The 144,179-nt window shown below is 41.0% G+C and overlaps 7 protein-coding genes across 16 annotated transcripts; 1 reads left to right on the top strand and 6 right to left on the bottom strand.

The window, feature by feature from the left end:
* Positions 1 to 21,074: 21,074 nt before the first annotated feature.
* dhrs13b.2 (dehydrogenase/reductase (SDR family) member 13b.2) lies at positions 21,075 to 25,247 on the bottom strand. The gene is made up of 8 exons (XM_039791729.1): positions 25,093 to 25,247; positions 24,767 to 24,943; positions 24,416 to 24,691; positions 23,764 to 24,093; positions 22,571 to 22,918; positions 22,078 to 22,170; positions 21,837 to 21,856; positions 21,075 to 21,648 (listed from the first exon to the last, which is right to left on the bottom strand). Exons 1-8 carry the CDS (start codon positions 25,136 to 25,138, stop codon positions 21,634 to 21,636), a joined length of 1,305 nt encoding a protein of 434 aa, XP_039647663.1. The 5' UTR covers positions 25,139 to 25,247; the 3' UTR covers positions 21,075 to 21,633.
* Positions 25,248 to 25,643: 396 nt separating this feature from the next.
* On the top strand, positions 25,644 to 32,656 carry gemin4 (gem (nuclear organelle) associated protein 4). The gene is made up of 6 exons (XM_039822492.1): positions 25,644 to 25,911; positions 26,341 to 28,395; positions 28,852 to 29,008; positions 29,880 to 30,150; positions 31,032 to 31,766; positions 32,234 to 32,656. Exons 1-6 carry the CDS (start codon positions 25,899 to 25,901, stop codon positions 32,453 to 32,455), a joined length of 3,453 nt encoding a protein of 1,150 aa, XP_039678426.1. The 5' UTR covers positions 25,644 to 25,898; the 3' UTR covers positions 32,456 to 32,656.
* Positions 32,657 to 32,829: 173 nt separating this feature from the next.
* Positions 32,830 to 36,278, bottom strand: LOC120573022 (TLC domain-containing protein 3A-like). Its single transcript, XM_039822493.1, has 5 exons — positions 35,951 to 36,278; positions 35,347 to 35,430; positions 34,960 to 35,179; positions 34,649 to 34,744; positions 32,830 to 33,435 (listed from the first exon to the last, which is right to left on the bottom strand). The coding sequence occupies exons 1-5, from the start codon at positions 36,070 to 36,072 to the stop codon at positions 33,139 to 33,141; spliced, it is 819 nt and encodes a 272-aa protein (XP_039678427.1). The 5' UTR covers positions 36,073 to 36,278; the 3' UTR covers positions 32,830 to 33,138.
* Positions 36,279 to 36,986: 708 nt separating this feature from the next.
* Positions 36,987 to 40,192, bottom strand: LOC120572991 (GTPase IMAP family member 8-like). Its single transcript, XM_039822491.1, has 5 exons — positions 39,925 to 40,192; positions 39,687 to 39,841; positions 39,359 to 39,599; positions 37,884 to 38,231; positions 36,987 to 37,765 (listed from the first exon to the last, which is right to left on the bottom strand). Exons 1-5 carry the CDS (start codon positions 39,938 to 39,940, stop codon positions 37,197 to 37,199), a joined length of 1,329 nt encoding a protein of 442 aa, XP_039678425.1. The 5' UTR covers positions 39,941 to 40,192; the 3' UTR covers positions 36,987 to 37,196.
* Positions 40,193 to 42,418: 2,226 nt separating this feature from the next.
* Positions 42,419 to 92,837, bottom strand: usp2a (ubiquitin specific peptidase 2a). 6 transcript variants are annotated; one of them, XM_039822483.1, is made up of 14 exons: positions 92,609 to 92,837; positions 90,076 to 90,216; positions 79,141 to 79,963; positions 54,699 to 54,749; positions 53,529 to 53,652; positions 53,064 to 53,175; positions 51,879 to 51,989; positions 50,654 to 50,718; positions 50,386 to 50,489; positions 49,820 to 49,900; positions 48,678 to 48,756; positions 47,405 to 47,509; positions 46,916 to 47,036; positions 42,419 to 43,671 (listed from the first exon to the last, which is right to left on the bottom strand). In XM_039822483.1, the coding sequence occupies exons 3-14, from the start codon at positions 79,906 to 79,908 to the stop codon at positions 43,587 to 43,589; spliced, it is 1,806 nt and encodes a 601-aa protein (XP_039678417.1). In that variant the 5' UTR covers positions 79,909 to 79,963; positions 90,076 to 90,216; positions 92,609 to 92,837; the 3' UTR covers positions 42,419 to 43,586. The 6 variants fall into 6 exon arrangements, with proteins under 6 accessions (XP_039678417.1, XP_039678410.1, XP_039678421.1 ...); XM_039822476.1 differs by lacking the exon at positions 92,609 to 92,837 and adding an exon at positions 91,067 to 91,223; XM_039822487.1 differs by lacking the exon at positions 92,609 to 92,837 and adding an exon at positions 91,067 to 91,223 and having other exon boundaries at positions 49,820 to 49,897.
* A 1,598-nt stretch (positions 92,838 to 94,435) lies between these two features.
* On the bottom strand, positions 94,436 to 111,818 carry LOC120547157 (tubulin-specific chaperone cofactor E-like protein). Of its 3 annotated transcripts, none has more exons than XM_039782645.1 (11): positions 111,557 to 111,818; positions 110,413 to 110,529; positions 110,185 to 110,255; positions 108,640 to 108,819; positions 108,054 to 108,193; positions 106,319 to 106,500; positions 104,474 to 104,730; positions 102,676 to 102,802; positions 102,390 to 102,506; positions 102,174 to 102,285; positions 94,436 to 100,282 (listed from the first exon to the last, which is right to left on the bottom strand). In XM_039782645.1, the coding sequence occupies exons 4-11, from the start codon at positions 108,785 to 108,787 to the stop codon at positions 100,076 to 100,078; spliced, it is 1,290 nt and encodes a 429-aa protein (XP_039638579.1). In that variant the 5' UTR covers positions 108,788 to 108,819; positions 110,185 to 110,255; positions 110,413 to 110,529; positions 111,557 to 111,818; the 3' UTR covers positions 94,436 to 100,075. The 3 variants fall into 3 exon arrangements, with proteins under 3 accessions (XP_039638579.1, XP_039638562.1, XP_039638569.1); XM_039782628.1 differs by having other exon boundaries at positions 111,565 to 111,818; XM_039782635.1 differs by lacking the exon at positions 111,557 to 111,818 and having other exon boundaries at positions 110,413 to 111,550.
* A 2,647-nt stretch (positions 111,819 to 114,465) lies between these two features.
* Positions 114,466 to 135,734, bottom strand: LOC120573264 (alpha-2-macroglobulin-like). Of its 3 annotated transcripts, none has more exons than XM_039822905.1 (36): positions 135,634 to 135,734; positions 135,328 to 135,508; positions 134,918 to 135,074; positions 132,977 to 133,029; positions 132,526 to 132,546; positions 131,525 to 131,690; positions 131,358 to 131,442; positions 131,101 to 131,251; positions 130,691 to 130,808; positions 130,455 to 130,564; positions 130,189 to 130,356; positions 129,109 to 129,336; positions 128,190 to 128,253; positions 127,948 to 128,093; positions 126,804 to 126,953; positions 126,220 to 126,366; positions 125,990 to 126,113; positions 125,701 to 125,869; positions 125,020 to 125,245; positions 124,237 to 124,363; positions 123,983 to 124,104; positions 123,838 to 123,889; positions 123,233 to 123,316; positions 122,762 to 122,938; positions 122,271 to 122,346; positions 121,931 to 122,087; positions 119,141 to 119,215; positions 117,680 to 117,854; positions 117,396 to 117,583; positions 116,523 to 116,735; positions 116,274 to 116,392; positions 115,966 to 116,056; positions 115,811 to 115,879; positions 115,622 to 115,727; positions 115,409 to 115,450; positions 114,466 to 114,648 (listed from the first exon to the last, which is right to left on the bottom strand). In XM_039822905.1, exons 1-36 carry the CDS (start codon positions 135,717 to 135,719, stop codon positions 114,644 to 114,646), a joined length of 4,428 nt encoding a protein of 1,475 aa, XP_039678839.1. In that variant the 5' UTR covers positions 135,720 to 135,734; the 3' UTR covers positions 114,466 to 114,643. The 3 variants fall into 3 exon arrangements, with proteins under 3 accessions (XP_039678839.1, XP_039678847.1, XP_039678857.1); XM_039822913.1 differs by having other exon boundaries at positions 125,999 to 126,113; XM_039822923.1 differs by having other exon boundaries at positions 126,008 to 126,113.
* Between the last annotated feature and the right edge of the window lie 8,445 nt (positions 135,735 to 144,179).

Here is a 144,179-nt window from a genome sequence, read left to right as displayed (position 1 = left end):
ATATATGCCTTTAAATATTCTCCTAACGGTTCTGGGGGAAACAGGTTTTAAAGACTACAGAAGCAGACTGAGAGCAGAAAATTCCCAGCTATGTAAATCCTAAAACCAGCTGGGGAAATGTGAATACACCAGGAAATAATGGACACTCTGCCATGCCTCCAAAAGTACTGCATAAATGCTCATGAACAAGGCACTGAAGTGGAAACTAGTTATGCCAGTCTTGCTTTCATTGTAAAGTGATAAAACCCAAGTTGTTGTAATTATCATCTTCATGATCACATGATCACGTCCATAATCATCTTAGGTTTAAAGCTGTACCAATAAATATTTTCAAATTAGCAATGGAATAAATGACTGTAACGTGAAAGACGTCCTAGTGACAAAGCCACAGAGCATTACCACCCAACCCTGCAGGTGCCCTCAGCTTAAACAGAGCATTTTTTTGGTTTTACGTCCTGCACCTTTACTCTTTTTGGTTCAACGGTGAAACAAAACTGAAAGAACACAGATCTAATCATTCCAAACACAGATCTTGGATGCCCTCAGCTGCATGAAATGTTGCACAGTAAGTCAGAACAAGAACAGACAAACATGGGGTGGAATGGATGACACATTGGGATGTACTGAAGGTCCTCACACTGTTTTCTCTGTGGCTTTTACAGGAAAGATGATGAAACATATGACAAAAAAAATCCAACGCACCTTTTTGTATTTACGGTAATGAGATTGAGGTGAGATATAGAATATACATCTATTTATGATTTTACATCATCACAAACTATCCTCTGATCAAGGTATGCATTAAAGAATGGTCATAACGTTGAGTTGTCATTGAAAGTACTTACAACAGGCTGTTTTGGGTGTCATATTAGATCAGATTAGAGTTGAGATCCTGTCAGGAAGCATGGAAACACCAGATGTAAAGCTTATTCAAATTGTTCTTTTATCAAGAAGGAAGAACCATGCTCTATGTCTCTTTTTGGATTCTGTTTGTTTTTTATATGTTCACCAATGCTTTTATTTCAACACATTTCTTGGCATCAGTTCACAGCTGGCAACATGAAGGAAAATTTAGTACTGTATTTTAAGTGAATAATGTTTGATAGATGGTCATTGTGGAATTAGTTGTTTATAATTAAGTTGTTAATTATAGGTATGTTAGTATGGACATGGTGAAACTGTACAGCTAAAGATGCCAAACTCAACCACTTTCTGCCTCGGTCCTCTCTAATTTCCCCGACGTCATTTTCCACATCCCCCTATACAGTATATTATGAAGGGGGTTAGGATACACACATAAAACACACACACACACACACACACACACACACACACAAAATATCCTCTCTGCGTCAGCCTCATATCACCAAACTCCATTAAATTCACACACGCACGCACGCACACACACACATGCACACACACACACGCACGCACACACTGACTGGTGGTTCCAGACTGTAAAGATTAACAAGAGGTCTATGAGTTAGACCACAGAGAACAGTGTACGTCACTGCCGCTTTAAACAGAACACAAATATGTCCACGCTCCCTCAAACTCCCATAAACACACACGTGCACACTTACACATGCAAACATCGCCCGCAGAAAGCAGAACTGTTCAAGAGCAAACTGCCAAACTGATCTTTGTCTAAACATGAAAATGAGACAAGCTATGAGTAAGCTTAAAATAATACCGCTACTGATAATCAACACATATGAAATAGTTTCATTCTTCTTCATTGTTAAGACTCACTCCAACTTCATAAAGATAAATAATGTGCAATATAGTGAGTGTGTATTACTTTAAGCATCATATTACAGTAAATAGGCATCATATAAAATTCATATAAATTCATTAAGATTTTTGAAAGGATTTATAAAAGTAATTCTTTGTTTTTATGCTGTGTGAGTGTGCTGAGGTTATTACTAAACTAGCTACTGTTGCTATGGTCACTGAGAAAACTTACACCTTTTGAAATGAGAACCATCTGTTTAACAGGAACAATGTTCTATTAGCATACCACATCTATTAGCATACCGCTATGTACATATTTGATCTCAAGCTGATGCGGCTTCTCATGCTTTCAAAGGCCCTGTTCAGACCTGGCATTACTGTAAGATGCATCTTGGGGGATCAGATCTCAGGTAGACATCTTTAAGTACGTCAGTTCACACCTGGCATCTCCACGTGCGTCTTGCGTGACCACCTGTGATCGGATCTCACTTCCCTGTTCTATGTGGGGTGACCTTGTGGAATGGTCTAAACAATAAAATCAAACAGAGCCATAATATTGTACAGTTAAAAAAAGATTCAAGAAAACAATACCTGACAAATAGAGAAAGGTGACCTGAATATATGAATGGGAATGTACACACAGTGTATCGTTGTATGTGGTTTAAGTTATTGGATTATTGTATGACTTACAATTTTGTATGCTGTATATGCATATCTATTAGTTTTTTTTCTGTAATAATATGGTAGTGTAAAGTAGGGGCACTGTATAAGCTTTATGCTTCTGCCTGCTCCTTCTGGAACTCATCCTTTTCTTTGTTTTTTGATGGAATCGGATTGATTTGTATATGATTTTGCTTTGTTTGTGTTTTTGTCTGATTGGTTTATTCTTTTCTTTTCGTTACATCATTTCCGCTTGCAAAGACCAAATGAACCAACATGTTTTCATGCACAGGATAGAATAATGATATATTTGACTATATTTATTGCTTTTTCCCTGATGGTCTGAAATGGTGAGAAAATTGCCAAGTTTGCCTTTGCCTATGCTACACGCCAAGCTAATCACCTCCTGTATCCATCTCTGTACTTACAAATATGAGAGAGGTAGCAATCTTCTCATCTAACAAAATATTCCTTTTAAAAAGTGCTGGAACATCATTTTTTATCATCGTTTTTGCTTAGTTTGAAAATAGAAACAACACCATGTTTTAAATGAATTTCTTGACAGCATTAGTTGTAAGAATGAACTCTTTGTGAACAGTTTGGGATTATTTCTCTCAGTGGGAGCACTCTCCAACAAATCAAGCTCTTTACATCAGTCTTCGAATCACACTCTGTAAATTCAGGACAGCTTGGCTCTGACTTGTCTGCCTGGAAGCCAACAGTGAGACACAATAACACACAGCAGATCGTGCCAGGCAGTCCGTTGTATGGTGTTGACAGACAGGCTACCTGCTGGCTTTGATCCCAGTCTGCTGACATACAGCGCTGTTACATGTTTTACAGTAACAGATATCACATTTTACCCGAAAACAAGCCTTAAAAACATCATCCACTCCACGCCAACTCGCCTCGACCCCCGCATGACATCAGAGTTTCCATGGGAACCTGTCAGGCCTAAACAGGGCCATGGGGATGGCAGCCAAGTCGTGATGTCATTGACACTTCAAAGAACAACTTTAATGAACTGCATATGGAGCTGAGAGAGGGAGAGCAAAAGAGAAAGAAATGCATTAGTACAAAGTTGCTATTAATGTAATGTGTCATGTTTATACTGAGTTCCACAAGTGTTTTGGGAAAGTAGACATAATGATAGTAAGGCCACCTGGAGAAAGAGGAAGATAATATCAATAGTCCTTTCTCTCTACCTCAAAAGCGCAGTCAGAATAAAAGGATATTGTAAAGGGATGCTGCTGTGAAAGTGCTCATTTTCTAAATGCCACTACCGATTCCCGAACACACATTTTTTGAGAAATAGCAACCGTTCTCCACATGCCAAAATAGGGTGCATGGGGCTGTATTGAGAGTGTCTCTCTTTCAGTGTCTAAAGAGTCTGAAGAGTGGTATCTTTTTTTAATAATCTTTCCGAAACCAAAAAACACAACATCACAAGTGTAAGTCCTTATCTGCTCTAATGTACGCTGCAAACGTTGGCATTGCAGGCTGACTATCTTACTGCCATTAATTCCAAATGCAAGGGGTCTGCCTGTCATTAGCTAACCATATTATTATGTGGGATTACAGGTTACATTAGAAAATAGCCAAAGTAGTATATCAGAGTTTAAAGTGCTCTTTATTTGGTTTAAACTTCATCAGTCGCAGCCAAATTTGCTAACTTATTGGTTACTCCTCATCCTCAAATTCTCGTGGAAAAGTGAAACATACCGAAATGATGAACATTAAAGCATTAATATAACTGTTTTGCTAGTTAAAGTATGTTTTTATAAAGCATTCAAACCATGCAATGTTATGTTAGAACAAATTACATTTTTATTTACATTTTTAGTTAAAATACTTTCTTGTAAATGTACCACTTTACAGTTTTTTCCGATTGCTAAACGACAGTGAGCACAACTGGAGTCACATGTGCAAAACTCAAACTACAGTCTGCACTACCAACAGTCACCTGAGCTAAACAGTTCACATCAGCTGCAAAACTCATTCAAAGCAACACAACTCTTAACACGTCTCAAAACAGGCTCAGTGCAGCCAAACACTATGAACAATCCTCACTGAGATAACACACACTGTCACTCAGAACACACTGAGAGTAAAAACACTAGCATCAAACACCAATACAGAAATTACAAACTTTCTCATCTTTACAGTTTGAACAATTTGAGTGACTTGACACTACTCAATAGTTTATTTAAGGAAAAAATATAGATTGTATAACATACCAATTTTTACATAAGGTAAACAAGAAGGAATGAAAATCAGCAGTTTTCTTCAATATAGTATTTTATCTCTAGTAATTTATGGAATTACTGGGGAAAAAAACTAAAGGTACATAACAGTACCAAAGAATATTATATTTCTTCATCACATTGGATGTCTGCATCATCTCTAAATAAAAATGAATGTGGTGTTTCTATTGCTTTCACCTCCATTACTTTCTGAAAAACAGTAAGAACACAGTTTTACTATTGTAAAGATATAGTGTTTTTCACTTTTTTTTATAGCTGTGTACATAACCTCAGACATCTTACCTGGACATGTTGATATCTTTGCTCTTTTACCTGTTTCTGTCAAACCTATAATGTAGTTAGAGTTTTGCACATGTGACTCCAGTTGTGCCCATTGTCGTTTAGCAATTGAAAAAAACTGTAATCTCGGAATTCTTGGAATATTACCCCCCTCCCCCGGCTCTGTAATTTTGAATGTGTCGTCGTAGCTTTCATTATAACTGCTTTCTATGTAAGAAAACGGTTGACAGTGTGTAACTGCAATGTCGCTGTTGAATTCTTTAAGTGTAATTTTTCAGTGTTGTGAGCCCCACAATCAAAGTCCATTCATTTACATTGTATTTGGATGGAGGCAGAAATCTCAGACCTGTCTTTATTTTCAGACTGCGACATTTGGAAGACAACTAATATTTTCTGAGCAACAAAAGAAGGATATACCAAGATTATCCTCTGTAGTTTGTAAAGCATGAGCATAGCAGAAACCAATGTGCAAAGTTTAAAGTAGGAAAAATGGATAATGGATAATGCAGCTGACTTTTGTTTAGTGGCATCGTGGGTGAAACATGAAAGCTAACCTTTCAACCCAATCTCATATGCTCACATGATGCACTCTGCAGAGAGGAGAGTGATATCAGAGAGACAGTAAGCAGACTGAGGGAGACACACAGTGAATGAATCTGGACTGGGTGTCCTCTGTGGGACGGCGTCAGGATTAGATAGGCGTGGAAGTGGACAGGCCTCTAATGTCAACAGTAGAGAGGATACTGGGGACCTCTGTGAGGATGTGACCTCAAGACCTGGATGGACTTTGGGAAGTAAAGTCCATCCATGTGGGTAAACAAAGGGAGACACTGAAACCCACACAAACCAACATGGGTACATTTATGTTTGATTTTACAACATCATTATTTCTTTGGATTGTCACTGCCGACGTTTGTCCTAGTATGTGGCATCCTTTACGTGGAAACATTTGTGCCACCCCCAAAAAAGGTTTTCTCTTACACAGATGCTATCATGTGACTGACTAAAGTAAGAACACACACACGCACACACACACACACACACACACACACACACACACACACACACACACACACACACACACACACACACACACACACAGTGGGAGACAGTCATATAAGTTTTCCCAGGAGCCAGTGAACAACTTGAATACACCGTTAAATGATGACTGATTCTTAAATGATGTCATTCACCCACACTGAGCCAAAATACATTTCAGTCATATCAATCAATTGTTCTCTCTTCACACACACACACACACACACACACACACACACACACACACACACACACACACACACACACACACACACACACACACACACACACACACACACACACACGTTGCTCAACTATATCAAAACCCCAAGTTACCAAATCAGCCCTTCAGCTGGCAGCGAGGCCCTGATTCAGCATTACATCACCCTTTCCTTGTCCAGGCCCTGGAGCCAAACACACACAATCAACCACACACACTCACTTACGCACGCACGCAAGAACAGAGCCAATTAGCAGGGTTGTTAGAGAACATCCATCATGCCTAGCCATTTTTTCTCAGAGAAAAAGTTTGGAAAGACAACATCATTAGCTTCGGGCAGCAGCAGAGTAACATGTAATCTGTGAGCACTTCTGAAAACACAGGAGGAGATTTGTCAAAGCTGCTGAATTCAAAAAGACCTCAAATGCTACAGCGCCACTGATGCTGCAGTAAGAATCAAGGCCAATGTTGGTCTTCATAATGGGAACATGAATTGTGAATAATGAACAGTTGCATATCATGAAAACAGAAACAAACCAAAACACACAGGTGATGTAAGTCATCACAATGCAAACCTGTGGCCAGTTAGTATTTGAGCACACAAAACTATATCCATTGCACAGACAGTGGGTGGAATGGAGGTTTATAGGAGCCGAGTTTTGCCCCTGGGCTCCCAAACAGGTCCCAAACAGGTTTATCTGCCCCTTGTGTAGAACCATGCAGGAAAACAGACCCTGTATAATTTCTCTGAACTGATATCTGTCCTATATTTAGCTGCTGCTGCTGCTCTTAATTTCTCTCTCTTTCTGTACATTTTATTCCCATGTTCACATGAACTCCTGGCTCAATCTGTAAGACACAGTGTCTCTAAGAAACACCCCTCCACTGTTCACTAACTGCTTATTACCTTTATTTCTTTCAACCAAAATAAATCTTCCCCAGGTGAGAGGCTGAACATGTGAGGTACAGACCTGCAAGGAACTGATAGTACGTGTAACACTTATTTTCTGCAGTATATCTATTTTTATGTATATTTCATGACACTCGCCATACTAGCATCTTAAACAACTATGTGCATACACATGAACAACCATGCCACACTTCCACCGCATAACAAAACATATATAGAAAACATTTTCATGAGCCTGTAAATCTAGCTGAAAGTAACGTTGCGTCACATCACTTTGTATCTCTGTGAGGACTAATGTAATCCAGTGACTCATGGTGGGATCTGTAAACACTGGAGGTTGGAATACTCTGGATCAACCCTTCACTGATCCTGTCGTCCTCTGCACACTGCTGCTGCTCACTGATTTATTCCTCAACTTAGTAGAGGAGAAGGCCCGTTATATAAGTGAAAACATATACATCAATGCACTGTCTGGTAGTGACATGTTTGGCCTCACATCAGTCGCTAAAACACTAAAAACCCCGAATGGGTCATTCCGACTTTTGGTATGGAAACTGTTAAAATTCTGACCTGTAATTTCTGTGCTCCTCATGAGCTTGTTGTTCTTAAAAAAACACAGATTAGATAAATAATAAATAGATAGCAGAGACAGAGGAAGAGATGTCAGGCTTTATCCCAGTACTGTACATCCGGTAAGCCAGACTAGTGTGGTAGTTACTTTAAGAGGTATCCAGGCACTGAAAGCCAACCTGGACTATTTTTTTTAAATACCAGGGGCTGCATTGGCTTTACCAGTGAGAGGATAAAAAAGTCAAATTTCAGTAAGAGACGCCAAAAGTTGTCATGGCAACTATTTGATCCTGCTTCATTAGATGATAAAAGGTGAATACCTTACAAAGTAAATGCCTTACAATGTAATCGCCCAGAATTATTGCTTGTAGCTTGTATTTATTTGAATGGCCAATGCAGCACCTTGACAATCAGCCAGCTAATGTTGAATTTGCTCTGGCAGATACGGAAATGACTGACAGAGGAGCATTATGAACAAACGTACTTCCTGGACGTACTTCCGGACTAATACGCATTTGCGAATTGCGAAAAACCTCAAAGCTGTGGCAGAAAAGTATCATCCCAAGTAATTCATGCAGTTTAAGTGTGAAAACAGGAGAATTTCAGCAGATTCAACTACTGTGGTCTAAAAATATTGTATTCATTCAAATGAATGAATGAATAAATTAACAAATAGAAACCACACTAACCAGAGAGGGGTGTGAAGACATAAAACAAGATGAACCGGAAAAAACAGAGGAGAGACAAACATGTCAGTGGCTAAAAACACTAGGAAATGAGTCGTATCGTTTCTAATTAACCAAAACACAAGTGTTGTAAAAGAAAACTCACACACACACACACACACACACACACACACACACACACACACACACACACACACACACACACACACACACACACACACACACACAGTGTCTGTCTGTTCCATCTTCTAGCAGTACAAATGAGATCATTCAGGATGAGTTTTATCAGGGCCCTGGAGAGCCAATAAATCATGAGTGTGTTGTCTTTACACTATGCATGTGTGTGTGTGTGGTGTGTGTGTGTGTGTGTGTGTGTGTGTGTGTGTGTGTGTGTGTGTCTGTGTGAAACAGAGGCACACCAGGAAAGACAGACATGCAGAGAGAGAACATAATGATTGTAGTTCCCTGACCGTCCCTTCTTGCTGTTTAACAGTCCGGGAATTTGTCTTGCTGACCTTTCCCGTGTTACACTGTAGGGGCACTGCTCTCTGACCGTGACATCGAAACACACACACACACACACACACACACACACACACACACACACACACACACACACACACACACACACACACACACACACACACACACACACACACACACACACACACACACACACACACAAACCTGGCCTCCTCATTACAAATGAGAAAGGAGCCCAATCCCAGTGTACTCTTCAGTTATTTACATAAATCACCTCTCAGTATGGATCCATCCTGAATACCACCTACTCATAAAATCAGCGATGGATTCCAACTAAATAGTATTTGGACATCTGCTAAATTATAGTGTACAACATGTGGAGATATGCTGTTTGGAAAAGAGAAGACCATCTTTCAACCTCGTATTTTTTTCCCTTTTTTTGGACATTAGTCTCCTTGCTGACGATGCTTCTGTGATAATATCATCAGAAAAATGTTGGATTAAGCGGGTTAGCTAGGGAGGTTTCTATACAAGTCTTGGAAAATGTATACTGTAGATATCTTTATGTCAGAGCTCAACTATTCACATACAGATAGAGGACTTATCCTTGAAAAAAATATTATTTTTTTTTTCTTTTTAAAAAAAAAAAAAAAAAATTTTTTTTTTTTTTCCCCCCCCCAAAAAAACCCCCCCCCTTCTTTTTTTCCAAAAACATTCAGCACTATAGGGTTTGTCATGCCTTTATGCTGACATATAGTTTGTGAAGAAAAATGCAACAATAACTTAACTTTAAAGGAGTAGTGTGTAGGATTTAGTGGCATCTAGTGGTGAGGTTGCAGATTGCAACAAACTTAAAACCCCTTCCCTAACCAATCCCTTTCCAAGAGTTTAAAAGAGCCTACGGTGGCCTGCTGGTAGTCTCCCATTGCCAGACCTATCTCCACAGCGCTGCGTAGGAAGGTCCTTCCACACAACATTCCTGGATAGGAGAAAAACTTGCTCAGGTTTATTGGCATTTCTTTAAACCAATCACAATGGGGCCTCTTCAAGATAGCCTCGGGAAGAAACTTGTTTTGGTGGAACATGTTCACATAGAGAGGCAAGCTCTCAATTAAAATGGCTGTTGAGTGTGTGATGAGAATTTTACTCAAAAAAAAGATGAACATAATTTGATTGTTGGTTCTAGCTCGGAGGATGTTTCTCGAATCGACCGGAGTTTAGAATTCCAACACAAAGAAAGCGGACGGTGACGGACATCCGGCCGAAAATGAGGGACATCCGGCGGACCCTCTGGCAACACCAGAACAATCCCGTAAATGAAACCTTGTCGATATAGACTAGCCTTTGGGCAATGTAAAAATGTGTAAAGCTCTCTCTAGAGCCAGTGTTTGGGCTGTCAGTTCTGGGCTACTGTATAACCATGGCAGCAACATGAGGGGCTCCGTGGCCATTAAAGGCTCAGTTCTCTTTACCTCTTTTGTATTGGGGTGGCAGCAGAAGACTATTTGTAATTTAGGTGAATCGTTGGGAATAAGAAAAACACTGTACCAAACTACGAAATAGATATAAATAGAACTAGAACTGCAAGCAGTTATGACGGGGTCCAAGCCTCCCCGGCAAACCCGTTCTCACTCCCAACTCGTAAAATACTGACGCTTGGTCGGTGTCTCTCAGCGTCAGATATGACGCAAAAAGCACCCTTCAGTGTGTGTGTATAGAACGCACCGGGCAGAGCAGCAGCTCCGCAGCGCTTTAAGATGACGTAGTATTAAGAGCGACGGTACGGTAGTGAGTAGTATGAAAGGCCGAAAAACAAACACAGGACTTTTACCCAGGAGACCGGCGTTCGTGTCCCACGTGTCACTGAAACATTAATTTTATAACCCCACCCACGATCTTCTCCTAAACCCAAATGTCCTGTTCTTGTCCCACGTGTCACGGAAATGTACCTTTTATAAGCCCACCCACGATCTTTTCCTAAACCTAACTGCGTCAAAAGTGACGCCAAAAGTCCCGACCAAGCGCGTTTAAATCAAATATGTTTAGATTTGATGCTAAAGGAGACTTTTAGTCAAAAACAACGGCAAATGCACCTGACCAAGCGTCCGTATGTTACGTGATGGGAGTGAGAATGTTTGCACATCTCGCCCCTGATGACCCGCGGAGTCTGAGAAAGCGGAACCCAAAGCGCAAGGACGGCGAGGCAAACGTCAGGAAATATTGCAACGCGTAAGCTGCAAGGTCCGTACTAAATTGCAATTGCAAATTGTCCATTTACATCCATTGAGTTATAGGCCAAAACACATCTACCTTTATTATAGCGCCCCCTAAGGGCCGATATTTACCCAATTTGGTACAGAGATGCCTCAGAGTGGCATAACCTTTTTTTTTTTTATCTCTTACAGAAAAAAAATCATAATCAATAAAACACACTATTACTCAGTTCTATACATTCAACAGTTTTGCTGCTATAGCCTCACATGGCGCATGGCGCATACACACAAACGCAAGTGCATGCAAATATTATTCGTTTCCACTTAACATCAGAAATATCTAATGCCTCCTCAGAGTGTAAGAGCTAGAGTCAGCTGGCATTACCGGCAGCTCCGAGTTCAGTGACCACTATGAAGATCAACCTGTTACTGTGTTGCCATCAACAAACACAACACTTTACAAAGCAGAGCGTGGTAACCATGGATACTCTTCATCATCTGACCTGTTGCTTTTTCCCTCAGTGGACGCCAACTTCTTCGAACTGACTACTTTGAGAACCTGAGAGTGTTTACACTATGTGCGCTGCAAGTGTGTGTGTGTGTGTGTGTGTGTGTGTGTGTGTGTGTGTGTGTGTGTGTGTGTGTGAGAGAATGTAGTTAACACCCCTCAAGAGCAGCTGGAAGCAACCATTTCGAAGGTATGGCACAGAATGAGGATATTCACACACACACACACACACACACACACACACACACACACACACACACACAACACACACACACACACACAACACACACACACACGTCTCTGAGGGCCACTATCAATTACAGTTATCCCCCTTTAGTCTCCATGTAAACACAGAGGGAGAAACACAAGTTAAAAATACTCATAGTCATCCATCTCAATATGAAGCAAAACAATTCCTTCTCATTCACATCCCACATCCCAGTGCTTATCACTACAATGCCACCACATACATGGAAATGCTTTGTGCTTGTGATAGTACGACTCAAACACATAGCAAAATCCTTTCTGGCAAAAAAGTTTCCCATAAACACAACCAAGAAATTCCGCGGTAAATGTATCCGGCTTTCTTTTTCATTTTCATGGCACTCGCTGCATAGCTATGCAATGACACATCATCGTTTTACGATCCGACTTAAACGTTGGTTTGCAGCACGCCATATAAATCATGTTACACTCTCTCTCTCGCTCTCTTATGCAACTACTTTGTATCAACATGAAAACCCAGAGAGCCCATATAGCTGCTGGCTGATAGCAGTGCGCCATCAGCCAGGCCAGAAACTGCATGCATGAGCTCATCGCTGCCAAGCTGCTGCATGTATTTTATATTTTTTTATTAAGCCTACTTGGTGAGACTTCATGCAACCTGACATCACAAGAGAAACTGTCAGGGCTGAGAGTTTGAACATATACTGCATGAGTCAAGGTCTGTCAGCGAGAACAGTGATGACAATTAGCTGCTTTGCTTTTCCAAACACCCTTTGTGTTGTAAATCAGTCTGATGTTATTCCAGATCTGTCACAACAGCTCAGGAGAGGGGAGCCAGACCGCCGGACCGTCATTAGAGCTGTTTATTATTCAAAAGATCACAGGAGCGCTGCGCTGCAAGCTCCGAGCTGAAGTCAAGAGACTGAAATAGAAGAATGAACAGCGAGGAAGATATAAAACTGGGGCATTTGTGGTGAGGAGGAAAAAGGAGATGGGGAGAAAAGAGGAACGTTGAAGCCACATACAGATTAAAGCTCAAACACAAAGCCCATCACACACGCACTCTCAAAACACACTTTTCAACACAACTTTCCACTAGCTCTACATAGATATTCATTATGTGTTCAGTAGTTAAGTGTGTGGCCAGCGGTTTGGTCACAGGGTTGTGTGACGCACACGCGCGCGCACACACACACACACACACACACACACACACACACACACACACACACACACACACACACACACACACACACACACACACACACCCTTTCTTAGGCATTGCCCTCCATATCAACTGACTGACACAGACAGCATGAATAAAGATGCGGTCATGAGCATGCTTAAACACTTGAGGGAGAAAAAATGTAATTATTTTCTCGGTTTGGTCACAGGTTCGCGCACGCACACACACACACACACACACACACACACACACACACACACACACACACACACACACACACACACCTAGGCATTGCCCTCCATATCAACTGACTGACAGACAGCATGAATAAAGATGCGGTCATGAGCATGCTTAAACTTTTTATTTTCTTCTCCAGCTTGCTAACGGTGTGCCACTTACACTGTAGTTAGACCTTATTTTATATGTATCATTTATCATCAGGTAAAAAAACAGAGATGGAGTTCAATTCTTAGAAATGAAATCATCTAAACAGGCATTTGGCTGACAGGAAAACAACATGCTGTGAGTGGATGAGTGATTTAGTCAGTTACACACAGTATGAAGCTGTTGAAATTGCAAACAAGATTTTGCTTAACCATTACATTACATTAACACACACCCACAATAGGGGATGGCCCGCAAAATTTAAACAGCAAACTATTTTTGGTCTATTAGACCCTTGCAATGAATTTAGACAGAAAGTTTAGAAAGTTGTTGGACTGCCAGCTTTGAATGTTTGGAAACACCAATGATTTGATTTCAGATTTTAGTTGCATGACATTCTTTATCATACAAATTGGTGTGCATAAGTTTTCATACAATATCATACAAACCTGTTCATGAGAATGCGTTGCAGAGGTTTGTAAAAAGTTAACCTTTGGAACTATAACCAGAGAGATATTTAGGTCCTGGTCAAATATAAATATATGTCTAAGTAACTCATAAAAAGGACTTATAGAGTATGGCTCTTTATCAACCTAGCATACTCCGACATGTCCTCGCATAGCTGGTTACCTGTGAGAGCACAGCTGGAAACACAAGATCAGTCAAGCACAAGCAGTCAAACAGCAAGAAGGATACAGCTAGAGCAGCATTAAATCATCCACGGTAGCCTGCAATATGCTGAGCTAATTGTTCTCTGTAGTTACAACATCCAGGGATCAGTGTGTGTGTGTGTGTGTGTGTGTGTGTGTGTGTGTGTGTGTGTGTGTGTGTGTGTGTGTGTGTGTGTGTGTGTGTGTGTGTGTGGTTCTCTACAGTAAATTCAACCAACCACAAGCACCGGCCCTGGCTTGCCTCAGGCTTATCGTCTCAAGATCCATGACTTGCTTAAGTCACTGTAATTATAGAGAACTGATGAAACATTTAAGTCCCAACTGCCATCTTTATCTGTTTTTCAAGAATTAGGATCATTTGTGATTATTTCACCCTGACCTGAAACTACGTAATATGTTGTATTTCTTTGTAATGGAGTTTTCCCAGCGTAGCTTAACACTGTAACTGTAAACCTCTGTTCAATTGTCAGGACCAAACCAGCCCCACAAAAGGCCTTCCATGGTTGCCCTTTCAGGACTGATACCAGTATAGATGGGTTTTTCCCCTGAAGCTGCCACAGCCAAGATTTCTGCCTATTTTGGTTATTTATTTTTTGAGGGGGTTTCATGCCAAATAGGCTATAATAACCCACAGTATTTTTGTATTGTCAGTGTGGGAAAACCTCTGAAACATCAAGTACACCAGAGGACATTTCTGTGCCAGGCTGTAAACATGTTTATTTCTGCTGTAAAGTTGGGCATTTTTTAACATGGGGGTCTATGGGGATTACTCCCTTTTGGAGCCAGCCTCAACTGGCCATTCAACACACAACCGTGAGTGGAGGGTTTTGTAGTCCCTCTGCTTCTCTCAAGCTGATCGCCTTATGTCAGTTTCAGGAGTCTCAGTCTTCCAGTTAAACTTTCATTCATATCATATCAATGTTTAAGCGTAACCTTTATGGTGTTGATCGCGGACCTCCAGAATTTGGATGAATTTAGCTCATGAAAATAAGGTTTGAAGGCTACATCTGGTATTTCTGATACATATTTGATCAACATTTATATGTTATGACTAGGTGACTTGGATCGGGATCAGGGCCAGGAAAAACTTTGTCGGGACATCTTTAGTCTTAAGGAGTATGTTGGGTAGCTGTCTGTGAATTTCTAGGGCCGGCTTTTTGTTCTTTTCTCTATTTTGTTTTGGCATTTCTTTAAAGAACATCAAAAGTCAAATCTGTTGATTATTCTTTTTTTCTCCTTCTCACTAGCTCACTCTCCTTCTAGCCCTCTGGGCCTTCCAGACAGATAGAGTACTGATTTGTCTTCTCAGAACATTTGTGATTAAACCGTGGCCACACACACACATTCACCCCTTAAGGCACAGGGTGCTGGCAGCACACACATCTGGTCTCAGTCTAAGTAAAGCTCTCTTTATCCCTACTGACCAGTCCTCTCTGTGGACTCCATCTTAAAGTTCCTCTTCAGCAGTCCACTTCAAAGCTGATGGCTGACATATACGAGCAGTGAGGTTCAGTATGTTTTACAGGCATGTTTTTATGAGCTTGTGTTTCGAACGAGAGAGAGCATGTTACAAAAGCAGAGGGCTTCTAGAGGTCAGCTGGATAAACATACAAGTTGTGTAGTGCGTGGGTTTAAGATAAACCATTATGTGATTTAGGGCCTACAGTATATTTATCAAAGTTCCAAGAATTACACTTAAGTATACTATAACGAGTCAATTTAGGAGTAAGAAAGTTCTTCTAAAATATGTTTATCATGGTGGAGCGCTACCAGTTGGATCTGGCGGGGCTTACCTCTATGCACAGTCTCGTTTCTGGAACCATACTCCTGGATAGGGGTTGGACTCTTTTCTTCTCCGGAGTTGCCCAGGGTGTGAGGCGCCGGGCGGGTGTGGGGATACTCACAAGCCCCCAGCTGAGCGCCGCTACGTTGGAGTTTACCCCAGTGGACGAGAGGGTTGTGGGGGGGAAAACTCTGACTGTTGTTTGTGCATATGCACCAAACAAGAGTTTGGAGTATTCAGCCTTCTTGGAGACCTTGAATGGAGTCCTGTATGGGGCTCCAGTAGGGGCCTCCATAGTTCTGCTGGGGGACTTCAACGTGCACGTGGGCAATGATGGAGATACATGGAGGCCTCCCTGATCTAAACCAGAGTGGTTGTCAGTTGTTGGATTGTCTATAACAAACACCATGTTCGAACATAGGGATGCTCATAAGTGTACTTGGTACCAGAGCACTCTAGGCCAACGGTCAATGATCGATTTTATAATCGTTTCATCTGATCTGAGGCCGTATGTTTTGGACACTTGGGTGAAGAGAGGGGCGGAGCTGTCAACCGATCACCATCTGGTGGCGAGTTGGGTCAGGGGGTGGGGGAAGACTCTGGATAGACCTGGTAAGCCCAAACGGGTAGTGCGGGTAAATTGGGAACGTCTGGAGGAGGCCCCTGTCCGACAGACTTTCAACTCACACCTCCGGCGGAGCTTTTCGTGCATACCTGTGGAGGCTGGGGGCATTGAACCTGAGTGGGCAATGTTCAAAGTTTCCATTGCTGAAGTTGCAGCAAGGAGCTGTGGTCTTAGGTGCCTCAAGGGGCGGTAACCCACGAACACCGTGGTGGACACCGGTGGTCAGGGAAGCCGTCTGACTGAAGAAGGAGTCTTTCCGGGATATGTTATCACAGAGGACTCCAGAGGCAGTACCAGGGTACCGAAGGGCTCCAGCCTCTGCCGTGAAAGAGGCAAAGCAGTCGGTGTGGGAGAAGTTCAGAGAAGACATGGAGAAGGACTTTCAGTCGGCACCAAGGTGCTTCTGGAAAACCGTTTGCCACCTCAGGAGGGGGAAGCAGGGAACCATACAAGCTGTGTACAGTAAGGATGGGACACTGTTGAACTCAACTGAGGAGGTAATAGGGCGGTGGAAGGAGCACTTTGAGGAACTCCTAAATCCAGCTAATACATAATATAGTCACTGAGGTAGTTAAACAACTCCCCAGTGGCAAAGCCCCAGGGATTGATGAGATCAGTCCAGAAATTCTTAAAGCTCTGAGTGTGGAGGGCCTGTCTTGGTTGACACGCCTCTTCAACATTGCGTGGAAGTCTGGGACGGTGCCTAAGGAGTGACAGACCGGGGTGGTGGTTCCCCTGTTCAAAAAGGGGGACCAGAGGGTGTGTGCCAATTACAGGGTTATTACACTTCTCAGCCTCTCTGGTAAAGTCTACTCCAAGGTGCTGGAAAGGAGGGTTCGGCTGATAGAAGAGGAACAATGCGGATTCCGTCCTTTTCGTGGAACAACGGACCAGCTCTTCACTCTCGCAAGGATCCTGGAGGGAGCCTGGGAGTATGCCCAACCGGTTTTCATGTGCTTTGTGGATCTGTAGAAGGCGTATGACCGGGTCCCCTGGGAGATACTGTGGGAGGTTCTGCAGGAGTATGAGGTGAAGGGGTCTCTTCTCAGGGCCATCCAATCTCTGTATGACCAAAGCGAGAGCTGTGTCCGGGTTCTCGGCAGTAAGTCGGACTCGTTTCAGGTGAGGGTTGGCCTCCATCAGGGCTGTGCTTTGTCACCAATCCTGTTTGTAGTATTTATGGACAGGATATTGAGGCGCAGTCGAGGTGGGGAGGAGTTGCAGTTCGGTGGGCTGGGGATCTTATCGCTGCTTTTTGCAGATGACGTGGTCCTGATGGCATCATCGGCTCACTGGATTGGTTCGCAGCCTAGTGTGAAGCGGTTGGGATGAGGATCAGCACCTCTAAATCTGAGGCCATGGTTCTCAGCAGGAAACCGATGGAGTTCCTTTTCCAGGTAGGGAATGAGTCCTTACCCCAAGTAAAGGAGTTTAAATACCTTGGGGTCTTGTTCGCGAGTGAGGGGACAATGGAGTGGGAGATTCGTTGGAGAATTGGTGCAGCGGGTGCGGTATTACATTCAATTTATCGCACCGTTGTGACGAAAAGAGAGCTAAGAAGGCAAAGCTCTCGATCTACCGGTCAGTTTTCGTTCCTACCCTCACCTATGGTCATGAAGGCTGGGTCGAGATCCAGCGAGATCCAGGGTCCCCTGCTGGAGCTGCTCCCCCGCGACCCGACGCCGGATAAGCGGACGAAGCTGGATGGATGGATATTGCAATTTGTTATCTTTTTTTCCCAATTTCAAATTATGTCCCCAAAAGGAAACTTTGTCAACATCTGTTTTATCTAAAAAGATTAATTTCTCGGTTTGTTCATCGCACTTCAATTTTATTGCTGCAAAATGGGATTGTCAAGCAAACAAACTGACCAACACATACCGTATAAAATAAAAGATTGATACAGATCGATACGTATATATATATATTGAATATGGAAAATATAATAACAAGAGTAGCTAACGTTAGCTAGAAGGCTATGTTGACAGTCATAAAAGCCCATGCTCACACGGAGCTCTGTACTCGACTGACAGCCACCCTTATCTCAGCTTAAAATTACTGCAACAACTGCTAAAACATCATGACCTCGCCATCCTCTCTACCCGACTGACAGACACACTTTCTCGGCTTAAAATTACGGCAACAACCGCTAAAAAACACCACAACCTTACTGTCCTCTCTAACCGACTGACAGACACACTTCCTCGGCATAAAATTACGGTAACAACCCCTAAAAACACCACTAACGTTACCTCGCTGTCCTCTCTACCCGACTGCCTGACACACTTTCTCAGCTTAAAATTATGGCAACAACCGCTAAAGTTTCCATTAAGTCAAACTTGCGGTTTCTGTCATAAGTCTGTTAAGGTGGTGGTAAACAGCCGTGGCCCGCTTACCTGGTCCTCCGGTAAAGCAGATAGCGTGTTAGCATGGCGGCATTAACCAGGAACAGTCGGGATCACTTCACTGGCTGTGTGTGCAAGTAACTAATTTGAGTACTCTATATAATTCAATGTGAGTACACAAATGTCAAAATGACTGAAAATGCCTGTCCGTAGTAGTCGTGATAAATTAACCCGAAGCTAATGCTTACCTGTTCAGGAGGAAATCAGCCAACTCGGCTCTAAGCTGTCTCCATCTTTCAAATACATCTACAATATTTACCTGGGGTTTGTTACGTCTCTGATCATGCAACTGTTTAAAAACATGCCGCAAGGTTTTTTAGGTCGGGTAGAATCTATCTCCGTTGATCCCGTTCGTTTGTTTGCTGCTTCCATGGCTGTACTACAGCTGTAGCGCGCTGGGTTTTACAGGTAGGCTATTTCTATGGGCAGATAACAACACACAGGCCAAAACACAAACGTCCCAGAATGGAAATTTCAAAGGAGAAATACTAGCTTTATTGTTGTCAGAAAAGATAGTATTTCAACTTAGCATGTTTCCTCAATATCTGACGACATATTGTGGTCATTTTGGGATTTAATACAGTAAATATATTACATATTACACCTTTTTAAGATCACATGATTAATGACCAGTTTAGTCACAGAGGACTTGCTCTTCATTTTCCCCAAGGTATTTAATTGAATAAGTTTAAATGAATCTTAATACAATTACATTGATAAGCTATACATCTACAGGTTTTCTCACATTTTAAGGCTCACAGCATCTATATTCCATTTAAGAACCTGTGGACTTTTCTTGTAAATAAACAAAAGTTGTAGTTACATCCAGTTTTTCTCAACAAAACGCATTTTGTGTGTGTGTGTCTTCCGTTGAGGTCTAACACGTGTTGAATTGCATTTACCTGCTTATAAAACATTAGCAAAGCATTTTTCCCCAATATTTCAAATCATACATTGTTTACATCCATGTTTGCGATCCATACATGTTGGAGGATTTGTTTTGCTTTACCACAGCCTGTAGATCATTGTGTGAAATCCACCGCAGGGACGTATGTCATGTTGCCTGTGAACTTGCATGTGCATCATTATTCAAACACATGACACAAACAAAACAGTGAGCCACACTTAAAAGCATTACTCTGTACCTTTTAACTGTTGTTGTTGCATTTTCACCAGATTAATAATGTGTGCATTGCTGTTCATCCAGACAGGGGCGTACATCTGATCTAACAGTAGGGGGGACAATAAACATAAAATTTCTGAAGAGCAATTTTTGAAGGGGACACAAATAATACAGCCACAATTATACTCGTAGAGGAAATGTGTACACAGAGGAAAGTCTTAATACTATCATTAGTGTAGCATGGAGACTTTATCCTTCTTTTCAGTGTTTCTTTTGATTCAGTGAAAAAGCTGACTAAATTGACCAAAATATTCTAAAATGCATTTATTTTTAAGTTGTTTAAAATCAAGCCACAGAAATACCTTAAAACATAATGACTTATTTAGAAAAAGTGTCCCCATATAAAAAAAATACAATGCTTTTGTACACTTGTTAAATTAGCTGATCATAATGTAAATTAGTGAGCTACTAGTAAAGCTCATCTGCTAAACCCTGACAGCACACACCTCTAAATATGAACTAAGCTCAACAAACTTACCTGAGACTCTCCACCTGACCCTTGTCAGACCATCCCTGGTCTCCCTGTTCCTCAGTTCTTTCTGTCTCCTTTGCCTGTGACATAGTGACCTTATTTCCATAAGCACCTATTCTTATAAAGATGTTACCAAATTGTCTTGATATGAGGATCTTATGTCTGTTTTTCTTTTCTCTGTCGTTTTATCTGGGCAACAACAACACAAATCTTTAAGATTGTCTGAATATGAGTTAGTTTCATAGGTTCACTGGTCTTATTATAATTATAAAATTATTTTGCGTCCTCCACATAAATATTTTGTTTCGTCTGGGACAGAGGATATACTTAACTGATCAGCCACTTAATATCATATTGAGCAAAACACAACTGTAGATCTTCAATATTAACCCTAATATCAGTTCACACACATAACGTTAGGCTTATCGCCATGGTAATGTTAGTTGTATTGGGTGCATTTCTATCCAACAAGCTATTAAACAAGCTAGGTAACATTACATTACATTACACTAGCATAGCTAACTTTTTTGTCATGACTAATTAATTAATTACTCAGCATCATTTCTATTTGAGAAAAGAAAAACTTCATCCGATGTTTAATGTGAATAAAATAGCCTTGAACCGCCTACTTACTACATTCCTGTCACTACCATAGACAGTATATAAGGTCACTACCCGATGTGACTGTGACTCGAGTGCAGATCCTAAGTACAGCAGGCAGTGGACCAAACCATTGTGAGGCAAGGGAGGGGGAACTCAAAATGTTTCTAAACTTAAAAAGCATTTTTTGGAGTTTATGTTATTTACAATACGCAGCATTGTTTTAATGATATTTCTAGGGGGGGGACAACACTTAGATGGGGGGGTCCTGGCCCCACCGGCCCCTCTGGGATTTACGCCCTTGCATCCAGAAGACCAATTACTTGTTACTTTAACATCAAGTTTTTCTTAGCATAAGCAAAATCAGTGCAATCTAAAAAAACACACTCCGTTTCATAGAAACCCAAATTCACCTTCAAACTAACAAACAAAATTCAAATGTCTGAGACATTCTTAAACAAAAATGAAGAAGAGAGGAAGCCAGTGTGCCTTCGCTGGTGTTTCGATGTTTGGTTCTGCTCAGTCTTCCAAGGCTCAGTATGGCTTCTTCTGCTCAGAACACACACACAACACACACACACACACACACACACACACACACACACACACACACACACACACACACACACACACACACACACACACACACACACACACACACAAAATATTGTTTGCACTGAAGGCATTGGTTAAATCATGGGTTAAATCAAAAAGGTTTTGTTTTTATTTCATCTTACCTGCACAGATTGTTTTTTTGCTGTGAAGAAAATAAATGATAATTATTTTTCAGGCATCAACTTTTCACATGTCAAAATGATATAAACACAGTGCTTTACCGATACTTTCTTTGATGTTCCTTTTGAATATAATGTGTTTAATTCAAACTATTTATCAATATGACAGTATCTTTTTAAAGACTCATCATCATGCTGACATATCCTTTTATTGGCCTGTTTGTATGAGAGTCACCACACTCACCTGAGTGCAGGTAACGCAGCAGCACATACAGGACGCCCACCAGTGTGACCACTATGGTGCCAACAGTGAGGTTAAACATCCAGCTGATTGGCTCTGAGAAAACAGACAACAAACATGAGTTAGCTGTCAGATATCAGAGCCGTATAGATAGATAATATACGGCTCTGTGAGATGTGTTCCTCTGCTGCCACAGTGTGGTAGCTCACAGTACTACAGTGCATTGAGTGGGACTGGTTGCGTTGAAACAGTAGTTCCACTTTCTTCACAAACTTCGTTTTACAGATAATGTTGGGAATAAAGAAATCACACAAGTACAACAATCTAAGTAAATATTAACTGACATTAGTTATATTAAGTTCCCTTCAGTGTTTCAGACTAATGGAACAACACTTATGATGATGGCCTGGATTCCCCCGAGGGGAAGTGCAGAGGTGAAATGAACAAGGGCATTTTTAACCACTAGAGAAATGCAGCGTCTGTACCCTCAACTCACCCTCAACAGTCAGAATGAAGCTCTTTTTGATGGGCACTCTCAGGGACTGATGGGAGACGCTGCATGTGAACTGTTTCCCTGAGTCCCTGAGGGAAGCCTGGAGGTAGAAGAAAGCCGTCAGCGAGTAGGTCTTGTCCTGGTTGTGTTTGTGGCTGGACAGCAGAACGTTCTGGAGCACCTTGGGGAGAGGAGCGCCCACCCTCTGGCCTGACACTGCCGGGTCCTGCACGTGCCAAACTATCTCCACATCCAGAGGGTAGTAACTCTCTGCCTCACAAGCAACCTTCTGCTCCCCGCCCTCCTGCAGCGAGAGAGTGGGTCCAACGTTGAGGGAGACACGGGGAGGCTCTGGAGAAAAGGGGAGAATAAAATGTCATGAAAATTCTCAAGGCAATTTCCGCAAGAGGTTTCCATTTTTAATTTTGACTCCAGCTGCTAATGTGTGCAAAATCAAATATCTTCATCAGAGGGACAGTTACTTCTATTGACCGTTGCTCAGACAAAACCTATGATGGGTGTTTTTCACTATTGTCTGTGACAGTTTATAGACTAATTAATTACTCAATCAATCAATCAATCAAAAGAATATTTGAGAGATTCAGATTGCAGCCTTATACTGCATGTTAATATCTAGAGGCAAAGAAGTGTGGTCTATATGAAGTAAAGATTATTAATTAGGCCATTATGTTAAAAGTGAAGCCTTTTTAAAAGACTAGTTTGACATTTTGTAAAGTATTCGCTTTTTTGCTACTAGAGTTAAGATTGGAAGAATGGTATCAATCTCCTCATCTAACTTTTAGCAAAATTAAGCAAATAAGTGTATTTCCCAAAATATCCTTGATTTGATTTAGTCATATATTTGGTAACTGCTACTAAAATTAGCAGTAGTTTAGCAGCAGTAGCACCACTGGCACTACTATTGCTTCTACCATTACTTCAAAATCTACAACTGTCAGTACTACTTTACTACTACTAATTGTACCGTTATGTGTTGCAACAACCATTAGTACTATTACTAATAATGACGACAATAATAATATTGAGCAGGCAAGTTATTATTTACATTGGGAATAGTAGTCTGACAAAAACTGGTAAGTGGTAGCCCTTTTCTTTGTCAAAACAAGACCATTAATAGCCCAAAATATTAGTCTTGCCTGACTGATTCTAGTATTCTCTCTTTGACTCTTCTTCACCTTCAATATGCAGACTTATATCCAGACTGACGAACAGCGGAATCACTGACACCGAACAAACGTACGTCCCTTCACTGCTCATCTTGGTGAAGGGGAGGCTATAGGAAGCATCCCCGCCTGCTAGGCTCTTCAGCCCAACCCCAGACCCCTGGGTCTGTCCTGTGCGGCTGGTATGACTGAAGAGTCTGGTTCTCTCTCCACGATGCTGCCAGTGCCACTCCACAGTGACGTTTGGTCCTTTGTGGTCAACAGCAAACTGGCAGTGGAGCTTTTGTTGGGAGCCAAGGCCCGCTCTCACTGATGGAGATTGGGTTTTAATGACCAAGGCAACTACGGACACAGATGTGACAAGACAAAGGCACACAGAGATACATTTAGTTCTTAGACATGAAAAAAATGGGATTGCATTAAACTGAGATATGGGACTGATGTTAACTGTGGAGTAAAACGTGTTTATATTCATCAGATCAGTATCAGTGTCCCATTATGTCCCATAACCACAGGTTCATCATTATTATGATGATTATCCTGGGTTTCAGTTAATTCTCAAGTCTCACAAGAATATAGTTGTAGCAAAACTTAACTTACTATATATATATCTTTTTTTTAATCCCCAAATGATTCAAATGAAAGACATTATGTTGAGTGTTACCTGTTGTGGTGAGTATCTCTCTGTCCTCGATGGCAGGCCACTTGCGGTAGTCCTGCTGTCCTGGGGGGGATTGGTCAGATGGGCGTCTGAGGAAGCCGGTGACTGTGAACAGGCCCTTGGCGTGTCTGAGCGTGCAGCTGAACCAGTGGTTGTACTCTTGGGCCCCCAGGACTGGCCAGCGGACATGGATGCCCTCTGTGCTGTACCTACGCAGCTCACACTCCAACTGCTCTGCTTCCACTCCCTCTATGTACCGCCGCAGGTCCAACTTAGATCCTAGAACAGAATAGAATACATTAGAATACAATCATTTTCAGTCTGTTAGCCTACTCCATAAGCTGCAGGTCTTACCGGCGATCAGGAAAGTGATGGCATGTGGGTTGACAGGAGTGTCTCCTTTTTGACCAAACTGCAGCATAGCCTCTCTGTGGATGAGCTGAGTCTCGGTGTGACCCTCATTATTCAAAAACACATGTTCATCAATGAACTGACAGGGCAGCCATGACACCTGATGGACACACTGCACAGCTGAGAGAGACACAGAAGGAATCAGTACAGTCAGCTAAGATATTGTAACATACTGTAGTATATAGTATAGTATAGTAGTCATTTCATTCATGTCTTATGGGCTAATAGCCTACACAACGTCCCAATCACAGCTGAAGACAACAACTTACCTGCATATAGATACAAGTAACTATATATTTTTAAGATTAGACTCATGATTATTCATTGGTAGAAATATCTTCGTGTTGCTCGAGCACACCGAATTGTGCAGTTGAAAGATATAGCATACTTTCGCTTTCATTTTACAGGAACGAAAACTTGCTTTGCCTGCCTCTCGCATCACGTGACGTGTAAGGCAGATACAATATCACTGACTAAACATTTCAAAATGTATAGCCTACAATATAGGCTATATTATGAAATTGGAACATTTAAAATGATACAGTGAGTGTCTGTGTCGTAAATATTGGTAAATGAGTCATTCCTATGCTATATGTTTGGTGTAAACTACTGTATGTCATGTTACACATAAAATCAGGAGAGCAAAGATAAAGCACACTTTCCTTGTTGTAGCTCCAAAAACATGTAGCGCTTATTAATTATGTATCGTGGTGGTGGACGTTATTTAACAGGCGGTTTGGTGTATCTACCTGCAGTACTGAGTTCATCCTGTTGTGGCGCTGTGAAGATATATCTGAACCCCTGAGAGCAGAGGGTCCCTCTTCTCTTTTGAGACACGCGGATGCGGACGAGCGGAAGCGCTGTATACGAAATTGTTGACATGCTACTGAAAACGTGCGAAACGCGAATTATGTTGACAGATATGGTATTGTGTGCAGTACTAGTGCTTTAGTGGACTATATAGACAATATTCTGAAGGGCACGCGGTGGTAACGTTTATGAATGGGAATTGAAAACTCTACTAAAATTACCCACCTATCTATTAATTGAGCTGCATCCAGCAGCTGCGACATTGATGATGAACAAGGGTAACGTTAACTTTTTGTACAATAGCCTAACGTTATAGCTCTAAAACATGCCTGCCTTTCTAATGTGTAAAGGTGACTAAATTGAATAAAAAATATTTTAATTTTTAAGCTGCCGTCTTTACCAGCAATGCTGTAGACCTACGTGGTATGTTGTTATACTGCTTGGCGTTGGTCGGGCCGAACACCGTTTCAGTGGCATTCGGACCACCGCGCGGTAACTCGCCTCCAGTCAGGGGAAGCGGGTTTGATCACGGCGGTAGGGGCATGAAGCGGTTGCCGCCCACGTTTTTCTTAGACGCAGAATGATTGTGCAAAAGAATTTGACGCTAACAAAATATCCGATTTGGATGATAAGCTGTGCATGAATGAATTAATGTAATGTTAGTCTTTAGTCTCCTTAGTTTTGACCCTGCTCTCTTGTGCTTTCAGATGTGGCTGTTCTTCAGGGTGCTTTCCTGCTGGCTGATAAACTGTGTCTCCCCTCATCCCTGTCCTCCCTCGAGAAAGCTGACTGGAGCAGGGTGGGACATCTGGTCCTGGAGGCAGTCAAAGAAGTCTGTGGACAGGATGTGACAGCGGCTGTCAGCTGGATAAAGAAATTAGTATGTGCTGTGTGGTTGAAGGTGTTGTGCCGGGAGACTGGAGAGGACATGGAGACGGCCTGGAGGGAGAACCCTTTCTTCCCCCTCCAGAACGGCCTCCCTGACGTCAACCATGTTGTCCTGCTGGAAGTGGTGAGGTCGATGCCAGCTGCTCAGATATTTGCCCAATTCCTCTTCTGTCTTCCTCAATCCCGGATCTGTGCTGAGCTTGAAAGGCTAGTGCAACACGTGAGGAGCAGCCCTACTAGAGAGGATGATGTTCGACTTTTTCTGGAGGTGTGGTGGGAACTGTGGAAAGGCAGAGATGAGCAGGAAGCGGGAGGAGAGGATAGCATAGAGACGATGTTCGGCAGACAATTTGCTCGTTTGTTGTCGGAGTCTCCAAGTCTGTGCCCTCAGAGTGCCAAGAGGTTCAAGCTAGACGCATCAGATCCACCCGTATGGTCGCCAACCGCTGATGTCCTGCCCATTCTCCTTCAGGCACTTAAAGACATAAAAGATCACATAACTACAACAGACCTTTGCCTCCAGGCCCTCTCCATTTCTCTTGATGCTCTGTACACAACCTTCCTGATAGACCAAGCAGTCATGCTTCCCACCGAAGAGAAGATGCACATCCTGTCTAAAGAAGTCAGCATCAGGGAAAAGAAAAATGAGAAACTGAGTCCTGAACTTATTCAGGAGGCTCAGAGAGACCTGTGTGCGTCTCACACACCATCGCAGTTTCAACCCAGCAGGATGAAGCTTGGAGAAGCTTTGAAGATTATAACAGAACTTTCTCAGTTTTGGCAAAACAGTGGGCTCCTGAAAGTGCATGACAGCCCTAGCTACTCAGCATTCAAACTAGAACAAAGTGTCCAGAGAGTGCTGACAGCTCTACAGAAAGCCGAAGTACCTGAAACTATGACTGAAATGGATGATCAGGAGACTGAGAAGAATGAACTCAGAGGTTTGCTGGAGTCACTGGCGTTCCCTGTCACAGAGAGCACCCCTGATGCGAACGCCAGGGTCACCGCGATCATCATCAATCACCGCCTGGAGGACTACCAGAATTTTGCGGTGTTATTTGCCAGCGAGCAGAGTTGGGCCGCCTGCGATGAGCTCTGGATAAACTGCTTGGAAAAGAACCAGGCAGCCTTCCAGCAGCACGACACACTGATCAAACTAACCTCCACCCTCATGAGTAAACTCCACAGTGAGAGCCCAAATGTGAGCCAGTGCAGGAAGCTGATGAAAGTCATTGCAGACATTTTCTCTGCGCTTTGCCTAGAAGACAAGAACAAAGCGTTGGCTGCCATGTTGAGACTGTCCAGCAGGGGGTTCTTTGGGCGCTCCGTCCCCTCCGCTGTGACCGCCGGGTTTGAACAGGAGCTCAACATGGCCTTCAACTGCATCATCCAAGGACGGGGCGGAGTGTCGGCAGCGACGTCGCAGGGCAATCTGAACACAGCAGTCTCTCTAGTAGCTCGAGTTGCGTTTCAGAACCCAGAAGCAGCTTTGAGGTCTTGTTGTCATTCAGCTATTTTCAATAAAGGCGCTTTCTCACTTATGGCTAAGATCCTGCAGCAGCTGCCTGGACTCAGAGGACAGAGGGAAAGAAAAGTCGAAGCTCAAAGTAATGAAGATGAAAGCAGAGCGGCAGAGGAAAGTGTAGATGAAGGAAAGGATGCTCCGAGTGGCAGCGCTCTACTCTGCAGGTGTCTACAGGAGCTGCTCAAGACCAAATCGTTGTCAGCAAATGAGAAGGAGCAGCTCCTCAAGTGTCTGGGTCTGCTGATGATGCCTGTCATGACAGTGGAGGGAGAGGAAGAACGGAGGCAGAGTTTTCTCACACCTCAGGAGGTCGTCAACATCTTCGTCCTGCCCAACCTCTCCACTACGGGTGAGTGTCCCATGATATTCATAATCACTCCTTTATCTTTCCAGCCTTAAATGTTAGTTTATTAATCTCCTCAGTTTTAAAAACAGCACTAATGAGGCAGCTAGACCAATATGATGTTGATATTGAATGAATAAGAGATCAGTGATATTAAATACCAGAGCTTACTATTTGTATTGACTATTATCAGCTTCATTCCAAACATTTTAGCATTGGTTTGACAAAATACTCAAATTCCCATCATTAGCTTTTTCTGTAGCTATCAACCACTAGTTTCATCATCATCACATGAAGATCACTTAGCCTATTTGTCATAGAGGGTGGTGTAAACCAAAGAAAAGGTTACAGTTTAAATATTGACAAGTGCAGCTTTAAGGACTCTTTGTTTATATTATGTGTCCATGTAAGGAAAATCATTTTGAGTGTCCGCTCCAACGTACTAATTTGTATTTCTTCCAGCTAAAAGCTGCTTTGATTTAGAACTGAGTCTGCAACTACTCCACACTGCTTTGTCTGTGGACGTCCAGGAACCAGCCTCATCTCCTCACTGGGTGCTGGACTGCTCTCCCTTTCCCCTGCTCTATGTCCTGGCCCAGCTGCTCAACCAGACTCTGAGGTTTGTAAAGCCTGGTTCACACGGGACGATTTTAAAATTGTCGGCCGATTTTCCAATCCTGAGAGACCCCACACACGGTGATAAAAAAATCACGGGTGTAACAGTTTTGGTCGTACAGTGTGTGGTGCGCAGCACACGGCAAAATCAACACATCACACACAAACCGATTTGACTCCCGAGTATTCCCAGGTCAGACGGGAAATCTCGCAAAATCCCTCGAGATCAAACGTGACTTCAGAGTAAACAATCATTGCGGACGAAGAGGATGCAGTGGCGATAGTTTGTAGTGTGTTTTTAACCGAAAAGAAACGTTATCAAAAGAAAAGGCGATGGTCAAAGAAGACAACGCGAGCATGGACTATGCTTGCTACATCATGATATGGAGGTGATTTGTTTTTTCTCATAGAAATGTCGTTCGGTATTACACAGATTAATAAACGTTCATATATTCGTTTCCATGTACTCTGGTGGACTGCGGTTGTGGATGTAGTTATGCCCATCGACTTTATTTATTTTACACAGGCTGCGTGCTCGTTTGTCCCCGGGGGACACCACACACGAGGAGAAATCGGGCCAAATAAATCCAACGTGTTGGATATCCCCAATTTGAGATCGGAGCGGTCCCGACGTCCTTCCGAGCAGACGAGAGCAGTCTTAACACACCACACACGGCAGGAATATCTGATCAGATTATTTTACGATAATCGGAGCATCCTTAAGATTGTCGGGAGGGGTGAATCGGGGCTAAAATCTGCCTAATTATCCTGCCGTCTGTACCAGGCTTAAGAGGAGTGTTCTTCTGGCCTTCAATCCAGATCCATATACCTTCTTTAATTTGATTGCAACACATATCCTTTGAAATCTCTGCTAGATGTTGGGAGCAACCACTAGAGAGCACTGTCCACCACTGGTCCATGGACACCAAGGAGCTGCTGGTGTCGGTGCTGACCACACTGGGGCAGGTGGTGGGTGCTGAGGTGGCGGCGGACCCCAGCAGCTGGTCCAGATCTTTGTTCTGGCTCCACGACAAAATGGAGGGACTGGACTGGACCATTCGTTTCTACCTAAAGCCCGTTTGGGGGGAACACTTTAAAAACGAGGTTCCGTCGTCTCTGCTGGCTGTGTGCGATCTACCTGAGCAGGTAAGAACCAATCTGGATTAACCCTTGCTCCGTGTCATCGTGCCTAGATCTCCACAAACCCAGACTTCCCGCCTAAATGCAACATACTTTTCTGTAATGATGAACTTCAAAGGGGCACCCCACCTATTTTACATGTTTGTACTACTCAGCCTTCGAAAGGTTGTATAATGTCCTATGTGGCTCTGGAGAGCTTTGTAAAGTCTAATTAAATAACCCTGATGATGCCACAGTGATGTCTAGGGGTGGGAATCACCAGAGGCCTCACGATACTTATGTCACAATACGATATTATTGCGATTTTAGAGATATTGCAATATTCTGCGATATATTGCAATTTATTAACTTTTTTCCAACTTCAAATTTCAAATCATGTCAACATCTGTTTTATCTAAAAGATACATTTCTCTGTTTGTTCATCTCACTTCAATTTTATTGCTGCAAAATGGGATTGTCAAGCAGACAAACTGACAAACACAATATATCATAAAAGATTGATACTTTGCGTCAGTGTATCGATACAGTATTGCCACGGAAAATATTGCGACACTATGCTGTATTGATTTTTTCCCCCCACCCCTAGTGATGTCATCAGGGTTATCTCATCTTGAGCTTGGTGGCCTCACATTTTTAACAGAGACTGTTAAAAAAAAATAAAAAATAAAGGGCTGCGTGTTTATTGTGGAAATGCAATAAAAAAACCTTGACATAGTTCATGATAAACTGTGTAAACTTTGTTCTTTGAGATGGACCCGACCACCTGGCAGCATGTTATAATAATGAATAACCGTAACTACTAGAAACGTGACCTTTGTTACTGAATAGCCCAAATATTCCTGCTAATATATATATCTTCGTACATCTGGTCTTCCTGTCCTCTGTAGGAGTGGTCAGGTTTGGTCCTGCCTCAGTATGGCCAGGGTACAGGTCTTTTGGCCTGGATGGAGTGCTGCTCTGTATCAGACTCCCTGCAGTCCACCATGTTGTCCTGTCTCTCTCTGGACCAGCGCCGGCCCGACCACGTCAACATGTTCAGCAAAGGCCTGCTGGTGGCTCTGACCCAGACCCTGCCCTGGTGCTCGCTCCCCCAGTGGACCAGACTGCTGAGAGTCCTGAGGGAGCTCATCACCTCGGGTCGCCTCCACGTTCCCTTCTCGCTCGAGTATGTGGACTATCTGCCCCTCCTGGATCTGAGGAGGTTTTCGTGCGATCTCCGCCTGTCTGTCCTCCTGCTTCGAGTCCTTCAGCTGCTCTGCGGGTCCAGCTGCTCCCACTGGCTGCCAGGAGACGGCTGGGCACACGCTGGCAGGTTATACGCCCACGCTGTGAGGGAGATGATGAACTCCGTGAGAGCCAAGCTGCCTCTTCCTTCATCTGGTGCTTTGACTGTCCCTGCTTCAACGTCCCCTCAAACACCAGTGTCTAGAGACTCCAGCCCTTCCTGCACTTCAATCAAAGCTCCTAAAATGTCCAAAGAGCTTCAACAAGCAAAAGGCTCTCCTCTGAAATCCAAAGAGTCCCAAATGGAGGAGGAGGAAGAGCTGGTGGAGACCACTGTTCCAAGCCAAGAAGTCCTTTTTGTACTCAGCCAGCTCTTCTGCCATGTTCAGCACATCCAGGTAAGAAATATTAAACCCATGGTCACGGAGAAGTCTTGATTCTGATTGGCTGGAAGATGGGAATAACTTTTAGTAACCTACGAAGCAGGTGTCTGTTTGCAGTTCTCAATGAATGCCCCTGTATTCAACTCTAGGTAAAGATCATGGAGCTAGGATTATTTGTGTAATGACCACCACAGATAAAAATGAAAACAAAAAATAAAAAATCTTCTAGCTAACAACCACGCAAATCTAAATTTGTTTGCCTACAACGTTTCAGGTATATTTTACATAGTAGAGTTTAACTAACTTGGTCATTGAAAGTCAAAATAGCAATATTTTACATTGCAGATGCCAATAGATGATATTTTGATGGCCGAAGGTTCCCGAGGGTTACACTCAATATTTTAGAATAGACTCCTTCCTCTAATGTATTCATTTTCCTAAATCTGGATGAAAGTCTCAGTGGTTAAATGTCCTTCTCCCAGGTGATGATGCCAGGAGGCCAGTGTGAACCCCTGTTCCTGTCCAGTCTGGAGATCCTCAGCCACTACGAGGCTATCATGGCCGCTTTCCCACACAGCAGCAGCCCGCTGGAAAGCGACAACACCCGCCACTTCTTCTCCACCATCACAGACAACCTGGAGAACCAGGAGATGAAGGCTGTCCTGCAGCAGAAGATCGCTCAGCTTGTGTCATCAGCAGCTTAAGACACTGATTTTTCATCTGTATTCCACTGAAGAATTAGGGTTCTCAAATGCTAAAATTCTCTGTAGATTTTGAGCATGTTTGCTGATAAAATAAGGATATCGTTAGTGGTCAATGTTATACACTGCACTTGGCTAACATAAGACGTTATTAAAATGTGATGATTTAGGAATCTGAGTCAATAAAAAGTTAATATTTCACAGCAAATGTATTTTTGTGCTGCCTCCGTAATATTCATATCTCTCCTCTGAAAGTGAACTGTTAGAGGTTCTTGAACAGGATGGTTTGGCTCTTTTAATTTAAGTACAAATGTATCTACTGTTAACCTGGGGAACCTTGTGATTTTGGGACATACACACATAAGCCCTGCATACTCTTCAAGAGCACAATCAATACATAATTTTATCAAGTAAAAAGTTTGTGCTGAAATATTCTCTGCAATGAGTCGTAACAGTGGTGTAACACAACATTTAAGACAGTTTTGTCACATAGTAACCGCTGACAAACCAGTTAAAAAGTAGTGCACAACAAACTTCTGCATGTTGATATATTTGGGCCACAGAAAAATAAAAAAATCTGAGATTCTGAGAATAAAGTCACAATATTTTCAGTCATAACAAAATAACCGAAAATGAAGGTTAAACGTTTCAGTAAAACCAGGTCATTTTATAAACGGGTGAAATCTTCAGTCGGTCTTCGGCCTGCCTTTGTTTCCGTCTCTGTTCCCTCCCTTCTGTCGCAGGTAGAGTCGGTTAGCTTTCCTCAGCAGCAGATTAAACCAGTAGATCTGTGGCGCCAGGATCACCAGGTTACCCACGTTGCAGTGCAGAGGCAGATGGAAGGCGACTCTTTGCAGGGGAATCCCAAACTGCTGGCCGTACATCCAGTACATGAAGGGGAAGACCAAGATCCGACACGTAAAGAAACTCAAGAGGACAATGATGCCATTGATTCTGTGCAGCCTGGTGTCATCGAGGCCCAGCTGGATATTAGGGGACCGGTTCAGGGTGAAACAGAAAGAAAAGGAATGTGAACGAGATGGTGGAAGAAGGGTAGTTATTTAATGTCTTCTAAGTTTAAAAAAAAAAAAAATACTTTAAATCTTTGTTACAAACGCAGATGGGTGTCACAGAGTCTGACAGCAAATGCTTCCATGCAGGGCACGGGGTCTCACTACATGGTTTGAGTATGAAATTGATGTGACCGTACATCTCAACCTTACTGAACGCCTATGGGAGATTTTGACACGTGTTAGGCCACATCTTTTGGAAGATTGGTTTTCATCCCATTCCAATGTTTTTAAATATTCTAACAATTTAACTTTAAAAATTACACTTTGACATTAAAATGTTGCTCATACTTTAATGCATCAGTTGTAAAAAAAAAAAAAATCTATATAAAAATATAACACCAAACCGGTCCATGTGTGCAAAATTAGTACTTTTACATTTCATACCCTAAGTAAATTTTTATGATTATACTTGCGTACCTTTATTTAAGTAATATTTGTAATGCAGGACTTTTAATTGTAACAGTATTGTTTACACTGTGGTATTGCTACTTTTACTAAACTTCTTCCACTGCTGAGGATTAGTTTGAATTGCTCTCTTGAGGAGCTAAGTGGCTTTTATCAAACATGCTTTACAATTTGCCTCTCATTCTCACACACACACACACACACACACACACACACACACACACACACACACACACACACACACACACACACACACACACACACACACACACACACACACACACACACACACACACACACACACACACACACACAGCGAGCTGCCATGCAAGGTGCTGATCTGAACATTGGTAGCAATTTGGGGTTTGGGGTCTTTCCCACTACTACATGTGGACAGGAGAACAGGAGGATCAGTGGACATCCCCACTCTACCTCCTCCTTTTCTACCTCCCACAAATGCCAGTTTTCCGAAATTCAACTATGGTTAAGTCACCGATGGGAATGGTGCACACACCGTCACATCAAAATGAAAGTTTGAAATTCTGTCCCTGTGACAGAGTGGGCACTCCGTCAGAATAAGCTGAAAAAAGCTAGGTATTTTTTTCAGCCCTTTAAATATTCGAACATTCACATGCCACTAGAGGGTTTTGTGTAACAGCTTTAAGGCTGTAAATCTTATCCTCGTTAAAAAGTTCAATTTGAGGTCTATATGGTTTACCTGGATGAGAATCTTTCCTATAGAGACGAAAGGAGTGCTGAACTCTGTGGTGAACAAGCAGCCAATGAAGAAATCACCCAGTCCCCTTCTGAAAAACTGTAAATCAGACACAGCAGACTTATTCAGACCCTATTCTGTGTGTGACATGTGTATATATGCCTGTTTATATGTTCAAGTCTCTACATTGTGTGCTTGTGTGATAGCATGTGTGCCTCTTTTGCAAGTGTGTGTGTGTTCATAATAAACAGTCAGTTCAGTCAATAAATCAGTTCTATAAACACCCTATGGCAGTGATTCCTCCCCATACTTGCCAGAGTGATAGGCAGGAAAATGAAAAGCAGCACCAGGTGATGGAGGACCAACATCCAGTCCTTCAGGAGGAAAGCCTTCACTGTCTGAAGAGAGTGGCCGCTGTATAAACTGGAATCACCTCTGGCCTCCTGAGTATGGTAGCGGCTCAGATACATGGCATAGATGTCGTTGGCCATATAGGGAGCTCCGAACAACACAAACCAATTGACCAGCCAGTGACTGTATGGTGCAGACACCGGCCATTTTCACTGTTATCAATTCTTAACATGCAAACAATTAAATCTGATGTGGAAATACAGTAAACTTGATTTTTGCGTGCGTTTTGTTTTGCCACAAAAGCTTTAAACGCATATAATGCATTAACTGAGATTTCAAACGTGACTCACCTGTCAGTCATGACATCCCTGCAGGAAGTCACAACAGTGACTCCAGCTGCAGTAGCCAAAGAAGCATGGATAGCGGACACCAGCCTGAAGAAACAGAGTCAGCAGAAATGACCGGTACTTTGTTATGCTCAAAAATAAAACTGGAAAGAGACTACAAATCGTATACAGACAATTACACGGAACTCCGTTGAAATACATGCAAATTTATGTGGTGTCTTGCGTATCGGCACCAATGCATACATCATAAAATATTCCTTAACAACTTAACGCTCTCGGAGGTCGAAATTGGTGTCTTCGGCCGACATATTACACACATATGATCAAATAATTGGGTCAAATTCCAACTTTTAGCACGGCTCATAATACCGCCAATGTGTTGGCTATTCAACGTAACAGAATGACGACTCTTTATTTAAATAATACTGAAACGAGCCCTTGGTTCATTGTCATTGCCGAATTTGCCAGCTCTTTATATAAACTTATATAAAACAGTAAGTAAATCTGCACAACTTGATTTAATTGAGAAATCAGCAAGACAACTTTAAACTGCCGTATGTCTTAAAGGAGTTCGGCGAAGTTAACCCGGCTCGTGGGTGCTGCTGACCTCTCACTGACAGAAACCACGTCGGCGTCACTCCAGTGTGTGAAAGTGTATTTCAGTACTTTCCTGAAGTTGTAGAAAAGCCCTGGAAACACCACAGCTCCACAAACCAACGCAGTAAACATGGTCTTAGCCGACCTCTTCCTGTAGCAGCTAAACAGCTCCAGTTACAAAACAGGGACGGAGGCCAATAGCTAACTACGCAGTTAATAATCAGGTTGATTTGACCTCTTCCCAGGACTGTGTGGGTGGTATAGACTGATTGACATTTTCCTGAGTATCCTGTTAGCTTGTTGCCCCTGGTAGGTCCCGGTGGCGATATTACGAATCCCACTATGGCCACGCCAAGACCCGCCCTTCAATAGCATTCACACACTACTATTGGCCAGGCGTCCATGCTTACATGTACAGGTCCTATCTCCTGACCAATCCCCTAACCCTAACCTTAACCACTTGAGGTGAAATGCCTAACCCCAACCAATCGAGCTGCTTCGTAGGGCGGGTCTTGGCATGGCCATAGTGGGATTCGTAATTTTGCGTCCCGGTGTTGCACTGAAAGCTGTGACCCATCAGAAACTGCGACCGCAGAGGGCGCTGCTGCACATCTATCGTCTGCCCGTGCGTGGTAGACAATAGAGGGCGAAGAACAAACGACAGCTTTCATTTGTGACCTTAAACTCTGGCCCGCCTTCAACCTGAGCAGAGGTCTAATCATAGACTGTATATTAGTATACAGTATATGGGTCTAATCAGCCAGAATAACTGAAATCACTTGTGTGGATATTCAGAGGCGTTCAGAAGCTCAGCATTATCTGAATTTACTGTAATATCACTGGATCATGTTGTTACTGGTGGTGTTAGTTGTGATTTATTTCAAAAAGAAATAGTCTAGTCTCTGTTCCAAATGCTGTTTTCTACTGGAATAAGCTTATTTCACACACCTAGACTGGAAGAAACTCTGGTGCTTACCTTGTAAATATCTGATTTTAAATAAGGTTACAAAATATAAAAAGGACATTGATGTGGTCTGCTAATTTATTCAAATCGTTCCAGAAGATTTATGTCAACCATCCTTTATATTTTTTGGGAAATGAAATCAAACTTTACTTCAATCCTAAACAAAAACTGCATCTATGTATATACTCATTTTTATGATTAAAATGTTTGAAATCACACAGAGAACCATAATGAAGAAGACTTTTGGCTTTGAAAATTGTTTTGTTTGTAAAAGATTTTTGCCATTTACTTCCTATAGTTGCTCCACCATCTCCAGCAGCTGACTGACTTGAGTCTCGTCTCCTGTATTTGTATCTAACACTTGATGCCGGTGGCCACATCTGTCCAGCAGCCACTGTAGAGGCTCTCCGTTCTGCTCTATGTGTTTCTCCACTGTCCTTCCTCTCAGCTCCTCTCCATAGGTGAACAACACCACAGTAGTTCTCCATACATCATTCCCCAAAATGCTGAGGTACATCTCCACAGCTCTCCTGTCTTTCTCTCTGAACGAGCCTACCGGTACAGCCAGCACGAATGACACTTTGCTCCTCACAGGGCAGAGGGAAGGGCTCCGACTGATCTCCGTCCTGACCTGCTTGGGATTGGCCAGACCAAACAGACTCCAACCGGGGGTGTCCACCACCGTGACAGGCCGCCCTGACACTTCCCCGTGGCTTACAGAGCACCTTGTGGTCTTTTTGTTGACCTGAAACACTTCCCTGTCCAAAATCATGTTGCCTGCTGAGCTCTTTCCGGACTTCCTCCTTCCCAGCAGAATGAGGCCAAGAGCAGGCTTAAAACCAACTGGCCCTGCTGAGAATCCTGCAGTGACACCAAATGCAGTAGTTTTCACATTTTACACAATTTACACACATTTTATGCCAGTTTGCTTGCTGATTGTGGGCAGAATTAAATATCTAATCAAAGTTCCTATACCTACCTCTTGGCATATAAAGCCATCCTGGGGCCATCTGCTCCCTTTGTCCCGTCCTCCCATCATGCACATTATGCATCACTGTCATTTCTATCTCCTCTTGTCTTCCCTGCCAACTCCTGTCCTCCTTTATGCTCACATCTCGTCTCAGCTGGGTGTACATCCGGTCCTGGATATACTTGGGACGCTCGTTAGTCTTCATCATCTTCTGGATCTTTTCAAAGAGCTCTGTGACCTGAGCCTCTGAGGCCCTGGACTGGCTGCTCATAACCTGGTACCTGTTCCCACATCGCTCCAGCAGCCAATGAAGAGTCCGACCCTGTCGCCTTATGTGCTCCTGTATAGGCAAGTCTCCTGCAGAAGAAATAACCTCACTGGTTGAGATAAACTGCAATGGACAGACCTAAAGAACCATCATTGTAGTAATGAATGAATAAGACTCAGAGTCTACAGCTAAATGCCAACGTCAGCATGCTACCATGATCGCAGTGAAAATGCTAACATGCTGATCTTTAGCAGGTACAATGTTCACCAGGTTAGTTTAACGTGTTAGCATGCTCACATAGCACTAAAGACACAGCTGAGCCTGATGGGAATGGCATTAGTTTTCCAGGTGTTTGGTCATAAACCCAATTATTGGACAAAGAATACAAGTTGACCCAGTGGTGGCACAACAATTCATCCTGAGGTGGACGTAAGTATTATGAAAATTCAATTCAATTCAATTCAATTTTATCTCCCAGGACTCTTCCCATGTGCTGCATGGGGAGTACCAACTTCTGCCCTCTGGGAGGCGCTATAGGGTCCCAGACTGCAGAAAGAACAAATATAAACACTCATTTGTTCCTCTGTCAATATCTCTGTTGAATCAACACAGGAAAGTAAAGAAGTGATAGTTCAATATTTCAATAATTCCCCCAAGAGCATGCATTAGCAGTGGCTATTGCGACAGTGGCGAGGAGAAACTCCCTTTTAGGAAGAAACCTTGGCAGACCCAGACTCTTGGTAGGCGGTGTCTGACGGTGCCGGTTGGGGCAACATTTCTTGAAATTCGATCTAAAAGTCGTGAAGACCTTTTTTTCAAAAACATAACCTCATGGTGGTGCTAGAGGGAAAAGTCAGGGGATCACCGAAGCCACTGAACATCTGAGTGCCTATGACCTGTCATCACAGGTTATGGCCTTTCTGTGGATATGAATTGTGAGCAGTTCTTTCTTGGATTGTTTCATTTGAAGCTCCGAAAGAGGTAAAAATATCCAGAGAGAAAAGAGAAAAGCAAAAATTAACAAAAATACAGGACATATTGTTCTTATTTATCCTTTGAATCATCTTGTGAAACCACTGGGAACAATCCAATAAAAATATATAAATGTAAAAACACAGGTACTGCCCTCTGGTACTAGTTGTGAGCTACAGAAACATAAACAGTGAGCATAAAGAAAACATATCACACACCAGTACAGTATATGATCATTATTTACCTAAGTTGTCTCCATGGGTGAAGAGGACCATGGCTCGCTGCCAGATGGGGGTTTGGAGCAGTCTGAGCTGGGCCTCCATGGCCTTCCACTCCTCTGGGCCGAAGGTGGAGGTGGTGGGCAGCACTAGCAGGATGGCATGGGGCTCTGGATGGCAGAGGGTCAGACCTCTGCACAGCTCCCTGGATACTACGTCTGGAGTGGTGGAGTTGGACAACCACCCTGGGGTGTCCACCACTGTCACCTGGTTGATTAAAATTCAGTCAAAGTGAGTAAAGACAAGACTTAGAGTTAAAATGAGTAAATCCAAACTGTAAACTTGTATATTCACTTGTATGCCAAAGGTGGTGCCGCTCTCTTTGTAGCTGCGAGTAGTTTTTTTGTCAAAGACTGGTTTTCCCAGAATGGTGTTTCCTGCTGAGCTCTTCCCACTTTTTTTTTCACCCAGTAACAGCAAAACCACTTGGGACAGGCTTGGATCTGGACCTGAGAAACATTCACGATCTCCCTTTCATACACATTCAAATACAGTTGCTCACAATCTTTTTAAATTGCTTAGAGTAACTCACCATAAGAGACCGCCATGTCAAGGTTTTTTTCATAATCCACAGTCAGAGTGTGAGTCAACGTGTGAAATCTCTCTCCGCAAGCTTCTTATCTCATGTGATTCCAGCTCTGCATTTACTTCCTCTTATGGATTCAATGTTGTTCTGCGTATCTCAGAATTAGTTTCAAAGTTCACAACAGAGAAGTTCCAGAGAAGTGGCTTTGCTTAATAAAATGACTCCGACCACACACAAATATACGCTGAGGCTACAAAAGATGAACAAACACGAAGAGAAAACACACACACACACACACACACACACACACACACACACACACACACACACACACACACACACACACACACACACACACACACACACACACACACACACACACACACACACACACACACACACACACCTGTCTCACTCATTAACTCTATAATGCCATCTGGTTTGGTGATTGTAGAATTTGAAAGTGAGACAAAATTCAATCCAAATGAAAAAGTGGTCTTTCTCTCTATGTGACCCTTATACCACATCAAATATTATAATCCTTTGTTAGTCCCAAGTAAGCAGACAGATATCATGTTTTAAAAACATTTCTTTGTAACTTTTGAAAGAACACAAGGCACATTTCATTATCTTACAAATGAAAAGTTGAACTCATATTTAGTAAAATGTGTCTCTGCCTTATTTACAGTAATAGGAGCATTTTTGGAAAACTACATATTTGTAAAATAAAGTGTTAATGATATATGTGCAGCTGACATTACTGAGTGGGTTTGCCGTCTCTGTGACTACTTTCTACTTGTGCTACTTTTGTTACCTTTTAGCACTTACCATTAATAGTCTCACTTTAATTATCCAGCTTGTTTTTTCAAATGTGAGGGCAAAGAAAAGATCTACACCTGAAACACTGAATGAAATCCTCTGTGTGTCACACTGAACTCCCACCCAGCTGAGTTCTGACTTCCTGTAATATCTGCATCTGCATGCTGGCTTCAGTAGAATCAGTCCTGAGTGTACAAATGTAGTGTAAAATAATGACAGAGAGCTTCAAATGGTGTTTGGTGTTTTAAGCAGCTCTGCCTGGAAGGCACTAGGATTAGGCAATGGTTAGGGTTAGGGTTAGGTGCCTTGAAGTCGACGTTGGGGGCTCAAAACACCATCGAGCGCTGCAAATTGCCAAAGCATTGTTCTGTAAAATCCCCCACTGTTACTTTCAGTTTTGCAGATTGTGTGCTACTGAGTGAAGTGACACCATTACATCAGTCTGATGATATGATGGATGTTTATCCATGAACATTAACTAATCCATGTTGACTTAACATTTCGCTGCACGTGGATTAGATTCCATATGTGTCTTTTTTCAGATGTCTGACCGGACGAGTCCTTCCAGTGTGATGTGGGAGCCCCCTGGCTGTCAGCCTATAGAACTATTCCTGGCTGCAGGACCTTTTCATGGCATCAGATCACACTATGAAGCTGCAAAGCTCGGACCACAGAAATAGGCCACATCTGAATAATGGAGCAGCAGGAAGTAGGCCAGGCCGCGGCACTTCCATAATGATCACTGAGCGATCCATCCAAAGAAAATGGTGTGTGTGTCTCTGCAGTGTGGGGGCTTGATAAGAAAGCCGGTTGAGCAGTCAAAGTGTGATTCTACCATGGGCAGTACTAAAAATTGGGCAGCCAAGTGATTCTTTCAGATAGAATTAGACATATATCAACAAGCTAAAAACACTTGGATCATACTGTTAGAAAGTCATAATTATTATTAACATCATATGCATGTGAACCGTCTAATTCCCAATTGCAGTAGCATTGCAAACAGTAGTGAGTATTAATTAGTGAGAAATGAGAAATCTGACGGCCACTCATACAACATAAGGAATTAAAAAAGTAGCGTGTCCACCCCGGTGTCATGTTTCCATCACTGCCAATGGAAGCTGGAGCAGATAAATACCCATGACTACTGCAGTCACTTGTCCCGGGAATGAATGTCTATATCTTTCCCGCTGAAGACAAAAGCCAGATGTTAGTGGGGTTTTTGTCTAGTGGGAAAGGGGCTTTAGTGTCTAGAAGAACAAGACCTCCTGGTAATCTCAAGATTGCTCAGATTTTGCTGGGTTTTTGTGTCAATATGGGGGTCCCGACCCCCAGGGTGGGAACCACTGACTTAAGTATTCCAGTCTTTTCTTTTTCTTACAATCACCGTTTTTTCTTTCGAGTCCTCCTTCCTGTGAAAGTACTTATCTGTTACAGTAACCATGTCTGAGCAATGCTTGCAGTTCGTCCATCACGAAAGCTAAAAAGAGACCAACACTCAGGGTAAAACCACTGTTTTGTTAACTTTTATTCATATATATATATATATATATTTATATACTCATGTGTTTGACTGCCACTGTTAAAAAGTGTGACTCATCACATTATCACCTGTAAGCATAAATAATAACTTTTTTTTCTCTCTTGAAACCTGGGAAATAAACCAACTGAAAACAGTACTGGGTCATTTTCAGCACCATTGAATAGTACATTCTCTGTATTGCATCAGGATATAAAAATATACAGATATAGTGTTCTTTTTCTTCTTTAAAACATTCTTTCCATGTTGTTCAATGGCATGAAACAAGAGAGGAAGAAAAGACCTCATACCGACGATGAGGATTGTTACCGTTATTGTCGTCTACATTACTAACCCTTTGCAGATTCTTACAGGACTGTCCATTCATCCATTCACAGCACTTTTAAAACATCAGTAGCAGCCACACGTGGGAGAAACAAATTCAATAAAACACAAGTTAGAGGGCTGTCCTCTGAAACATGTGATGCTCACAGCGCCACCGGCCTCCCGACCACCGTAGGAGAAAGAAAGAGAGTGAAGAAGATGCTAACAGAGACATGGGAGTGTTGTAGTGCAGCGGAAAGGAAGGCAATGAACACCAAGCAGGCCGGTGGACTGTAAGCTCCTCGTTACCATGACCAGTCCTGTTAAAGTCACATTCTAAGCACGATTTATCCACGGTCCAATGTGGTGGTGCTGATGATGATGATGATGCTCATGGTGCTGCTGGGGTTAACAACCCCCAAAAAAAAAAAAAAACATAAAAAAACAATATCAATTCAAAGCAGAAAAAAAAAAGGTTAAAATTGCAACAAGTGAGTTTTAATGGTTTGAGGCAAACATGAAGATCAAGAGTCGAAGAAAAAGAAGCGAAGGCGCGGTCAGGATGACAGTTCGGTTTGCAGTGCATAGAGAGGGACAGATTCACCGGTTGGTCGGTCAGATGGGATTATTTATTGCCCTGTGTCAGCCTTGCACACTCACTCACTCACTCACACTCACACACACACACACACACTAAACGCACATCTCCACCCAGAATGAGCAAGACACGAGAGTAAAGACAGAGAGAGGGAGAAAGCAGGGCTGGTTGATCAGATTCCTGTGGTTTCCAGAGTGTTCCTTTCTCCAGCTCTCTCTGTGGAGAGAAGCAGCCTTCAGGCTGGTGGGGGTGTGTGTCTTTGTGTGTGTGTGTGTGTGTGTGTGTGTGTGTGTGTGATATAAGTCCAAATACAAGTCCAAAATGGGCCTTGCTCCACCAACACTTTTATTTTCCATCTATCTGTCCGTCATTCGGAGTGGTGCTGTGTGGCCCGCCGTCCGCCAGAAGACTTCACATCCGCGAGGAGGAAACCAGCTCGTAGAACAATACGTAGGCGTCGCTGCTGCGCACTTGGCTGGAGGACATTGGCGTTACTCTTAAAAGAAAGAGAGGGGAGAAAGGTTGCAGGGTGAGAAACGGGAGTTATGGCCAAGACAAAGAAACTCATCATTTAGGTTTAAGTTTTTGACACCAGGGTTCCCATCATCTTTTTGTGTAATGTAAACAGGTACTATAATGTTGTCACGTGAGTCAGTCGGCGTGCCCCAAACCCAGACATATGACTTCTATACAGTGTATACTACATCCTAATATACGTAATATAAAAAATGGAATTTTCCCCCTGGGGATCAATACAGTATATCTTCTTCATCTTCTAATTATCAGTATACTGTATCAGTATACCAAAACAAATCTACATATTTAATTATTTTTTATAATAACACTACATGTGACGTTAGACATCAGTCAGACCGAAACAATGGACTATCACTGCAAATTAAACTTCTTTCTTAAATTGTAATACTACTACTTCTACTTTATAAATGATACATGTCTTTTGTTTTTTCTTTCTTTTTTTTTTTAGATTATTTTTTGGGGCTTTTCCCTTTATTATAGCGACAAATACTACTACTAATAATAATAATAATAGTAAAAAAAGAAAAAACATCATGAATATATATATTATATATAACAGATATAGTATAATGATAGAGAATAATTTTACAAGAGAAGACAGGACTTTAGAGTTGAAATGTTGCTAGTGTCCATTCTTTCTAAGACATATAGGGCCTGATTTACTAACACTAGCGCAGTTTGCGCTGCGTCCATTTATGCGAGTTCGGTAATAGCGCACGCTATGCTTCCACATTTTGCGTAGTATTTATCAACCCTGACACCCATCAGGCAATCAGCGTCTTTCTCCGCCCACTAGACCGTAAATTGCGCTGTAGCAAAGCGGTACTGGTGCTATGATATGGCTGAGTGCAGACTGCGATATTCCCACTGCTGATGCTATGACTGTTTGAAATGATCCTGATGCCAATATTTGTAATGTAGCGAGGAGTTTAACAACTGGTGGAATGGGATGTGAACGCTGAGTGGGAGATTCAATTTCATCTTTGATTTCTTCCAGTAACTCTAATATTGCACGGCTGCTTGATCTGTAACGCTAAATGATGTTGTGTTCACTGACAAAGTGTGATTCTTGTGTTAAAAATATTTTCAGCCTCGCCTATGTCTTCGTCTTGCTCAAATTACTGTTGCCATTTCACCAGCGGCATAAAGATCTATTAGGAAACTCGACTGCGGCTGGTTTAGACCTGCTTTAAAGAGGCGGAGAATTTCCCCCGCAGAATAGAGGCGCGCTCTTAATGACAGTCTTTGTAAATACCACGGAATATATAATTAGGGGCACTTTGCGCTTATCCTCCCACCTTTTGGGTGGAAGTCCCACTTTCCCCACGACCCTCCCACGAACGCATATTGAAAGCGCAACTTGGCTCTTCTCGCTCATGTGGCAGACAATCTGCGATTCTACCCAAGTGCGCGCTGTTTGTAAATAGCCCGCATCGGTAACGTCCGTCTTTGCGACCAATTAGCGCCTGGAAACAGGCGCAAACGGCTTGATAAATCTAGCCCATAGTGTAGAATTTGCCTGCACTGCCTCTAGTGGCATGTCTAATTCTCTCTAATGTCAGACGATTCATTAGATCCCCCAGCCATAGAGTGGAGGTTGGTAGGCATGTTTCTTTCCATTTTAATAAAAGAAAACCTCTTGCTAAAAGTGTCGCAAAAGCTATTACATTCTTGAGAGAGTCATTAGGACAGTGATCCTGCCAGAAAACACCAAAGAAAGCTGTTATGGCAAGAGGTTCAAATGGTATCCCTAATGCCTCTGAAAGACATTTGAAAAGCGATTGCCAGACGTTTGTCATGTGAGAGTGTGACTGGTGTTTGTTTACATCGGTCACATGTGGGATCAAATTTAGCTAATAACTTTTTTTCTCACTTGAAACCTGGGAAATAAACCACTGCATAGTACATTCTCTGTATTGCATCAGGAGACAATAATATACAGAATTACTGATGTGACTACAGACCAATGATCACCTGGATTGCTTTTGATAGTGAAGAAAAAAGTCTAAATTTGGTGATTATGAGGCGAGATTTGGAATTTTAAGAAGCACCTATTTTTATATGATATTCAAACATTTTATAGACTAGATAACTGATCAAAACAGTAACTGAAAGATGAATTGATAATAAAAAATAATGCAATGGTGGAAACTAGGCGTGTTTCATTAAGGAATAATAACCAATCATTTGCATAGGACAGTACATGTACCTACACTACCTATTACATTCACCAACCAAAAGCTATGATCATTTCTTATAGAATTACTGAGTCCATGTACACATGTTAGGTTATGCATGTTGAGCGTCCAATGACAGCTGCAGTAGCAGAAACACACAAAACCACACGTGATGTGTGTAGTCATGTGAAGAAAGCCACGCTCTGTATGCTGATGTCCTGAAGCTCTGCTTCAGTGTTACGCTCGGATACGACAGCAGCAAGTGACCTGTGATATATGCTGTATGGTTCAGTAACAACGAGAGCCAGTGCTGTGTTATGAATGACTGAAGCGTAGCAGGAAGAGGCCGCAGGGAGCGACTGGATGCTCACGAGGAAGCAGAGATAAAGCTGCACCTTCTGAAATGCTCTGCTGCTGTTTCACTCACTGTAGTTTAACTGGGTTTGACCGCAGTGTGGTCCTGGTAACTTATAACAGACTGTAAAATAATTATTATAAATCACGTATCCCTTGCCTATGTAAGCATGTTTCATTTGTTTGTTTACATTACTGTACGTGTTTGTGGAGTTTGTAGGAACAGCTGCCATATTTGGTGACATTTACTAGCTACTTTTTAATGAAGTTTATACAACTTTATATGGCTTTGTAATAAATCATACTGCTGTATAATTTGTTCCTGTGACAGTATTTCCTGAAATCAACTTAGAAGCTGTTTTATTACCAACACAATCCCAATGAAAAGCTCTCCAAGCGATGCTTTATTAGTTTGTATTAGTGTAATGAAGGCAGCCGGTCCAACTAGACATGAGCATTAATCAAGTCTCAGTTTAGAAAAAGCTAGCACATTTCGGTGGGGTATTTCTGTGCAAGAAGAGTGGGAATATTGTGTTATATAACTGAGGTTTCAGTTGAGTTTTTAATGGTTATCCATGCCCTTAACATATGTTGCTCTACATATATTTGGTGACTTTTAATCATGATGTAAACTACATTAATAAACTGATGATGATGGGTGTTTTAACCTACCTGGAGTCATTAAATGTGTACCATTCTCCCGAGGTGGGATTGCGACAGTAGGCTGTGTAGTGACCGCCCATAGTGGTGCCTGAGTGGTTGGACACTGCATACAGGTTGTACACTGCATTTACTAAAACAAGACAGAAGCAAAAACAAACTTAAAGCCTGCAGTTACTCGTTCTTTGTTTAACAACCGAACCCTTCAAAGTTTCTCAAGTATTATTATTATTAGGTTTTTTTTATTTGCACTGCTGCAACTATGTATTTGATTTTTTATTTGATGTTAGCTGGGATGAAAAAAAGATCTAATATTTAGCATACTCTATGGAATTGGATTATTGTCAAGGTAGAGAAAAGACCCTGGAGCAGCTTTTAAACGATGCAACAGCTACACTGAAATCAAGGCAAACTATGATACTTTACCACTTTCATATTGAGTTCATCTTCATTATCCAAAGCTTTGTAAAAACAGACCTGGATCTTAGAACCAGTACTTACTGCTGTTTTCGGAGGCAAATTCCCGCAGGTCAAGATCCTTCATGGGGAAGTTAACAAAGGTGGACAGTTTGCTGGTTCTGCGTGCCTCAGAGAAGCGTTTCAGGTCTGGACAGGAGGGGGAGTCAAGGAAACACTGCTCTTTATGTACCTTTTAAAGGTCCCATGGCATGAAAATTTCACTTTATTAGGTTTTTAACATTAATATGCGTTCCCCCAGCCTGCCTATGGTCCCCCAGTGGCTAGAAATGGCGATAGGTGTAAACCAAGCCCTGGGTATCCTGCTCTGCCTTTGAGAAAACGAAAGCTCAGATGGGCCGATCACATACACAATTTATGAGGTCATAAGGAGCAAGGTTACCTCCCCTTTCTCTGCTTTGCCCACCCAGAGAATTTGGCCCACCCATGAGAAAGAGTGAGGCATCATGGCTTGCAAACAAGCAAAGTGGTAGTTGGTCAAGGCCACACCCCCACCCTCCACCTTGCCCCCCCTCTCCTCCTCCTCAATAGCTACAGACACAGAAATGGCACATCCTAAGGAAAGCTCATTGTGGGACTGGCTCTAGTGGCTGTAATTCTGCACCAAGGCTGAATTTCGGGAAAGAGACTACAGATACAGTATTAGGGGACCACTAAGGCCTATATAAAAGCATCCAAAGAGCACCATGTCATGGGACCTTTAATACATTCAGCCAACACTTTGCAACAACTGTGTACAAGGTTTGTTACGGGATGCAGTCCTCAAATATCTTCACTCATCCCACTGCACTTCAAAATTCAATCAATCAACATCTGTTCATTGGTGGATGTGAGTGCTCACTACAGCCAGTTATACTTCACCGGCCTTCAAACACATGGCAGAGTTTCCTGACTGTGACCAGAGTGCTTTTACATTGTCAAAGCAGCAGGTCAAAGGAGCCCCCATACAAACACTTACCCCCATTTTATTCTACACGGATGTGTATGTTATGTGAAATTGCCACAATTTATATTATACATTTTTCATGACTTATAGCTCTGACCAATGTAATGGTGATTACACATTCTTATAAATAAATGGAAATTAATGCAAAATATGAATGACTCACTTTTTTCATAGCTCTGGTATATCTCAGTAATTCGTGAAATGCAATCAACTACTGTTTACTCCAGTGTTGCCATAATCCATACAAATTATCCCACTGACACATTCATGCTCTCCTTGCTAAAGGCTCAACTGCATATGTCGAATATAATACATCAGTATCAGAAACTAATGTCCAGAGGAAAAGGATACGCAGCACTAAGATCTTGGGGAACTTCTGTAGTGTGAACTTCTTAGTGCATCTCCTCCTGGCTTTACACCTGTAACATGTCTGTGGAGAAGAAACACAGTTTGTTCACTCGCTGTTTACAACCACACAGTTTGAATCCAGTAAAATATGAAGCACACACACCTACATCTACTGACATCACTTGAATATAATCACAACTCTACAATTAAATGGATAGGGCTACTTGTTGACGTTTACTGTACACCTCTAAAGCCTAAGTGGAACTGAGTTTTAGACCAAAATAAAGACAGACTGTTTAAACATACATGTGTGTACATAATGCAAAGCAGAAAAGTAACACAGAAATTGTCAAATGATTGTGCGAGGTGGAAGAAGTACTCAGATCTTTCACTGAAAGGAATACTTCATCCTCAAAATTTGTATATCAATTACTCACAGAGTGTCCTTACTACTCCTATTTCTACTACTTCCGCTGGGGCAGGCGCACTACTCATCTGGACTCACACAGGCGATAAGTGGGCATGCGGAAGCTTCTTAGGCGAGTAGCGAAGTATTTTAGCGAAGGTTTTAGCAAAAACGCAGGTGTTTGAGAAGTATTGAGCACACAACTGGATAAATGAGACTTGGATTATACTGCATGAGTTGTGTGAGAGTTTGTAAACAGATGTTTTGCTGTTGTTTAACGCGGTCCACTATTACTTCAATGCATCAAGACTTGTCTCCGTTTTTTCAAATCCGTTTCCCGTGGAAGCACGGGACAAAAACAACGTTTCCTCGCAGCACACACTCAGTAAGTCATTGATATACAAATGATCATTTTGAGCATTCCTTTAAGTAGAAATAGCAATACCACATTGTAGAAATACTCTGTTACAAGTAAAAGTCCTTCATTCCAAACTTTACTGCAGTAAGAGTAAAAACGTATTAGCATCAAAATATACTTAAAGTACCAAAAGTAAAAGTACTAGGAATGCAGAAGGGGGCATTAATATGTACATTACTTTAATGCTGCAGCTGGTCAAGGTGGGGCTAATTTTAACTTCTTTAATACTAAAATTGTACTTAAGTACAGTACTTGAGTAAATGTACTTAGGTACAGTAGGTTCCACCACAGAGGAAGGATGGACCTCCGGTTGGTTCTTACCGGCTTCTCGTCCCCGTCGAGAACGTCTTCTTTGGTGAAGAGCCGCATGCAATCCATCAGACTCACCTCACCATAGCCCTTCTGAGCACAAACATAGATGCATTCACATTAGCACGCACGCACGCACACACACACACACACACACACACACACACACACACACACACACACACACACACACACACACACACACACACACACACACACACACACACACACACACACACACACACACACACACACACACACACACACACACACACACACACACACACACACACAAAAGCAAAGCACAAACAGAGACAGGGAGGAAACCAAAAAGCTCATGTTTAGAGCTGTGGGTAGAAATTTTTTAATGCTTCATATCATCATGACAAAATAAAGTACATGTTTACAAAAACACACAGAAAGAAAGTCACTTCTGCACCACTGGTTGTGCTGGCATGTGGGTCTGTTGACCTTCTGGGACTTGTTATGTAAAGCTGACCAACCTCCACCTGTCTATGTTGCATCTTTATGTGTGTGTGTGTGTGTGTGTGTGTGTGTGTGTGTGTGTGTTTCCTAACCTTTGCGATAGGTAGAGAGAGATCCCAAAAGGGGTCGAAGACAGTGGAGCAGAAGCCACAGTGGCTGCAGGTTAGCGAGCTCTTCAGCTGCCCGACAAACACGTCTGGAGGAGCGGAATAGATGACATGAAAAAAAGTATTCTGTTTTTCTTTATGCTGATCATTTGAATGTCATCTCTGTTTAACCTAACCTGCCGATGCCATGCCAAGTCCAGACTAGACACAAGTTTGATATGCAAAGCAAATATCTTGGTGTATTTTTACTTACCGACTATTTTACTGTCTTCTCTCTCTAGATATTTACTCCACATCTTCTTCCCTTTCTCTTCATCCCTGAACATGGTGCACAGATAAGACATTAGACTGTTAGAATGACTGACTGAGAAGATGGCCCAGACAGGCGGAGACTTTCTGCTCATAACACTCAAGTGTTCTGATTGAGTAAAAGGGTTGATAATGTAATGGGTCATAGCAGAAAACAGCCACTATTTAGGGACCTGACCTACTTTATTATAGGTGGCAGAATATGGGAATAAGGGATTAAAAAGACACTTTCTACCCTGACACACATTTTCAAACTAGAAATAACAACGTATCAGAATTGTTTTTAATATTTAGGCAGAGTGGACCTGTTTTGAGGCTAATACTGAACTCTGACCCCTACAGGTCCCATGGCATGAAAATTTCACTTTTTTAACATTAATATGCGTTCCCCCAGCCCTGGGTATCCTACTCTGCCTTTGAGAAAATGAAAGCTCAGATGGGCCGATCTGGAGGTTACCTCCCCTTTCTCTGCTTTGCCCGACCAGAGAATTTGGCCCACCCATGAGAGAGAGAGAGAGACATCATGGCTTTCAAACGAGCAAAGTGGCAGTTGGTCAAGGCCACACCCCCCCCTCTCCTCCTCAATAGCTACAGACACAGAAATGGCACATCCTAAGGAAAGCTCATTGTGGGACTGGCTCTAGTGGCTGTAATTCTGCACCAAGGCTGAATTTCGGGAAAGAGACTTCAGATACAGTATTAGGGGACCACTAAGGCCTATATAAAAGCATCCAAAGAGCACCATGTCATGGGACCTTTAAAAAAACAGCAGTGGTTAGATAAGTGATAATTATATCCAAAAATAATTGGAGCATTAAGCTGATCTGTGCCCCAGAGAGGCAACAACTCAACACAGGAGGTGAAACTGTTGCACACAGCCTTAAATTAAAGCTTAATGATGAAGCCCTAATGATTCATGTTGCCTAGGTCTAGGTCCTGTTAACATACGGTATGCCATACATAACGTATACAAGGCTTCAAAGATGTGTCTAACTCTACTCCTCGGTGTCTTTCACCACACCACATAACAATGTCTATTTCCAATACAGTACATATTAGAATATTTAATTTGTAAAGTTCCCCAGCAATCCCAGTATCCCCGAAACAAGTCCCCAGTTCCTTGTGTCACTGCAGGTACACACACACTGTGTGTCGGGCAGACAACTTACGGCAGGTGGTCAAAGTCCTCTACAGTGCCTCTCGGCCTGACAGTGACCCTGTTGACTTCGTTGTGCAGGCCGTCCAGGAGGAAACGCAGGAACTCCTGAGCATCCTGTTGGCTGCAAGACAGAAACAGTCAGTCAGGAGTAGAAATATCAGCTGATGTTACTGTAGTTATAATAATAATAATAATAATAAATTTTATTTGTAACGCACTGTATATTAGAGCAAATCTCAAAGTGCTACATAGAAATGCTAAGGAGAAAAACGTATTCAAACTAAAAGAAACAACATAAGGACAAGGAAAGGGGTAAGAAATCAGCCAAAGGCTCTGCTAAAAGTTAGGTCTTAAAGGAACACACCGACTTATTGGGAATTTAGCTTATTCACCGTAACCCCCAGAGTAAGACAAGTCGATACATACGCTTCTCATCTCCAGCCCAGCACAGATCCTGCAGGTAACTGGTTCCAACTAGCCTACTGCTCCGAATTGTGACAAAAGTGACAATAAACGCCAACATGTTCCTGTTTACCAGTTGTTAGTTGTTAGTTTCAGCCAGCGTGTCAAAGAAGATAACGTGACATCGAGCCACATCTTCTAACCGTAAACAAACCGGGAACTATATTCTCAGACAGGCTTGCTGCGAGCATATCACTCTGCCCAAGTACTATATTCTTCCGCCTGAGAATATAGTTCCCGGTTTGTTTACGGCTAGAAGATGGCTGTGTCTCATGTTACGTTGTTTTTGTACATGCTGTGACTCTACAAATCACAACATGTAAACAGGAACATGTTGGCGTTATTTTGTCACTTATTCGGAGCAGTAGGATTACTGGAACCAGTCACCTGCCTGTTCTGTGATGGGCTAATGCTGCTGGAGCCGTCAGACAGCTTTACAGCACGCACGGAGATGAGAAGGGTATGTATCGACTTGTCTAACTCTGGGGGTTACGGTGAATAAGCTAAATTCCCAATAAGTCGGCGTGTTCCTTTAAGGCCGCGTTTAAAAGCAGTCTGTGGTGTCCTCAGGTGGTCAGGGAGAGCATTCCACAGCCTGGGAGCAGCTGAGCTAGACATAGCTAGACTTTTACTCTTGCAATCCTATTATTATCAGACAGAGGCAATGCTAAGTGCCCCTAATAGATGTACGGCAGCTTATGAAGGTTAGAGTGAAGAGTGTAACAAAGCTTACTTGTATCCTACAAATCTGGGAGCATATCTCTGGATCTGAGTTTTGAATTCAGACGGGCTGACCGCCTCACTGCTGGACGACGTCCACATGGTCTGGATCAGCTTGGCAAATTCTACCAGAACAGAAACACTCAAGTTACTCACACACTGGGATGTCAAATGCACTTGGCTTCTACATAACAACGTATTCAGGTTGATGGTGAACTGAAGGTACAATTATACACTATTTTTTTTATGTGTCAGATTTTGTACATTTTAAAGCAATCCCAAACACTAAGACCGAGAAAAACATTGTCAGTGCCTTTCCAGGCCTACAAAAGAAGAACCAGTTTGCTTCTTCTCCTGACATGTGTTCTGACAGATGCAAATCTAATCCAGAGGTAAAGAGGGAATGAGTGTTACTTTTGAGCAGCTGTGAAAAGTGTTTGTTTTGGACTCTAGGGGGCCTGTGCGGCACGTCTCTCACCTTCCATGAGGGCTGTGTTGGTGCGGCTGTTGTTGTTAAGGTCTCTGCGGTGTGAGTTGTGCAGGCAGTAGTCTCGCAGGCTGTGTGTGTTGCTGAGACACTGCAGGATACTGTTCATGAAACACTGAAATAAAAAAATAAAAAACATCACAAAGGTTTGATTCCCATACAGATAAAATAACACCAAGTTCCATTCATTGATGAGTCTTATTCGCTGGAAAGAAATAAAAAACCTCCTTACAATGACTTACAACAGACAATGTAAATATCAGGTTTTTTATGTACAGGATTGAACATCATATTTACCGTACAGACATGAGAGTGATATTGATATTCTCATGTAACTTAAAGCGAGAAAGAGAATAAGTGCTGCTTCTTGTTGTTGGTGTAATAATACATGGCTCTGACCACCTTCGGAGGGGGATTTTTGGATGGACAGATGTGCAATATATGAATTTACACCTGGGGGTTTTGATATATTTAATAACTACCAATATTCCTGTATATATATGTCAGACTTACAACAATTCTGGTCTGCAGTCATGTGATAGATGCTAACAGACAACATCCTTTGGTTCACATAGTATACATTTCTGCTATACCTCTAAAACTGTAGATTACTCCTGACAACGACAATCAGCCCTCAGGTTATGTGACAGTCGGCCTTTTAGCTTTAAATATGTCATTAATCCCTGATGACTCAAGGATGTTTCTTCATTCTGGAGCAAATAAAGTATGTTTTATGACTCTGGAAATGTATTAATTCATCACACATGCAGACATGTTGTCAAAGACAGACAGCACTGTGTATATACCACTCCCATCACGTGTCCACATCAGACACACGTGTAGTTTGGTGACAGAGACAGAGAGAACGAGTCCTACCTGGTCCATAGTTCAGGGCTCTCTGATTAGGTTACTGCACACACACTCACACAGAAACACACACACCACAGCGCACATCGTTTATTTTAGGAGCCCTCCTTCTGCCTGTTGCCTGGTAGATAAATAGATACTCTGCTGGACCACCACCAGATATCAACTAACTGCTATCGCCGTACCACCAACTGGATGATGGGAATTTAGCGTGTGAAGAATAACATGTCAACATTGCAAGGTTTTCAGCTCTAGACAGATGTTATTAGACGTATATGTGGCTGCTGTACTTACAGTGTTTCCTAGGTTCTTTAGTCCCACCAGGCCTTGGGCACTCTTTGAATTCTGAAAGACAAAAGACACAACATTTAGATGAAATTCTGAAGGAAAATCCACCTTATCATCTTCTTACACGAGCAGCAGATGTATGTATTTAAATTCACCCAAGAATGCAGAAAGGGTTGTCTTGCCAATACATATTCTTCCAACCATAATTAACAGTGAAAAGGTTTAAAGGTTCAGTAGAGAGCTTTTATAAAAATAACTTTTTGTCTTATTTGCTGAAACTGTCACCCTATCCTGAAAGCAGCACATTAGAGAGCTAATCAGTGAAAAAAACATGTTCCTATGCCCACCCGAAGATTAACTGCCAATCAGAATCAAGTACTCATGAACTGAGCTCATATTGTAAAACTAGGCCAAGCAAATATGAATCAAGATTCTGTTACTGCATTGCCCATTTCTTATTACAAATGTTTTTAGAAACAAATATATTTTGTGTTTGAGAAAGGTTGTCGAGCCAAAACCAAGCACCACCCACTGGCTGACAAACTTTCTCATTTTACAGCTAAACAGTACACTAAAATATCTTTCTGAACACATTTCAGATGGGGATAGGCAATATAGTAACACAATCTTGATTTATATATTTAGTTTGATCGCAGTTGACGAGTAGTCGTTAACACTGTGTCAGCGACTCCTCCGCTCTGATTGGTTGTTTTCCTTATGGCATTAGGAGCACCAGGAGAAGGCAAAGGAACATGATTTTGTTTTTTCACAGATGATCTGATTCATGTAGTACTGCGAGGATATAGTGAGACTTTGAGCAGGACCGGTGAGAAAGGGGAGAGAGACGGGGAAGACAAGCAGGAAATCGTCACAGGTCGGAGTCAAACCCTGGACCTCTGCGTTGAGGCATAAACCTCTAAATATATGTGCGCCTGCTCTACCCACTGACCCAACCCGGCCACGAGACAGCATTTCTGAACAGTGTGTTCAGAGAACAGGCAGCTAGTGGATAGTGAGGAGATGTTTGCTGTATGTGACAAAAAAATGTTGGAGCCTAAAAAACGTGTGACATCGCTTAGAGCACCTTTAAAGTTACCAACTGTAGCTTTAAATGTCCAGAGCGGTAAAACTGTAAAAATGAACAGCCTATATAAGCTACCTTTTTTTTTTTTTTTTTAAAGAGTGTTGCATTATGTTGCGTAATGTTTTTAACTTGTATCTCCATTTGTCTTATGTCCTATGTGTATGAATAACATTCAAACTTTTAGCCTTTGTTTGCTGTGTTTACCTTGAAAGTATTTTTGAACTGAACTGAAAAACATAAAAGTCCAAATAGAATGATGAACTTCCATTTTTTTTTTCCATCTACTATTTGTGAACTGATGGGAAGTATTTAGCTATGAATGGAGTGTGTATTTGACAAGTTTTGGTGATGCATTTCCCCCCTTAATAACTTGTAATGCATACAATCTTGAGCACATAACTAACTATATTTATGATTATTGTAAGAGGAAGAATGAATCAAAACCCCATTCAAACACTTGAAAAAGCAGTTCTTCGTCAGAAAGATATGTACTGGCTGAACCCACTGGTTGTTCCAGATACATATTCAGTGCTGTGTTTTTCCATTGATTGCAATGTAGATCGCCATCAGCTGTTTTCTAACACTGCTGAAGTGGAGAATCTGCTAAACCCAGACATGTGACAAAGATGTGATCCATCTACACTTTGCAGTTGAATGTGCATGTCCTTTCTTGGTGAGTGTTATCTTTAGAGAGGAACTTGTTTTTGTTATCTCGCAGTCAGTTCCTCTCTTGGTAATCACTCCCAGATGGCAGGGATCTAATCAACAACAGTAGATATCACAGAATCAGTGCACCTTAAGGATTTTCTACACCCTCGCTTTTATTGTTGCAAATTCTTAGGGCAACAAACCATTGAATACAGACATTTTTCGCTCAGCGAAAGACAACAGATGGCAAAGCGTATTATCAGGATTTCAACATCTTAAAATGGTACAAAATGCTTTGCGGAATTTATGTCATCACAAGCTGCAGTTAAATGTCATTACATAAGTTGAGTGGTTATATAATAAAGTAGATAGAGGAAGAACTAACAAAGAAACATGGGGGTGGATAAGGAATGCACTTGTGCCCTCGACTAAGGAGCAGAGGCTGCTTAGAAAACACGAGCTATGCAAAAAAGAATTTATTCATTGTTATCATTCTATCCACCTGCATCACTGAACCAACGTCATGCCTCGTCAGACGAAATGTCACATCGATCACGTTTCTATGTAATTGTGATATTTCAAAAGCTTTTTCAAGAGTTGGACTCCAATCCTTACTGAATGACAAATAATAGCAGTGTCATAATACAGTATAGAGCAGCAAAAATAAGATTTGACCAGTTTCAATTGTATGTATAAAAACAAGCTGACTAGTGGCCAAGTGGAAAAACTAACAGTGTGGTAACCTGAGCTTGTACTTTTGAGGCAGAGAGCGACTCTGCAGGGCCGGCAGCCTATTATCAGTCATCTGATCTCACTGGCAGTTGAAATCTATCTTACCCACACATGCCCCCTGTTACCCTCACCTGTGGTGAAGCTAGAGCACATTCACTGAGACTACTATGTATCAGGACCACCATGAAAACGGTCCGAATCCTCATCATTTAACCGTTCACTCACTAAATCAAACAGAGCGTGTAAAGATAAAGGAGAGATGGTTTTTAAAGGACGAGTTTTAACGCCCTAATTAGGGGAAAGAGGCATTCAACCCTATAAAACAAAGTGGTGGTTACCTTAGTATGAGACTAATCTTCGATTAAACAAAGGAATAATTTACGAACATTTGACTACAATGTAAATAGCATCTACAAAACGTGCTAGAGAGGCTGGAGACAGCTCATACATACTGAGTCTTGTGGTCAGCAGCCTCACCACGCCCTGGATGTGACCTGACAACCACACAGATTCATTTGCACACATGAATGACCACAATGTGTAAACTGGATGACCTCGCTGACCCAAAGGAGTGGACCTCTGTGATCACGCCATTCAAAAAGGTATCAGTAGTCTAACAGTCTCAGAAGGTGTTATGTGAGTGTGCTGGGAACTGCTCTGAATTGTTACAGTATCCTTAACCTGCTGTTCAGAATGTTTTCAAAGAGGCTGTAGGAGTGGGACTAACACAGTTCTGCATTGATTAGAACTGGTACCCATATTGCATGAATCAGTACATAGTAGTAGCATTGAATCTAATGATTTTTATTACTGATTCATACCAGTCATTTTTTCTGATAAATTGACAGGGCTAGAAAATGTCAAAAGCAGTGAAAAACACAAGTCAAAATGTATTTTGTTGATTAAATTTTTAATAGTGATGCACCGAAATGAAAATTCTTGGCCGAAACCGAAAACCAAAAAAAGAGGAAACCAAGACCGAAAACCGAAACCGAAACACTGAAAGAAATTAAGCCAATTATTAGTACCATTGCATTTAAGGCTATGACTGTGTACTAACTTTACTAAAATCAAGGCATTGCAATTGTATAAATTAATATTAAAGTTTAATTAAAAAAATATCTAGCAGAAATATGGCTACAATCTGATAGTCACATACAGTATACAGTAGCCTAAGAACAGAATAGCTTACCTATTGTTATTATTATTATTATTATTATTATTAATTGAGGCACTTTCTTGCAGGATTTCACTGAACATATCAGACAACGAGGGTGCATGCCCCTCATCTGGTGCAGCGAGACCAGTCTTTTTTTCTGCGCTCTGATCTCCTCCTGCGCTGGGCGCTGCTCCGTCTCCGTCTCCACGCGGGTTCTCCGCATCCATCGCGGCCTGGATCATTTCTCGTGCGCCCTGCTTTATTTCTGCATCCAAGTAATGGTCTTTATAACGCGGATCAAGTACAGTCGCGATGAAGTGCAGAGGATCCGAATAGATCTCACTGAAACGTGTGCTGACAGACTCTAAGAGCACTTTTCATTGTTTTCACTCCGTGGTCCGTCTCAACCTCGTTGCTTAGGAGACGCTTTGCAGGTGGAACGGATCGGGTACTGACACACGTGCAGGTCGCGTTTTCTGTTTGCGTCATCACAACATTTTCGGCCGTATTGTTTCGGTGATAAAGGTATTTCGGCCGAAAACCGAAAATGCCCTTTTGGGCCATTTTCGGCCGAAAATTTTCGGTGGCCGAATATTCGGTGCATCCCTACTTTTTAAAGCTGCAGTATTTTTTGTGTTAAACTTTTTAAAGCTGCATTAATTTATTAGGAACACTTGGGAGCAGCCAAACAAGCTATAAACACAACGTTGACATATCAATTCTTTGTTAAGGTATTATGATGAACATTTTAGCAAACAGTTCCCATACACATCCCACAGCCACAGAGCAACATTATCATTGTTGGAATTGTGTTTCTGCCTTTCTGCCCACTTGACCAATGTAAAAACAATAATCCAAATTCACTCTAAACTCATTTGAACTCTTTTTTTGGTCTCCACTAACTCCTGAGGTGAATTCATTTATCTGTCCCTTTAGCTCCTAAATGCTCCACTATGTTCACCAGCTGGTTGCTAACTTGGTCTGTCTGCTGTTTGGTGCTGAGCAGGTGGTGTACAGTGGGTTTATCAGAGCTTGTCTTTGCTGAAAACAGCTGCCTGCTGCTGCTGCTAGTAACAAGGTTGACGGAAGTCCTGAGACAGAACCAAAACACAGAATTTGCACAGAATAAGCTGAAAGTTGAAGCTGGAGGTTTTGTAGAGTTGAGGGCCAGTCAGTCTATGGTGCGAGTGTGGAGTAAATAGACAATTTTCTGTGCACATCTGATCCATGACAGTATGTGGGCCGTCTTGGTTAACGCTGGTTCAGATTACGGAGCCTAAGTGTTTTTGTTTTATTATCTCGACTACAGTAGCATTTGCTCAGATGGATAACTTGGCTTGGTTACTTTATTACGTGAATGGCTTTGTCACCCTGAGCATCCCACCAAACCCTGTTCAAAAATCTGGCACCGTGCTGCGTGTGACGTCTCTGTTGTTGTTCTTGTGCCCATGCAGGTCGGACAGAGCCTTTTGGGCATGCGAGTCAGACAGACAGCCGGACGGAGTGATCGCCGGAAGAACAGAGATCCTGCCTTTATTAGATAGATAACCTCAGCCATCTGTTTCTTATTCAGGAGAAAGAGAGTCAGTACAGCGAGTGGAGGGGAAAAATCTACAGTTTAATTAACTATGGCTTATCTAAATCCTCTTTTCTGTAAATTCCACTGTAGTGAAGAGAGCACTTCTCTAGCCATGGCCATATAGCATAAACACACACACTTCCTGTTGTGTGTCCAGCTTCAAGAACTCTCTGATGGTATGGTATGGTATGGTATGACAGGATGCCGGAACAATCCTCTCTGGTCACCTCAAATATTATTATTTTATAACAGACACACATAGCCCCTACACCACACAAATGGAATGTGTGAGTCTGACTTTGCTGAGTAATGCCACGGCCAGTCCCAAAAATAGCAGCTTTGCTTTTAATAACGCCTGCTTGTCCACTCGCAATTGGCTGATCCTTCGGCCAGGCTGGCAGACGTCACGGCGACGAAACAACGTCCCGGCTCTGTCTCCGTAGCAACGCTATTCTTTTTTTCTGCGTGATGGAAAGCTAGAGGACATTGTGATAGCACGGTGACAAGACGGAGCGTGAAATGACTCAGTGTGTGTGACTCAGTGTGTGAGAGAGTTTAGAGTGTGAGGAACTGACAGGGAATGACTTGAAGCAGATGTGACTTTTAGACGAGGATCATTTTCAGAGCTGATGCTGTGAGATAGAGCTGGGCAATATATCGATATTATATCGATATCGTGATATGAGACTAGATATCGTCTTAGATTTTGGATATCGTAATATCATGATATGACATAAGTGTTGTCTTTTCCTGGTTTTAAAGGCTGCATTGCAGTAAAGTGGTGTCATTTTCTGTACTTACCAGACTGTTGTAACTGTTATATTATTTGCCTTTACCCACTTTGTCATTTTATACACATTACTGATAATTATTTATCAAAAATCTCATTGTGTAACTATTTTGTGAAAGCACCATTAGTCAACACTACAATATCGTTGCAGTATCGATGTCGAGGTATTTGGTCAAAAATATCGTGATAATTGATTTTCTCCATATCGCCCTGCCCTACTGTGAGATATTGCGAGATAGGGCATTTGTGCTGCATTCATGTGGTGTTGGAATAATCCGAAATTTTGTTCCCGACTGGGATCATTCACACTGCAACAGTGTGAAAGAGGGCATGCCTTGGCGGAGATCTGCGCTCTCAGAGTGCCCTTCTAGTTTTAACTAAATATAACCATTCACACACTACCACCCATTTTTTTTCTTTTCTTTTTTCTTACAGTTAGTACTTAGATTCTGTGACATACATTCCCACATTTTTATCTCTTCCCTCTTCTTCCCTCATTGTTAATAAGAAAAAAAAGAGAGATTAAGATTTTAATTATCAAAACAATGTGAACGCTGACAAAAAAAAATGCTATGTCAGTAAATTTAACTTTAACTTCTTATAAAATAATTTAAATTATAAATTAGTCGTTTGACACAATATTTCAACTCAATATAACACAACACAGCAAATGCAGCGCAAAAGAGGAGCTACTGATTGATTAGTCATCATGGATTTGGTATTTAACAACATATTAAGAGGGTCTAATAATTAAAAAACTACCTCACCACCTTACATAACAAACTCCTAAATCAGTTCATCTGTCTAATTTTCATTAGCAGTTGGCAATAAATACAAAAAAAAGGTTTCAGCAAAGAAGCACTATGTGTTAGGAGAGAATTTTTGTTTTGTAGAGGAAGAGATGAATGGATGAGGGAAATAAAGAGAGGGGATACATCAAACCAACAGTCACAAGAGAGAACATATATCCACTGTTCATATTCCCAGTTCATGTGAGCGGACTGATACGTGCTGTACACAAAAGAGGCAGCCCAGGGGGTTAACTTTGCATAAATGCTCTATTCATAAATGTCAGAAGCAGCTTAGGCAACTAGTGAGCTACTTTTGAAACCCTACTCCTTGGAGGCTGAAAAGCATGGGGAATAGAGAGGCCACATTAAAAAGCATTCCGCAGGCCAGGTTGAACTGCTTCCTAAAGCCGGGAATAAAAAAACAGCGGAAATGTCCTTTGGCGTGTAGCCAGCTTGGGGTAAGTAAAATCTGTCCATCCACTGTGCTGAAAGAATTCAAAGATGTGGGAGTGCTGGTCTGAGGGATGGATGGGGTGTTGGAGCAGAGGAAATGGGTCAAAGCAAGGTGAGGAGGCTGGAAGAAATGAATTATCCCTGAGTACGGCTTTGCTTTCCAGAGTGACTTAATAGGAAAACAGAAGAAGACAACAACAAACTATAATAGAGAGTGAAAGGGAGAATCTGCTTTTTTGCTCCTGACAAACATATTACTACTTGATGTACTTTGGCCCACAGCAAGGAGACTAAACTGTCAGACACAAACACACGCATTCTGTGTTTCTATCAAGCATAATCTAGGCACTCCAGGTGTAACAAATGCCTGACATGCTTTTCTTTAGCGTCAGAGATCAGCTGATATTGATCAGAAGGTGACAACAAAAAGGACCGGCTCAACTGACAGGCTAACTAAAATGTTATCATAAGGAAGTCACTGTGTGAGAATAATGAATTCAATGTGCATTTACACTTCACAACACTGTGACTAAAGCTATTTTTCTACCTGACATCGATGGGCTTGACTTATAGTTCATGGGACTCATTTGCTCTTGACTGTTTTATTTGAAATAAAAACAATATTTAGACATTCATTGTCTTAGTAGTGACATCTGAGTTCAGGAAAGTGGATTGAGAAGCTCCACTGCATACACGGGGAAAAAAGATACACAGTCCTGCGACAAGGTTCATGCTATTCTGATGATTGACAATTTGCAGCAGTGATGCGCAAAGGAAATGCATTCAACATTGTTGTCAAACCTCAAGGATACACACAATGCGTTTTGCTGAGAAACACAGAATGTAAAAAAAACTGTCTGAATGATTTGGAAGCCTAACTAAAATTAAATGTATTATTATGAATTTTGTGATGTATTAGTTAAAAGGCAAGTAGGCAAAATGTTTCTTCCTGTTTGAAGTGAAGTGAGGTTAACCTTTAAACAACCTACTGCACACACGTGTTGCTGCAGCAGCTCCTTAGTAATCAATACCTTGTGGAGACTGGAGATGGTGTGGGAAAATACCAAGCTCAGATATATTATATAACGTAATGAAATCCCAGAAGGGAGCTTATTCTAAACTATAAATGAGTGCAAATGCATTTCGATGATCTCTGCACCATCTGCTATAAAGTTCAACAAATAAATAAGAGCAGTGTATTTGCTGCTCATTAATAGGTTTTGAGTGATGTGTGGACAATACTGAGCAATACTGATATATTTTGAATGAAGACTACTGATATTTTTTTAAGTGACAAATAAAAGTGGTGTATGCCACAATATCTATACATTGTGTGATATAGTATATTTTTGTAAAATAAATTTAGAAGCTGTTTATGGAAAAAATAACAAAGCAAATAAGACACCTGGTAAACTAAGGTTTTTCATCACATTGATGCAAACTAATATTGCCATAAAGCAGTCCTGTTATTGATTTACAACACTGCCCACAATGGGCTAATGGACCCAAAGATCTTAAAGAGGTAGCTAAGATGCTATCAACTGTATGGCAACATCTCTGTCCAATGACATATTTATATTCTCTCAGTATATACTGACATATCCTCCAACTTTGTTATAATCCCAGAATAACAACGATTTAGTCTTTTAAGAATTTTTTTAAATCCTTTGAAGCAGCTTTTAAACCCTCTTATCAATGAAGCAAAAATAGTAATCTGCATGCACACCAATGGTACATGAAAAAAAAAGCTCATTCAAAGACTAATATCTACCGGTAATTGCAATATTGGCAAAGCTTTAATAATAAGCCTCCAACACCATAGCAATAACAAGTGCCACTTTCCCCCCTCTGTGCTCTGCTTGTGTCTCTAGGGCTGTAAACTAAACTTCACACTACCAGCAGCAGGATGCCTGGGTCCACCTGGCACTGCCGAATGCCAACTGCTGATTGGCTGCAATACCAGCGTGAGAGAGAGAGAGAAAGCAGAACAGTCTGTTCTGACCTGTCTCTCTATTTGGCACGCCATCATAAGCAATCTCTCTTCACTCGCTATGAGTTACCTCTTCTGCTACTGTTGAGTTTCTCCTATGTGAACAGAAGTGACACATTTTGCTCACACGCTTGTTTGTGTGTGTGTGTGTGTCCACACACTCCAACATTGGCACTTGATGGGGAAATAGAGAGACAATCTATTTTTCCCCTTCTAAAAAGCACACAGAGACAAAATCAGTCACCGGAGCTTGTTGAGCCAGTGTCCGGTGACGCCAAAGCTAAACTCTGAAACACGCACACACACACACACACACACACACACACACACACACACACACACACACACACACACACAAGTAAACAGTGAGATCCTCTGACTTCTTTCTGAGAAATACAAATAAATGCAGAATATGATCCTAAGCACTGGCCCCTTGGTTGCATTTAATTGGATCATCGACTGTGAGAAGGTCGCTCTTCTTCACACACCATGGGTATCACACTAAAATCCAACATTGTTTAGATAACCGCTAGAGAGCAATGTGACCATAAAGCAATGCATTGGCTTCTTATATAACTGCTCTGTTCATCTTCACACATCTCCACTGGTATGTAACTTCTTTCCCAGGAAAAAAATTCACCCTCAATGGTAGCAAAGTTAACTACAAGCTAACAGACTCATGTTAACATTACACTGAAGCCTGGGCCTCTAGGCCTGTGTCTTATCACAGCACACTACACTGGAGGATCACACCATATGCATTGACATGTAGACTGACAATGTACCAAATACTAATGTGCAACAAATAGCCAACACCTCAGAATTGTACACGGTATACTGTAAATACCACACATATGAAAGACCTACTGCCAAGTTACTCCCACTTAAGTTAATGCCAGTGCGGTACACTCAGACTCTTGCTAGTAATATTTGTCTTTGGTATGAAAAATGTGTAAGCAAAGCACTACATCTCTGACATTTGAATGGCTTGATTATAGTGAAAAATTACAAACAAAAATACTAAGTGAATGAGCACATATTAAATCAAGTCTGAACATAAATAAGCAATCAAAGTCAGAAGTAAAAAATATTTATTAGAAAAACGTTTTGACCAGTAAATCTTAATGAGTGATTTTTGGGGCTTATCTGCCATTGGTAGGATAGATAGTAGGTGTTTCTAACATTTAAGAGAGAGTTAATTAAAGAGATAGTACAGATATGTTTAAGTGTGGTTGTACTTATTTCTCTCTCTCTTCAAAGCCACCAGACTCAAAAACAGTAATTTTACCACGCAGAACACTCACAAGTTTGTGTTATTGCGTGACTTTGTTGAATCCAAGCTAACCCATTAAAAAACCAAAGTCACACAAACAACATAACCAATCGAGGCAGCAAATATAGCGTAAATGTATATAATATAGTGTACAATTAAACCAATGTTGATTTTTTTTTAGGTGGCTGAAATACATTTTGCTGCAGTACATTGTTTAGCTTTTGTGTCGGTACTTCTGCCTGCTTCTCTAAACTGGAAGCATGTCGACCGGCATCTACTGTAATACACTGATTAGGGATAAGTACCTCATATAACCCCACTTCAAAATACCCAAACTATCCCTTTAAGGATTATTCTTAATATCAATCAATATGTGTGATTATTTTGTTTAATGTAATGCATGACAGTGTACCACAGTTCATTGAATGTTGATTTCATAAAAAATGTTGTGTAATTAAGAATAGCTTCGCCATATAATAAAATATGTTGAAATCTGTGATAATATTGTGATATTGCTACCATATCCCTAAATCCTTTAGTCAACAGTGTGTGTGTGTGAGACTTTATGTATGATAACTGAATTAAATGATTAATTGATTATTATGATGGTGTCAAACCTGATTTTCTTTCGATCATTAGCTTTAATACTACAGAGCAATTATAGAGGATCAGTTAGAAAGCAGAAAGCAACCTTTAACCTTGCAGCTGTCAGTGCTGGTGTGTGCTCTAAGCCAGCTGTGCAGAAACATGTGCATAATCACAGATAACCACTACACAGCATTTAATATGCCATGCATGAAGTGGTCTGCAGGGAGGGAGAAGTAGAGGGCAGATGATGAGCAAGAGAGAAAGGAGAAGGATGGCACAAGAGGAGCAGGTGGACAGTGACAACAAAACAGAAAGCGTGCCAAGCTGCCAGGCCAGCACTAAAGTGTATTCTAATGTGATTTCTCATTACATAACAGAAGCTGGCACACAGCAGCTCTGCTCCACGCTGTAGCTTGGGAACATAACACACACACACACACACACACACACACACACCACACACACACACACACACACACACACACACACACACACACACACACACACACACACACACACACACACACACACACACACACACACACACACACACACACACACACACACACTCTGGTGATCACAAACGTCATCCCTCATTTATGCAGTGTACATTTTATTTTGTTTATTTTTGACTTTTAATTACAGATAGCATTCCGGTGTGGGAGGATTTAACTCAGCATAAAATCTACAGTGAAATGTGCCTCACCTTGCTTTTTGGCTGCTCGTCCACCTGGCTTACTAGGGGAATTTTAATATCCTGCATTTATCAAATTTATTTTAAAGAGACTTTTTTACCATGCCAATAATTAAACACAGGGAACCTGTGTAAATATTTGAAATGGAAAACTACAAAACGTATAACAATTTAAATCAGCCAAAAACATAGATAGCAACTTTCAATTTAAAAAAAAAAGTATTGCCATAATTCCTTTGTCTTGAGGCTGAACTGGCTTATACACCAATGACTACAATGAGTATGTACACTCAGTATATGTGTTTATATGTGTCCATAATAGCCAGAGGCAACATACAGATGCTAGATAGGTCCATTGCATAAAGAAAGCCCTGTCAGAATGGGTTATTTATTTTATTTCCATAAGACCTACAGTGAGATACATAAGAGCAGTATAGTATAGCAGCTGTAGTGTATAAGGGGGATTAAACGGTTGTTGTATAACCAGTGACTTGTCAGTACAGGCCCAGTGATCCTGGCACATCAGAGTACAGCGGCTTAAAAGAGCGGCTTACCTCCGCAAATGACAATTTCTGTATTTAAAAAAAACCCAAAAACTGTTATTTGGTAGGCTAAATTATATATGCATCATTTCGTAGTTAAAAAAAACAACAATTCACAAAGCATCTTAACTAGCGTCTTACGAGTCGTACAGCTCTGCCAACAAAGAAATAATCCGATATAAACAGGAATTTGCCTGATTTTTGAATGGAGTTTGGTGTGAAATGTTCTCGTCGAAGCAGAGGTCACGGGACGTAGCGGGTACTATCTCTTACCTTGGCTTGGTTTATGAGAAGCCCTACGAAAGTTGACACCAGCATTGAGCCAGACATGCTGCCTTTTCTCCGCATCTCCTGCTTCAGAAACGGGAACGGAGCGGCCGGCGGCTCCTCGGGTACGGTCACCGTGTATGACTGTCGCATGCTCGGCATGCTGGCGGAGGAACGAAGCCGACGACCGGTGCGAGTAATTCAGACGACAGCGAAGGTTTCCTGAGCCCTCCTGCTCTTTGGTTGTGTTGAGCCGTTTTCGGTTGCAGGAAGGAAAATTAGACGTTTCACTCCGTTTCTGATAGGCTCTCTGCCTGCCTGTTGTCATTTATTCATTCATATAAAAGGCACCAACCTCACAGATCACGCCGAAAAATACGACCTGTGGCTTTCCCTTTTAATTAATTATTCTACTTACTGTATAATAACCCTATACTGAGCGATTAAGCTCGGGTAAAAATGACTTAATAATGACAAAAGAGCCACTGACTGCTGTGTCAGCCTACACAGTACGGAACTCTAGAGTAGGTCTGTAAATGGCCATAAATACATGTGTTCCGATTACGTTTTACAGGACTGGAGGTCCGCCCCTTTTGGCTCGGGTAAAAGTCAGCCTACAACAAACGTCATCGACCGCCTCCAGCCGTGCTGTCTACGTCACGGTCCATCCTTCACGCTGCTGTAACAACCTGAAGGACTAATGCTGTGGTCCAAGGAGACTACTCATCTCTATAAGGATCATGACAGAAAACGAACCTCTATCGTCCTAGCCATTGCTTATATTGTATCAATGTAGCAGCATGATAATAGTTACACTACTGTATAAATGTGACAACATTTGGCTGCGGTTTACTACAATCTGATCCAGTGGTTCGAAAATTAGATTCGGCAGTCCTTAAAGGGGTCTTTAATGGGGTTCACCAGATGATTCACCAGTGACACAAAGAATAGGGGTTTAGTATAATATGTCACAATATTAATCAGCATTACAAGTATAGGCAATTTGTCAACCAAAATGAAGAGATTTACACAAAAATCAACAGTAAATACTGTATATCGTCCATGTACGGTATCTGGGAAAACATCACATGGGGTTCAAAATCACACAAAAACTGGGAGGTCGTCGGTTCAATCCCCAGACCACCAGGATAAATCTGGGTGGGGAAAGTGAAAGAGCAGCACTTGCCCCTCACTCATTACCACCACTGAGGTGCCCTTGAGCAAGGCCCTTAACAAAAATATATTGTCGTTACCTTTTCACTAGTGACAAGAAAGGTCTTTACTTGTAATGCTAAATAAAGCTCACATTAATTTCCCACTGTGTTGACACATAATCATATTAAAAGTGAACGGTCGTAAATTTCAGTCAGAATCTTGTGGTAGAGATTAACTGGCTGAAAACAGCTGCCTGCTGCTGCTGATGAGAGCGGTGAAACTGAACCAAAATATTAAAGTTTTAGGCCAGAAAACCAAGGAATGTGCTGAAAGCCCCCGAAATGCTCCATAAAGCTGGGGGGAACTTATGAGTCGTGTGATAATTGTTTGTCATTTGATCCATTGTTAATATAAAATACTGTATAGGACAGCTTTAAGGCTAAGTATCCAATAACGTTCCAATGGTTTACTTAGTAATAAGTAATAAGAAATATGGAACAATGAAGAGAGACTTGAAAGAATGCTAGCACACTATTAAAAACAGGTTTTACTCTTAACTCTTTACTCTTTAGCAAAAATACATCTTGTTGATTTCTAGAGTGCCCTAAAGTTGAAATTTGGAAAACATACAGGTGTTGCATCAGGCTTTTTTAATACCATGACTACGGTCAAATGAAACACAAAAGTATGATTGAATCCGTCCAATGTGCTCTTGCATCTGTTTTTAGTAAATGAGACTTATATTTTGACATTTGGGTCATTCTACATGACAAGCACCTGTTAAAGATCTTGAAGACAAATGGTCTAACTTAACACCATAGGCGCGGATACCGTAGGTGCTCTGCTAATACTGAGCACCCACGAAGCTGATCGCGGTTATGTGTCAGTTAAACTTTTCATCTCCAATCCTATCCTAACCTATGAAAGATAGCCTACTTAACAGCTTTATTATGGAGTTGATAGGCGTGTGTGTTCGTGTCGGCCGTCTGAAATGCAAACATTGTTTGACAACTTTTTTTTTTTTAAAGGGCGTGCGCCTGTGAGCACCCACGGAGGAAAACATAAATCGGCGCCTATGCTTAACACTGCGTGTTTTAGCTACAACCCAAATTCCAGAAAAGTTGGGACATTTTTTAAATTTTAATAAAATGAAAACTAAAAGACTTTCAAATCACATTAGCCAATATTTTATCCACAATAGAACATAGATAACATAGCAAATGTTTAAACTGAGAGATTTTACACTTTTATCCACTTAATTAGCTCATTTAAAATTGAATGCCTGCTACAGGTCTCAAAAAAGTTGGCACAGGGGCAACAAATGGCTAAAAAAGCAAGCAGGTTTGAAAAGATTCAGCTGGGAGAACATCTCGTGACTAATTAAGTTAATTGATATCAGGTCTGTAACATGATTAGCTATAAAAGGTATGTCTTAGAGAAGCAGAGTCTCTCAGAAGTAAAGATGGGCAGAGGCTCTCCAATCTGTGAAAGACTGCGTAAAAAGATTGTGGAATACTTTAAAAACAATGTTCCTCAACGTCGAATTGCAAAGGCTTTGCAAATTTCATCATCTACAGTGCATAACATCATCAAAAGATTCAGAGAAACTGGAGAAATTTCTGTGTGTAAGGGACAAGTCCGGAGACCTTTATTGGATGCCCGTGGTCTTCGGGCCCTCAGACGACACTGCATCACTCATCGGCATGATTGTGTCAATGACATTACTAAATGGGCCCAGGAATACTTCCAGAAACCACTGTCAGTAAACACAATCCGCTGTGCCATCAGCAGATGCCAACTAAAGCTCTATCATGCAAAAAGGAAGCCATATGTGAACATGGTCCAGAAGCGCCGTCGTGTCCTGTGGGCCAAGGCTCATTTAAAATGGACTATTTCAAAGTGGAATAGTGTTCTATGGTCAGACGAGTCCAAATTTGACATTCTTGTTGGAAATCACGGACGCCATGTCCTCCGGGCTAAAGAGGAGGGAGACCTTCCAGCATGTTATCAGCGTTCAGTTCAAAAGCCAGCATCTCTGATGGTATGGGGGGTGCATAAGTGCATACGGTATGGGCAGCTTGCATGTTTTGGAAGGCTCTGTGAATGCTGAAAGGTATATAAAGGTTTTAGAGCAACATATGCTTCCCTCCAAACGACGTCTATTTCATGGAAGGCCTTGTATATTTCAGCAGGACAATGCAAACAGCATGGCTTCGTCGTAGAAGAGTCCGGGTGCTGAACTGGCCTGCCTGCATCTTTCACCTATAGAGAACATTTGGCGCATCATTAAATGAAAAATACGTCAAAGACGACCACGAACTCTTCAGTAGCTGGAAATCTATATAAGGCAAGAATGGGACCAAATTCCGACACCAAAACTCCAGCAACTCATAGCCTCAATGCCCAGACGTCTTCAAACTGTTTTGAAAAGAAAAGGAGATGCTACACCATGGTAAACATGCCCCATGCCAACTATTTTGAGACCTGTAGCAGAAATCAAATTTGAAATGAGCTCATTTTGTGCATAAAATTGTAAAATGTCTCAGTTTAAACATTTGCTATGTTATCTATGTTCTATTGTGAATAAAATATTGGCTCATTTGATTTGAAAGTCTTTTAGTTTTCATTTTATTAAAATTTAAAAAACGTCCCAACTTTTCTGGAATTCGGGTTGTATTTTTCAGGGAAGTTTCCTGACTGATGGAGCTGATTTTTAAGAAAGACAACAGAATGTTCTGTGCCTCACCTCGCACTCACAGGCAGTCTGGTTCAGGGTCATCAAAATACCAAACAGGGGAAACTATAACAAATAGTGTTTCAACCCTGCTATCTTTTCATGTAAGTCAACCCTTTGCTACCTTAAATGATCAGATACTGACCATGTCAATGCAACATGCATTTCTGTACTCAGAAAAAGGATTGAAATGCACAGTGGGTTTACAGTGTGGGCGATTTTTTACAGTGTAAAGTGAAAAAAGTGCAACATGTCCCCAGCAGCAATCTCACGAACCAGGCTCCAAGCGTGTGTACACAACAAATAGCCATGGAGCACATTCCATCACCAGACTGTGTGTGTGTGTGTGTGTGTGTGTGTGTGTGTGTGTGTGTGTGTGTGTGTGTGTGTGTGTGTGTGTGTGTGTGTGTGTGTGTGTGTGTGTGAGAGAGTGAGTGCGTGCGTGCGTGCATGCATGCGTGCATGTGTGAATGTATAAATCCTCGAGGTTAAAAACTACAATGTGAGAGACGGGGGCAAAGGGTCAATGTTTGTATTATGATATCTGATGCAAAGAGCTAAACAGTCTGGTATAAAAATAGGACAAAAGCAGTCTCTGAACAATGTTATCTAGGAGAAGTCAGAGTACAATTACCTAGGGATAGCTGCTCTATTCCCTAAGCTAAACTATGGTAGGCACATTAGACCGACACACTCTCTTCAGAGTGTTTTAATTTAACCTAGGTAGTACAACATATTTCTGTGGAAGGCAATTAAGAGCAGAGACCTGAGCCCTTATTCTACAATCCTACACTACAACATATCTTCCTTTAATTTGCTAACACTGATGTGAAATGCTGACATTACATCATTCGTATGTGGGAGAGTTCAGGAGATTATGCGGGAGAGTTCCAGAACAGAATGAAGCAATCCGTGTCAGTGTTCCAGAACAGAATGAAGTCTTCTGTACAGTAACTGTAGAACTAGATATATCAGATAAGTCCCTATTAAGGGGCTGCAGCCTTCGGATGTCTGAACTTGGCTACAGGTGCTGCTCTGCTTGTAATGTGTATAATAAAGTAATAAGTAATACAGTGTGGGTCAAAGTCTGACCCTTTTTTCTTAAATTTGTTCTTAAGAAAGTTCCTAAGAAAAGTCTACGTCTGATTCATGACGTGTTCGCAAACAGGTTCTTAGCAGGTGTGTTCTTAGAATGATGAATCCCAATGTCTTCGTAAGTTGAAAGCTCATGCCCATTGCTCCTATTTAGCATAGGTAAACGCCCCGTTAATTCCCATAAAAGGGCATGAGATGGCAGGGCTGTGTGCACACTTAGAGAAATTTCGAAAACGACGTGGTAAAGACTGTGGAGGCCTCGACACCAAAAATACGAAAAACTAGTAATTCTGAAGTGGAGGTACTGCTGCAAGAAGTTAGCGAAAAACGAGACAACAAAGCAGTAAATAAAACCGATGCATGGAATGCAGTTACCATAGACCGTTAACAGTCTATGGCATTTACTCATGCAGTTACTGATTATTAAAACAAACAAACAAACATATAATTATGTGTAAAATAATGAAAACAATTAGTTACAAAATTATAAAGAAATTAGGGCTGTCAATCGATTAAAAAAAATTAACTAATTAATCGCACAATTTGCTGTAGTTAATCGCGATTAATCGCGTTTTTAAATTGAGACTGAAGCTTGTAGTAATGGATATTTAAATAATGCTAAATCACTTAACTTTGCAAATATGAAGAGAAAACAAACAAGGAAAGGTTCTGCTAAGTTCAGAATGTTTAATATCTTTCAGAACAACAGCAGCAACAATTTGGCTTATTTAGTCCTGCTGAAGGCTGCTGAAATGGCTAGAAACTGTCCGACTTGAGAGCAGATATTTGTCACCACCCCCAATATTAGCCACATACCTAATATACCATATTCTGAATAATATACAAATGTGTATATATAATATATATATATATATATATATATATATATATATATATATATATATATATATATATATATATATATAGAGAGAGAGAGAGAGAGAATATAAATTACAATCTAGGCAGTACTTAATATCATAAATATTATAATATACTTAGTGTTTAATCTGAATGACTAAGCAAAGCACATATATCTAAACACAGAAATGCACATCAATATCAATATCAATGTTACACATTAAACCAGTAACCCAAAACCACAAAGGTGTATGTTGGCCTAAAGTGAAAACAGTGAGTGTAGTTTTAGATAGCGACGCTGTGCACAGCAATCCATTACCAATGTAAAGCGATTGACTACATTTCCCTTCCAGCACCGCAACCAGGAAGTAGCTTGTGTGACAGTGAGACGCACCAATTTCAAACATTTACTGGAATATAGTCACGGATACTATCGAGTCGACAGCGTTAAACATCAGACTGCAAATAAGGTTTTATCAGCGTGACCAACGTAACAGTTATCAAGCAAACAAATCGCGCACGTACATATCGGCAGCACAGCAGTCGAGACAAATCAAACCGCAGCTCAATGTAGCGAAACAGCAGCTTACCGGTGGAGCATCTCTCCTGACGAGACAACATGTCGGAACTAGTACTCGGTCCCGTTTATAGCCCATGCTCATTCATTTCTGGATTCTAACACATCATCTTTTTTCTCTTTTGGGATCTTACTGGTCCATGTTTCAACTCTTGACTGGCCCGTAGGCCTACTTCCATCAGGTAAATCCCTCCTAGAGTAGCGCCGCCTGCTCTTATGGAGACATATTACGTTTAGCCGCCACATGAAGTAAACAAACACAGCTGCGTTAATTTCGTTAATTTTTTTTAACGAGTTAAATATTAAAAAACTAACGCAAAAATTAACGCGTTAATTTTGACAGCCCTAAAAGAAATATTAATATTTAAAATTAGAATTAGAAAACAGTATAACTACTTATTTTGGGCAAACATGTCAGCTCTCAATTGTGATAAGAACAAATACCAAATAAGAAAACATTGGTGAATGCCAGAATTTTCGGGAAAACTGCGTAAGTGGGCTTTAAGAACAAATTTGTTCTTAAGAACGATTGGTGAATGAGGCCCATTGTGCTGAGAGAAACTCAGGGTCTAGCCACTGCATCAGAGCAATAATTGTGATTTGGACAGCTGATTATAAGGGTCCACCAATCACAAAAGACCAGATAGTAAATGTTGTTTTCCTAGCTGGCATAGAAGTGTTTAGGGACCTCCAGAAAAATGGAGAGAAGTCAAAAAGGACATCTGGGCTGCTGCACACCCTGCTGCCACCATGACCCTGACCTGGATAAGCAGCTAGAAAATGGATGCATATAATTAACTTCAAAGGCACTATTGCTCGGTTTTTGAAAACTATTGTAATACTGATAGTATAGACTATAGAGAATATTAGGATCCTTTGTTTTGATTTGAGGTCAAAATCCCAATATTGATAATGGTGAATCCATTGAATATTAGATACAGTATTTGATCTATTGACAGCTAACAGCTTTGGTGTAATGTTAAACACTGATCCACAAACCTTATCAAGAAAACTCATAATGACAGCTTACAAAACTACTAAAGCTACTAAACTACTGGCCCTTATTTGCCAAAGAACAAGCTCCACGTCTTTTTTTTATCAAACCATAAACTGTCTGACCAAGGTGGCAAACCAACAGTGGGGCAGTCTGAAAATATTTAGAAGAGAAGTCTAAAAATATTGTTGACTCAACAGTAAGTCTAGACACTAAGCCTGAGCAGAATAACTTCGAGGGAAATCAGCTTTGACTCAGTCATGCCATGCCACCTTGACCTTACTGTGACTGTTTGTTTGTAGGAGCCAAGGAGCAAAAGTGTGAATGGACGGTTGACCTTTTATTTGGAGGTAGAACTGAACGTGAATAAACCTATAATGTTGCCAATAATACGTCAACGCCAATTGGTATGCCGTGTAGGGAGGTTGGTCGGGGTGGTGGATGGGTAAAACACAGGACTTTCATACAGGAGAGCAGGGATCGTGTCCCGCGTGTGATGTTTCCTTACCACGTTTTTCTTTTCCTAAACCCAACCCAGTTCTTCTTTTCTTAATCCCAACCTGTTTTTCTTTTCTAAACCCACCCCAGTTCTTCTCTTCCTAATCCCAACCTGTTTTTCTTTTCCCCCGTGTGTGACGTTAAAACCACCCGTAGCCTTGCGATAACACGTAGCCTTGCGATAACACGTAGCCTCGCAATAACACGCCACTGGCGTGTATGTTTACGCAAAGTCATGATGCCACGTTGTAATACAAGACAGCTACCAGAAGTTACTTCATTTAAAAAAGGTCTGACGGATTCAAAGAAATGCATGAGATCCTTGAAAGGAGCGCAAGAGATTCAGGTGATGAATAACACTGCACACAAGGTTACAAGGTCCACACTGTAAATCTAAAACTTATACCTAGTAAAGCCATATAAATGTGTTTTTCCCTGTACGTGTCTGATTTGAAAATCATGCATGAGAAACAGGGAAAACAAGAACTATAGTCATGTTTACCAGCTTGCCTTAATCATAGACATGGCACAATATGAACAGGACCATGAGGCACCAGCAGCTGCTATTTTTGTGTTGTTTTTGGGTTGTAAGCTTCTGAGAAATTATAAGAACTGGATTTATTTTGTTTTACCAAATCTATTTCAGGAGAGCATAAGCAACAACAAGTTTGTTCTGTAGTCATTATACACCAAACAGTGTAGAGTTTGGGTTGAGCTATAGAACTTTTTCAACTGTATGTAGTAGAAACTCTGCTTATGGGAAGCCAATTCAACATCAGTGCAGATCACATTATTTTAGCTGTGTTTTTTTTCAGCATCTATGTCATTATTTCATCATCTGTGACACAATAATGTACAGCAGAAGGCAACACTGGTAAAGTGTTCAAACACTGCTCATTCTGGCCGCCTCACAACTCTATTGATTACTGTAATTCACTGTTCACCACCCTTTTTAAATAATTTTTGAAAGTGAAATGGTGAACATTCTGTGGTTTCAGCTGGTCAAATGTGAATATGATTTCGTCTTCTATGATATTAAACTGAAAATCTTTGGTTTTGGACTGATGGTCGGATAAAACAAAATATTGGGCCATGTGAACTTGTATTTGCATTTGCATTGCTATTTGCTGGCATTCTATAGACAAAATGATGAATCTGTTGATCAGGAAAATAATAATATACATTTAACGATAAGGAAAATAATTGATAGCTGCAGCCCTAATAATAAGCACCAGTCCGCTGTGTTGATGGATGATCTAATATGCTGACTGAGAGCTTTATGAATGAGTTTATGTGCTAGGACCATCATACAGTATATCCATACAATCAAATGCATATCAAGCAGCTAATGATATTAAGAAATCTATAGATTACTGTTGATTGGTTTTCTGTGATTAATCCACTCATTGTTCAGTATAAACTATCTAAAATAATGACAAATAATCATTACAGTTGAAATATGCTGATGAGCATGGCTAACTAATGCTCGGTTTGGACTGTTGCCATTAGCTCTGATTTCTCCACCCTCTCTCTCCCTTTGTCATCTGCTGATCAGCGGTATGAGCTACATATTTGAGCACAAATATTGATTTTAATATGATTTTATTGATTTTAAAAATGGTCCGCCAGTCTATGATTAGAACTTTGTCCATCGCAACAGTCTGTTAGACTCAGCAAAGGTCTGTTACACAGAAATAGCAGACAGCAGAATGCTGTGATCGACCAATCCGAATCAAGTATTCAACCAAGCCATGTAATAACATTATGTAAACATAACACACAAACTCAGGACCCTCACTAAGGCTAGTTTCTGCACACTGTGCTAAATCTTTATCAGTGCAGATGCCTTGGCCAGGGGGAAGAAGGTGATTAAATGTGCCTGAAGTAATAGAGGCCTGGGCTAATTAACAGTACAAATAGCCCAGCTGGTGACATCCAGTACTTCTCAGTCCGTGCATGATGGATAGGTGTTGATTACTTGATGGGTTACTGTAAATGAGAATAAAAGTGTAGTTCAAGCTTGCCGATTCCACTTCAGGAACCTGCATCACCTAACTGATATTGAAACATGGACTTTAGCCCATGGTTAAGAGGCATATCAAACTGACTATTTGTGTTTCACAGTTATGAGCCAAAGGCTCATAGAACACTATGAAATTATCATTTTTGCACCCAAGAGAGAATATTTTATCCTGTGTTGTTTATATTTTATTTTTAGTACAACCCCCCTTAGTAGTCTAAATTGATTTTCGCCCTTCACTAGGAGAGCCAAATAATTTGTAATGTGCAGGTTGTGTTAGGTAATGGCCGTCTATTTCTGAATGGAGACTTGTATGAGCTAAAAAAGGAGCACCTGACTGATTAGGAAATGTACAGCTGGTTTTATTTGTTCAAGTATACCTCATGACAGCGTGCAGCCCCACCACAAGACCAGTTAGTTAATAGTGTTAAACCTTCCTTATTCCATATGCTAGAGTCATTCAAGTGCAGACAGCAAGTCTATGTACAGTATGTCATGAGAGTAACAACACACTGTATGAGGCCTACATCATCAAACATACTATCAAAAATAGTACATAGTATCAATACTTTTTGTGTACTAATGCAGCATTTTCAGATGGCTGTTTATTTTAAAGGCCCTGCATACCCATTGTAAACCCATACAAGCAATTTTAATTACTTTGGCTGATTAAACCTCTTCTCAAGACTTCTCAGTCTAATTAGTGCATGTGTCCAGTGACATCACATTATTCCCAATATAGTGCCGCACACTTTCAACCTGAGCAGACGTCTAATCAGCCAGAATCAGAATAAGTTTAGAGTTTGGCTTTTGTTGAAATTATGTAAGAAAAGTGCTGAATTTCTTGGTGCATTTTGAGCAGCTAGTCTTTGATGTGTTTATTTAGGGCTGCAACTACCGGTAACAATTATTTTCAATCAATTCATATTTGCTTTTTTTTAAATAACTAATTAGTTGTTTTGTCTATATAATGTAAGAAAATAATGAAAATGCCCATTACATTTTCTCAGAGCCAAAGGTGACATCTTTAAATCTTTAAAAATGTGTCCCACTAACAGTCCAAAACCCAAGGATATTCAATTTACATTGATCGTAGTACTAATAAGGCATTCTAATGCATTACGAGTACATTAAAAGTTAATCTGATTAACAAATAGTAAACAATAAGAGTGTAATATGATGAACATGATGACTACATAACGTGCTTTGAATGGAAACTTTTCACTCTCCATCCTTCCTACCATCTACTCTTCCCCTCCTGCACTCTCCCCACCCTCCTCCCATTATTTAAGCGGTTATCGGGACTAATCCTGAGAGGAAGTGGGTCAGTTGTGCTTTCTGAACTGCATAGAGGAAGCTTGGGTCATTAATACTGAGCTTATAGATGAGGCTAGTGGCCTGCAGAATCAGCCCATCATAGCCAAGCAGCTCCTTCTGAGAGGTGTAAACTAGCTAATTGCTGGGTAAGAAGGGTCCGGTATCCATGCTCATTTGTCACATAGCCATGAAACTTCTTACGTACACCGAAAATAATGTTCTCCGGTTAGCATATGATTATTATGTTACAAAAAATAAGAGTAATTGTACCTGCCATTTATTGAATAGCTCAAACAGTCAACCAAGGAACATGTTAGAGGCATGAGAGTATAACACGTCTGGTATATAATTGTAAACCAAGACTTCAAGTGCATTGAAATTCATTTGAACAATAGTGCCCCCATTTGGTAAAAGCCAGTACTCTCAGAAGCCACACAGCATTGTGGGGCTTTACCGTGTGTGTGAAACCAAAGAATTGAAACCAGTGTGCCTCTGCGGTGACGACTATAGCTATACTCAGCCCCTGGATATTGATCACCTAAGGAGCAGTGTACCCCCAATAAAAGCAAGCCAAGCCAGTATGTGCAAGAACAGAGGGACATTTTCTTACCATGGAGTCCCTGGTGGGGGAGTCGGACAGCCCGTTACTGCTCGGCTCCCATGAGGAAGAGCTGAATGCTCTGCTGCTGCCGCTGAAGGCCTCCTGGGTGGAGCTCCGCGACAGGGCCTCCTGAGTAGAGCTCCGTGACAGGCCCGAGTAGCTCGGGCGGGAGCTAGTGCCATACGAGTTGGCCACATCGCTGGCCCGACTGCGGTAGTTCCGCAGGGCACTGGTGGAAGAAGACGAGGCGGAGGAAGAGGAGGAGGTATCATTGAGGCCCAGAGAGGCCAGGTCCCTGCTCAAGTCACTCTGGGATACGGATTTTCGTCGGTTGAGCAAGATACTGGAGGCCACCGGTGAAGAGGAGAGGTAGCTGGACTGGGCCGAGGAAGAAGAGTAGGAACTGTAGCCGGTATAGGTCGATCCTCCACTCAGCCCCAACCCTCCATAGCTCTTGACAGGGGTTCTGCTGAGGCTCTCGCTCCGGCGGCTGCTGATGCTGCTTCCGAGGATGTCAGTGCGTGGGATGGTTCGACCCCGGTCGCGGTCGGGGTCTGAGGCGGTGCTGTAGTTGCGGCTGCGAGCGGCAGAACTGCTCAGATAACTGGAGGAGGAGTAACCTGAAGAAGAGGTGGAGGTGGGGGACTTGTAGGAGGACAGCCTGTCCCGCTCGCTGTAGGAGCTATGGCCTGGGGTCAGGGAGGAGCTGTAGGAGCTGTAGTGGCTGGTGTAGGAGGGGCCAGAGTAGCGCTTGGCGGTGGAGGAGACGCGGGACATGCTGCTGCTGGTTTCTCAGCCACAGGGAGGGAGAGCCTCTGAAATACTGCATCGACTGCAGCCACAGCAAAGAGACACGAGTATTAGTTCATCAGCAACAATCAAATCAATACTGCACTACAGCAACATTTATCCTTGCTTGTCTAAGCATTTATCTGGTTTTAAAGACACAGAATGATTCAAGAAGACTATAACACGTCCACCTTTTTGGCATAATATCATAATATCATGAAAACTGAAAATCTAAAGTAATATATGCTATGCTTACTGTGTGACACATAACCGAATACCAAACACTGACCCACACTGATACTCCTTGTCCTGTTATTTATAGGATAATATCAGCATTTGTTCACGCTTTAACCCATTTACTACAAATCATATTTCCTTGACACTACTGCAACCCATTTTCAAAGCACGCTATAGTGGTTTAGATGTGTCAATGTGTTTTTCCTGACTTTCAGGCAGCCATTATCTTCAGTGCACTACATTATCAAAATCAATTTACAACAACTTGCAACTTCCGTGATTTAGATTATCCATCAGAGTGAACATTTGTCTCCTTTAACTGCCATCACTGTCAAAGTGTATGCAATTTCTGTATAGTGCATAATGCAGTAGTAAATGCAAATGGATCGGAAATGTCTTCAATGCATTAGCCTACAAAGATTATTGAATTTTTTTAAACTTTAAAACCACAAATACTAGAATTCGACCAGAAAGCAGTGCACGCTCCCACATGCACTTGCTGACCCAGTTTTTGATGCAGGCTTCTTGTTAAAGAACTGTAGTTTGTTAGAAGAGAAGTTGCTGGCCCCACTACAGAGGCATCTTGTCCCATATGGTAACTGTGCCCAAGTGTAACAATTCCATTAAACTTTCTTTATCACTTTACTTTTGTGTTTGTTTTCGGGCATTTTTTACACTTCTGTTATGTACAGTATGTTCAACGTCACGCAGAGCCACACAGACATTGTTTACTGTTTTTTACAGCCTCAGAAATGACTCCCTGTGCCTATAAAATCCACTTTGATTGAATGTAAAACTGATGGAGTGCCCATTAAAAAATACGTATTTTAGCCATAGGCCGTTTAATTGTTACCTTGTTACACTGTTATTCCTCTAAACCGGAACAGATCAAATGGAAATATTGTACATTAGGGTGCCATGTCTATATGTTTATCTAGCAACACTAATAATAAATAAATATGGAATAGACTCTCTCCTGACTATTTTGACATCTCAAATTGCAAATTCCCTTCTCTTGCAGCAGGGCACCAGCCCACCCCTCCTCCCTCTCTTGGTATAGTGTGTGTCCACCACGGCTATAATGGGAGAGTCCGGCGGGCTGTTGGAGGTAAAGCCAGGCAGCGAGCACAGTGTGTTCCTGCTGTGGCAGCAGCGGCAGAGAGAAGCTCTTGTTCACATGCGCAGCAGCCAGGGTCTGAATAAATAAAAGTATCTGGTGTTGCTGATCCGTGTTGAGTTTAGTGAGGGAGGCTCATATTTCTTTAATCTGTCTCTCTCCTCTCTTCCCTCCCTTTCTTACTGCTCCCTATCCTCTCCAGCTTTCTCTCTTCCTCCCTGGCACCCTGCCTTCTCTTCCGATGGCACCTACTTCTCCTCGGTGTAATTTCCCCTCCTTCAGGTTCTCTATCGCTTTCTCCCTCTGCCTCCCTCTCTCTCAGTGGCTACAGGTTCATCAATAATTCAGCATATGGATCTGGAGTAAGCAGACAGGCAGTGTGCTGGAGACAGGCCAACACACACCGCTAGCCAAAACAGACAGAGGCAGGCCAAGCGGCCGTGGCTATTTAGTTGAGTACTGCTAAGCCAGCCAGAGCTAGCTAAAGGCAGGCTTGGTAGATGTTTGAGCTTTGTTTCTATAATTTGGCAGCAGTGGTGTTTGGAGGGTTATTTTGGTTCTGTAATGCAGATGGCAACAGTAAAACATGGACACTGCGTCTCTGACATCACCCATAGTTTTTGGATCTGGATTCACTCTCCATCATCACTCTTGTCAGTTACTGGTGACAGAAAATTGGAACAAACAAGCGTCAGCCAAAACAACTATGATAGTTTGAGTCACCTGACATACAAGCCCCTAAACAAACTTCTCTTTATGAATAGAGATGATTGGTGCATGAATGAACAAATCTTTAACATTGAATCCTGAATTAGTATGGTGCCTGCTCCCCTCATTGGTGAAAAAAAGCATCGACAATCAACCGTGAACTGAGCTGTGATAGATAATAGTTAGGAGGTTACAAACATACTAAAAGACCCACAGAATCAACCTGTTGCAGATAGACTAGTTGCTAAGATATTAACCTTTTTAACAGCACTACATAGGCCTGAACTAAGGTACTGAACTAACCAGTTTGAACCAGCAGCATCGGCCCCAAAAGTTGTATAACGACGATGCATTTCAAAAGAAGAATTTGGTGTTTTAATCAGCAGTACAAAAACTTGTTCACAATACCTTGAAAAACAAATTCATGATATCAAAATGTTTTTATTTTAATTTGTTTTGTGTCAATATGTAAAATAAAATAAAGGATCATATCAGATGTCATAGTAGCACATACAACGTATACGGTATCTACATCTGGGCTCATAATCTAAGTTGAATACATTAGAGAAGACTCAGAAGACTTTGCAGTGCACATTTTTGGGTAATTTGAGCTGGAAATGTGCTGCCTGGACACAGAGGGGACACCAGCCAGGCAGCATTTTCAAAGCTTGTACCCGACTTTGATTGCTGCAAAATGTATTCATCGCTGCAAATTCCTCCGATTTACAAAGCTGCTGCTGGTAAGACCACCACATCCTTATCATCACACTGGCTCAAACCTTCATTATGTGACTCCTCACACTGTGTAAACACAAGGATGAAAATCATGTGAGTCAAATTACAGTGAGAATCCTAGATGATCCATACCATACTGCCGTGAGTTGTGTTTTCTCTGACAAAACTGTCAGTAAGACCCACTGTATAAACATGGCTCTTCACTAAGCAACATGGTCTCAAATAAACAGTTACACAATAGCCAATCATAAACAACAAAGACAAATTCTTATCAAATGAAGTCTGTGGTTTTCTTGTGTTTATGTGGGACTTTGATGATATTTTAGAACTCCACAACCTTCAAATAAGCATAGCCTGTATGTCCTTTGAACCCTTGACTGCACCACTTTGGCCTTGGTTGAACCTTACCACAACAGCCTTCTGCATGTACCTTTCTGTATTCTCACAGCTGTGTCCTCACAGCCAAAGACCCAGGGGCAGCTGAGTGAAACAAGCTTGGGCTAGCCTGGTGGGCGATCTGCTGAGAGTGAAGTGCAAACACCAACTCACACCCGTGGGAGTAACACCACCGCACAACGTGGACCGACATACAGGATTGATAAGATGATAGCAAACTATGGATTTCACTTCTTAGAGGAGATGTCTCCAGGGAAACAACATAGCACGCACAGACACAAGCATGCGACACACACACACACACACACACACACACACACACACACACACACACACACACACACACACACACACACACACACACACACACACACACACACACACACACACACACACACACACACACAAAGGCATTCTGGCTACTCTGCATTTTCATCCTCCCCTGAGGTTGTGTTAACCAGTAGTTACCATAGCTACCGTGGCAACAAGCTGCATTTGTTTGCTTGCTACCAACGCATAAAGGACTTTAAAGTAGCAGCAGGCCAATTTACACTTACTATCAAAGCTACAAACTGGTGGCTACACTTATTGCTCTGTATTCCTTTCCTTCCTTTAGAAAACCACCCAGGACATGAAAAAGCTCTGCCTAAAGAGCCTCTGTGCTGCTGTCGGAGAATTATAAAACAGGATCAGATAGAATCAAATATGAGAGGTCAGAGGAAAATAAAAAGTTAAGTATAACAATGTGAAAATACCACATTCTACTACTATGAAAGAGCTGGTTTGTCTGCCAAGCTTCTACTAAATCTGTATTAAGAAGCTGTCAACAGAAGTGACTGGCTGCATGAGCGCAGTGGAAGATTTTAGCAGCTGACTGCTGGCAATCTTTAGCAAAGAGCTGGAGAGATGAGGTTTCACTTACTGGGCAGGTTTCAGAAAACCAAGCTAAAAACTTTTTAGGAACCACACTTTCACTACCTGGAACCCGATTCAAGAGCAATTTAAAGACGAATATAGACCAAAAAAACTACCAAAAGACTAGCAACTAGTTAATAATGTGACAATTCACACTGGTTTTACTTTTCAACACACTACTCTGTCCATTTACAGTGTCAATCACCAGCAGGACCAAAGCTCACCTGGATGTCATTGATAAAGTCTCTCACTTTTATAATATTTTTATTATAAGAATGGAATAAATGACTAATGTGAAAAGGGTTGTCTGTAGTAGTTTAATATCAGCTGACCCTGCAGCTGCCCCCAGCTCAACTGAACATTTTAGTACCTTTTAGCTCATTGTTTTGGTTTTAAAGTCCACAACGCTCTCCTCAACCTATTGAATACTGGACTTACAGGTGCCAAGAACATATTACATTTGATTTAAAAGATCTGAAACTACAAATAAGTACTGTCAAAAAAGGAGAGAAATAAGAGGTTTGGAGACTTGATGTCTACGTGTGCCTATTATAAAATGTGGAAGGCATAATATGAAAATAAATGGCTAAATACAACTGCATGTCAACTATTTTCGATGAAAAATGCTTGAAAATATGACTATTATGTAGACAAATATTTGGAAGAACTTTTTAAAGCATGAAATGTATATCTTTTTGTATATAGACATTGATATGCTGATAGAGAGAGAAGAGCAACAGATAGATTGCAAATGCTCTTGTTGTTTTTGATTGTGTCTATAATCTCACTGAAATCTGCTTCTGTTGAAAATCCATCATTTAAATGAGTAAGTGAGTCAGATCTCTTACAGTACACATTGTCCTAACAGGTCCCCTCCTGGCCTATTAGAGAGCAGAGCCAATGTCAAGTGCGGTAGGAGAGTGTGTGTGATGACGCAGGACGCCATAGCCACCGTGCCCCGGGGTCACATTTCATGAATGTAACATCAACAGAGTGGATGCTCTCTGGTGATTTGGAGTGAGAGTATGTATGTCTGTGTGTGTGTGTGTGTGTGTGTGTGTGTGTGTGTGTGTGTGTGTGTGTGTGTATATAAAGAAGTGATGTACTATAGTAAATATCTAAATCTCAGCTGAGTCAGTGTAGTTTTGAGACGAGTACTGAGTTCAATGTTGGGTCAGATATACCTATTTCCAACAAGATAGAAACAAGCAGACAGACACATTTAGTCAAATTAAGGTGCAACAAATAGCTTAATAAGATATTACTACCCTGCAGTACAAATTGACCATTATACAGTACATCTGTGGTGAGTCCAAAGGGATTGTTGATAAATAAAAATGGCTAAAAAATGACTATGCTGACAGAGGACCACACTTCTACAAGCAAACAAAAGCTTAAAAAGGCAATGACTGATAATCAGAATGGATTGCCAATTTCTTTCACTTCACTCCTTCAGCCTTCAATGTGTAAATAAGGCAGATCAAAATCCAATCCTTTCTTTACTGTTCTCTACAGTGTAATGTCTCAGCCTGCTTGTTGCAGCACGGCTGTCATTTACCACAGCCTACAGTGTAGAATTATGGTCATATACAGTATGCAAGTGAAAATTATTGTGTGAAAAATTATTTGGCCGCACTGCTGCGAGTGACTCTGAGTTCTGGCAAAATACACAAATTTGTTAAGCTCCAACCAAGAGCTTTTTTTCACTGAAAACAGCTGCCTTCTGCAGCTGGAAACAGTTGCGAGTGAGACTGAACCAAAACAGTAATGTTGAGGGCTATGAAACCAAAACGATGAGCTAAAAGACACTCAAAGTAGAACTGTAGAACTGAGGAGAACTGCAGAGTTGGGTGATAATTCTCAGTTGGTTTGTCAATAAGTTACACATCAAAATATTGATCTCTATGAGCATTGAAAGTCAATTGTCATAGCTTTAAAAAATAACCCTTAGCGACTTTTGCCAGACTATACAATCCAGCGTTGGTACCTATGTAAAGTAATGCAGGATGACGGTAATTGTAATTACTGTATGTGAACTCACTTTGACTGATGGGTTTTTGGCCTTAAATCCATAGGACAGTCTATTGTTACCATCACCACAATATACACCAAAATAGCTGTAGTTTTCAAAATGAATAATGTTAGAAATCAACATGGGGGCTATTACAGGGTCTCTGAGCAAAGCTTGGCTTGTTCTTAAAGGCAGCTAAATATACCCTGAAATGTGAGCGGATAAGAGACTGCTGGGGGCCACACTGACGCCTTTGCCCTCCCTTTCTGCCCATTACAACGAAGTGCCAAGTTGTTTCGTGTTAAAACTAGGTTTGACTACTTGGCTATTCTAACAAGCCATAGTTGGACCTTGTCCAGCCTTCCCTAGCTACTACTAAGACATCATTCAACACTTACATTTTCTCATCAGCCAAGTCTAGTGTGTGTCAGTTCAGTGCTATGTATAATGCAGTATTAACAGCTAGATACGAAGAAAAAAATAAAATAAAGGAAATGCACTAGAGGAAGGCAGTGCTGGCACACCAACACTTAAGAGTGGCAAATACAACCGAAAAATAAAGTGGGGAAAAAAACATCTGGTTCATAAAGATTCTGTGAAAGAAGAGATTAAGTATCAATGCTTTTGATTGTCTTAGCCTCTCAATCAGCGCATTCCAAAGCTCTGGGTTCTGACTATAACAGCTCTGCCACCCTTTATTTTCCATCCGTAAAACATACTTTATTAAACTGTTTTTGTTTTATAATCAACTGCATTTTCTGCTACAAAGAAATTCTTACCTCTCATTACATATTTTTCACTATACAAACATGTTTCTAAACTATGAAAACCAGGAGAGAAGCAGCCAATTAGCATTTATCATTACCACCATCTGGCCATTAAAGCAGCAGTGACCTCAGAGAGCACCTAATCTGCAGGCTACAGTGATTGATGCTCGAGTCTCTGCAGCTGACTGCCATGATTCTTTATTCATTGAGCTAATCATTTGGTCAATTAGATACCCTTATTAATGAAACACTTATCAATCTCTGCCATTCCACTAAGTGATGTTGAAGGAGGCAATAGATACACAAAAGTGGCTTATAGCAACTTGTGATTAAAGCATTAATTCACAGTAGCGTCAATCACCAGCAGCACTTATAGCTCACCTAGGTGTTACTGATGATGTCACTCACTTTTGATTCCAAGAACTTTGTCAAAAAATATTTACTGTTAAAAACATTTACTTCCTCCAGTACAAAATGCAGATTTTCTGGAAAACAATACTATATTTTATGGTTTCCACTGACAGGACTTAACAGAGACCGCCCTTTTTTGTGTGTCAAAAATGACATTGTGATGTGAGCGCACTCTCGTAAGTGCTGCGTTTGACACTACCGGACTCAGAAAGTGGGCTGGGAGACCTGGAACCATATATAAGTGGTTTAAATTTCAGACAAAACTTCTCCATGTCTTCATAAATTATCATGTTTTAAAGGAGACCTATAGACCAATATGGAGTGGACGTCACAATTACGTCACTGCAGTTGGGCACGCATTGTGGTGGCAGAAAAACAACTGAAACAATGATGAATATACGATTTGTCACAATACATCCATGGGTTTTCAGCGACGACTTTCTCATAATACATCCATGGGGCTAGTTTCTTAGCTAGCTTGATTATTTCTCCAAGTTTTAATGCTACGTTGGTTACAGAAAATGAGCCAAACAGCCGACTGGTGAACAGTGGCAGTGCTGGCTCCAGAGACGGATAAGCTAGCTAGCTAACTAGCCAGCCCTAACGTTAGCTTAACCATTTTCGGAGTAGCTACTTGCGCTCTCCTCCCTGTCTGCCAGCAGCATGGAGACCGCTGGGTTAGCTAGGGACCAGGTTGGGCCATATGTTTACATTGTTTCAACCGGCCACCGTCAGCCCAGCAACCAGCGGCGGCTGTGGCGACTAAGTTAATGTTACAGTAACGTTCTTCTCAGTCAGCTGGGAGATGTGTTCAAACGGCAAGTTCCCTTCGTTCCACAAGTTCTCTTAGCTTTTTTAGACTTATAAATAAACACATATTGTCCTTATTAAACAGAGAAATACAACCATAACGTAGCCTACACCTTCTGAATTCAAGTTTCTCTCCTTCACCTAACAAAGACTAACGTTAGATCAATCACCTTAATTCATCCAAAACACGTTTCATTCAAACTTAAATGGAACTCACCAAAACTTAGTTTTTCCGCAGTTCCTGCAATCACCAACTGTGGTTTGGTTGAAATAAATCCTAGTAAAAATCATGAGTAAAAATACGCCGGCTCCACAGCTGTTTCCCCGCTGTCAGTCTGTCTCACTGCCCGCCGGGTGTCCCGTTCTTCCGAAGCAGACCATTAAATTAGCTAAATAAAATAGGCCAACAGATCTCTAAAGTCTAAATTTTTGTCTGATAAACTGTAAATTTATTGAACAAACGTAGCTAGCTGTCCAGGCTTAAGTGGCCGTGTTTTCATCTAAAGTGGGTTGGGAAATCAATAGATCCCACCACAACTGTCACTTTCCTGCCACCAGTTAAGCCCCGCTCACAAAAGCATCATCATTGTTTACAAACAACAAATTGGTCTTTTATGCTCATTTTAAGGTTCATACTTGTATTTCCACTATAACACATTTACATGCTTTAATGTTGAAAAAGACATTTTATGTTTCTCATACTGCCCAAGGCGGCTGTACCTGTATTTGCCCACTGTCAGAGTCACTCTGTTGGAGTGCCTGTCTTTTTAAGCCCCCCTAATGAAAAAACCTAGTCTGCTCTGATTGGTCAGCGTTTCTGGGTATTCTGCATCTGCTTGTTTTGTCCATCACTGCAGCCTGGGGACTGACTATGATAAAGTATAGCAGCACTTTCTACAGTGAAAAATCACCAATAAAGCCTTCTAAACCAAAAACTACACAATCAGACATGTTCTGTTGGACAAACTATGTAATGAACACTGTTTCTAAATAATCTCAAACCACATTTGGCATTTCTGCACTGCAATTTGTTGTTACGATACTGCTATAAGATAATATTGGCCTGCCCGATTTATCAGTCAACTCTACCAGATACTGTTAAGCACCGTATTGCATCGTTATCGCATTGCTATCATAATGCTATGTTCACCTGCTTAAAAAAAAAACAACTCCAGCTCCCAGAACTCTGCAGGCTTTTAACAAAAACTAAACTAAACATAGATCACACATTACACCAGCTTCAGGATTTCTCCGTTGGCTTCCTGTCACTTTATTGATTTTAAAAATTTGACTTCCGACATACAAGGCACCTCTGTATTTGAAGGAATTGCTGTGCACTCTGACCTCAGGGAGGAGCTTCAAATCATCAGAGCAAGTACTTCTGGCAGTTCCAAGGTCAAGGCTGAAAACTACAGGGGATTGTGCTTTTGCTGTTGTTGCTTTTTGGCCCTTAAACTGCCTCAGAAAAGCCAAATCTGTGCACATCTTTAAAAAGCACCTTAAAACTAATTTGTTTACTCTGGCTTTCTGTTGATTTGTTCCAAATCCACTATGTAAACTGGTCTTCATTAGATATCTGAATATGCTATCATCACTGTATTATATAACAGATGCATTGCATGGCAGTTTTGGTGTCTAATTCAGTGGATACGTGTTGATAAATGTGTGTGTAGATAATGTTTTCTGACTGATATTGGCATCATCAAAACCTTTTAGCAGTGTAAACTGCAATTTCAATGCTCTATTATTGTCATAGTCTAAATGTCTACATGGCAGCAATGCTGTAAACTGAGAAGGAACTGACGTGCAGCATCACCTTTCCAGTAAAGTCATTTCTGTGAGTCATTTGTAAGCTGATGAAACATAACAAATTTTCTTACTTTTTTTGACTCTCTTTAATAAAGGGATCAGCCAGTTCTGCTGTGATACATCTGAATCATGCAATCAGTGATGTAAAACTCTGCCCTTACATAAAAAAAACAGTTTGTTTGTTGATTTTTTGCACACATGTGCGTGTGTGTAAAAGCATGTGTGTGTGAAGTAGTTACCTGCGTATTTGTAGCGATGTATGTCAGTCCCTGCAGGCTGTGATGGCTCTTGGGCAGCTCATTCTACTGTTGCTACCCCACGGTGTACACACACACACGCACACACAAACACACACACAGGCTTTGGGCCACTGATTACTCCTGTGGAAACACACAGACACATTACATGACATACCAGTCAACACAGAGGACAGAACAGTGAACCAGCAACATTAAAACGTTTAATCTTTTTCTGTTGACTGGGGAATTTCGTTTAGATATGTATAAACTGAAACAGGCAAATAGAAACAGTATCACTAGATAATAATATGCTGTCAAACACTGCTATCAAACTAGTGGGACAGAAAATCCCTGCCGGAAAATCACAAATGCTGTATGTGCCCATAGGCCCTGTAAATTGACAAAGACAGCAGAAATCAACATCTCCTTGATCTGTTTTGTGCTGTCTCTCTAAGAAAACTGTTTGACTACAGCAAACACTTTCAGCATGAAGTGACCGTACAGGCCACCGGTCAACACATTCTCTGGATTTCATGTCCAACCATTAAAGATTGATGATGCATCCTTCAGCTCGTATTATCAAATCCAGATAAGTTGCTCAATTATAAAGCTCAGGTAAAGACAAAGTTGAAAGGTTGACTCCATCTTGTACAGCCTTATTTTGTGATTCTTCCAGCACTTGATTCAAAGCGCATATTTAGCCATCACAACAAGCTGCTTTATACATTTTGACTTTTCAATGCAAACTTCACACATATCAACTTTTGAAATGCCCTACCCTGAAGAGTTGTTCACTGTTCCCCAAGTCATGCTAGACAAATCCAGAACTTTCTGAAACGTTATCCCTGTTCTCTATCATTGTCTCCTTGGGAAGACATACCCTACAGCTGACCAAACAGCCCACACAGTATGCATTCAACAGACAACCAGGTACCTAACAGAGGAAAAGGGAGGAAGAGTGGCAGTTAAGTTAGTATGTTAAGAGGCTCACCCTTGTTGTTCTGAGCGGCCAGGCCAATAGACTGAAAGAAATGAGGTGCTACTTGGGAGGCTGTGGCCCCAGAGTGTGAGAGGATAGTATGAGCACAGCGATCCAGAATGCCACAGATCAAGTTACAGAGCCGGTAAATATAGCAGACGCCTATGGCCTCTACAGGTCACTCAACACTCAGTGGCATTCCAATTTGCTCTTAAAGGACTAGCATTAAGATTTTATAAGCCAAGCTGGGTAAGCATCAAGTCCACCACACTGCTTTAGCCAGCAGATTGGCAAGCTTGACTGGATCATGATTCGTCCACAGCAGGCACCTCTGCATTCCTCAAGTAAAAGTGCAACTGCATAAGTTACTATATATACACCCCAAACTGCCACAATAAGTCATTTGTTGCCTGTCAGTCACATATCAAAGTACAATTTGTCATGGATTTTTACGGTGATGGTACTAACTGTATTTCAGCGTTATATGACTTATCTTCTACATGTAATTTCTTACAAATTAAAATAATATTCTACCTTGCTTCCCTTATTCTGGCCATCCGTGTATAGTTGCAAAACTAATGTATGAAAAACATACACCAGTAAATTACCAAATCGAGTATTTTCTAGGCACAGGAGAACAGTTGACGTAAGACAATGGAAAAAGACAGAGTGGATCGGTCTCCGTGGAGGGTATAGCATTTCATGACAAGGAGAAGATGGGACGACACAAGAACAGAAGCCATACTCGATGCACCGCAGTGTGGCCGTTTTCACATGGTGCATAACGGACTGGTTTAAGGCAAATATCAATGCATTTGAAATCATTTTGCATTAAGTATGGGGATAACATTATTCCATACGTGATTAACGTTAGAAAACCACGTAGGAGCGTTGCTCGGTAATGGAAGCGGGGCAGGTTTGACAGAGTGAAGGGGGCGGAGAGCATAGCTAGAGATATACAGGAGATAGTATCAGCGAAAACTCAGTTTTCCCAGTAGTTCTTTTCATGGTGGTAGCGAAGTACAAAGTTAATACAACGCTTATTAACAAGCCTGAATGGTTATTGTCTCCGTGTCACCTCGGCGAACGTCCCGCATCGGCTGGTTAACGCAAGTAACGTTAAACAGTAACGTTACCTAGCTTCTCTGTGCAGCAAAGACAGCGGTGTGTTCAATGACTAGCTACCGCATACAGCTTGGACCTTTAGCTACATTTTGAACTTTCAGAGTTGGTTTAGGTGTTACTCTTCCCCCATAACACAACGTCGGGCAGTTTATGTAGGAACTAGTAAGGCTAACGTTACCTGTCTTAACATTTGAAATTACTGAGATGTTTCGCAGACATGTTTTAATGCCGAATATTTTAGCGGCTCATTGTGACTTCTAATGCATTAAATGGTGTTTTTTTTATTCTCGGCAAGCAACGCAGCCTAACATTGTCGGATGTAGAAGTTTGACTTGCTTCTGCCCATAGAAGAGAACAGTAGGCTAGCTGAGGGTTATGGTGGTGTGAGCTGTGGGGTAACGTTAACGTTACTGGACTGCATTTACTCACCTCACTGTTGGGAGATCATCCCGATCCAAACGGGCAGCGAAACGCCCCCAAAGGTATCTTTATGGCAAATTGGTGTTGCTTTTTAGACCATTACTTAAGTTGCTGTGACGGTTGACCGACAATTTTTAATAGAAGACTAGCTACATCCTCATGTGCTTTAAATCAAGACTACGCTGGTATTTAGCCATATCTTCTATCATCTTGCAGTTGTAGTTTCTTTCTGCAACCAAGTAACGGTTCTGTTCGCTTTAAGGGTGACGTCAGTCCGGTAGCGGAGCTAATTTATGATTGGTTCATACCTTTCTGTAAGCGTCACCAGCCGACGCAGCGACCCGCCTCCTACATGTCACCATGGTGACGAACGTAAACATCAGAAATTGCTTTCATTGAAAAAAATGCTGCTTTCAATGCTATGGGAAAGACGGTAACTTGTTTCCAATAATAATTCATTTTCCCTTCAGCTTTGTGGTTGTGGGTCTAAGTACCACCAGAAATAAAAACAAAACAAAAATGAAGCTTACTCCACCCAATAAGAGCACCCGTATTTACTGAGAGACTGTTGGAAAAACCCAATACCTACAGACTTCAGTCACCTCAAATGTATGTAACGTTGTTTGGATTGTGAATGCAACTAGAACTGTCACCAAATATTGATTGATCTGCTGTGTAAAATTACAGATAAAATTGTGATAAATTTTTTGTGTAATGGTTTGTGAGTGACCCCTGGCAAAGCACTGCTATTATTATTATTATTATTATTTTATTTATTTTTTTTAAAAGTAGTAGGCTATAGGAACAATATTAATACTAATGGATTGGAATGAAATAGTAAATATGAAATAAGTACCTTCAAACACTGTTCAAGATAAGTGTTATTTATTACTTGCCATCACAGTGCAGTTACGTTTGTTTTACGGCTATATTGTGACTAAAATCTTATACACAAACCCATTTTTATTTCTGGTGCACTTATTTATTTAGTAAGTAGCCTAACACCAGAAATAAAAACAAAACAAAAATAAAGCTTACTCCACCCAATAAGTGTATGTATGTATTGAGAAACCCAATGCCTACAGACTTCAGTCACCTCAAATGCATGTACAGTATTTTTAACCATACGCTTTGTTTGGATTGTGAATGCAACTGGAACTGTCTCCAAATACTGATATCTGCTTTGTAAAAAATACAGATGAAAATTACTTTGTTAATGGTTTGACCATGGCAAAGTATTGCTATAATATTTTTTTTTGAAGTAGAATAGGAACAATACGAATTCTAATGGATTTAAGTAAGTAAATGAAAATAAAAAGTTAATATGAAAAAGTACCTCCAAGGACATAGATAATTGTTGTTTATTTCCTGCCATCACAGTGCAGTTACATTTCTTTTACGGCTATATTGGGGCTAAAATCTTATACACACACACATTTTTAGAAGACATTTTTGTGATGTTCTGAATGTCTAACAATTCAAGAACTCTGAAAGAAAAATGCTGTTAAATTGATTAAAAATGTAATATTATATGCAATGATGTTACGGTGTTCTTTTAATTCTCCTACAATACTCAAGATTGTTATAAGAATACATTTGCTGCATTAATGGTTGGTTGGGTCAAATATTGAAAGGCATCTAAGAGACCAGTTTGACGGTTTCTTTTGACTATTTCAGGTTCCAGCACTCAAGTAGTCAATCATGCTGGAGTGCGTGAGCATCTGCATCAAAGTGAATGAGTCATAAAATCATACTGCAGTATAACAGCTGTGAAGTACATCCAGACCCCCTGACGTGGTTCCAGTGCTACGAAGAATGAAACAAAGTGTCACACACTGAGGAGGGAGACTGCCATTTATTACCATTCAGTAACAGACCTTTCTCTACATATGCTAATATAAGAAAGGTGACTCATTCTGTTCCATTAATACTTATATGTACTACATATATGTTCCTACAAAGAAAAGATAATGCTTTAATTGCCACATATTATGAACAGTCGTGTGTTACATATAGTTGAGTGAATGATTAGCTTAAATACTGGTGTCTGAGTCTGAGCGGGGTTGAAACCTAGGCATCCTGCAAATTTAGTCCAACCAAAATATATAAAACTATAATCAAAGACAAATATAGCCTTCTGAGATCCACGTAAGATCTGGTGCACTACTTTTAGCGGTAGATGATGACTCAAGCAGTGCATTTACTGATATATCCAGAGATGCAAGTATCTATTTAGTTTCACAGGTCTCCATTAAAAACAGGATGTGCTGTATTGAAGCTGCCAGGTGTCTAGCATTATGTGTTGAGTATTTAACTAAGCAAAGGAAATACAGAGCTTTTCAATGTATTAATTATCTTTTTTCAGTTTCGTCTTACGACATTAACATACTGCACTGGTTTTGAGGAGAGGGAGATCATTTATAGGTCTAACCTTTTAACTTCAAATTAATTACCCTTCAGGAGGTATTTGACTACTTCAATTCATGAATTCCCAAATTTTTTAAGAATGCCTTTTGACACCACCGAGGACTCCTTTGAAAAAAATTGTTTGATCATTGTAGAAATATGCTTATTTAGATTTATACTAATCTTGCACACTACATATGTAGCTATAGCCAGCAGTTGATTAGTTTAGCTTAGCACAAAAACTTGAAAAAGGGAAAACCAGCTAGCCTGGCTCTGTCAGAAAGTAACAAAGTCCACAACATAACATGTTTCTAAGTGAGCTTTAGATGTGCTGGTAGGCAGATTTTGTTACCTTTGGACAGAACTGGCAAGCTGTTTCCCGCTGTTTCCAGTTTTATGCTAAGAAAACCGACCCCTGGCTGCATACAGTAGCTTTATTTTTAGCATGCAGATATGAGAGTGATATCGTTCTTCTTATCTAATTCTCAGGCAAGATAGCATATAAACCTATTTCCCAAAATGTCGAAGTGTTCCTTGAAATGTGACATTCTCTGTACTATGTATGAAAGTGGTAAAAGAAATTAGAGTTATAATGATGGTGGTTGCAAATCTAGATATTAACAACAAGCGAGGGACTTTTTATTTAAACTAATCACCTGTGCAGTGGCTGTACTGCCTTCTGGTCTATTGAGGCTACTGCTGGTGGAATTATTATATCTGCCTCTATGATGAATGTGGCTCGATGGTGTTTTAAGCCCCCAACGTCTCCTTCCAGGCAGCGCTGCGACCGTTGACTTCAAGGCACCTAACCTTAACCCTAACCATTGCCTAATCCTAGTGCCTTCCAGGCTTAAAACACAGATAAACATGAATGTGTCCTTGTGAAATTGTTGAATAATGATGTTTGTTGTTGTTGCCAGGCCACTGTCAATCAAATATGATCAGACCACAACTACTCACTCTTGATAAAGCAGATTACCTGAGGTTTTTTTGTTTTTTAAACCCTCAATAAATAATAACTAAAGATTTATTTTCTAACTTTAACTTTGTTTGTTGCTTTATTAGTCATTAATCTTTAATGTTACAGAGAAATACTCTAAAGTCACCTTTTCAGGGGCTATAAAATAACGTAGCCAATATTTTCAGGTTGGATTGTAAACAATAGACACAATAAATAACATGATAACATATTGTTCTTAAACAAACTAAATCTGGATGAATTCAACAGGTAAACAATAAATTTACATCAAGACTTATAATATTTTTCTTGGGCTTTGTGTAAAACAAAGTTCCATCAAGTTCCTCATTCCATAAATCTATAAGCAGGCATAGTGACCACTTTGCTCGCATAAAACACATAAAATCAATTAAGAACATGCATACCAAAATATCACCCACTCTGCAAACCATCACGTTCTCGCACTTCAAACAAATCTAACACTGATTAGCAGCACAGACACTATAACTCAGTACCTAACAGTTGGTGCCAGCAGTGCACTGCTGCCTCTCTCTTTGCTGGATTCTATGGCTGTGGTTCAAGCTACGCTAACAATTATTCAGCACTATACCGTGACAAAATGGGGAAAACATGTCGCAGTATTGTAATTCTTTTCATCTAACCTGCTGTGTGTCATTGCTACACCATCACTGCTTATATCACACCTTCTAATATTCAAGTATAGCAGTAGTGTTATAAAATAAACATTGGTAAATTATAATAGTAAGGAGGGAAATAGTGTTGCATTTACATACTTGAGATATTAATACAGTTGGAGGGTAAAAACACAGTTAACAAGAGGCCAAAGCACACTGAGCGGATTTTTCTATCAAGAGTGGATAAACTGAGAGCACAGCCCAAACAGGTATTTGTTTCCAAACAGCCCCTAAATGTGAATATTTAATGTAGTGGCTTGAAATATCCGCTGAGTCCATAGCATAACACTGTGCACTGTCAGGAATTCCCTACTCTGCTAATCACTATAAGAAAAAGCACTATAAGAAAAATTGATAGACATCAATGCTCCTCTTATACAAGGTGATGCTATATAATAAAATCAATTAATCGTGTAAATAGTCCACATTATAATTATAATAATATCATAATGAGCTATCTTTGGTGGAAGTAATTATGTGCAGGACGGAGTGAAATGTAGAATACAGTAGTATTTAACTAAATAGTGGAAATGTGTTTAAGAAGAATTGCTGATTATATTCTTTGAAAATTATAAATTCACTGTAAAGAAAGTGCATTGATGAAGCATTTAAACATCTATAAAACAAGATCATATGCAAGTAATTAAAGAAATAAAATATGACTTATATCAGAAAAATGGAGCACTAAAATTCAGAGTGCTATTTTCTTAAAAGCCAGCAACAGCAGCAATAACTTGTAAAATCATATAGCCATGTATGCAAAATCAGGTAATTTGATGAAAACAGTTTGCAGCCATGTGCCCTTAAAATAACCATGAACACAAGTTAACAATAAACTCTCAACCTCATCCTACTCCCTAGAATCTGCTCAAATCAATTAACATGATCTGGTTAAGCTAATGGATGAACGGATGGATGAATATAATCAAGCATGCACTTGCATGATGTTTTAAATAGAAAGGTTATGCCTTCATACTGCTGCTATGCAGAATGTGCAATGAAAGATTGTCTTTTGGGTACCCTGGTGTGTGTGTGTGTGTTTCATTTCTTTCCTCACAAAAAAAAAAATCTAATAAAGTTGCTGTTGTGTGTCTTCTGCCACTTATCTGGGGGCGGGTTGCAGTGGCAGCAGGCTAAGCAAGGTAGTCCAGACATCCCTCTCCCCAGGGACGTTTTCCAGCTCCTCCTTAGGGATCCCGAGGCGTTCCCAAGCCTGAGATAATCTCTCCAGTGTGCTCTGGGTCTACCCTGGGGTCTCCCATCAGTTGGATGTAACTGGAAACCCTGCAAAGTAAGGCCCCTAGGAGGCATCCTGATCAAATGCCTGAACCACCTCAACTGGCCCCTTTCAACGTGAAGGAGCAGTGGCTCTAATCCAATCTCCCTCCAGATGTCTGAGCTCTTTATCCTAATTGTGGCCGCTTTTATCTGTGATCTTGTTCTTTCGGGTTACTATCCAAAGCTCATGACCATAGGTGAGGGTCGAAACATAGATCAGCTGATAAATCGAGAGCTTAGCCTTCCGGCTTTGCATCAATCCGCCTGCCCATCTCACACTCCATCTCACCCTCACTCGTGAACAACACCCTGAGATACTTGAACTCCTTCACCCTGACTTCTCTAAACTCGACTACAAACCGCCTCAGTGCGTGCAGGAGGTCACAGTCTCATGAAGTCAACAGAACCACATCATCTGCAAAGAGCAGATATGCAATTTTGAGGTCCCCAAACCGATCACTCTCCCACCCCTGCCTTTGAGATCCTACCCATGGCAATCACAAACAAAATCGGTGACAAGAGACAACCCTGGCGAAGCTCAACACCCACTAAAAACGTGTTTGACTTCCTGCTGAGAATGTGGACACTGCTCTCACTCCAGTTATATAAGGACCGGATGGCTCGGTACCCCACACTCCCCACAGGACTCCCTGGGGTACATGGTTATAAGCCTTCTCCAAGTCCAGAAAACAAATGTAGAAAACACATAACAGGGTAAAGAAAACATCAACCCTAAAATACTCTTCACACTCACTTGACTGAATGTTTGACCTTTACTGTGCAGGGTTTGACAGTAGAACACTGTTTTCACATGCATCTGCTGAAGGAGGAAAGTTTATCTGTGCTCACCTTAAAATTCAGTTTAGCATGTGAGTGTACAAGCATGATGACAACTAGTTTGGAAGCCAATCCTGACGCAGTATGCAACTACTGTAACAAAAGTGTGATGTGGAAACTTGAATCCTGCAGGGCACACACACTGAGAATGGTGAAGAAGGAGGCCCCGATCAGACAGAGCATGTTTTAGCGGCCTGGGGAGGCTTTTTGTAATTGTTTTAGAGTGAAGCATTTTGCTTGCTGCTTTTGCGTTGCCGAGCGCCTCACTTTTTTTTTTTTTCACCCTGAACGGCTGAAGTTCAAAAAACATCCACTCAGAGTGAAAAACGGCATTTAACTTCACAGTAAAATAACGGTTGACTGGTGATTTGATGGTTGCCTAGCAAGAGTCACAAAAAAATGCAACTGGTCTGATCGGGGCGCCTTCAACAAAAAAGGCAGTGCAGTGATCGCGGCTGGAAGATATTGTGTCCAGTACACTTTTGTAATTAATTACAAAATGTGCTTATTCATTGGTTCTAGATTTTTCAATGACTATTTAAAATTGCATATTCTATGATAAATTTCACACTTATCGCTTGTTATTACGGATCTAGAAATATTTTCTAGCTTTTTGCCTGTATTTTGTCAAATGATCTAAATGTGCTGTAGCATCTTCCAACTTTAGCAGTTAACCCCAGAAATACAGAAAAAAACACCACCATACAACAAAATGGACCCAAAAAATACTACTTTCATCACCACCATTATACAGTGTTTTAGACAGGATTTTTCCTTCAACAACTGCTGCTCCTCCTGTTATTGTGCCCATTTTAAAAGTGCACCGTCTTACTGCTAATCAGGGTAGTTTTCATAACATTTGGGCAAGCGAGTGGTGTTGGATACTTGCTTATGCAGGTGCTAGGTACATGCCGTGTATAGAGCTGCAGTAAAGCTTTGCTGGTACGGCAGCACCCTCTCCTCTGCTTAAGCTGCTAGCTGACTGTGAGTTACTCTATCAGCCTGTTTTCCAGCGTGACAAATTTGTCTACTTACTCCAGTGGATGCCCTCAAATACAGCTGAAATAAATAAAGACGTAATGGCTGCATTTCCAGCTAGAGCCTCCGAGCAGCCCACTGTGCATGATGGTATTCACATCATTCTCTTGTTTTGCTCTCCTCGTTCCAAAAAGTGGGCCGCTGATGCTGTTCCATATGTGTTTTTTTCAATTATTTTGTGATGTCAGTTAACCAGGCAACAAATAATCCAATTAATCAATCAATCAATGAGTCACTCTAATTATCCAGTTGGACACCAGCTGTTCACTTGGTCTTGGGCACCACCAGTATTTCATCACCGTCTTGGATGCTGTAGGAGTGGAGGGCCCGGGTGTTGTACTTCATTTCTTCTGGACCGAAGGCGCTGCACTTGTCGATGTAATAGATCCTCATGCTGTTGGTGGACAGCTGGACCACTGTTGTCAGCTGCTTCTTCAGCTCAGCTACTGTCTGGTCCAAACGGATGCTCAGCTGACACAAAGACAAACAGTCTCTTCATATTAAGCATTAAACTGACACTAATTTCACTCAGATTACAGAAATTCTTCATATGATGGTTAAGAAGAATGATTAAAAGCTATGCATATAATAGTGCGTATAGTATAGTACTATATTGACGACGGTTAATTTACGGGATAGTTCCGGTGCCACTGGAAGTTCCGCCAGATGTCCCTCACTTCCCACTTTCTTTGAGTTAACTTTAATAGTTGGTTTAGTAAACTCCGGTCGGATCGAGCAACATTAACCGCAACCTCTGAGCAACGGTAACAGCTGAAAATGGCAAGTTTTTAGGAAAATGTGGATCGTGCAACAAGGCAGACATGCTTGGTTCATTCGGGGAATGATTATAAAGATTTACAAAGACTATGTTTATGGCATTTACTCTCTAACTGGGATGTTTTGGGACCAATTTGGCAGGATTTTCAATGGACAAAATACACACAGCGAAAGAGAGCAAATTACGTTTAACCACGTATCCTGCTAATTTATTAAAGCTCACGTTACTATACTGTGTGAAGAGTTAACTTCATTTAATATTGTATGTGGCGTTTTCTTTTGCGGGGTGCAACTGTTCCACCAAAACAAGTTCCTTCCTGAGACTATTTTGAAGAGCCACGCATGCTGCTTCTGGAGCTTAGCGCCGTCCAAAACGATTGTGATGGGAGGAATGTTGTGTGGAAGGGCCAGACCTTCCTCCACAGCGCTGTGGAGATAGGTCTGGCAATGCGAGACTATGCATGTACCAATGGTAAGAATGCAAACATAACCCTGGCCATAAATTAAAGTGCACTGACACACCATTTGATTTGAAATATTTCCCCAGTCTTAGTATTGTTCATCTTAATGGGCATAGTTTGTTATTGAAAATGTATGGCTTTACACTGGATCGTCCATGGTGCAGCCACTGGGGGGTTAGGGTTGTGACTTAAGCTAAGTTCCCACTACAAGTCTTTCAAAGTCATCAGTTCGCTGTACTGTTCACACTACACAACTTGCTGTCTTGTTTTCACACTACCTGACTGACACACACTACTAGATCTTTCACCAGCAGGAATCCTCGAGTCTAGTCTCCAAACTACATTTTGTCACGAGAACACTTGCAAGCACTGACACCGGACACGACGTAATACCATACGCGAGACATTTGACATTCAGTACAGTGGAATTAAATACAGACAGTGACCTTCACAGCAATGCTTTGTTTCTGTCTCAATCATTGAAGTGGGATTAATAACACTGTGTGGAGTCCCATGGCGTGTTTGATCGATAAGTCTTTTTTACAAAGGAAAGTTTAGTGAAGGTTGCCGGACTCATCATGAACCACTGACTGTGCAGAACATAGGAAACTGAATATTTATCCATTAAAGAGTTCAAATGTTTCAAACAACAAGCTTCACCCTACTGGATTGGTGCAGATACTAATTTTAAATATATATCCTTGGTGTGCCAATTAGTCAAAAGTAGGGAGCATTAGTGTCAAGGACACAATCAACCAATCGAGGCAGAAACAATCATTACAATTACTTATGAGACACTCACTAGGATTGTGAGATCAAGTATGAATGGGATACAATTAGGGCTGTCAAAATGAACGCGATAATAACAGCGTAACGCAAATTTCTTTTAACGCCACTCATTTTTTTAAAAGCGCGATTAACGTGAGCATTAAAAACTTGAAAAATATCCCTTGAAAAGTACATGTAGAAGAGATTAAAAAAAATGTATGCGATTAATTGTGATTACAAATTTTAATCAATTGACAGCGCTAGTTACAATATGATATCAGTTGATGCCCTGCCATTCAAGTTATTCTACTTTGGTAAACTATTCAGAACAATACCTCATGACATATTTAACACACCTGTTCCACTTTTTCCTCACAGTGAACCTCCACCTGGGCACGGAAGCGAGGTCGGAGGTCAATCTCAGCAAGTGGTTCCAGCTTCCCATACTTGGTTACCAGGGAATGGTATCTGAGGAGGAAAAGAGCAGGTTGTGCTGTCAGTCCTAAGAGCACACACACGACACAAAAACTCATACCATTGTAGTTGGTGTATGGACAGTGAGTGCAGCGTACCTGTAAGGCAGCTCCTCCTCAGGGTAGTCTAAGTGGTAACGAATGAAGAACCTCTCTGCGTCTTCTCTCTCACAATCAGTCACAACACTGCCATTTAGCTGTGATATTGAAGGGAGCCTGAGGGGAAGCACATACATACTGCATAAGCAGGTATGTGTGACACTGTCTGAATCTGAAATCTACCAGATTATTGCCCTCTCCTCTATTTCAGATGTTAAACACTCCTCAGTGTTTCTATCTAGTATAAAGGAGTTCCATTCTCACTGATGCCATGGATGGGACTCACTGTGCTATCATGAGGCTGCGTCGCTCTGTGTTGGTGTAGGTCTGCAGTAAGGGAATGCCCTGCAGCCGCACCTCCTCCAACTTGGGGAAGAAGTTGAGCTTCTCAATGTCCTCCCATCGGTTGAAACCTGACAACACACGCAGACAAGTCATGTTTCAAACAGTTAGGACAAAGGAACAGCGACAGCAGACAAGTATTGCAAGAAGGTGCACCATGTATCCTTTAGATAGCTCTGTCCAAGCTAACACTTTATTGTACAATATGTTAATAGTAGGCTAACATTTTCCTGGAAGCGAAAAAATTAGAACTTATGGCAGCTGAATATGTCTAGACTTTCCAGGCTTGTTTAAAGGCCCTGAAAATATATTTTTCGTCATCCCCTTCTTACTATAAGTGGTGGTATAATACATGAGCAAACTATTTTATGCTGAAGTTAAAACAGTTTTGCTTATTTTCCATTTGAGATTTTGGTTTTCATCTGGAGATTTCGTTTAAAATCTGGTGACATTTGGTGGGTCATTTGGTTACTCTGTTATAGAGAAATAGTGTTTTTTCATTTAACCTTTATTCCATGGTCTTCATTCCATATGCAGTATAAGGATGGCTGGTTCTAGAGGTAGGTCTGCTACCCATGATTTGCTTGATCTCCGCATGAATGTCTCTCCATTTCCAATACTGATACTATGTTGACAATGAAATAAAAAATAACACAAACTGTCTAGAAGAATAACTTTTCACCTGATAAAGACAGAACCTAGTTCCAGTCCTTCAACTGGCTATCTAAAAAGGGCAAGGTGAGCAAGGTAAACAAACATAGCTAACATGTGTAAAGTTTGCCTCTGCTTAAAAAATGGGTCTGGTGATATTTTATATTTTACTAAATATCAAGAAATGTCATGAAAAGATCAAAACCATCAATGAATCATTTCTACTAGGATTGTGTGTGTATCCAAAGCCTGATATATCATATTCTCTGTGCCATAGATCTTAAAACGCATCAATGAGCCACTGGGTTTCACTGGGTGACATGTTCCTTCATTACCATGAACGCACGCACGCACGCACGCACGCACGCACGCACGCACGCACGCACGCACGCACGCACGCACATTTTTGGTTTGGGTCTTTTAAAGGGATTTGTAACAATAAAAAAACAATCCTTTAAGTTAAAATCTTAATCCTAGGCTGCAATCTTTGCTGCTTTATTATCTATTGTCTCGGGACATTTTCACTCAATTCCCTCAAAATCCCTGAACAATGGAAACTGCACTTGTACCCTAACAGGGAAATTATCTCAGCAGAATTTGGTTTTTGTTTAAAAACAAAATACATTAAAAAAAAAAAAGTCTTGAATGCTGAATCTGAAACAAAATGACATGCAAGGATTGTTTTCTGCGCCTGGGGCGAAGGAGATATGACAAAGCGGTGCATTGAAGTCAATTTGAACACGTCTTTGGATTCATCGCCTTTACTCCTAGAATTCTAAAAATAGACTCACCGCTGATACTACCCAAAATAGAAACAATACCAGAGATAAAAGCAGCGGGGGACAGGAATCTGTTGCAATACTCTACAAATAACGGAAAGCTTTTAGGATACAGTGACATGTTTGCTTGTGCTAATTTTCTCAGCCGTTATTAAGTTGTTGCCTACAGATGCTGACACCATTATTCTGTACTGAACCGAAAATCCGAAGCAATTCAGTGCGACCATCATGGGAAAATAAAGCCTATTTAAATTGTTTAATGTGGCTTACACCGAAACACACACAGAAATTCAAACAGTCAGATCCACTGACCTGAGTTGTGCAGGTTGATGCTGCGGAGGTTAGGGAAGAGCCGTTGCAGGATATCCTTGTTGTCGTCAATGGAGACCAAGTTGTTGTTGGCCATGACCAGAGTCTCTAGGCTTGGGAACATGGTGCCAAACTTGCGGACTTCTGCCCAGTCCTGGAGGCTGTTGTCGGTGATGTGAAGCAGCCGCAAGGTGGGGCAGACCACACTGGAGGCGCTCACACCACTGTACTCGTTAAGGCACAGGAACAACTGCTCCAGCCTGCAGGGACAAAACAGGAGAGTACAGGGTGGAATGTTGCGCATGTAAAATAAAGTGCAACAACTTACATAATATATGTAGTGAAGACTTATAAATAAATAAAAAATAAAAAAGGTGTTTATTCCTGCATAAAGGAAGTTTTGGCGGCCCCCAAGGAGGTTTTAGCCAGCCTCAAAGAAAAAATCACCAGCACCAAAATTATAAGAATTTTGAATAAAAATAGCAATTCAAATTCTCTCTAAATGTGTTTAAGAGCTATTTACCAAACAATCGTTGAACAAGAAGCACACAAACTTGAATTTGAGAGCTTATCTCAGTTTGAGTCTGGCTGTACTGGACTCTCCAGGGCATCATTTACCCAAGCACAATATACAATTTGTTAATCAAATTGTCAGAACTAACAGGAAAAATGCATAGATTTCGGTCAAATAAGGAAACACACTCATTTTGTCTGCTGTGCATAGTCACCCCCCAAAGGCCCATTCTGAGCCAGGGAAAACCCTGAATGTGGATGCCTTTACACACATCTTCAACCCGGGCAGCACAGAAGATCTATACAATCACCACAGTTTCAAGGTGGGCACCCACGGTGAGTGTCACTAATTCAGTATCTGACCAAACGTCTCCCCTTCCGTTCCTGAGTTATGGCGTTGAATAAAGGCCAGAAAAGATAAAGTTGAAACTAAAGTAAAGTAAGTAAGTAAGTAAGTAAAGTTGAACTTTGACCTTTTGGATATTAAATGTCATCACTTTTTACCCTATTAGACATTTGTGTGAAATGTTGTCATAATTAGCGTAGCAATTCTTGAGTTATGACCTTTGACCTCCAAAATCTAATCAGTTCATCCTTGAGTCCAAGTGGACGGTTGTGCCAAATCTGAAGAATTTCCCCCCAGGGGTTCCTGAGAAATCGCGTTCACAAGTATGGGACGGATGGACAACGTATGGATGGACAATGTACGTCGAAGAGACGGACGGAAGACATTAGTACTCAAGGACTGACGGACAACCCGAAAATATAATGCATCAGGCCGCGGCTGACGGCAGTGCAGAGGCATGATAAAAAAGGGACTGTAGGGCGCTTGGTTAGCTCACCTGGTAGAGCGGGCGCCCATATATACTGTAGAGGTTTACTCCTCGACGCAGCGGCCGCGAGTTCGACTCCGACCTGCTGCCCTTTGCTGCATGTCATTCCCCCTCTCTCTTCCCTTTCAAATCTAAGCTGTCCTGTACAAATAAAGGCCTAAAATGCCCAAAAATGTACACCACCTAAAATGTACATACAGTACTGTATATCCTCCTCACTGAACAACACTATACACTTGGGAAACTCAGCCATGTTTCTCCCTCTCCACTGTCCGGACAAATTAATGAATATTGCATATTTAATATTCTATCACATTATACTTTATATACAATATTGTATATTCTATACTTTATTATACCATACAATGTTTTTTTTGTAATATATGTTATACCGTATTATTCCATTACATTATATGCTATATTAATACAGAGTTATTTGCTGTTATTATAGGTTGCAAGCCTATGGAGAAATTGAGAAGCATTAATCAACTATTCTTCTTACTCCGGTATCTCCGTGGTGAGCAGCATCACGGTGTCCCAGGACACCCGGGTGTTGTTGAGGACGAGGCGTCGGACCCGCGAAAGGCCTTCAGCGCGGCGCGGCTGGATGGTCATTTCTGCCAGGGGGTTAGAGCTCAGGTTCAGGAACTCCAGGTTGGGGATGTTGGACACGATTTTATTGATCTGAAAATGAGACAATGATGGGTTTTTAATTTCAAAAGCCACACATGTGAACATACAACTAGAAGACTGATTCCACTTTATGGACGACGGATCATTACTGGTCATTACAATTTGTATCTCATCATCACAAATACTCCCAAGGAGGCAGCACAGGTTTTCCTTCTAAGTTTGGCATATTCACTTGATAACCCTCACAAGAAAAGGCTGGTAGAGTGTTTTACTTATTGTAATGAAGGAACATGCCACCCAGTGCAACACTGTGGCTCATTAACGTGTTTTTTATTGTTTTTGGACGAAAATGTAGCTCTCTGACACAGAGAAATAAGATATATCCGGCTTCAGATACACATTAGTTAGCAGGATACATGAATTGGTTCAGTCTTTTCACAGGTATGTTGACAATAGTCTCGCTTTGCCAGACTTTCCTCCACAGCGCTGCGGAAGAGGGTCTGGCTAGTCCACACAGCGTTCCGGGATGGAAGAAAAACGTGCTCTGGTTTATTGGCATGTCTTTAAACCAATCACAATCGTCATGGGTGGTGCTATGCCCCGGACATAATGACGGTGCTGCTGCAAAATAGCCTCGGGAAGGAACTTGTTTTGGTGGAACATGTGTACGTTCAAAAGTTGTTTTAGTCATGCAACAGAAAACTCAGATTGGACAGATAGTCTAGCTAGCTGTCTGCATTTACCCTGCAGAGATCTGAGGAGCAGTTAAAGCGCCCATATTATGCTCATTTTCAGGTTCATAGTTGTATTTTGAGGTTGTACCAGAACAGGTTTACATGGTTTAATTTTCAAAAAACACCATATTTTTGTTGTACTGCACATTGCTGCAGCTCCTCTTTTCACCCTGTGTTCAGGTGTCTGTTTTAGCTACAGAGTGAGACTTCTCACTGCTGTAACATCTTTGGTGGCAGTCGCACATGCGCAGTAGCTAGGTAAGGATCATATCAGCTAGGATTAGCCGGGAGACTTCTTCTAAATGAGGGCGCACTTCCAACTTTGCGTGGAATACCTGCAGAACAGGGACATGTAAGTAGTTCTTTTGTAGATTATGGTGAACTAGTGTGTGTTGTAGCAGTGTTTTGCCATTGAGAACGAGCTAGCATGCTACGGTTAGCCCCTTCGTTTCGGCTAGTGACGTAGAAAGCCCTGCAGATTTTGACCAGCTCACCCGGAGACTGAAGGCAGGATACATTCAGAAACCGTATCTCACTCAAAACAGCATTGATGTTTTTTTCCAAGTTTTTATGTGTGTGGAAGCATCAGAGACACAAAAATAACACCCCCCAAAAAAATGATTTTTTCATAATATGGGCACTTTAACCATAATAGACCGGAGTTTAAAATTCCAACACAAAAAAAGCGTAAGGTACAGGACATCTGGCGGAAAAGAGTGAAATCCGGCGGAATTTCTGGCAACAATGGAGCAATCCCAGAAGTGGAACGTCGTGGATATAGACTACGTTGACAATAAGTAAAATACAGAATATCACCAGCCTTATCCCTCTAATGGAAACTAACTACTGTAATAAACCCAGAGACGGCACCTCATGCCAGTCCTGCAGGTTGTTATGAGACAGGTCCAGCTCAATGACATGGGCACAGAAAGCAGCAATCTCAGCCCGGTCTCCTGCCCTGCTGATCCCACAGCTATTCAACACCAGAACAATGGGAAGGTTCAGACGGTCTGGAGGAGAGGTGGGAAAGGATGAAAGAAGGAAGTAAAAAAGGATTAGTCAAACAGAGGGGAAGCTTTAGACAGAAAAAGGAGTTTATTATTTGGGTTACTTTTTTATTCATAACAGTGAGGTCTTAAGTCCCATAGCGCACTTTATCCCCTCTTGGCCCAGCGCCCTCACAGACTGCGTGTGATGATAGTGAACATGACATGGTGCATACGACAAAAGTCCACGAGTGCTCAGTCTGCAAATTAGGGTGCACATTTGGATTCAGCCATCTTTAAATAATGGGTCAAACTGGCTGGAAACCGCCGTTGTCCGGCTGTCACTCACAACTGCCCTCTCTACCAACATATAAAACAACTAAATGTAACAAGCCTTGGCCCATTCTACGGAGGCTGTAGTGAGGTAAAGGGAAAGTGACATGCCAATATCTATCTGATCTCCAGCTCACCTTTCACAGGGGAGCCTTGAGGAGCTGGGGTGGGCACCACCACCACTGCCATACCAGGCCCTCTGCGTAATGGAAAGTTCTCTGGACTGTACTTTTCACTCATCACCTCCACAAAGGTACGACCATACTTGTCCTCTGGTGGCTCCATGGCTCCGTCCCGCTGAACAGCCTCCCCCTCAGCTGGTCAGCAGTGTGACAAAGAGACAGACATCCACAGTGATTAGCTGTCAGCTCGTACGTAGGGCCCCGATTAACTGTGCAATCCAAGCGCATTTGCTACTATACACACTACTCAACTCAGACTTTTTACATAGCTGTGCCAATCATGACAGTGCACAACAACAAATCAAGAAGAGGCCGAACAAGGGCTGCAACCTAGGACTTTTAATTTTCTATTATCTATTAATCTACTTATAATTTCATGAATATTTAAATGAGCCATTTGGCCTATGGAACCTCAGAAAACGGTGAAAAAGGGTTATCACAATCATTCGGAGACCCAGGCAAGTATCCTTGTTGTTGTTTTTCCCCAACAGTCCAAAAACTCAAAAAAATGTAATTTCAGATGATATAATGCAGAAAAAGCAGCAAATCCTCAATTAAACGATAATCGTTGCAAAAATACACACTTTTAAGTTAAAAACAAAGTGCTACTTTTGCCACACCAGTTAAAAACATACAGGAAAAAGAGAAAGCCGAGACAAATATATCTAAAGATTTGATGTTTAACTGTAAAATTCTCTGCCACATTTCTTATCTTCTCCAACGAAGTCCATTCATTTCAGTAATTCACTTGCAACTTATTCCATGATGCAGCCATTAATAATAAAGTACCTGTAAAAGCATATTTTGTAAATGAACAATTGTACCTTTCTCAGGTCTAGCTTGTATATATTAGCAACCCATGCAGAAACACAAGAATGACCAGGAATGCTTTTTTTAAAGAGAGGTATGGATGATGATGGGAGAAGGGAGGGACACAAGGAGCGGAGGTTTCCTCAGGTCTTTATTAGCAAACCACAAAGACACTGTCCAATTTAAATACCCCTGAATGGTTGGACTGAAACAAGAAAGCTGATCTTTATGCCGAAACTTTTTTAAATAACAGAATGTGAAAAGGCCCTTTTGACTTAACTTATCACTTACATTTCTATAATTAAAATGTTGAGTATCTGTCTGTGTTTTAAAATGCTTGGTGAGCAGAGCCTCTCTGTGGAATCTGCTGCAGGGAAGCATAAATTATGTAGTGGTTTTGCTGAAATAAAAAAATAAATGGATCCTGTTACAATATCTTATTTGACAAAAATGATGGCTGCAGTAAATTGTGGTTAATGTATGAAAGCAGTTTGTCACTCAGCTAACAAATCAAGTATTTTGCTTTACTGCCATGGTTATTGTTTTACAAACAGGCAAATAAAACACAGATCCAAAACAACATGCATGTTTGGTGTTTGACCCACTGTCCTGTTTAAGAGAAGTCACTTGTTCAGTAATATCCAGGTATATGTGGTTATAGAACAAAATAAATGACAGAAAGCATCTTACCTGAAGAGAAGTTTCCCTTGACTTGACCACTATCACAGCTCGCTGTCTTCTTCGATGTTTGCTCTAATGGCCTGTCAAAGAAATCAGGGGTAAGCCTGGTTCATGTTGTATCCACTGACAGATCATTTCAAGTGCAAATAAAACAACATGTCATTAATCTTTACACAAGTCAAAGCTGTCTATTTCGAATGTGAAGAAGAGGTGGTAGCATTATCAGTTGTTTCTTACTCCAGAGTGGCTGGTAGGGCTGGCAGATGTCCTTAGTAGCAATGTTGGTCCCTCTTTGGTCAGTTGCTCTGGACAGACCAGAACAGGGAGGACTTGGAGTCTGTTCACCACATGACACTGGAGAGCAAAGTCAAATATCAGTTTCTGCCTTGTTATTCATTTGCCAATATCAATCAAAAGAAGATGGAAGCACATTTAGATTACTTAGAAGTAGAACAGAGTGCACAGCCAAAAAACTGCCTTCACAGTGCAGATACAAACCAGACAGGAACTGTCCCCACAAGGATTAGCAAAAAAGATACAACTATCTGTCTGTGACAATATGAATATACTCAATGATTGATGACTGAAGATAATAAATTAAAAGATTTTAAAGCCGGATTACCAGCTAGAGCCTTTTACCGAATATCGTCTATCAGACAAACCGATTATAAAGTTGATCGCAATATTGTGCTATTTATTCTGTTAGATTTACGCCGACCTGATATGTAACACTTGCTGACTCGTAAAATATATTAAGTGATGTTGTCACGTAATGCATCGGTCGATAAGATACAGGCATCTATGAGACTCCTTTTTTAATGGAATTCGGCTAGTTCTTTTTCATGGGGAGCCCGCTATGCCAAATCCCCTTGAAAAGTCTCCTAATTGTATCCTTTTTTTGCTTATCAGTAAAGTTAAACATGTAACAATTTGTAAAACCTGATGACCTTCAATTCAGCACGCAATTCTTTTAAATTCGGCATGTACCTTTTTGACAAAGAAATAGTTATTTAGACTAAATTCTAAATTATATAGGCCTACGTGCTTTAATAGCTAGCCCCTCACCAAGTTACATCAATTTGGTGAAAAGTGGTCCTGCACAATAGGCAGACCGATTATAAAAGCTGAAAATGTATTGTGATAATTCTATGACATTTGCGCCGAATTAATGTATATCTCTTGGTGATTAATAAAAGATGTATAGTGTTGTTATGTTATCGGCTACATAGGCCGATAAAGCTCAGACAACAAGAAATTGACATTTTCGCGAAAGGAGTTTGGCTATTTTTACTAAAGCGTATAGCTAACCCTGTACAGGCAATTAACATGTTTAGCATTATATCCCTGGATAAAGAAATAACATTTAACTGGTGAATAATACGTGCAAACCGGTTGTTGACAGCCGAGTAGCAGACCGCATCCAGAAGACTCTCTGACCCCCAGCAGCAGCGATGGAGCCCGAGATGGATTACAGATGGCAACGATATAAATATACTTTCAATAATCAGCTAGTGACAAAATGCTAGGAGGACGTATCAAAAACTGATCAAATAGTCGTCGTTCTACTGTACAGACCTCTGAGGTCTACTTTGAACGTTCCTTGTTGATAAAAACAAACCAGCTGTCATTTTGCTCTGCCATACATCCCGGAAGTGACGTAGATTAAGCAGTAACCTGAAACGAGTTTTTTTTCCAGCTTTTTTTCATTTTTTTTAAAGTTACATGTATAGTTTTTTTCTTAGTCTATTTTCTGAGATGCTATCAAATCGTACAAGAAAAAAAAGTAAACTGACAATGATGTCATTGTGTTGCACTATGGTTACTGCCTATAGTATCTTTTTACAGTCTATGTTTACTGTCTATGGTTGCTGATGATGAACGTGATTATTCTTGTATCATTATAGCTTGCCTGACATCATAGACTGTATAAAATAGCCTGAAACTGATGTTGCCCTTATTATTCAGCTAAAAGACCCTTTGTCATGGCAGACATTTTGACATGTTATGATAGGGAAAGCAAGAGTAACTAATAATATTACTGATGGCTGCATTCAGTTTAGGTAATAAAGTTCAGGGCCCTGGTATTGTGGTAGATCCTAAATCGAATAGAATAGAATGGTCAACGTAGTTAGGTTTAGGCATGGGGAGTGGGGATTGGTTAGGGCAGGCCTCTTCAACGTTTTTTAGGACCTCTTAGCTGAAAGAGACGGTGTAGGTACCACATACATTTTTTATGGTGCATACAATACAAAGTTATTAAAATAATAATTATTGACATATTCATATATTTATACATCATGTTTTGATGTTAAACATACATGTAGTACAGTGAATCCTTGCTATACTGTATCTGTGGATGGATACCTTATGGCTAGCTTACCAGTAACCCTATCATCAATGTTGTTTAAATTGGAGAAGAAGAAAAAAATCACAAATAGGTTTATAGAGTTATCCTTGTTGATATGTTGGGCTTGTGTTCAGGTATATTTTAATACATATTTTCCCTTTTGGATATTTTTTATATAATTAAACAATGACTTGGTGGCCCCCTGCAGTAACTCTGAGAACCCCTAAGGGTCCCAGACCTCCTGTTAAAGATCTCTGTGTTGGTATACCAACCATCCATTCATCTATCTACCTGACTCGAACTCTGTGCACTAGAGCCCTCTAGTGGTTATGTGTCATCCTGGGTGGAATTCACAGATATTTTGTCATCAGCACGTACAATACTATTGTCTACAAAGTAAAGTTGATATTAAAATTTCAGGTACTTTGACTCACTTGTTGGCTGCCTGCTGTTTGTGTCTGTTTGTCAATGTGGGCTTTAACCTTGCAGTTTTGATCCTGTTGTGTGGGTTTTAAAGTGAAAACTAAAGTGGATACTCACTAGTAGCGAATGATTGATCCTTAGTTTGTCAGCAGAGTCTATGAGGAGCTGGCAGATGTCCTGTTTGCTAATTTGATCATGAAGGCCACTCTGTCCAGTTAGAGATACTGCATGGAAGTGCCATCACAGCAGTGGTTGCCCTCTTCATTCTCAAACATGGGGATTTTTTTAGACATCAATAAGTACATTAATGTTAAAATACATCACAAGTGCAAGCTCAGCTATGTATCTGCACTAATATATAGCACACATTATTGAACTCTTACATGCCAGTTGTTTCCTGACAATTCATAAGATTGCAAAAATCTTATGAATTGTTGTTCAAATGTTAGGTCTAATTACTTGACTTATTGCAAAAATGTAATGTTGGCAATATAAAATATGAAACATTTCCTTGTTTTCTCAACTGCAAAACAACTTTTCATTTTGACTTTAACTCAAAGATAATTTTCCTCTTTCCTCATAAGATACATGCAAAATGATTCCTAGTAATAAACAGTCCGTGACCTGCTGATCCCAGGTTCCCCTGGTTTTATGCTTAGTTTGGACTGGTCCATGTTCCAGTTTTGAGGGAGCCAATTAATCCAAACAGATTTCTTGGACCAGACCTGTGATATACAGTAGCATCAACTTATCCAGCAAACCAATCAAAATCTTTCAATTTAAATTGTAATTCTGGTCATGTGGATAGCTTTAAGTCCAATTTTAGTCAAAACTGAGCTAAAAGTAGAGTGAAGATTACATTTTTCAGGTGAACCAAATATACACTAATGTTGCCTGCGTCTGCTTGTGTGAATAGGGAATTGTTTGCCAACATGTTAATAAACTAATAGTGTCAGTCTTGTGTTGGCAGCTTATTTGCTACCCCCAAGTGGTCAGAAAAAGATGAATCCATGCAGGTTTAACACAAATATACACAAGCAGACATTGAACTACACAATCCTTACATTTATAGTTTATTTAAAAAAATGACCAAGAACACATCTTCAAGCTGCAACTGAAGAAAAATAAGACACTTTAAGATTAACAGGCTTCTCAAAATATTTGAGCTGTATTGTATGTGTCTGTAGGTTAAGATGTATGGACTAAGACTTTTCATCATTTTGTAAAATAATCTGTTCACTCACAGGGGTCCTTTGTCTCAGCCTGATCACCTGAGTTGGTGAGGGTTTACGTGCATATTATAAAAATATTTGCTAAACTTCGATTTCCAACTGCTTTAGGAGATGGGATTTGCAGATTCTCTGAGTCTGAGTTTAGATGTTATCTAAAGAACACTTTGCTTTTGTGACCGCATTTCCACACTAAGCTTAGCTGCACAACTTCTGGTCTCTGGATAAAACACATACGATAAATACACAGCAGAAAGATTAAACCGTGGAAAAAGTTCAACAAAAGACCAGTTTCAAACGGGACATTAACGTCACATTATTTAATTGTCCATCATGCATGTATTTCACTTCAGACAGTTACACAGATGTAAGGGGTTGTAGCAGAATACTAACAAGGAAATACAAACAGACATGGTATTAGTACATAATATGTATCTTCTGGACGACTGGAGGACTGACCACACGCTCTTCAAGCTGCAAAAGAAATTAAAAATAAAATTCATTGCGAAGACTTAAGCCTTTTCATACCAAATATTTGACACCTGACAGTTTACACCAATGCTACTATAAGAGACAGTGTATCCTCTTCATAGCAACGACTCTCTGTAGACCTACTTCCATTTGAACTGGATATAATTTGTACCATATGAATGAGGATAGTTAATTTCCAGTAGTAATGAATTAGCAAAAAATATAAATAAAAAGAATTTGGAGCAGTCCATTATCATTTTTAGCAAAACATTAACTATCGAGACAGCATGTCACCAGGGGAACGGCTGATGATAACACTGCTTCTTGGAAACAGGTGAGCTACATCCCATAGATATACAGTGTATGTTTTCTTAGTAACACTATTCTTTTGATAAGGGAATAGAGGGAATAGATTAACAGTTGAGGAAAATTAAAAGTATCGTCCTGACTGCCATTTTCGACCAGCTGACTTCGCTACGAGCTAATTGGCTGTTCAAACTGGTGACGTGCCTTACGTTCTAAAACCAGCCAATGCGACTTGACAAGCTGAGTCGCAGGTGACGCCATCAGACTGCTGCAACGTTCTAAAATGTTTTTTCCTCATTGCAAATCATTGGTGTGATCTGGGCTTTACAGTCTACACTAGTTGTATGCTTCATTTGGTTTTAGGTTACAACATTTGCACTTTTTCCAATCTTTTAAACAATTCCAATTTACAGTTACATACGTCATAGTGCTTCTGTATGTTATTACAGTTCGTTACCTGCAACACAAGGGTGGATGTATTCTGTATCAGACTGGTCACCTTAAGGGGAAAAAAGTAGAAAATCAGTCAAACTTGAATCATATGTTCAATAGCCCATAATATTTAACATATAAATGACTATTCTGATAACTGTTCAGGTTGTTGTACAGCTACCACGGAGCAGTGTGTGCTGTGACTTCTGTGAATGAAGTTTAGAGAGAACTGATTTACTTGGCTGGTAGTAGTCGTAGATCTTGACCTCGGCTGGCTTCAGGTTCTGCACTTGGTGCTCCTGTATGAGCTTCAGGCTGTGGTTGATGCCTATGTCCTTCGGTAACTGTTGGAAGAAAAACAGACGACATGATCAGTAACTAATCTGGAGAGAATCATCTCTTGTTTGTCACTTTAAATCCCTCTCACCTCCTGTATGTACACCAGAACATGATCCTCATTTTGTTCAACACGATCCACCAGCAGGGCACCTTTGAGCTGTGACGAGACATTAATCAGCTGTTATCATGACAACAACAACTGACACAAATACTACTCAGTTTAAAGTTACCGTAATCACTCACCATGTTCAAAGACTCTGGGTCTGGGACAAATCCAGAGAGCATTTTGATATCCAGGATAACCATGTTTGTGCTGGACTCCTTTCCACTATATCTGTAATAAAAGTACCATAAAAACATGATGTCAATCTGGTGCTTTGGAAGGCTCCATTTACCGTTTGTTTGAGCTGAGTTTTAGCTACCAAGTTGTAAACATTCCTCCCCTGTCCATCCACCAACAGTTACATAGTTCAAGCCGGAAGATGCAGAGGAGTATTTGCTAAAAACTTCAGTATTTGTCAATGTTGTGGATCTTCTTGTTGATTACTTACAGGGATGTTAGGTTCAGACTGAGTTTGGGTCTTTTGCTGGTGCAGTCGGCCTCTGGTTTGACCTCAACACTGAGAGTGGTAACATCAGCAGGAGTTGGGATGTTATAGACGAGAGAAATCTAAACAAGGAAAGTAATTAATATTCATAAAAAGTGAAGAAGAATCTCAAGAATTTTCTTTGCTCAAATTGGTTCAAATGTACAGTATGAAGCATCAGGATTGGTGGTTTATGTACATCTAACCACTGACCTGTACTGCAGCACATGCAGTGCCCTTCACCTCCAGGCTGTACTTTCCTGTCACGTCCTGCAGCTGCTTCTCCTGGTAGAGCAGTTTGTTGTTCTGATTCACATCAAACATCAGCTGGCCACTGGGAGACTGGACCGTCACTGTGCTTGAACCCTCTGGACTGAACACCAGAGTGGAGCAGAGAGCCAGAGCCTGAAGAGCCACCACGGTGTCCTACAACACACACAAAAGAAAATACCTTATACTTATGTGCTTAAATTTATACAAATGTAAATGTTCTTTTGTTTACACCTGTAGCAGCTTTCATATGTAGGAGTTCACTTTTATCAATTTCAGGTCTCTCCAATTGTTGATTTTCATACAGAACTCAATTAAGAAAATTACCATTTATAACAATAGTATGCACATTTTATTTGTAATTAATGGGCTAAACCAATGCTATTGTTCTCAGTATGGTTTAACTGACACTAAACTGTTGAGGTATCAGGCAATGTCGCTGTCCTGTGAGAACTATCCATGTCTAAATAATGTTTGAGAGAGTTAAGAGTTTCAGTTTTAAAATAATTTGAAAGATAAACTGAAGGCTTTAGTATTTTTTAAGCGGATAAAATGCTCCTTTACTTCATAAGCTAAATACAACATTTAAAGAAACATTGAATTGAAGAAGCAGAAAAATGCATTGTCACAAACAAAATGAAAATAGGGCTGTTTTTCTTGTGCCATGCCATTGTTTTCGGGCTGTCAGACAAATGGGCTTTAGGTCACAGCTAAGCCATACATTTTTAAATAACTTTGTTTGTTCATCTTATTTGTCCCAGAAGAGATTACTGTATGTTTGACTCAAAGTCCAGCTTAACCCTGTCTGGGCTGTACCTGTGTGGAGGAGAATCCTCCATAATAGTTCTGCTGGCTAGTCAGCCATCTAACGATGCGGCTGGCGTAGACCAGGTCTTCAACAGTCGGAGAGGCACTGAGTTTAGCCAGCAGCACATAGGAGCTGATCTCCACAGAGAGAGAGGCTGACGTTTCTGTTGCTGTCTGAGACCAGTGGAGGAACCCTCCTAAAAAACAGCCATCCACAAAGAGACCAACAGGCACAGGGTAAGCTTTGTCACAGTAATGAAGCCAGAATCATTTCCTGTAGGAGGAGGACTCACCTTCTTGTAATGCAACAGTGTCTAGGTGATTCAGTAGGTGAGCACGGGTCTCCATGTCTCCTGCCAGGGTGAAGACGTACGCCAGCAGAGCTGTGGTGTAGGTGTTGCTGAGGTCACTGATGGACTCCTTGAGGCAAGACAAGCTAGCATTCACAGGTCCATGAACCGCAGGATTCTAGAACAGATTCAAAAAATACATTGTCTTTCGCCGCTGTGTTTCTGTCCCTGGAGTCAGAACTAAACCGGGGGAAGCGGCGTTCAGTTTTAATGCTCCACATATCTGGAACAAACTCCCAGAAATATTTTTTATACTGCGTCTTTAAATTGTTCACTTCTTATACTGCACCTTCTATTGTTGTATTTTATGTTTTTACATTTTTAATTGTTACTGAAGTTGCATTGTTGAAAATTGGAACTGTATGACAATGTGAGCATATAATAAGAAATACAAATTAAGACCAGTAGGACTACTTATTAAATGCTCCTTTGGGGCGCCTGGTTAGCTCACCTGGTAGAGCAGGTGCCCATATAGAGAAGTTTACTTCTCGACGCAGCGGCCACAGGTTTGACTCGGACCTGCGGCCCTTTGCTGCATGTCATTCCCCTTCTCTCCACTTTCAAGTCTGAACTGTCCTACAAATAAAGGCCTAAAATGCTCAAAAAGAAAAGAAGAAAAAAACAATTTTAAAAGCTCCTTTGCTCAGCTTTTTGAAAAAGAGATTTTTATGATAGACAGTTTCAATCATCACTACAACCAAATACTTCATGCCTGTGCTCAAAACTAAATCGGTTTTTCTACTACTTAAGTGGCATCAAGCAGTGAGGTTGCAGCAACCAACTGAATACGCCTCTGCTTCCCCCCTGCTATCCAAGCGTGTAGGAGAGCCTACAGTGGCCTTCACTTAAATGTAAAAACATGAAAGGCCCTCTCTAAAGCCAGTATGGCCCCGTGGCAGTGGACCCTGTCACTACCGATGTGAGTCGAATGCAGATGTGAGTTGCGCATGCTCAGATTTATCAATCGGTGATTGTTTGTTTGCTAACGTTAGCTCAAAACGCCATTCAAGTGACAGCCTTTGTTGTGTTTGATTGCTAACATTACAGAAGTCTCTCATTAGCAGGTTCTTGTAGGCTACTTGTCGCAAAGTGACGCATGTGCAACTCACATCGGGTAGAGACAGACCCACTCCCAATGTAGATATGAAGTGCTCATTCTAATCTAACGAAAACATCAATTCTGTTTCAGGTGATTATACACTAATGAAAACATTTCTGCCAATAGACCCCCCCTACATCCTACACACTGGTCCTTTAAAAACAGTAAAAAACAAGAAATAACATTGTTATGTTTACAACTACAGTTCAGAATCTTTGGTGCTATGCCATAAATATTTCAATTCAAATTAATGCTACAATGCATCTTACGTACATATACATTCATATTACAAATAATCAACTCACCTCTATGGTAGTATTCATCTCCAAGAAAGCAGCAGTGATGTAGGCACTGAGAGTAACTTCATCAGACACACCACCCTGTAAAGAGGAAGCATAAGTAATTAGTGATCTAGTCTGACTCACTGGATGCAGAATGTAGGCCTGTCATTGGCCACGCATTTCAAACAGTATTCTTCTCCCCTTTTTGCCATCGCCACTGTCAATTTCAGCCAAAGCCAGTCTATTCCCCCATAGCCAAAGGAATTCTGGGCCTGGTAAAAAAGGCACTCTATGGGCCCATCCACAGCTGTTCATTCTAGCATCTTTTTGGGCCCTTCTCACACGAGGGCCATGCGTACTCAGTCCTCTTCCCTTTGGTTATTATTAGGATTCCCTGGTTGGTATAATGGAGTCCTAATATATTTAACTGACCACCTCCACCATAATTCAAACCATAAACTCAGCTCATAACCTCACACAAGACGACTGATCAGATTGTTTACCATGTAGGTATACGACTCGATTCAAAGACAAGTCACTTTTGGATGGAAATCCTTTCAATAGGGGGCTCAAATTTGGTAGAGTTTACCAGATGTGTCACTTTTGTAAAAAGAAACCTTTATTTAATAAAATGAAAGGAGAGATGGGTAAATGTATTTAGTATATTAGTAAATATGAACAAATTGTATATTAAAAATTATATTAATCACTGTTCATATTTGTATATAGGGCTATGTATATACAGTGCCTTGCGAAAGTATTCGGCCCCCTTGAACGTTTCGACCTTTGCCACATTTCAGGCCTCAAACATAAAGATATAAAACTGTAATTTTTTGTAAAGAATCAACAACAAGTGGGTCCCAATTATGAAGTGGAACGAAATTCATTGGCTATTTCAAACTTTTTTAACAAAAAAAAACTGAAAAAGTGGGCGTGCAAAATTATTCAGCCCCTTTACTTTCAGTGCAGCAAACTCTCTCCAGAAGTTCAGTGAGGATCTCTGAATGATCCAATGTTGACCTAAATGACTAATGATGATAAATAGAATCCAGCTGTGTGTAATCAAGTCTCCGTATATGCACCTGCTCTGTGATAGTCTCAGAGGTCCGTGTAAAGCGCAGAGAGCATCATGAAGAACAAGGAACACACCAGGCAGGTCCGAGATACTGTTGTGGAGAAGTTTAAAGCCGGATTTGGATACAAAAAGATTCCCCAAGCTTTAAACATCCCAAGGAGCACTGTGCAAGCGATAATATTGAAATGGAAGGAGTATCAGACCACTACAAATCTACGAAGACCCGGCCATCCCTCTAAACTTTCAGCTCATACAATGAGAAGACTGATCAGAGATGCAGCCAAGAGGCCCATGATCACTCTGGATGAACTGCAGAGATCTACAGCTGAGGTGGGAGACTCTGTCCATAGGACAACAATCAGTCGTATACTGCACAAATCTGGCCTTTATGGAAGAGTGGCAAGAAGAAAGCCATTTCTTAAAGATATCCATAAAAAGTGTCGTTTAAAGTTTGCCAAAAGCCACCTGGGAGACACACCAAACATGTGGAAGAAGGTGCTGTGGTCAGATGAAACCAAAATCGAACTTTTTGGCAACAATGCAAAACGTTATGTTTGGCGTAAAAGCAACACAGCTCATCACCCTGAACACACCATCCCCACTGTCAAACATGGTGGTGGCAGCATCATGGTTTGGGCCTGCTTTTCTTCAGCAGGGACAGGGAAGATGGTTAAAATTGATGGGAAGATGGATGGAGCCAAATACAGGACCATTCTGGAAGAAAACCTGATGGAGTCTGCAAAAGACCTGAGACTGGGACAGAGATTTGTCTTCCAACAAGACAATGATCCAAAACATAAAGCAAAATCTACAATGGAATGGTTCACAAATAAACATATCCAGGTGTTGGAATGGCCAAGTCAAAGTCCAGACCTGAATCCAATCGAATCTGTGGAAAGAACTGAAAACTGCTGTTCACAAACGCTCTCCATCCAACCTCACTGAGCTCTAGCTGTTTTGCAAGGAGGAAGCAGGGAAAATGTCAGTCTCTCGGTGCAAAACTGATAGAGACATACCCGTAAACGCTTACAGCTGTAATCGCAGCAAAAGGTGGCGCTACAAAGTATTAACTTAAGGGGGCTGAATAATTTGGCACGCCCAATATTTCAGTTTTTTATTTGTTTAAAAGGTTTGACATATCCAATAAATTTCGTTCCACTTCATGATTGTGTCCCACTTGTTGATTCTTCACAAAAAATTACAGTTTTATATCTTTATGTTTGAGGCCTGAAATGTGGCAAAAGGTCGAAAAGTTCAAGGGGGCCGAATACTTTCGCAAGGCACTGTACAGACATAGATCACTGTACCTCCAACATTCAGGGGCCCCGACTCAAGTAGATTTAAGTCTCCTTAAGCATTTGTGAAACAGGACATTGCCTCTATTTACAAATGCTTGTCAGTTGGAAATTGCAAATACATTTGTGAGTCCCACAAGGCTCTCACATGCATGAGTCACAATTATGGCATTTGTTTTGATAAGTGAAACCTGTTGAAATTAATCTAAGAGGGAATTATCGCATATTGCAAATTGTTCCTTTTATGTCGCAAATTTTGTGAAGTGGCCCCAGGCTGGTATTTCTTACTACTGAGACATGAATGAAAGTCCTGATGGTGCATTTCCATTTAACTACTGCTACAGCAAAAGTGTCATTTAGTAAAATTAACATACTGACCTTCTTTAGTTTCAGTTATCATCAGTCATTGTTCTACAAACTCTAGTAAAGAGGGACTTTCATTACCTTCATTCTGTTGTTGAAGAGCTTTCCTGACTGTTCAAAACAGCCATTTCTTCGTTGTTTACTTTTCAGCCAGGTCACGGACGCTTCAATGTTCGCTGGGTCAATGTAGATGAAAGACTGAGCTTTGGCAAACGATCTCAACACAAATGCAGTCAGCCTGAGGATATTAAAACAAAGTTAGACAGAAAAAAAGACAAGAGGAAGCACTTATGATCCGTTTAATGTCTCACGATACTCATCTACTCTAGAAGTATAAACTGTATGTCATGGTAAATGTTGCACAACATGTAAATATATAATTAATTATTCTTTGTGGATAATTGACCAGTAATGGTCTCACCAAGTGTTCCCTGGTCCTGCTCCAAATGTGCTGTAAGCACCGTCCTGATGTTTGTAGTTCAGCTGTCTCTGGTAGCCTGTATAGCAATAGAAACACTAATTAGGGAATTTACAGATTTGATAAGCTCATTATTTTAGGTGAATTTGTTTAAAACAGCTCTGTAAGTGTGAATATACAGATGTAAAAAAATAAAACAAAAAAACAACATTTTAGTGGACAGCTGACAGTAAAAAGATGACAGGAAATTAGGGGAGAGAAAGAAGGAATGACATGCAACAAGGTCGTTATGGTGGGGTAGGGGCCTGTTGTCAGCACCATAACCCAGAGGCCAGCAGGGTGCCCCTGATCTGTAGTCTCTAATTGGAATGATGAGCACTGTCAAGCGATTATGCACGCTGCTTATTATATTTTGTGCAACCAGCACCAGAATGTAGCAGACGGTAGATTTGGCATACGTGTTCTTTTAGCTACCAAAGTAAACGGAGACTCACCACTGGTCAGGAAGTTGGTAGCCTTTTCTCTGATGGCTGGGGTCAGCTGCTGTGTGTTTCTCAGGTACTCGAGGATGTAGATATTTGGGGCAAGGAGCGCCATGTTCTGCTCACCACATCCATACGGCATCTGCAGCAGCCCATCCAGGTTCTTCAGAGCCCGGCCCAGAATGTCACCTGCCCAAAAACACGGAATCACTGAGACCAAACACATAACTAACCTGACCTTTACTTTCTACTGGGGCTTGAAAGACAAACTGTTCTTATGTTGTTATTCCACCTTTTGTTAATCCCGACAGAAACTAATTTAATATGTTGAAGGTATAAATGTACTTTGTATTTTGACTTTACTTTGTAGTTAGAATGAAAATGAATCAATTTAACAGTGGTTGTTGATGCAAGCCTTTTCCCTTCCTAGAATTTTCTTGATTAAAGCAACTCTCAATTAAAATAATTTTTCTATTAATTTACCAAGGACTGATACTGAAGCACGGGCAGATCCATCAATCATGTTCTCAGGGAGTTGTATGTCCATTTCCTCTGTCAAAGCTTCCCCTGTGAACAGAGAGAGAGACAGCAAACACTCACAAAGATGTCTTTTAGGTTAAACGGTGGTTTAGGTGGTGACGATCACATTGAAAAATAAATAACAGTAATTTCTTATACTGCACTGTAAATTTTATTCTTGTTTTTAAATTGTTTTTAATTGTTTTCTAACTGCTCTTTAATGTTTTATGTAAAGCACTTTGAATTGCCCTGTTGCTGAAATGTGCTATACAAATAAAGCTGCCATGCCTTGCCTAAACAGACAGTTAGTGGATCATGTATTGAAACAGCTCAGACTGGATTAAGAAAGATAAAACCACAAAAATGGAGGGTTCTTTCATTAGGTTGATAATGTATTTAATGACACACCTGCGCTATACTTGGCAAATCTGCCATAATCACAAGGAAACTAAGTGCTATCTGCAAGTAGTGAATGTCTCCATTACATTTTTAACATACAATATACTCGACTTCCAGTATTTGTCTTTTCACATGTTTGATGGGCCAGGCCTGGTGTAAACCGTACTGACCTTTTGGGCAGAGCAGCCAGTTGTAGGTCTTTGTCATCTCAGTTCCCTCAGCCTGAGAGGGAAAGAAATAATGTGAGTTACAGAGTTTTCATTTGGTTAATGGATAAAAATTCTCCCTTTCTCATCTTGTTTTTAAAGTACCAACCTTTACTATGAGAGGTCGTGTGACCACATCAATTCGTCCCCTTTCAGGCACGCTCACAATCTCATTGTCACATGAAACTTGGGATGTCACGGCCTCAGCACTCACTGACACATTTACAACTCCTAAAAAGAACAAATAGTGTGAAACGTGATTCAGAACAACAACATTTTGTCACTAATGTGGATCTGATTTCATAGAGATCAAAAAGGGCTCCTCCACCTCGACAGCCTTGTGGATAAAAGCTTGACTCTCACCTAAGGCTGAGGGGGCCATGGTCCAGCTGAGGGTCTTGCGCTCACTGCCACACAGACAGGATGTGTACTGGTCACCAGAGAGGGGGGTGAGGGTGTAATCTAAGGAGGGGGTTGGAGTCACAGTGACCTGTTTAGAGATAAGAAAAATATATTTTAAAACTGGAGATTTATGGAAAATGCAAAAAAACTGTTATGGGCAACCAGTGCAGTGATGCAATCCATTTTATTGAGAAAACAGTTGTCTTTAGATTCAACTCATAACCAATTGTTGTAAGTATGTTGTGCGTCCAAAGGTTTGTATACACACATGCATTATATACACACACAGTACATGCATTATGTCCTGTTATTTATGAGCTTTATTTTGTCTTCCAGATAATGCAAATCAAAAGGAAAAAACTAATAGCACAAACAACCAGTGAAGTATTGATTCATCAAATGGTCACAGGAATTAAAAAAACATAAACTGCATTAATATTGGATGAATTTCCATCTAATTCAGTACATTTCAACAAGAGGATACTTTTGGGTGATCCCTTAACAGGTAAATTGTATATATAAAAATAATCACTAATCCACATACTTTGGTTTACGACCAAAATAGTTGCAGACCAATCACCATCTTACTGTACATTGTTTTGTGCTAATTAGCTAATTTTAGATGCTAACACACTAAGGTGGTGGAAATGGTATACATGACACCTGAACAAACATCAGCATATTAGCATAGCTAATGTTAGCATGCTAACATAAGCATTTAGGGCATGTAAAAAAAAAAATTACCATGATGCAGCTGGTCAGGTAGTTGAAGGTGGTGGCCTTCAGTTCAAAGTGCTCCCCCCGGATGATGGAGTAGGGCAGGCTGAGCTCCAGGAAGAAGGGCTGGAAGACGGTGATGTTTTTACGTGGAGCCAAGCCGAAACCCTGAGGGGACAGACAGAAAGCCTCCGTCTCCCAGGTGGTGATGGTGTCTGGGACAGTGAGGGACACATCCTTCGTTCCAGACTCTCTGGATCAGCAGATACACAGACGCATACGGTGAACTTGAAAAACAGACTCGCTTGATTAAATAGTAAAAGAAATAACAATGTGAGTAGATTACTAACGTGTAGACTTAATTGCAGTAACACCACCACATTGTAGTTACTGTTACCTAAAAAGAATGTGTAAATGTGAAATTGTTTCATATGCTTTGTCCTTGAGATCTCAGAAACTCAGTAAATGCAGTTATACTGGGTTTCATGTGTACTCTAGCCCAAAAAGACTATTCCCCATACACAATCCTTCTAAAAGAATCGTCGTAATACATTCTGCTAAAGTAAACTAAAATTAGACTCAAAGCTTAGGAGCAGTGTCAGTAAATTATTGTGGAGGGAGACAGCAGGAAGTCCAAGAGAGACTTTGGTGCACACACAAATGCCCTCAAACACATGACCATCAAAACCCTCTGTGGCAAAAACTCACCCAACTTCCACCAGGTCCCATATCCAGGTGTCAGGGAAGAAAGTGCGGACTGTCTCTATTGGTGATTTATCAGGAGAGGACATATCAGGGGCCGCAGCAGCTCCATCAGAGCCTCTGGCTGTCAAGTCTACCATTCTGGCCATGATAGGATTCGAATTATACATAAAAACTGAGAAGAAAGTAACAAATATTTTGTTAGAAAAAAATGAAGCAATGACACAGTTACCGGTTTTAATGAGGTAGTTAATATTCAGCATGTGTCACTTGATGGAGCAAAAAGGAAAGTCACCATAGTCACCATAGTCACCATAGTCACCATAGCCACCATGGCCCTGGTGGTATTCTCTTCCTTTGTATTTGAGGCATGAAGGCTCTCGGATAACCATGTTTGTTGCCATTTTCATCCCTACATTCTAGATAATCCAACAACAAACAGGCATTACTGAAAAGTCGATAAATGTGCAACAATAACTTATTAGTATATTTTTTATTTTGTACACTCATTTGTGCAGGAAGTACCTGGAAAACGGTATAAGCATCAGCTGTCCCACCACCATGGGGGTATGGCAAAACATATCTTCTCTGTCTCACATGCAAACATTCTGCATCATCTCGAACGTTATATGGAATATAGGATATTTTTTTGACCGGCAACAATTGAAATATCTGAAATGAAATGTTTGGTTCAAAGTTATAAACTGACCATGTTTGATGTTCTATCAAGATCTGACAATTGGGAAACTCTTGGACCCTAAGATACTCTTATATCTTGAAACATGAATGTAAAGTATATCTGTAAAATCATTGCCTTTATTCATAAGGCAGACTCTTACAGAGGGCTACACCTCACATGTGATCATAACCTTATACTATAGCATTTTCATAACATGCTTACAACTGGGTGAAAAGAAAAAAATCAGCATTGAGCTGCATTGCACAATTGATAGCAATGTATAACTGGTAGAGGGAGAAAAGGAAGAAAGATTAACCATGGGACAAGTAGATAACAGCAGAGTAAAAATGGATGATGATACATTTGCAAAAGACTATGCAGAGGTAACAAGTTATGTATGCATATAGTTTTGGTTGATTCCAGTAGTTACCTTGTCTGCATCCAGAGTCTTCCCTGGCTCCTTGATGAGGACGCTCTGGTCAACAGCGCTCACACCACACAGAGATTCTGGCTGGGCGGTAACCTGCATGATGGTCTCCTCTCCTGGGACAGCCGAGGACGGAGAAAACTCCAAAGACACCTGACACAATCGGAAAAGACATCGTACCATTTTAGTGGTAGATGAGAACCTGGGATTTCAACCTGACACAATCGTGCTTTATTTTCCCCTCCCAGATTGAGGTTTAATCAGAAGGCCTGTTCTTAAAAGATATTTTTTTTTATTGTATTAGATAGTGATAGTAGGAAATGGGGGAGAGACAGAGGGGACGATATGCAGCAAAGGGCCACAGGTCGGACTTAACCTGCTCTGCTACCAAGGACTCAGCCTACATGGGGCACATACTCCACTGGGTGAGCTGGAGGTCAACCCATCAGAAGAGCTTTTTGATGAAATCACTGACCTTTTCTTTGAGCTGACATCCTTACATTCGTGGTCGGAAGTGCCTAGCAGGGAAATTGCATCACGCCAGGCCCACACAGCAATTTCACTAGAAGCATTTTTCTGCCAGTGGAATGGCTACATGGCAGTTGGTCCTGCCAACGCTAAATTGCTCATAATGTATCTAGTGTGATTTGGGGGTTATGATATTGTTGTCAGTCCGCATTCGCTGCTCTGCTAAGGTTGGTGCTTCCTTTCGAGGAGTGACAGAGTCAGAGCCTAGATGCCAAAAATCAATGCTGCATTTATTAAACATTTACATAAATAATCCATTCCACCTAAATTGGCTGACTGAACTTTACACTGATTTGCACACCATGACATCAGACAAGGGAAATGCTTAATGCATAAATAATCTTGTGTTAGTATAACTAGCTAAGACTTCATATGGATTTTATCACCCCACCCATGCAATAGAGTCAGAAAAGGTTGTCCTTCATGATAGAAAATAGATATGGCCCCAACATGTAGGAGGTTACTGTAATTCATTTCAGTGAGATACTTAAAATTGCTCCAAAAAATGTCTTGCATAGATAATCAGCTTTTTTTCTTTCAAGAAAAGGCTGCATGCTGTATTGATGTTTTGTAACAACTAACAGCCTTTGCCACATGTCTCAGTTCTTCTCAGGCTGACCTTGTGACTGAAGCATTGCTCAGTAGAGAAGTCAGCGCTGTTGGCGATCACAGTCTCACTGGGGAGGATGGCATAAGCCACAACCTGGACGACTGGTGCCATGTCTGGAGACACGGTCAGCTTAAAGGACACCTCGCCCTCATTCACTGAAACAACATGAACAACAATCACATGACTCCATAGATCAATAGCTTGGCCATGCTAATTCAAAGGATACTTTTAAGACAAGTCACTTTGCTCACCCAATTTATCTTTGACTTCGACCAGTTCAACTCCTTGTAAAACAACGGCTCCTCTTGATAAGACCTGGGAAATTTAAAAGAAAATGACAAAGAATGAGTAATGCAACATGCCCGGTCTGCTGTGAGGTTCTGTCATGTGATTAAGTACATAGTGGAATATGTTTATATGGTTCATGTCAAAAAGTTTTCCGTTTAGTTCAGTTGAAAAAGGAGGAGTTATTCAAAGGCAACATCAACATATCCAGAGCAGGATATTTAATAAGAGACTCTGTAAAATGTATTAAAAAGGGAACTTTACAATTTTACAAATCTAAACCACAAGTCTGTATATAGTAGAGTACTACTGCATATGGGGGGTGTTACCTTGCATAAGTCAGCATTGGTTGGGGGGCTGAAGAGAAGTTTGAACATTCTGGGGGTGTGGAACCCATAAGCTACATTAGCCACTACTAGCATGACACACTCCAATGTCCGACCACACTTTCAATGGTTGAGTTGCATTATGGGTAATGTTGCTGCTTGGTTTTGGCTAGAAAGTATACAATAAAAAAAGAAAGTTCTGGTGCAGTGATTTTGATCATTTTCCCTAAAGGGTCATTTGTGATTCTCCAGTGGCTTAATCTCACCAGACTGGATATTTAACTTTTAATATTTGGATGAAGGTAGTGGAAACTCCCATCTGGAATTTCTTTTGCAGATTTGTTTTACAGTGTTTCCAGTACAGTGCTTGCAACTGTAAACAAGGTTTGCCCTAATGTTAGCTTTCAAACTTTTTCTCAACGTTGTCAATGCTTAAATGTTGACATGTAGCACAAAATCTCCTGAGTAATGATGTAATGGTTCTTTTAAAAACATCTTCCCCATGGCCATGTCTCTGGAAGAGAACTGGTGACGGGAAAATAGTTCACCAACCACTCACCAGATACATCACATCCATAAAGCCCTGGGCCTCTCCAACTACGGTGTATTGGATGAAGATGTCTTCTTCTTTGTCACAGGAAAGTGGTTCATCCTTCTTCTTTACGTCCAGGAAGCTGACTGTTTTAGTATCAGGAGAAGAAGGTGTGGCCAAAGACACTGTGTGATCGTTAGACTCATAGTATGGTGTTCTATAAGGACGGTAGCCCAGTGTCGGTGTGTCGCTAACCTAGAGAGCAGAAAGAAAAAGAAAAAACACTAGATCATGGCAGATGAAGTAGAAGAAATCTTCAGTTTTTACAGCCATGACAATTTTTGTAGGTATAGACCGATCGTTCCTAAATGGCACCTTGGTCAGTTGCAGCATATTGAGAAACCATTTGAAGTGTCAGATTTGGACCATTATCAACTTCATCAATCAATCAATCAATCAATCAATCAAATTTATTTATAAAGCACTTTAAAAGCAGCCAACGTTGCACAAGGTGCTGTACAGAAAAAATTTAAATAATTTAAAACATTTACAACATCTACATTAAAAAATAAAACAGTATCACAGTCAAAATAATTACACAAAAATGTCAGCCTCTGCTGGGAAAGGCCAAGGATATATGGCCATAAAATATACGGGGAGCCAGTGGAGCGAAGCTAAAACGGGGGTAATGTGCTCATATTTACGTGCTCCTGTTAAGAGACGCAACATTTTGTACCATCTGAAGACGAGCAACTGAAGCGGCACTGATGCCTACATATAGGGAGTTACAGTAATCCAACCTAGTGGTCACAAAGGTGTGTATTACTGTTTCAAAGTGCTGCCTAGTAAGAATCGCCTTGATTTTGGCTAACTGCCGTAATTGGAAAAAGCCTGCTTTAACCACCGCCCCAATCTGTTTATCCATCTTAATATCTTAGTCAATTTTAATCCCTAAATTTGTAATGGTTGGCTTGATGTATTGAGCTAAGGGACCCAGATTGACAGAAGGGGTCCCACTGTGTACACCAAAAACCATCACTTCCGTTTTAGTTTCATTAAAACTTCATGATAAATGTTGGGTTACAGATAATAATTTCTACTTCTTACTTGTAAGTGGATGTCCCCTTCAATGTCAGCGGTGCTTAATGAGAAAGTGGCGACACCATCACTGTCTGTTGTGAGATTCTGTAACCAACACGATGACCACCTATTCCCGTCAAACAGGAACACCGGCATGTCAGGAATGGGTGTATTATTGTAATAAACTGCTTTAACCTGTTGGAAGCACAACGTTGTATCACTGAGAATGCACACTGCTTCAGTTACACTGTGTATAGAATCACATTGAAGAAGTGAAGACCAAATGCACTTACTTTTCCTTCCACATTTGATCCTTCATTATAAATCTTGGGAGTGTCAGTTAAAGACAGCTTTCCAACAACATATGAAATCACCGTAGTCTTCTCTTGTGAGAGTGAAATACCTGTACAAGAAGACTTCATGTTACAACAATGTGGACGCCATATTGTTTCAATACATGGCATAGCAATTTTGTTATAGGCATACTAACTCTTTTTAAAACATAACTACAATATATTTTATGACTTGCCTGTCCCCTCCTCTTCCATATTTGCACTGAGTTGCAGTACATCTTGTAGCGCCTTTTGCGCAATTTTTGTGAAAGTTGACATTGTGAAGATAAAAGTGGCACAGCCTCTCTTGTCCGTCTATAAAGCACAATAAAATAAGATAAAATAAAATGAAAAAGTGAAGGACATCTACAAACTTTCCAGATGTCATGCCCTTATTACTTCTTAAAAAACTGTAATTGTCAAATCTTTATATCTAACTACTATCTCCATTGTATAAAAATGAACTTTTAAACTCCTCAATTTGTACATTAGACTGACAAGACAGATGACAATATGTAGTGTTAAATGTGCACAGTGTACATTCTGTAGGAGAATATGTAAGGTCTATGCACCTTGCTTCATGAGACTGTCACCATGGCTACTGTACCTGCTTTGTCTCCTCGTAGCAAGGCATCGGGATTTCAGGGATTCCCTCTGGATGTTCAAGGGTGTATACAAGGGGTATACCATAATAGGCATATAAAGGTCGGCACACCTTAAAGTCAACACTGCCTGGCACAGGCTGTCCGTATGTATACCTAATTAGATGAAATGGAAAAAAAAACACATTGAAAAGAAAGTAATCCCTAAACTGGACCTATTTTAGAATATTTCAGAGTAATGAGCAAAATAGCTTTTACTTACGTTGCACACACTTCAGCCTTGATTTCTTCCTGATTAATATTTACTTCATCAAATGCATTTAATTTTACATCAAATTTAGGCAAAACTGGGAACAAAATATGATTATTAGAACTTTTGCTTCATTACACATGGATTGAAATGGATGGTAAAAAAAAAAACTAACTTACCGTATTTTTCCACCTTGAAGCTGTGTTGTATTTTATCTGACCCAATCGACACAGTAACTTGGTAGGCTCCTTCACGGGCCTCAGAGTTCAAGGCGTAAGAAAGCTGCAATATCTTACTATTGGATGTTTCATTCAGCCACTGTCCAATCCTGTTGCTGTTAGAATCCTGTTAAGTGAAGTAAATGGGAAGAACATGTGACAATAGGAAACTCGTGAATACAGGAAGAGCATGTTTCTTCTTCTCCTTCCACAAGATGGCAGCTAAAACTGGGCCATGGTTTGGTGTAAAATGATATAAGTAGGACAATTATAAAAACTTGAAGTGCACTGGCAGGCTAATATCAGTGCCCAGTTACAGATCTATTGGTCTTAGTGTATATTTGTACCAACAGAATTTGCTGCAAAAGCATATCAATATTTGTCAAATTTCTTTTTTAAACCAAGTTTTATGTAGTATGACAAATCCATCTTAACTTTTGGTCCACTTACTAGCTTTTATTAGCTAGTCTTAGAGTTTGTGCAATGTAAAAAACAAACAAACTCCCATCTCCTGATGAACATTAAAGGCTGTTAATATCTCCAGAAAATGCTAATAAATAGAGCTCATAAATGGAGCTTGAGTTAAGATGTTTGTCAAAAACTAAAGGAAGGAAAAGGGAAAAATCTGAAAATGCAGCCTGTAAAACAATGCATGAATTCTTACACTTTACTGTCATTGTTCATAAATGCCTTGTTCAAGTTGTAAAATAGGTCTCCACACAGCGTACTGTGTGTTTGTCACATTTGATATCAGAATCCCTGAAACATTCCATAAAGCTTGGGCCTGACAGCTTATAAGTCACTTCATGTTTTTAGGAGATTAACATGCTGAACTTTTAATAGCCTAATAAGTCAACTGGAGCATTTTGCTTTAAGGTATTTGTATTAGAAAACTTAAAAAAACATTATGTAACTTTCAGTTTAATATACCCAGTATGTTAAAGTGTGAATGTTACTCTTACCTCAATTTCAATTTTATCGTACTGTAAAGAAAGAAAAGATTTGTTAAAGCACAAGATGCTTTGTATTCCTCTCATCACAGTGTCGAAACGAGTTAAAGATTTGAGCTCTTATATTTATTCTGATTTATAGTTTCTGGAGAAGAAAATACAGTTCTATTGTAATCTTTAGTATAGATTCCACTGTTATTTCCAATTAAATGGGATAATGTGTGACAAAATGTTGCAAAATGATAAACACTTGTTGGAATGGATCCATCACTGGGTCAGCAACCTTCAAAGCAGCTTGGTAGTTTTACCTAAAGGGGCTGTGGTTGTGCTACTGACCCAGAGCTTCACCAGGAGCTCATATTCTGGTTCAATCAAAACTAAAACCTGCACCATTATCAAACCATATCACTGATACTGTTTATGAATGAGACCTAAAGAAAGGAAAGACTGTTCAAACACTCACCAGCTGATTGACCGGTCTTAACTTGTTATCCAGTGTGATGACTCTGAAATGCACTGACAGACATGCAGAGAGATTACATGAAGCCTTTACAGCTCTTCTACAGCAGTGTTAAACATCCTAACAGGCCAGTGATTGGTCTTCTGTTACTGAGAAATTACAAATTTGAAAGGAAGAAAATGTTATAAAAAATGTATAGTTTACTATTGGTCTTCCCTGTTGTCTGCCATAGAACTGCACACATTGTAAGTAATCAGTGGAAAATGTCCCAATATCCCAAGAAGGAAACTTCACTTTCAACTCAGTGTACATAATTAGTGTTAACATTTAGGAATCTGGACACAGCCTTGGATTTCAATAAAGTGGTGGATAGTTTTGCACGGAAACTGCTGTTAAGGAATAGTACTCATTTTGAGATAAGATACTGTCACGGGGCGGAAGTTTATTTTATTTTGCATGCTTTTATTGGATTTGTTGTGGTTTTATTATTTGCTGTGGTTTTATTTGCTGTGTTTTTATCTTTTTTATTGCATGGTTTTATTCTGAAATGTGTGTGTTTTTTAATGTTGACTTCCGCCACCGGACACTGACCAATCAGGCTAATGACTTGCACCTGAGAGTCAGAAAGGGTTGATTGGTTTTTAAAGAGCAGAACAGCAACAGGAAATAGGCCCATGGGAGAAGGAGAAGGACAAGGACAAGGACAAGGACAAGGACAAGGACAAGGACAAGGACAAGGACAAGGACAGAGGCACATGGGAGAAGGAGGAGGCCATGAAGAACATGAGGGAGGCCTGAGAGTATGAGAAGAGACACCTGGAAGATGGAGGAGAGCACACCGTGGAAGACGCTGAAAGCACGACCGAGCATACAGAACAGGCGGAGAAGCAGCCAGGAGATCGGACGAAGAGACACGGAAAAAGAACCTTAGAGCCCTGAAGCTACAACGAAGAAAACACAAACACCGACCGCTAGCGGAAGGTGACAGATGAAAAGGAGGCTGATTCCTGGCAGAGCCCTGTGGACATTTTAAACCCAAGACTCCTGTTCCGTTGGACTGTTTTAACTTTATTTTTAGTGGTTGTGTTAAATCCTTTTTTAAAAAGAGGAAGTTTTATTCTTTTAAAATAAATGTGTTATTCCTCAATTAGTTTTTTACTCATTGTTTGAAATACACTGTCTTACTGCTCTCCCCCGGCAAAAATAACCTGTTTTTAATCTTTTAACTTAATTTTTTAATTGTTGTAGTTTTAAAGAGGTCCTAGGCCTCAAGCAAAACCTAGGTGGTGTTGTCAGCCCTCTTTTACACCATTTTTATTATTCGATATTTTTCATTCGCGCCATACCACCACCCCCACTTATTACAATACCTTGTTTTAAATAATATTGTCAACGTGGGACATTATTAATATATCCAGAATGGGGGGGACTTCTGTGCTCTCAACTGCAGCAGGGGAAAAGGAGTAATTTCATTTGTACTAACGTATTATATATACACTGTACAGTATATGCTAATATGTTTCTCGGCTTCTGTGATTTTTAACCTCTACGATCCGTTTCTCACTACCTGTTATTCTTAAATCCTGGGAATGTCAATATATAAGATTTGATATTGTGATAATACATTTTCTACGCAGTGCTGCATGCACTGCAATTTGTAAAGCGCAAACTTGTCTCTACATGGTACCATATTGTGTACTACATCATAGCTCTTGGATTTGATTTATTTGCACAATAACACAAAGCGGCATAAACAGGACATCAGACAAGAAGCAAGGTGTGCAAGTGACGAAAAAAACAAACCCTAGAGGCTTGTGGAAGGAATCTCATCTCAATATTATAAGCAAACCCAAGGTAATGTAATCTACATAAGTAACCAAACATGGAATTGAAAAGTAAATAAACCAACATAAATAGAGTAAAAACCCATCAGCTCAAAATTACCTGTTTGTCCTGGGAGGTAGATTGGTTTATCTGTTTGGATGAAAGTCATTGGTCGATAGACTTTGATCTTAACTTTTCGGACTTCTTTAGAGTAGAATGTGTCACCTCGTACCTCAACCACGAAGTTCTGCACCACTTCATCCTGCACTAAAGGAACCTGTGACAGAAAGAGATTTTATAGACACCAAGAGAGCCATTACATCCCATTAGAAAATGATTTATGAATATTTAACTTGATCTGTTGTAATTTGAATGGTTAAAATCACATATTATAACAGCAGTTTACACAATTTATTATTCATTTATATTGTGTGCTTTCCTTTACAAATCTGTTTGTGTTATGAAATCCCATCAATGTTTTCCAACTAAATTTTTTCAACACATTTTGTGGAAATGAACAAATCAATCACCTTAAAATTAGTGCAGGTATGAAATTCTTGACTGGACGTCTTCTTCAGAAGGGTTGTATTCGCCTCTTGGGACATCAGAGTGACACTCATTTCCAGAGTCTCGCTGGGCTGCAGGAGACTCGCACAGAATTTGGTCTCAGCTCCAGATTCAAGAATTGCAGGAATGGCTACCATGTACTGCCTACAGCCACAGACACACATACAGTACATATCTCACTGAATCTGAGATAGAAATAACCCCAACCCAGAAGATTATGCAGCATAAAATCCTGGCTATTATTTTTTTAAACTGTAGAGGTAACTTACGGTCCTGACACTGCTTGGCCCACACACATCCAGCTCAAGAAGACACACAGTTTCCATGTCCACATCTGAATCCCAGGACGACCCATGACTGAATGAGATGATCCTGAGTCAGCATCTGTTTAATAGTCTCTGATAGAGAATCCCACGCCCACAAACGCACCCCTAACCCATTCAATCATTTATATTCTTCATGTTGTGGTGTGTAAGGTGTATAATAATGTTCTTACTAATTGCAGATTAATATAATAAGAATGTAAAATGTTTCCATAAGAGACCAAGTGTGTTTTGGTGTATGCTTATTGCACAGAGTTGTGTGTTGTCATAGAGACGGTGGTTCCCCAAACAAAGGAAACTCTGATGCACAGATGGTTTAGCTTAAGCGGTAAATATAAGATAGTTACGGTCACAGTGTCCTCAAAAAAAGTACATTGAGCAATATTAACAAGTGAAACAGGAACAGAATGTACCGCTTTGCGTGAGAGCAAATGAAGACGAGACACAGCACAGTGGCCTCAACCCTGGCGTGTGTTGTGTGAAGATTAAACTCCCTGTACTGAAGAAAAGAGGCAGCCCAAGAAAGAAAGTGTAAGAGATGAGGGGAAGTATAGATCGGGTCTCACGAGGTCTGTCTGACAGTCTAGAGATACGTGGACCGGCTCTGGCTTTTTGTCAGGCAAGTGAGCCGGGATCAGGGGCGGATCTACAGGGGGGCAAAGAGGGGGCAGCTGACCCCCCACTGTAGGGCCTTGCCCCCCCAGCAGCCCCCTTAACTTTGGTGTTCAAAAAACTGTGTTTGTAAAAACAAACTACCACTATGTCCACAAGCTTCTTAAAACATTGAAACAAACAATGAATTTATATTAATTAATAATAAATAATAATTGTAGATGTAATCTTAGCCCCCTGCCCTCAAATACTTAGCTATGTCCCAGCATCAAATGTGCAGAGCGGCGTTCGCAGAGTCTGGCTCGCAGATAGCGAGTCTGGTGAGGTGGCCCTGCATCCCAGCAAAGACTGGAGCGACTGAGCTGCCCTCGAGCCTCATTTTAAATTTTAAAACTGTCCTTAAATTTGTAATAAATGTTATGTATGCTAAATGCGAGTCAGCATCAACAGCACGTCTATTATATCAAATCGCCCCCTCTGGATTTGTAAGAGCATTCTGCCCTTCAATTTGTTTTGATTTTAGTAAAGACGAGAACAGCATAATACAAAATATTACAAAATGGCATGTTTGAATTCATAATTCATGTGGTTAGTTAAGGGGTACTTTAAAATCCACTTACTCTCACATCACAGCAATAAGGCTGCACAAATTAAACAAGTTGACATTATTTACTGTCAAACTGGGAAAATAACAAATACAATGGGATTAAGAAGGCTAGTCTAAACATAACTGTGCATGTAATAAATATCTTCTGATTTTATGTTTGTTAGGCTACGTATTAGCTACAGGGCCCTACAGTGTAATGTAATACAAGGATAACCAGAGGTTTTCACATCTTGACTTTTACAGGCCAGAGTAGCTGGAGCTATTAGCTGAAGCGTAAAAGTGGGGATATTGCCAGCCAAGAAAATTCTGAGTAGTGCATAGGAGGAAAAGAAGGAGGGAAATGAAGAAGAAGAAGGCAGTAAACTGGAATGACCAGGCGGGTCAGAGCAGGAAAAGACCACAGAAGGAGATGCAGAAATAAGTGAAAGAGAAAAGGGAAAGGAAGAATTGACTGTGAGGGATGAAGAGTAGGCTGCAGATTCAGAGAGAGGGACAGAGGCAGGGAGTGATCAGATGAAGATGACAGGGAGGAAGAGGCCTGCAGTTACCCCTGGGCCATATGGTTTGTTTATATTCTCCTTCCATATTAATTGCAGTACAGTAGCATAACATGTCAACAACATGTTTTCAGTTTTGGGCTATTTCCATTCAGTTGTATATGTTATAGGGTTAGATATATAAAGATGTACATATATACATAGATTATCTTATTATGTTTTACAGTTTCTCTATCAAACCTTTTGTTTGATCATAATTACTGATTAAATAAGACACATACTGTTCTATTTGTCTGTATCAATAAATATGATCAAGCTATTTAATTCAATTTCAGCTAAATTCAAATTTATTTATAGTATCAAATCGTAAGACACTTTACAGATAGAGTAGGTCTAGACCACACTCTATAATTTACAAAGACCCAACAATTCCCCCAAGAGCAAGCATTTAGTACAACAGTGGCGAGGGCAAACTTCCCTTTTGGGCAGAAACCTTAGACAGACCCAGGCTCTTGGTGAGCAGCCATCTGCCGCTTGGGACACAGAGACGGCTACAGATATACAAATATAGAGAATTATGATTCATAATAAGTTGGTATGATGAACGGTGGAAATTATAGTAACAATAAAGATAATGGAACTATGACTAGAAATAATAGTTGTAGCGGTTCAGGGTGTAGCAGGGCGTTGTGGGGCATAGTAGGGCATAGCAGTGCGTTTACATATGGGGGTTCCCATGTACCGTCTTCCCCTGCCACCCTGCCAAGATCTCTCGCTACCCCTTTTCTAGATCTGTCACTGGCCGGGATCCAGGCTAGGCTAATGGTACGTGTACACTGGGAAGCGTCATTTCCACGCTTTCCATTCATTGTCTATGTGAGCAGCCAGGCAAAACTCCCTCTAGTTAACTCCCACAACTGACAACGAAGGCGAACAAGCTAACGGGAGTCTAGTTAACTCCGACAACTGACAACGAAGGCGAACAAGCTAACGGGAGTCTAGTTAACTCCGACAACTGACAACAAGGGCGAACAAGATAACAGGAGTCTAGTTAACTCCGACAACTGACAACAAAGGCGAACAAGCTAACGGGAGTCTAGTTAACTCCGACAACTGACAACAAAGGCGAACAAGCTAACGGGAGTCTAGTTAACTCCGACAACTGACAACAAAGGCGAACAAGATAACAGGAGTCGCGCTAGCTAACTTGGACAACTGACAACAACGAAGACGAACAAGCTAACGGGAGTCTAGTTAACTCCGACAACTGACAAAAAAGACGAACAAGCTAACAGGAGTCGCACTAGCTAAAGGCCTCTTTACAGTTGCCGCACCCGACCTGGCACGCGCCAATGTGACGTCAAAATGACGTAGATCTTGCTGCCGTGCCAGGATTTAAAGAGCGCGACCAGAGGTTGTGCACCACTCTATTTTTTTCAGCGGCGCACAACAAAGTGGAAACAGGAAGCATGGACGAGTTCAAGGGCAACCGGATGCCAGGACTCTCAGAGTGACTGCACGTTTCTCTTATAAACTTACTGGGTTAAGATTAGTTCTTTTCAGAATCAGAATCAGAATCAGAAAGGGTTTTATTGCCAAGTACGTTTTTTAACACATACAAGGAATTTGTTTTGGTGTTGTTGGTGCACATCACACATTCTCTAAATGGAATATTAAACAATATAAGTATCGGTATAAACAATATAAGTATAAGTATATGTACACAGTATGTATTAAATTAAAAATAAAGATAGAAATAAAAAAAAAAAGTATAATAATAATAATAATAATAAATAAAGAGCAAAGAGCATTACAGCAGAGAGAGAACAGTGGCATGAAGAGCCAGATGGAGAGTCAGGGTGGTTTCCGGGCCTTGTTAATAAGGCTAGTGGCAAAGAGTTTGTGCCCGGGGTGGGAGGGATCGGCCACAATCTTTTCAGCACGCTCCAGAGATCTAGATTGTTTTGGTTGCACCACTTTGCCAGGTGGTCAGCCTCCGACCTGTAAGCGGACTCGTCTCCATCAGAGATGAGTCCGATGAGGGAGGTGTCGTCCGCGAACTTCAGAAGCTTGACGGATTTGTAACTGGAGGTGCAGCTGTTGGTGTACAGGGAGAAGTGCACAGGCGAAAGAACACAGCCCTGAGGGGATCCGGTGCTGATGGTCTGTGAGTTGGAGACGTGTTCCCCCAGCTTGACATGCTGCTTCCTGTCAGACAGGAAGTCAGTGATCCACCTGCAGGTGGAGTCAGGCACACCAAGCTGGGAGAGCCTCTCCTGGAGCAGAGCCGGGATGATGGTGTTGAAGGCAGAGCTGAAGTCCAAAAACAGGATCCTGGCGTAGGTTCCTGTTTTTTTTGTTTTTTTTTAAAGTAGATTATATTAATATCAAAAGCTTAATTTTTCTCTGGACTCGATCATAAATACATCAACATAGTCTGACCTTTGGAACGAACCACAAAAACTAGAAAATTGCATTCATGACGATTTATGGTGATTTTATTTCCGTTAGACCTTTGCCTACATTGACGCTGATGCATTAAAGAGGAGTGACTCCCCTGTTCCAAGATGGCGGCTCTGTTGACGCATTTGTTCCAATGAACTGCCGTAGTCAAGGCGACATTTAGTGTATATATCTATGACAGAAGCTGATGTATGACGTCACAGCGTCTGTGTACTCATCCAGACTGTTGGTAGCAGTCCTGAACACATCCCAGTCAGTACAATCCAAACACGACTGGAGATCCTCCACAGCCACACTGGTCCACTTCCTTGATGTCCTCACTACAGGTTTGCAGAGCTTTAGTTTCTGCCTGTACGCGGGGATCAGGTGGACCATGACGTGGTCAGAGTGTCCAAGTGCAGCACGGGGGACGGCGTGATAAGCATCCCTGACTGTGGTGTAACAGTGATCCAGAATGTTCTCCTCTCTGGTCGGGCATTTAATATGCTGTCTATATTTAGGGAGTTCGTGAGTGAGGTTCCCTTTATTAAAGTCACCAAGGACAATAACTAGGGACTCCGGGTTGGTCCGCTCCACGCACAGAATCTGGTCGGCAAGCATGCGCTGCGCGTCCTGCACGTTGGCCTGCGGTGAGATGTAAACACCGACCAGAATGAATGACGCAAACTCACAGGGTAAATAAAGAGGCTTACAGTTTAAGATGAAATATTCCAGGTTAGGAGAACAATGCTGCTGGATCACTGTCACGTCGTTGCACCAGCCGCTATTGATGTAGAAACCGATTCCTCCACCTTTGGTTTTGCCGGAGAGGTCCGAGTCTCTGTCCGCTCTGTAGAGTTGGAGTCCAATATTAATCCACAGAGCCACGTCTCCGTCAAGCACAAAACAGCAGATGAAGAAAAGTCCCTGTTTCTAACCAACAGCAGTTGTTCCTCCAGTTTGTTGGGCAGTGAGCGCACGTTAGAGAGGAATATTCCCGGTAACGGTGTGCGTAATCCTCGCTGGCGGAGACGCACAAGCGCACCGGCCCGTTTCCCTCTCCTCCGGCGTTTCGCTGCATGAGCAAAGGTGAGCGCACCTTTGACCAGAATGTCCAAAATTTCCAGTGAAGGGAGAAGAAAAGTGGGAAATAAGTAAGTCCGATGGTGTTGTTACCCTGAAGTTCACAAGCTCTTCACTGGTGAATGAGATACGGGTACCATCGCAAGAAATAAAGTTAAAACACAGAACAAAACAAAACAGAGCGCACCAACACACCGTGTCACCATCCTGCGGCACCATCTTGGTTTCAATTTTTATGGTGAATGAAAGGCTTGATCCGACGAAGTAGGTCATAGAATCAAATGGAAACATTGACATCAATGCTGCTGCCAGTTCTGCCATTGTTTACCTTTTTCTTCTTCTTCTAGTCCGTAGAAATAGCAAAGTCGGTAGCCTTTCCTCATTAGCGACACCTTTGTTCAGGAGAAGACTGCAACTAGTGTTCGTGACCACCACGTGCAAGTATAAATAGTTTCGGCACTCCCATGACATCACATTGGCGCACGACAGGTCAGGTACGGCGAGTATACCGGACGCCTAACTCGGACAACTGACAACAACGAAGACAAACAAGTTAACGAGAGTCTAGCTAGTTAACTTGGAAAACTGACAAAGAAAAAGAGACCAAGGTAAAAAAAAAAAAAAAAAAAAAAAATCAACAAGTTGTTCACATTCTCCTGAAACAAAAACTTGACAGAGGAAGTGGTGAAAGCTGGAGATATGCACTCATACACTAACGCTGACTCAGAAGTAACTCCACTCCCAGACTCAGCACCAAGTACACCTGCTACAAAAAAAGGGAAAACGGAGCCCTCTCTCTGAGATCCAAGATAATATTGTAAGGCTTAGGGCAGAGAAAATTAAAGAAAATGCCGACAGCTTTGCAATACTGATTGTAGGAGCCACATATTGGTCGTTTGTGGTCTCATTTGTGTTGTTTGTTGAGTTGTGCACTTGTATTGTGGGTGGTGGACATTTTCATGGCGGTTTGAGCGGAAGTGATGATATGTTTGTTTGCTTCACCTGTGCACCTGGGTTTTTGGGGTTTTGACGGAGGGGGTGAGCCTGCTCTCCGTCTCTGCAAGATTCGGAATGATTGAGATTTCTCTTGGCACAGCTACCAGAAGACTTACAACTTTCAGACAGGTTGCTCCAACACATTTACCTCGTCTCTCTCAGTTGGAGGCTGCGCAGTAACGCTCAGCGATCACCGGAAAAGTGCTTCTAATAGCCTTCACTGGTCTCCATCCAGAGCAACGGTGTCTGTTGGTCCATTATATATAATATATATATATATATATATAATATATATCTATGGATAATGTAAAGCAACCATTCTACATTATTCATTAAATGTGAAGTTAGCCTATTTCTTCAGAAGCATTTTCTTTAAGTTGGAGTAGTGTAATAATTCATTAAAACAAATGTTTCATCTATCTATAAATTGCAGGAATGTCTGTCTGTCTGTGTGTCTGTGTATTATGCGCATATCTCTCGAACCGTTAGTCCGATGGATTTCAAACTTGACAGGTGTCTTGCTACAGGCACGAGCAGACAAGTGCAGTGCCAAGTTTGACGTTTTTTGGATTAGAAATGCAAAAGATATCGTTAAATATATAGGTAAAAGAAGCACACATTGGCTTTTGCCGCTGGCCACTCCCCCTCTCACCCTGAGGACCAGAGACAGAGAGCAGCAGAGCTTTAGCAGCTAAAATGTGACATACACCTCAGACCCACAAACATGTGCAAAGTTGAACTACTTTGGACTGTCTTTGACTTTGAATAAACAAACAACAATTCCCGAATTTAAGGACTTTTCAGAATCCCACACATGCAAAGCACAGCAGCTACAGACAACAAATGCAGACAGAGCGTGATGCAGGCTATCTATTTTATAAAGCGAGAAGTATCTGTATATATGTGTGTCCGTGTTTGGGTGGGGTGGGGGGTTACCTTACCTGCACATCACACGCAGAAGCCATATGCAGAACGCTTTAGAACAGCCAGGGGGGGGCAGAACAACGTAATCTTGGAGATTATCCCTTCAGAGCGCTGTGCAATGCGAGAAAATCTCAGTTGAACTGGGCAGACACATCAGTTTTCATCAGACTCACCCTGGGTCGGGTTAATTAAATCTCTCTCTCTCTCTCTCTGACGAACGCAGATACACTCACCTAAAAGATTATCAGGAACACCCTACTAAGACCGTGTTTGACCCCCTTTCGCCTTCAGAACTGCCTTAATTCTTCGTGGCATTGATTCAACAAGGTGTTGGAAGCATTCTTTAGAAATGATGGCCCATATTGATAGGATAGCATCTTGCAGTTGATGGAGATTTGTGGGATGCACATCCAGGGCACGAAGCTCCCGTTCCACCACATCCCAAAGATGTTCTATTGGATTGAGATCTGGTGACTGTGGGGGGCATTTTTGTACAGTGAACTCATTGTCATGTTCAAGAAACCAATTTGAAATGATTCGAGCTTTGTGACAGGGTGCATTATCCTGCTGGAAGTAGCCATCAGAGGATGGTCATAAAAGGTGATAAAAGGATGCATATGGTCAGAAACAATGCTCAGGTAGGCTGTGGCATTTAAACAATGCCCAAGTGGTACTAAGGGGCCTAAAGTGTGCCAAGAAAACATCCCCCACACCATTACACCACCACCAGCAGCCTGCCCAGTGGTAAAAAGGCATGACGGATCCATGTTCAAATTCTGTTTATGCCAAATTCTGACTCTACCATCTGAATGTCTGTTGTAACGAGTGGTTATTTGAGTCAATGTTGATCTTCTATCAGCTTGAATCAGTCGGCCCAGTCTCCTCTGACCTCTAGCATCAACAAGGCATTTTTGCCCCCCAGGACTGCAGCATACTGGATGTTTTTCACACCATTCTTTGTCAACCCTAGAAATGGTTGTGCGTGAAAATCCCAGCAACTGAGCAGATTGGGAAATACTCAGACCAGCCCGTCTGGCACCAACAACCATGCCACGCTCAAAGTGGCTTAGATTACCTTTCTTTCCCATTCTGACATTCAGTTTGGAGTTCAGGAGATTATCTAGACCTGGACCACACCCCTAAATGCATTGAAGCAGCTGCCATGTGATTGGTTGATTAGATAATTGCATTAACGAGAACTCTTACAGGTGTTCCTAATAATCCTTTAGGTGAGTGTATGTACTGATTAGTTCTCATAACAGGCCAGTTGGGTAGTGCCCTGCCATGAGTCCATGAGGCTAATGTATGATTACTCCACATTTTCATTGTGA

This window comes from Perca fluviatilis, chromosome 2 (assembly GCF_010015445.1).
Source record: "Perca fluviatilis chromosome 2, GENO_Pfluv_1.0, whole genome shotgun sequence".
NCBI lineage: Eukaryota > Metazoa > Chordata > Actinopteri > Perciformes > Percidae > Perca > Perca fluviatilis.
This window is presented reverse-complemented; position numbering and strand designations above follow the sequence as displayed.

Bases quoted from the DNA above. Each gene is read 5' to 3' on its own strand.
- dhrs13b.2 (XM_039791729.1), bottom strand. From the start codon at position 25,138: ATGAGTCTAATCTTAAAAATATATAGTTACTTGTATCTATATGCAG. The intron at 24,692-24,766 runs GTAAGACCTGCA...ATTCTGTTCTAG, and splicing joins CATCACTTTCCTGATCGCCG to GATCTAAGTTGGACCTGCGG. The intron at 21,857-22,077 runs GTGAGTGTGGTG...TTTTCTTCACAG, and splicing joins GCTGCGTTACCTGCACTCAG to CAAAAAAACAATCTGTGCAG.
- gemin4 (XM_039822492.1), top strand. The intron at 28,396-28,851 runs GTGAGTGTCCCA...TATTTCTTCCAG, and splicing joins GCCCAACCTCTCCACTACGG to CTAAAAGCTGCTTTGATTTA. The intron at 31,767-32,233 runs GTAAGAAATATT...TCCTTCTCCCAG, and splicing joins GCCATGTTCAGCACATCCAG to GTGATGATGCCAGGAGGCCA.
- LOC120573022 (XM_039822493.1), bottom strand. From the start codon at position 36,072: ATGTTTACTGCGTTGGTTTGTGGAGCTGTGGTGTTTCCAGGGCTTTTC. The intron at 35,431-35,950 runs GTCAGCAGCACC...CTGTTTCTTCAG, and splicing joins GTGGTTTCTGTCAGTGAGAG to GCTGGTGTCCGCTATCCATG. The intron at 35,180-35,346 runs GTGAGTCACGTT...TGCACCATACAG, and splicing joins AGGGATGTCATGACTGACAG to TCACTGGCTGGTCAATTGGT.
- LOC120572991 (XM_039822491.1), bottom strand. The intron at 39,600-39,686 runs GTGAATATACAA...TTAATCAACCAG, and splicing joins GCACCACCTTTGGCATACAA to GTGACAGTGGTGGACACCCC. The intron at 38,232-39,358 runs GTAAATAATGAT...TTTCTTCTGCAG, and splicing joins CACCCATGGAGACAACTTAG to GAGACTTGCCTATACAGGAG.
- usp2a (XM_039822483.1), bottom strand. From the start codon at position 79,908: ATGTCCCGCGTCTCCTCCACCGCCAAGCGCTACTCTGGCCCCTCCTAC. The intron at 53,653-54,698 runs GTAAGTACAGCA...TTTTTATTTCAG, and splicing joins TAAAGAACCTAGGAAACACT to TGTTTCATGAACAGTATCCT. The intron at 43,672-46,915 runs GTAGGTTAAAAC...CTTTCTTTTAAG, and splicing joins TACACATTTAATGACTCCAG to AGTAACGCCAATGTCCTCCA.
- LOC120547157 (XM_039782645.1), bottom strand. From the start codon at position 108,787: ATGGAGCCACCAGAGGACAAGTATGGTCGTACCTTTGTGGAGGTGATG. The intron at 102,507-102,675 runs GTGAGTCCCATC...GCTTCCCCTCAG, and splicing joins CGCAGCCTCATGATAGCACA to GCTCCCTTCAATATCACAGC. The intron at 100,283-102,173 runs GTGTGTTAAATA...TCTTTGTGTCAG, and splicing joins GTGAGGAAAAAGTGGAACAG to CTGAGCATCCGTTTGGACCA.
- LOC120573264 (XM_039822905.1), bottom strand. From the start codon at position 135,719: ATGGGTCGTCCTGGGATTCAGATGTGGACATGGAAACTGTGTGTCTTC. The intron at 130,809-131,100 runs GTACAGTAGCCA...TGTGCTTTATAG, and splicing joins GCTACGAGGAGACAAAGCAG to ACGGACAAGAGAGGCTGTGC. The intron at 115,728-115,810 runs GTGAGAGGGATT...TTCTTCCAACAG, and splicing joins TTCTGGTGTACATACAGGAG to TTACCGAAGGACATAGGCAT.